The following is a 111,745-nucleotide window of genomic DNA, read 5'->3' on the forward strand; positions in this document are numbered from 1 at the left end:
TGTTTCCTCCCCTGAGAAAAATAAAAGTGGCTCGCCACATTCTGGTAAGAATGAACTCTTTGGATGATTGGTCATCAATCCTTGATGTCATCAGAGTGTGCTGGGGATACATTTGCCTTGTCATGCTATTTGATTATTATATAGTTCCTATACACATTAAAGGATAAAAAGAGGAGAAATGGAGGGACACCTGGGTGGCTCAGTTGGTTAAGCGGCTGCCTTCGGCTCAGGTCATGATCCCAGCGTCCTGGGATCGAGTCCCACATCGGGCTCCTTGCTCGGCGGGGAGCCTGCTTCTCCCTCTCCCTCTGCCTCTGCCTGCCACTCTGTTTGCCTGTGCTCACTCGCTCTCTCTCTAACAAATAAATAAATTTTTAAAAAAATTAAAAAAAAAGAGGAGAAATGGAATAAGAAATATTTTGAGTCCAAGTTTTAGCTCTGCCACCTACTCGTGACTTCAAGGAGGGGAAGACTTTGAAGTCCCTTCTCACTAGTACACCCATGCCTTCACCCCTGTGGAGCAACAGAACTTCAAGGGCCAACCTGGCCTCGGAGACCAGAGAGACTGTAGTCTTGTCAGGAGCAGCCCCAAGAAACTCGAAGACCTTCATCCCGTTGTCCACAGAAGATGCTGCTGGACCACATGCCACCAGTCCTACTCCTAAAGCAGAGCTCTCAAGGAGGATGTCCAAAAAGCAGAGGCCACCTGCTCCTCAGGAAGAAAGGCTATGCCTCAACCAGCCTAACTCTTCTTCAAGAAAGGGTACCCAGAGGAGACACAGCCTGAGGCATTCACCCATGTGTTTCTGAGCCAGGATCTCTACCACACTTCGGACCCTGGAGGCATAAAATAATTGGATTCAATCTGAAAAGTAAAGTTGTTCAGTATACTAAATGACTTCCCTCTGGGTGTCTACAAAAACACAAGTAGTGCATGTTTCGAACATGCATGCTCTGTGGAGATCAGACAACGCACACTATCTCAAAGGATCTTCCTTAATAAAGGGAGATCCAACAGGTTTTTATTTTAGCAACCTACTTACAACCTTAATCTACTTGTATGTGTTTTATGTAGTATTAAATATTTCTCATACTGGATTGGGTTTCTTAAATCTCATTTTTTTTTAAAATTTTCAAATCAAAATGGGAAGTACAGGGGTGCCTGGGTGGCTCAGTCGGTTAAGCTTCTGCCCTTGGCTCAGGTCCTGGTTTTGAGCCCCACATCGGTCTCCCTGCTCAGTGGGGAGTCTGCTTCTCCCTCTCCCTCTGCCCCAACCCCCCTACTTATGTTCTCACACACTCTGCTCTCTCTCTCAAATAAATAAATAAATAATCTTAAAAAAAAAAAAAAAAGATCTGCCTGAGCCAAGAGATAAGCCAGAAAGAAGAACATAGCTAGAACGTTTGAGGTCAAAATGGAGGCAGCCAATGTCTTTCATTTTCTATTGTGTCGTATAATCCATGTTTCCAATTGTGTCCTGCTACAAGGAAAACAAATTCTTACTGAATTTATACAAATATATATTGCCATAAAAATATAAGAACACTCGAGGAGACTGGCTGGCTCAGTCAGTGGAGCATGTGAACCTTGATCTCAGGGTTGTGAGTTTAAGCCCCATGTTGGGTGCAGAGATTACTTAAAAAATAAAATCTTTTCAAAAAAAGTTTAAAGTCTAAAAAAAAATAGTACTGACAGTTTCTGAATTCTGGGATCATGTAGGGACAAAAGATAAATGTTTCAATCTGTTCACAAAAGTACATTTTATCAAGTTGTTATATATCAATAAGCTTAAGAGTACTTTTTTTTAAATCTGGAAAAGCAAAGCATTTTTTAAAAGGTCAGCAATGTTTTAAACAGAAAGTCATAAAAATTGTAATTACCCCCCTCAGTTCATGTAGTTCCATGTTAGTACTTTTTGTTCTACTTACATCCAGTTTTCCCCATTTTAGAAATTCTTACTCAGTTCAGTTTTAGGATCTTAAGATTATCAGAAACCTATACCCAGAGGTTTTCTATGAGTATCTTTGAATATGAAACACATTTGTAACAGCATCAGAGTAAAGTAACTGTAAATGAACATTTCAAGTTAATTACATACCAGGACATCAGATTTTTGGCATTTCATACCATTTTTAGAATACTCATCTTAATAACACATCTACTCAAAGTCTAAGAGGGTTTAGTACCACTTTTTTGAATTTGCTTCTTATGTAATTTAACATACCAAATAAGCCTAATTAGTTAATGTCTCACAAAACCTTTAAAATGTTCCATGGGCCCATGGTAACACCTCAGATTGTGGCCAAAAGACTTTATTTTAGAATTTGATTTTGTGGGGCGCCTAAGTGGCTCAGTTAGGTGTCCGCCTTTGGCCCAGGTCATGATCCCAGGGTCCTGGGATTGAGCCCCAAGTCTGGCTCCCTGCTTAGCGGGGTATCTGCTTTTCCCTCTCCCTCTGCCTCTCCCTGCCTCTCATGTGTTCTCTCTCTCACAAATAAATCTTTAAAAAAAAAAAAGAATTTGATTTTGGGAAGTATGTTAAAAAAATATTAAAATGTTTGAACATGTGATTAAATAAAATCACAAATTATCACAAAATTATATTTATCCATTTAACCAAAGTGACAATAAACATATTAAAGGCAAATACAGAAGGTTATATAGTAGTGAACAAAATTTATCTTTTTTAATATTAAGACTCAGGTTTTTTTAAAATTTTTGTTTTGACTTTTTTTTTTCAAATAATCAAAGACTTGACGAACAGGAAATTATTTTGGCAAAACATAGAATCCTTGTTTTTTAGGCAAGTAACTTTATTTAATTAATTAATTTACTTACTTACTTACTTATTTTTATTTGACAGCGGGAGAGAGAGAGAGAGCAAGCACAAGCAGGGGGAGCAACAGAGGAAGAGGGAGACTCAGGCTCCCCACTGAGCAGGGAGCCCGATGCGGGACTCCATCATGACCTGAACCTAAGGCAGATTCTTAACAGAGTCACCAAGGCACCCCTAGGCAGAAAACGTTAAAGGTAAAGAAAACGTTTTGTTTATAATTTCTTATTAAGAACAGACCAATAATTCAAGAAAACTCCATCCTTTTAGTAATGGGAAAGCACAATTCTCATTTTTGATATTAAAATTCATTTACTTTCTTAAATTTATCTTAATCTTAGCCAATATTGACCACACAAATTCCTTTCAAAAGATTCCTTTTGTATAAACCTTCTGCAATTTTTTTACATTCCCATTTGTCCTCAGGTTTCCCACTTTATTTATTTATTTATTTAAGATGTATTTATTTATTTGACAGACAGAGATCACAAGTAGGCTGAGAGGCAGGCAGAGAAAGGGGAGGGGGGAAGCAGGCTCCCTGCGGAACAGAGAGCCCGATGCGGGGCTTAATTCTGGGTTAGGGTTCTCCTGAGCCGAAGGCAGAGGCTTTAACCCACTGAGCCACCCAGGTACCCCAGTTTTCCCACTTTAAATGACCAGCCTCATTTTAGGACAAAATCATTTTCTTTCCCTCAATTCAACAAAAATGCATTTCTATTCCCTATACTACTTGTTATCAAAAACACATGTCGTATTTTCCTTGTATACAGAGTTGTTCCCCTTATTATTTCCAGTAGTCTCATTTACGTTTATTAGAAATCATAACTTTTCAAAAACTTAGTTTCTAGTGAAAACTGGCAAGCAGTTCTGAGCCATCTGCTACACAATTATTCTTTACATTAGCAAATTTATGAATACATTTCATATTTCCAGAAATGTGCTTTTCATAGTATAATATTTCAATAAAACAAAGCCAAGTTTACTAATAGGCCCATATTTATCTTTAGTTTCTCTGTATAAGAGAAAAACAGATACACTTATGTTTAGTACTTGATGCATTATTATTTTGCCTTATTTGGAAATGATTTAGGTATTCAATAAATTTAACTTAACTCATCATTTAACTTAGCAAAAGTTTTTTAAGTTTCAGGTTACCAAAGATTTTGAAACTACTTACAAGTTTACTTATAAACCTTTGTACATCTATTTAATCTACTTGTTCTTTACAATTACATTTAGATTACCCACAAAACTTTATGAGCCATTGGACAAAGTCAACCATTACTCTGGGGTTTTTTGGACAAATTTTCCAGCAGAGATGACAGACTTATTTGACTTTCATTGAACACAGGCAGAATATAAGTTTTATATTTAATGCTGTTAACTCTAAAAATGTGTATTTTAATTTAATCAACAACCTTAAATTAGCTTTCATATTGAATACTTCCCAGATCATGTGAACGTGAAAAACATTTGGGTTATTTTTTGTCATTCTGAGTTTTATATGCCTAATCTTACAAGCTCTTGCCTTCAAACTGGCTGCATATATCCCTTTTACAAGTTAATTTTAGCAATACTGTTGGGAGTTAGTTGGACAGGTAGGTAGTCAGGGCCAGAGTCCCCAGCAAGAAAATATGGAGTCAGGACAGCTAAGATAAAACACTAACATCTCATTTTACAGCTTAGACAGGACCACACTTGCATTCTGCTTTGCAGCCTTTGCAAAAGTGACTTCTGCAAAACGTCCTAAAATAAGGCAATTAACCACAAAGCATTTGTCTCTATTACAGGCAAGAGGCAATTCAGACATAAACCTCCAGATGTGAGCAAAAAGGACCATCAGCTCAGAGACATTAACCTAATAGGTAGACAGATATGTGGCCAAAGCCCTGATTGCCTAAGAAAGTTCTGCAAAAGAGTTCATAAAAACCCTTAACCTTAGAAACTCTGAGGGCAACCCTTTTGGGTCCCCGTTCTTCTCTGGGAGCTTTATACTCTTGCTCAACAAACGTTGCTTTGCCGCCCATCACTCTGCACCTGATCTAACTCTTCATTCTTTGAAGCAGTGTGATCGAGAACCGCAGGCACTAAGGGGACAAAAATCATGTAACATTTACATGAACAACCTATATACTTTTTTTAAAAGACTATTTATTTATTTGACAGAGAGAAACACAGAGAGAGAGGGAACACAAGCAGGGGAAGTGGGAGAGGGAGAAGCAGGCTTCCAGTGGAACGGGGAGGCCAATGCGGGGCTGGATGCCAGGACGCTGGGATCATGACCCGGGGCCGATGGTAGATGCTTAACAACTGAGCCACCCAGGCACCCAACCTGTATACTTTGAGCCTAAAAATTAGGCTGGAGTGCTCCCTGTAAGTCTTGTAGGGAAAGGGAAGTGACAACAGGCAGGTGAAGCTGGGTTTTAAGAAGGGGCCTTTACAGGGCACGTGGGTGGCTCGGTGGGTTAAAGCCTCTGCCTGCAGCTAGGGTCATGATCCCAGGGTCCTGGGATCGAGCCCCTCGTTGGGCTCTCTGCTCTGTGGGGGGCCTGCTTCCTTACACTGTCTCTCTCTCTCTCTCTCTCTCTGCTTGTCTCTCTGCCTACTTGTGATCTCTGTCAAATAAATAAATAAAATCTTAAAAAAAAAAGGTGAATTTACTTTGGATGTGGACTCTTTTTTTAAAGATTTTATTTATTTATTTGAGAGAGCTAGAGAGAGAGCACAGGTTGGCAGAGCAGCAGGCAGAGGGAGAAGGAGAAGCAGGCTCCCTGCTGAGCAGGGAGCCCAATGCAGGGCTTGAGCCCAGGACCCTGGGATCACAACCTGAGCCGAAGACAGCTGCTTAACTGACTGAGCCACCCAGGTGCCCCTGGACATTTATTTTTAAGTCATAAGTCTAACTTCTGTTGTTTCATCTTGTCAAGGAGGTCCCTAAGGCTAGCCACTATAACAATAAGACAGTTGAGAGCTGTCTCTTTAAAAAAGTTCTTTTTTTTAAAGATTTTATTTATTTGACAGAGAGAGACAGCGAGAGAGGGAACACAAGCAGGGGAGTGGGAGATGGAGAGGCAGGCTACCCACTGAGCAGGGGGCTCCATCCCAGGACACTGGAATCATGACCTAAGCTAAAGGCAAGACGCTTGACGACTGAGCCACCTAGGCACCCCTAAAAAATGTTTTTAATATAACCAATTTAAAGGCTCCATCCTTCACCCATTGATGAGTAGGATGTATTAATAAACCAATAAGCCTTAACAGTTTAACTGGAGTTGCAAGGCATCCAAAGAGGGGTTAAATGATGCAGCATCCATGATTCAAAAGTTAACTTCTAGAATTCATCTGAGAAAGCAAAGGCCTTTCTTGCATATCAGGGAAGGATGGTGTAGGGGAAACTGTCTCTGGTCCTCACAAAATCGTGAGATGCCTTCGGTTACAGACCTGGTCATCTGTGACATGGGGCAGGTGCTACCGGAATGGGACTTTCCACACTGACAAGCAACAAAGGTTGAGATGACAGGGTTTCCTCTGGGCGGGAACCTCTCATGACAAACTTCCCACAGCCGGACAGAGAGAGCGAGCCTTGGATCTCAGTGTATTTGACTGGCCACCGAGTGCACTCAAGAAAGTGCACCCTCTGAATGGTGGAGACCAAGAGAATATTCTCACTGTTCACAAAGCAAGGCTCTTAAAAAAGGACTTTAACTACCTCCATTTTGACCTCAAACTTTCTTTTTTTTTTTTAAGATTTTATTTATTTATTTGACAGAAATCACAAGTAGGCAGAGAGGCAGGCAGAGAGAGAGGAAGGGAAGCAGACTCCCCGCTGAACAGAGAGCCCGATGTGGGGCTCGATCCCAGGACCCTGGGATCATGACCTGAGCTGAAGGCAGAGGCTTTAACCCACCGAGCCACCCAGGCACCCCAACCCCAAACTTTCTAATTGATTGAGTTCTTCTTTCCTGTTTATCTCTTAACTCAGGCAAAAGACCTTGTGGGCAAAGCATTCCTGATGGGAACCAAAACTACTCCTCCAAGCAATAAGGACTGTCCTGAGCCAGCAAGACCCTGTCCGTGTTTGACTTAAGGACAATGATCGACTTGACCTTCACTGCCCGCCTGCAGGTACTGACCCACCTTTGCCCCACATTTTCCTGATATAAACCTAGAAGTATTTTTAGCACTTTGGTGATAGTCTCTGAGATGCTAATCCACTGTCTTCTTGGTGTTGGCCTCACTGAAATAAATTCCTTTCTTGTTTCACCACCACTCCCTTCTCTGCCTTTGGATTTTGTCAGTGGCAAGTGGCCAAACCTGTTTGTTCTGTTTGGGAGCCCCAGAGCCAGGTGCTTTTGCACTCCTGTGCCCCATGTTGGGCTCTACACTCAGCAGGGAGTCTGCTTGGCATTCTTTCCCTCTCTCCGTCTCCCACTCATGCTCCCTCTCTCTCTCAAATAAACAAATAAATCTTTAAACACACACACACACACACACACACACACACACACAGGACAAGAGGGAAAGGACAAATCTCTTACATGCACATTAACAGCCTTGGCTAGGCCTTGGGTCTCTTGGAGCCACAGCCACACTAATACTTAGGAGGGAAGTGCAGTGAGGTTAGGAATTATGTGTTGTTTTACGGTATATCTCATTGCAAGGATGTTTTCTTGAGGTTCAGGGGTGACGTAGTGTTGATCTAACCTGTTCTGTGACAACTTACTGGAATCTTCTTGAGGTGGTAAACACTCTAACAGTTTTTAAGTGTTTGACTTAAAACACCTAAAATTTTGCAGCTTCGGCTTCCAACACGTCCCTTAGCAACAGCCTTTACCTCAAGTGGGCATTAAGGGACACCGAAACAAAGGGAAACAAAAACCATCTCTGGGAGGAAATGGATCAGGGACCAAAGAGTACTCTACCAAGTGTAGCCAAAGAGTAACCTAGCGCAAGGAACTGGTTCCATAAGTATTTTCTCCTGCTAATCTAAACTTAGAGAGAAAAAGGCCTCTCACCACTCTGGTTCCATTTGCCTCCCCAGATAGCAATTTCAGGAGACATACGTGGTAAGAAATCTTACCTGCTACTGGCTGAATGTCAGATGTCCCAAGGGTCTCTCAGCTGCAGCAGTGTCAGGGTGACGGGTGCCCAGCGAATGCAAGTTCCCTGCAGATTGCATCAGCTGTTGGGGAGGAGGAATTTCCTCTGCCTTTCAAGACCCTCTAGCTGGAAGGTGCCTGGGTGATGCAGTTGATTAAGCATCCTACTCTTGATTTTGGCTCAGGTCGTGATCTCATGGTTGTGAGATCCAGCCCAGTACCTGGCTCCACACACAGCATGGAGTCCACTTGAGAGTCTCTCTCCCTCTACCCCTCCCCTCTACCCTGCCTGCTCATGGTTTCTCTCTCAAGTGAATAAATAAATCTTTTTTAAAAAGACCATCTAGCTCATCTCAAAGTGACATGAGACAGATTAGTAGAAGAAAGTCAGATTTAATAGTAAACATACAGTGTATCCACACAGATATAACATTTGAGATGTTTCTACTTTTTTACTAAAAAACCATTAAAGTCATTTAAACTTTTTTGCTTAGTGATTAATTTTCTTATACCAATCATGTCCCTAAGATCATCTCTTAGAAGGGGAATTTCTGGGTAAACGGTTTTGATTATATGAGTTTATAGGATTTTGCTTGATTTCTTTCTTTCTTTCTTTTCTCTTTTCTTTCTTTTTTTTTTTTTTGGAGTCCCTGGGTGGGTTCAAATGATTTATTTTTTTATGCTGTTATAGTCATGCAGCAAATGATGTTTCATATCCTGTTTTATTTTTAATGAAAATATTTCCCCATGTTATCACATGTGTTCTGTAAAACAGTTTTTAAGCTTATTTTTTTTTAGTAATCTCAGTACCTAACATGGAGCTTCAATCCACGACCCAGAGATTAAGAGTCACATGTTCTTCCAACTGAGCCAGACAGGTCCCCAATTTTTTTTTAATTAACTTATTATTTTTATTTTTTTTTAAGATTTTATTTATTTATTTGACAGAGATCACAAGTAGGCAGAGAAGCAGGCAGAGAGAGAGGAGGAAGCAGGCTCCCCACTGAGCAGAGAGCCTGATGCGGGGCTCGATCCCAGGACCCTGGGATCATGACCTGAGCTGAAGGCAGAGGCTTTAACCCACTGAGCCACCCAGGGGCCCCGGTCCCCAATTTTTAATATTGTTATGTGGACATAAAGCTGAGTCAAGTTAGTCGATTCAATCTACTATTTCAGTTGTGGTACAGTTAGATACTTTCTACTTTTTCACTGGGGTAAAACACACTTTTAGGAATATCTCTTTGTAGAAAGGCTAGTGTATATTTAGGATGATGCTTCAGGATAAATTCTCAGAAAAGGAATTACTGCCTCAAAGGCCATGAATATTTCTTTTCTTCTTCTCTCTCTCTCTCTCTCTAAGTAGGCTCCATGCCCAGTGTGGAGCCTAATGCAGGGCCTGAGCTCAGGGCCCCGAGATCAAGACCTGAGCTGAGATCAATAGTTAGTGCCTAACCTACTGAGCCACTCAGGCACCCTGGAAGTTTCTGAGGTTAGTTGATAAATATTGCCAAACTGCTTTCCAAACTAGTTATATCAGTATACATTGTAATGTGTCATATCTTATATAGGTTAGATATTAGAACAACCTGATGGGCTACAGAACAACTTTCCTTAGAGATCTTTAAAAAGAAAATAAATTTGGGGTGCCTGGGTGGCTCAGTTGGTTAAGCAACTGCCTTCAGCTGAGATCATGATTCCAGAGTCCTGGGATCAAGTCCCACATCAGGCTCTCCACTCAGCAGCAATTCTACTTCTCCTTCTCCCACTGTGATCTCTCTTGCTTTCACTCCCTCTCAAATAAATAAACAAAATCTTTTAAAAAAGAAGAAGAAGAAAAGAAAAGAACTTTCCTGGGGTGCCTGGGTGGCTCAGTTTGGTGTCCAACTATTGGTTTTGGCTTAGGTCATGATCTCAGGGTGGTGGTATTGAGCCCCACATCAGGCTGCACACTCAGCAGGGAGTCTGCTTCTCCCTCTTCCTCTCCCTCTGCCCCTTCCCCTGCGTTCTCTTTCTCTGTCTCTCTCTCTGAATCTCTCTGAAATAAATAAATAAACCTTAAAAAAAGAAAGCAAATTTCCTTCTCTGTGTTGCAGTTTAAACTTTCACAGACATAAGAAATGTATGCCATCTATCAATTAAAAAGAAAAGATGTTTAGGGGCTGCTGGGTGGCTCAGTCAATTAAATGTCTGACTTCTGGTTTTCAGTTCAAGTTATGATCTCGGGGTCCTGGCATCGAGCCCCATCTCAGGCTCCCCGCTCAGCAGAGAGTCTGCTTGAGGATTCTCTCTCTCTCTCTCTCCCTCTGCTCCTCCCCTCAACTCACATGTGTGCATGCTCACGCTCTCTCTCTCTCTCTCTCAAATAAATATATAAATCCTTTTTAAAAAGACATTTAAATTACAAACACCAGGAAGGTTAACATGGACTTGGTGTTCTTGACCTTCTCTCTTATATCAGATCTTAGATTTGGATTGTGACTTTCTTTCCAAATAAAATGTTACCACATTATCTGTATAAGCAAGGTGGGTATCTATTCTATGGACAGGTAAATACTGAGACACAAAGAAAGTTTTTAGGGGTGCCCAGGTGGCTCAGTCGATTAAGCAGCTGCCTTCAGCTTGGGTTATGATCCCAGGGTCCTGAATCCAGCCCTGCATCAGGCTCCCTGCTTAGTGGAGAGCCTGCTTCTCCTTCTCCCTCTCCCTCTGCCTGCCATTCTGCCTACTTGTGCTCTCTATCTCTCTGCAAATAAATAAATAAAAATCTTTTTTAAAAAAGTTTTTAAATTGACTTTCCTATAGCTGTATAATTTATGCTGAATTCACATCTATAGTTTCATGCCTTGGTGAGAAATCTTTGCAATGTTAGTAACATTCAGGTTCACCTCCAGACAGACTAGAAAAACAACAGATTTTTTTTCAAAGATGGAATTCCAGGAAGGAAGGCTCCATCTAAGTTCCATCTTTACATGAAAGAAAATATTATCACATCAAAAGAAGGAATTTCTCATACAAAACAAGTAATACAGGGGCCCTTGCTGACTCAGTCAGTAGAGCATCTGAGTCTTGATCTTGGGGTCATGAGTTTGAGCCCCACATTCAGTGTAGAGATTAGTTAAAAAACACTCACACAAAACCAAAATAATAATAATAATAATAATACATACATACACACAAGCTAGACTTCAATCTCATATTTTGCAGTGGGTAAGAATCAAGGTTTCCCCTGACAGTCTCTTAAGATGACTTTAAAATGATAATAATCTATTCTTTCCTTATCAAGAACCATTTTGTGTTATATTTTATTTAATTTTTAATTTTATTCATTAAAGACTTTTTATTTATTTTAGAGAGAGAGCAGGGGAGGGGCAGAGGGAGAGGGAGAGAGAGAATCTTCTACTCCCCACTGAGTCCAGAGCTCAACGCAGGGCTGGATCCCACAACCCTGAGATTATGACCTGAGCTAAAATCAAGAGTCAGACACTTAACTGACTAAGCCACCCAGGCACCCCTTAGTTAGTTTTTTAAGTAAACTCTACTCCCTACATGGGGCTTGACTCATGACCCCAAGGTCAAGAATCACACGCTCTATTGACTGAGCCAGCCAGGCAGCCCTGTACTATATTTTAAACATCAAAATGCTTGGTGTAGGCCAGAGTTTCTCAACCCTATTAACATTTTGGGTCAGGATCATTCTTTCTTTTGGGGAGCTGACCTGTACATTGTGGGATGCTTACCAGCATCCCTGGCCTCTGCCCCCCAGATGCCAGCAGCACCCTGCCCCCTTCCCAGTAGTGACAATCAAAAGTGTCTCCAGACATTGCCAGATTTTCCCTGGGGGACACAATTATCCTGGTTGTGGTACATATGGTATATTTTATGTACCACTGGTGTCATACATATGGTATATTTAATAAACTCTGGTTACATCTAGATGAATGACAGATGGAAAAGGTGGACAGCTTGGATACTAACATCCTTTAATAGATATTTTCATATTAATTTCGCTTTCTCAACTTGATCTAATACATTTTAGAAAAATTGTATGCCTTGTCACAGCAAATGGAAAATGGGAATCAATTGCTAAGTGTTCCAAATCTGTAAGTAGAATATGTGTGTTCCATATAAATTACAGTAAATCTAAATATTTTTAAGGATTTTATTTATTTTTTTGAGAAAGAATGAGCACAGCAGGGAAAAGGGGCAGAGGGAAGGGTTGAGCAGGGAGCCCAATGTGGGGCTCGATCCCAGGACCCTGGGATAATGACCAGAGACAAAGGCAGATGCTTAACTGACTGAGCCACCCTGGCACCCCAAATCTAAAATTTTAATGAAGAGAGTTTTCTAGCAAAATGCTGGTTAAAAACCATGTAATTCATAGTATAATTATCTATAATGTAATTCATAATGTTATCTGTGAATAACAATTTTTTTAGCAAATGGCCTTTTCTGTTTCATTAGGTAAAATACCAGGTCAGATATCCGGGTTTTCTTTTTTTTAAGATCTTAATTAATTATTTGACAGCGAGAGATACTGTGAGAGAGGGACACACAAGCGGGGGGGGAGTGGAAGAGGGAGAACTGGCTTCCCACTGAGCGGGGAGCCCAATGCGGGGCTCAATCCCAGAACCCTGGGATCATGACCCGATCCAAAGGCAGACGCTTAACCACTGAGTCACCCAGGCGCCCCTATCTGGGTTTTCTAAGACATTTCAGAAACAATTTCAAAGCTGCTTTGTTTATGAATTCTACTTTCAATCTTGAGAATCCATATGGCATTTCAAATAGGACAATTCAAAATTCCTGTTACAATCAGAATAAATGACACATTTGAATTAAATCCTTAAGAAGAATCTCAAATAATTAAGATTGGCAGTCATATTCTTGCTCTTAAAGTTTAAACCAATTATTTTTGAATTGTGTTCTAATAATTGTGCCAATGAATTTAGCCAAAAAATTTTCCTAAATATATTTTCACTGTGATAGTATGTCTTTTCTTGGACATTATGAACAAGTCTTTCTGACACCATAAAACTTGACATGTCACCAGGTCAACCCTCAGGGCTCTGTGCTGGGAGCCTCCCTTTATCCCAATGTTAAAAGGACTTTCTCATACGCTTATGTTCAGTAACATGCCTTCCCAATATCTGAGGGAAAATTGGTAAATATTTGGTATAAAATAGTTTTCTCTGGACTATGTTTAAAATCTTGAATCAGTTAAGATGCGTTTGCCTATGAATAAGAATAACTAAAAGTGGCAGATATAACGGGAAGTTTCATTGTCTTACCTAACAAGAAGTTTAGAGGTAGGCAGTCATCCCAAGCTAAACAGTGTTGTCAGTGACCCATGCACTTTTGTCTAGTGCTTAATGGCTGCAATATGGTCTCCACAGCTCCCATAGCCTATGAAATGACAGGAAGGAAGAAGTGGGAAAGAAAGCTCTTCCTGAATATCCTGCTTTCATCAGGATGGAAAATCCTTCTAGAAGCATCTAAAGAGAGTGCTGCTGAAGGGCTCACTGACCAAACCTGGTCCACATGGCCTGGCTACCTGCAAGGAGAGTGGAAAAGAGAGTATCTGGCATTATTATCCTCTATTATAGGAGGCAGACCCTGCCAGAAGGTAAAAGAGAGAGAGAGGAATAGCTTTTTGGTAGGCAACCAAAAGTGTGTGCCATTTCATATTTTGGGAGAATGTTCCTCAATCTAAAAACCTGTGATGTTACCAAAGTTCTATGAGCATTCTAAATAGCTATCTCTTCTCTATATTTCCCATTTTTAAAAAAGATTTTATTTATTTATTTGAAAGTGAGAAAGAGAGAGAGGGCGCATGTGAGGTGGGGATGAGGGAAAGGGCAGAGGGAGAGGGAGAAGCAGACCCCCTGATGAACAGAGAGTCCACACGGGGCATGATCCCAGGATGGAATCATGACCTGAGCTGAAGGCAGACAGACGCTTACCTGACTGAGCCTCAGTAGCTCACGTGTAGGCAATCTACATGTCTACTGCTCTTTGGGCCATTCAAAAAGATTAACACGGAGCACCTGGCTGGCTCTCACTAGAGTGTGTGACTCTTGATGTCAGGGTCATGAGTTCAAGCCCTGCATTGGGCATAGGGCTTACTTAAAAAAAAATTAGGTTTCCAGAAATATGTAATTCTAATAGAAATAATGTCAAATAAACCTCCCCTTGAAAAAAAAAAAAATCACCACAAACATTTGAACTACAAACCAAGAAAATCTATCAGACTGACACTGCCTGCTGTCACGCTCTCCAAAGATGATTCAAGCTTGGCATCCAGAAATCTCAACTGGCTGGCTAGCCTCAGAACTCAGAAACTGGTTTATAATTTGATCCAACCATTAACCATTCTTTTTCTTTTGTTTCCATAAAAATGCCTCTTATTTAAAACCTGATTGCTTGGGGGCGCCTGGGTGGCTCAGTGGGTTAAGCCTCTGCCTTCGGCTCAGGTCATGGTCTCAGGGTCCTGGTATCGAGCCCCGCATCGGGCTCTCTGCTCAGCGGGGAGCCTGCTTCCCCCTCTCTCTCTGCCTCTCTGCCTACTTGTGGTCTGTGTCTGTCGAGTGAATAAATAAAAATCTTTAAAACCTGATTGCTTGAACCATAGGCCTAACTTTGAGAACACAGTTGCATCACTGCCTCCTGAAATGAGTTTAAATGAACTAACTTATTGCAGGGGCTGGTTCAACAAGACAGAATGATCTACCTGATTAAATTTTATATGTAAAACTTAAGGCAAGTTTCAGAGGAGGAAACTAGGGCCAAGGAAGTATGTCCCAAGATGGGCCACTTTGGCATTAATGTTAGTTTGAGTCAAAAGCAATCAGAACCCACCACATTCAAGAAAAACTCTTTACCTCTCCCTCAACTGCTTGTTGGTCCCAGGAAGAGAGCTATTTACAAAGATTCCTCTCTACCCAAGAGACTTAACCACATAATAGAGCAACTTTGTTTTCCAAATACCTCTCACCTTTCTGCTAATGGTCTTTCTCCCCTTTGTATCCAGACCCCTACCGGGCTCCTGAGCTCATTTAAGCCTCTTGTTCCTTTACTATCTTTGGGATTTCCTTGTCTGTGGATTCCCCATACTCATGAAATTAAATTTGATTTATTCCTGTTAATCTTTCTCATGTCGGTTTGACTCTTGGTCCAGTTGGAAGGACCTTGAAGGGCAGAAGAAATTTTTCCTCCTTGACACAACCTTTCAAATTTATTCATGATATACCTAGCTGGGCTAAAAATGTAGCTTTCTTATTTCTGTAAGTTTGCCCTCATCGACCTTACAAGCTCCTGTATTCTGTGTGGACACTGGTAGGAGGAAGAAGATCAAGTCTAATTTATTTACCTGAATTCAATCCTATAAAATGTCTTTGTAGGTAAACAGTCTCTACTTGGATGATTCAGTGAAGAACTCAGTCCGTCAGATTTCCACTCTCCCTCTACTCCTCTCCAAGAAGACATCCAGGTGTGTGAGCGAGGGGTGTGGCTTTCATGACCTCAAAGCAGCAAAGGGCATATGTTAATCCTCCCAAAGAAAAGCAGAACCCAGATGGCCCCACTTCTGTCTTCTGCTTTCCCAGGAGCCTAGCTAACCTACTCCCTGACCCAGTACTTCAGCCTGGAAGGAGGAGATCAGGACAATTGTGTCTTGTGACCTTCCTCACAAACTCCACTCCCCCATTTCCCTGTAACTGATCCAGAATTGCTTTTCCCCCCATTCTTTACAGCCTGGGAGGGGGGCTCCCTTCTACTGTGCACACAGGCCCTATGAATTTAAAAGGAAGCTTTGTCATTTAGAAAGCCCTTTCCCCCAAAAGCCCGAGTTTTCTGTACATTGTCTTACTAAAAAGAGGTGAAGGGCCTCTCTCTTATGAGAGCACCTGTCCATCCTTCCTTTCTTGGGACAGTAAGGTTGATGACTCTGTCAGAAGGCTAGCAGGACCTGGGATGTAAGGGGCAGGGGGGGCAATCAAAATGCATTGGTTTAGTACCTATAAAACATGTCCCCCAGGGAGACAGGTGAAATTGGATGAACTAAAGAAAGGAGATTCATTTTCTTGGGGGGTCTTGTGAGCACCATCTCTTTTTCTTCATAGAGACAAAGTATAACTTTCAAAAACATGACCCTAATGAAAATATAGAATGAATACATGTCATAGGTTTTATGCATTAATGAGAGAAGCGGGAGAATGGTAAATATGGCACAAAGGAGAATTCAAAAGACAGATGTATACGTTCATAAAGGAAAAGCATGCTGAAATAAGTTTGCTAAATTAGAAGCAAAATAGGACAATAAATCCAGAACCTCTGCACAGAAATCTTTTGCATCTCTCCTGGACAAAAATCTACGAGTTAACGTGTCTGAGCTTTAACCAAGCAGCAGTGCATTCCTCTCAAGAACTAAATATTCCTTGGGCGGGGCTGTTAGATAAAGGCCTTGAAATAAAGCTTTAGTCCAATGTTCAAAGGACAAGCAGTCATCCTTTTGCTTTGGTTCCAAGTGTTAGGTAACTTTTCCTCACATGATGAAATGTTGCATTCATCCCACCCACCTTAAGGGTTATAAACCCAGTATGGTGGGAGCTGATGAAATAAAGGGCCATGAATGGATTTATAAAGAGCCTATAGAAATAAAAGATGTGGTTTATTTAAAGCAAGGCCAGTTTTCTGCCTTAGAGGTATAAGTGAAGAGGTATTTTTAAAAACCTAAAATTGTGATGTTGCTCCAAACCTGCAGGTTTTAGAGATATCTTTTTAGTCACAAATTACCCTTTCCTTAGAATCATAATCTAGATATATTTAATTAAGCATAAGTGATTCCTTTACCAAAGCAGATTAATCTGGTTAAATGAAACCATAAGGACATGTGATTATTTTTCAATCATAGGTTACGTAGGTTACTACAGCCCATGTAATGTATGCTAGCCTATTCGTTTACCGAAGTGACAAATATTATTTCCTCAGTCAAGCATATTCAGAGTTGGCTTAACTTTAAGGAATTTAGCACAGTTCACATATAAACCATTCTTCAACTGATAGTAGTTTCCAAAACAGATCTGATTTTTAAAAATTTCATAACAGTTCATTTGTAATACCATCCTCCCTATTCAAATGGTTGGTGAAGTATCCTCTTGGTTAGAGAGCAATGAAAGAAAATGAATATTGTAAAAGAACAAAGCCTACTCTGAGTAGCAGTTTCCCCATGGAATCTCATTTTCTGAGTAGAGCACAAGATCATCTGATTAAAAAGCTCAGATTTTCTAAAACTTTCTCTTGATGTCTATGGTGTGTGTAACATGAGCACATTTCCATATTAAGGTTATTCAGCTGTGGAAAACACAAGAATGCACACAAAGCTTTTCCTTTAAAAGTTGAAGAAATCATTGGTGCAGCAACGAGAAATCTTTAAATGTTGGTCACCAACTGCTTGGCAGTGGGTTTTGTTTGTTTGTTTTGTTTTGTTTTTCTTTTAGTCTTGCAAGAAAGCAAAGACAAACGTTTTTGAAAGCACTGTAACTTAAAAGCATGACCAAAGCTAAGAAATTTAAGTAAGCATGTCACAGAAATGCAGGAACATAGATTTTTGTTGGCTGATCCAAATAGATAATTAATCATGTTCCTGACAGGGTGGAATGCAGATTTGCCTGCTATTTGCAGAAACTTTAGCAGGCAGGCTAAAAATACTGGACTCTAGAGTGGCTTGAGGAGCTGTAAGACAGTGATTTCAAGATCTACAGAGTTCTTGGACCAGTGAAGTTTCAAAATAAAGTTGAAGGCCAATGTGGTGTTAAATCATTTTGGCAAACAATAATATCGGGGGGGAAATCTTAATATTTTCAATTTGTAATTGACATCTAATTATGAACTAGTCTCAAAAAAACCCCATTTTGGGGTTAGGTTTGGGGTTTTTTGGGTTTGTTTGTTTGTTTTTTGAGGCTAGTTCATAATTGGATTCACTAGTAGATTTGGGGTCAAGATATCTGTAGGGTAACTTAGGTTCTTTCTCAAACCTTTCATTAGTGACTAATAAGCACATTAAAGTATCTGCCATCCATGACTTGTCTAAACGAATGCTACTCCTGAGAAAGGGGAGTGTGATGGGATTGGACTTTGGCTCTAGATTAAGGTCTTGGTTCTTTAGAGTTCTTCTTAGAGATCATCTTGTCTTAAGGAGGATTTTTCTCAAAAGGTGAGGAGATGGGAGATTTCAACATTGACCAAATTCTGACTGGGGCATTTATTTGGCTTTCTTCTGACCTACATGACCCTTAAACAAACAAAAATCAAGTCAAATTCCTTGAATATCTATTACTATGCTCTGGGGCAAAATTTCTCAAACTTAAAGTCCTAAGAAATAGAGCCTGAGAGCTTATCCAAAAGGCAGACTTCTGGGTTTAGGACTGTAGGTTCTGAATGAAGTCTGAGATGGCAGCCCTGGAATCCCAGTTTTTTAATGCATGTAATGTGATTTTTTTAAAAAGGTTTTTACTTATTTATTTGACAGAGATCACATGTAGGCAGAGAGGCAGGCAGAGAGAGAGGAAGGGAAGCAGGGTCCCCGCTGAGCATAGTCCCAGGACCCTGAGATCATGACCTGAGCCAAGGCAGAGGCTTAACCCACTGAGCCACCCAGGTGCCCCTGTAATGTGATTTTGATACACATGGTCCATGGACTCCCATCTTAAGAAACATTGTTCTAGGAACTCTAAGGAAGTCACACTTTCAATTTGAATAATGGCACACTAGCTAATTCAGATCATCCTTCCTGCTGAACATAATTTACTAACAATATTTTTAGAAGCATAAAAATGCTAACAAAATATTGACAAATTCCTAGGGTGAGACCCTGACAAGGATGGAAGTCCAGAGGAGTGAGCCTGGTCATTTTTGGACATGTTCACCTTATGGACATTAGCCGATCCTGAAGAGACAATTGAAAGGGTAAGCTGTCTTTTTATCAACGTTTATGGGATCAGCAGAACAAAAGTCAGATCACGACCTGACAAGGGTGGAGACCTGGTAAACCATTTCCCATTCCACACACGCACACTCCCCCAGAAGGAAAGGTGAACTGGAAGTGGCTTGCTTAAAAAAAAATCTCAAATCTTGATCTTAAACTAAAGTGATCCTGGAAAAAAGCAAATGACGATTTTGTCTAGAAGGAAACATCAACCTGGGCATCCACTTTTTTTCTACAAATTATTTTCATACCACACAATTAAAGATAACTAAGCCTTAATAGGAGATGGAAAACCATAAGCAACAACCACCAGGAAAAATTAACAGCAAAACAGACTCAGAGGAACTCCATATACTGGGTAAAGTTAAATGATCATTGACTATGTGAAACAGTTATTATGATGTCCTGTGGAAATAGACAGATATTTAAATGCATGCCAATGATAGCCTTAAAGGTTAAGAGGAGGTTAAATCTGTATTTCTCACATTTAGAGGGGAGGAAAGATATCAATTAGCATTAGATATTTATAAGTGAAGTGTGTGTGCATGTTGTAACTAGGATAGCCACCAAAAGAATAGGAGTACATGATACCTAAACTACAAGAGACTTTAAAATTGAATGATAAAAATCATCAATCCAAAAGAAGGCAAGGAAGGAAAGAAAACAGAACACAGGACAGAAGAAAAGTCGTGCATAAGAAGATGGTAGATTTGAATACAATTATACCGGCAATTACATTGACTGTAAGTGGAAGAAATTTTCCAGTGAGAAAACAAAGATTGTGAGATGAAAAACAAACAAACAAACAAACAAATTCCAACTATGTGTTGTTTAAAGAGCTATATTTAAAACTTAATAATATAGAAAGGTAGAAACATTTTCCCCACAATGACTAATGAAAAGGTATACCTATATTAATATCACAGAAAATAGACTTCAAAGCAAAAGGCATTATTAGAAATAAAGCAAGTCATTTCTTTTTTTAAAGCATTTTTATTTATTTATTTAATATTTTATTTATTTGAGAGAGAGAGATGGTGAGAGAGCAAGAGCGGAGAGGAGAGGGAGAAGCAGACTCCTTACTGAGCAGGACTCGAGCTGAAGGCAGACGCTTAACCAACTGAGCCACCCAGGAGCCCCAGAGCAACTCCTTTCTTAAGAAAAGATTCAATTTACCAGGAAGATAGAACAATTTTAAATTTCTATGTAGGTAATATCATGGCTTTAAAATACATTAAATAAAAATTGATAATGCAACAACAAGAAGAAGACAGTTCTCAGTTGTAGTGGGAGGTTTTTGTTTTTGTTTTTGTTTTTTTGTTAGAGAGAGCGAGCGAGCACAGGCAAAGAGTGGTAGGCAGAGGCAGAGGGAGAAGCAGGCTCCCTGCCGAGCAAGGAACCTGATGTGGCACTGGATCCCAGGACGCTGGGATCATGACCCCAGCCGAAGGCAGCCGCTTAACCAACTGAGCCACCCAGGCATCCCATAGTGGGAGTTTTTAATACAACTTTCTTATTAACAAGTAAACCAACAGACAGAAAGAACAGGTTACTCTCCACAGCCCACTTCAGGTATGACCATGTAGAATAACGAACACGGACAAAGCTAAACTCCAGAGAGGACCAGGTTTAGGGCATTCCTCCCGGAATGCATAGCCAAGGTCTGACACAAGGACTTCCTTTACTCCAAGACAGGGATTCTGCATTTCTTGTTCAACACAATATATCATTGCTATGAACCTGTGACTGCTAAATGCTTTCTATTCTTCCCCTTACAAAACGGGAATTCTCACTGTAGATAACCTGTTCCCACTCCACATTATATACTGAAAGTTGAGTAATGGTGGAGGAATTACATTCTGTTATATATACTGCTGGTGCTAGACCTGATGGAGAGGACTACACACTACCCAGAGACGCTAAACTTTATTTTATATTCAATGAATGGATTATACTTTGGGCTATCTCTTTAGGGGAGAGGTGAGTGCATTCTGTGTGTGTAAATAAGGGTGTGCATGAATATTTAGATGGCCAGGGCTTTAGAAATGTCAGTTTGCTAATTGTTCCCTGTGTCCATTTTCCCTTTCTATATTTTAGTAACGGAGCCTCTCTGAGTGTGAGCTCACCATCTGGTTGCCCGGCAAGATACTACATTTCCCAGTCTCCCTTGAAGGTAGGTGTGGTCACATGACTGAGTTTGGACCAATGGGATGTGAGCAGAAGTCATGTGTATTTATTTTTAATAAAGATGAAGTTTTCCTGGAGTACCTAGCTGGTTCAGTTGGTAGAGTACTCTCCTGGTTGTGAATTTGAGCCTCACATTAGGCGTAGAGATTACTTAAAAAATTTTTTAAAAGGGGGCGCCTGGGTGGCTCCGTGGGTTAAGCCTCTGCCTTCAACTCAGGTCATGGTCTCAGGGTCCTGGGATCGAGCCCCGCATCGAGCCCCGCATCGAGCCCTGCATCGGGCTCTCTGCTCAGCAGGGAACATGCTTCTCCCTCTCTCTCTCTGCCTGCCTCTCTGCCTACTTGTGATCTCTCTATGTCAAATAAATAATATTAATAATAACTTTTAAAAAAATCTTTTAAAAAGATGAAGCTTCTTGCCTGGATTCTCACCGCCATCACCCCCTGCTGCCCCAGTTGAAATGACAATGATTGGAACGATTCCTTGAGTCCTAAGTGGGATGCTGAGAATGGCAGAGCTGACCATCAGTCTAGGTTCCTGTGTATCCTTAATGGAACAGAGCTGGCCTGCCGGCCCTGAACTATTACATAAGAAAGAAAGAAGTTCCTGTCATGTATCAGCTATTGTACTCTGTGGTTCCTTTGCTACAGTGATTTTGCTTGTATCCTAACGAACACAGAGATGTGTTACAGAGTAACAAAAGTCAGTAGGAAAGGTGAGAAAGAGGAGGAAGCAGTTGTTGCAAGCCTTAATAGCAAGCTCAGGAGTCAGGATTCTAGGGGTTTGGTGAGGTGAAGCACTGCAGAGGGACCGGATGGGTGGTGCTATTTGTAGGGGGCGGGGAGGAGCTAATTGAATGGCTTCAGCTACCTTATATGATTTTTATAATTCTTTATCTCCGGGAACAAAAAATAATTCTACATCTCCAGGAGTATCTTTCTCCAGAATTCCATGCTCTTATTTCCAAGGGCTGGCCAGAATTTGTCTCTCTGGAGGTCTAATAGGCTCCTCAAACTCAACATTTCAAAGCCTAGCTTTCTTCCCCAGAGAGCCTTTTCTTCTGGTATTCCCTATTCTGGTGAATAATTGCTCCCTTCAATACCACTCTTCACTCAGTTGTCCTCACTAGAAGCTAGGGTCACCCTAGATTCTTCCTTCATCATCACACCCAGTTTCTCATGAGATCATTTACTTCCATTCTTTTCACTCATTTGACTGTTTTCATTGCCAGTGCCTTGATTTGGTTCTCCATTATCTCTTACTTCAAATATTGCAGGATCCTCCTTTCTAACTGATCTTTCTGATTTCAGTTTCCGCTTTGCTTCTCATTGCTCTCAAGGCTGTTTACCCAAAACACAAACTTGACCATGTCACTTCACCTGTTCGTACACTTTCTCCCACTTCCTATAAGCCAAGGAGGCCAGGCTTATAAGAAAGGTACTGTACAGATCTGGTACCCTTTGAACCCCTGTAAAGCCCTTCAGTGCACTGTGGGCCCTAAGTACACTGGGCCTTGGCAGTGTACTCTACCTGGAAAGTTCTTGTCCTGTCCTTACTTAATGGACTCATACTCAGCCTTCAAAACTCAGCTTAAATATGGCTCATTGGAAAATTTTTCCAGGACCCTCTGGTTTAGTTGCTTAGTTAGTCCCGTCAATAACTGATAAGTGAATGAATTAATTAAAGATAAAATACTAAGAACTGAATGCCAAAGAACACACCTAGCAGAAAAGCAGACAATTTCAGAAGTATAAAATTTTACAACGGAAAAGGAAACTTACAGATTTTATGTTTTTAAAGCTTTTGTTTATTTATTTGAAAGAGACAGAGAGTGAGAGAAAGAGGGTGAGCTGAGGGGTGTGAGAGGGGGCAAAGGGAGAGGGAGAAGCAGACTCCCCACTGAGCAGGGAGCCCAATGTGTGGGGCTCCATCCTGTGACCCTGGGATCATGACTGGAGCCGAAGGGAGATGCTTAACCAACTGAACCACCCAGTTGCCTCGGGAACTTACAGATTTTAAAGATGATCTAAATGTGTTTATAGATGAGGTTCAGAAAAATTACATGACTTTTCCAGGATCGGAGAGCAGAACTAAAATAAGACATGGGTTTTTTCGTTCCATTTCTGGTTCTGTTTTTCCCACATTTTGCTGTGAATGTGTTAGAGAATAATTGAATAGAAGGGTTTGTGTGGAAGGTTGAGTTTAAAGGTTTGATGTTTTGGCTTGGGGACTAAGTTGTATTTGAAGTCAGATATGGAATGATCAAAATGTCAGTGTAACCTTGTCACAGAGATAATTATCTAAATTATGGGCAGTGTTCCCAGAGAGACAGATAGAGATCCTGTGTACATACCAATGTGGACATCAAAAACCAGAGTGTCCAGTTCAAGGGCTCTAAATATTTTTTGACCCAGGGGCCCTTTCAGTCTGGCTTCTCAGAATAATGTCTGGTTTTTATTTTTATTTTTTTAAATATTTTATTTTTAAGTAATCTCTACACCCAGTGTGGAGCTCAAACTTACAACTCCAAGATCAAGAGTTGCATGCTCCACTGATTGAGCCAGCCAGGTGCCCCAGAACAATGTTTTTGGATGCATAAAACATCTTACACAGGAATACAAAGGAAACCAATTACATTGAAAATATGGTTACTGAAGTATAAAAATGTATAAATGTGTGATATATGTAGATCTTTATTTAATCTACTAAATACAAGATCTAACAGCAATCTAATAACTACCATGATTTTGATGTAATATTGATCATAAATGATATTTTAAGATATCTGCAAGAACAGTCATGTGATGTGAAAGTATTTGTGATTTTATTAGTGACAAGTCACAGTTCCTGCTAGCGGGATTGTGGTTTGATACTTATATTTGCAACTGAAGGAAACGCTTTTGTTAGGGATCACTGAAAAGGAAGAGCAGATGTTTTCCTTTTTTTTTTTTTTTAAAGATTTTATTTATTTATTCGACAGACAAAGATCACAAGCAGGCAGAGAGAGGAGGAAGCAGGCTCCCTGTGGAGCAGAGAGCCCAATGCGGGGCTCGATCCCAGGACCCTGGGATCATGACCTGAGCCGAAAGCAGAGGCTTTAACCCACTGAGCCACCCAGGCGCCCCAAGTAGATGTTTTTCTTTAACAGTCACTGATCTGCTAAACCTCAGATTAATAACCCCTGGGTTAGTCCAATCTCTTCATTTTAAGGTGAGGAATCTTTTATCTGAAATATGTACAATGAGTTCAAATAAAATTAATTCAAATAAAACCATGGGTCATGATCTCAGGGTCCTGGGATGGAGCCTCATGTTGGGCCGGGCTCCCTGCTCAGCAGGGGAGTCTGCTTCTCCCTCTGCCCCTCCCCGACCTTGTGCCCCCTCTCTCTCTCAAATACATAAATAAAATCTAAAAAAATAAAAACAATTGGGGCACCTGGGTGGCTCAGTCATTTAAGCCTCTGCCTTCGGCTCAGGTCATGATCCCAGGGTCCTGGGATTGAGCCCCACGTTGGGCTCCCAGCTCAGTGAGGAGCCTGCTTCTCCCTCTCCTTCTGCTGTTCCCCCTGCTTGTGCTTTCTCTGTCTCTCTGTCAAATAAATAAATTAATTAATTAAACTATCTTTAAAAATAAATAAATACAATTTTTTAAAAACAGGGAACCATTGGTAGAGTCTATGCAGTTGGCCTCTCTCAACTCAGCATAACTCCTTTAAGGAACTTGGGTTAAAAACAAACACTTGGAAAAGGGAAGTTGCCCTTAAACCACGTCAGCTTTTTTAAAAATTGAAGTATAATTAAAATATAATGTTACATTAGTTTCATGTGTATGGTATAATGACTCAACAATTCTACACATGGCTCAGTGCTCACCACAGTAAGTGTGGTCACCATCTGTCACCAAACAGCGTTATTACGATATTATTGACTATATTCCCCATGCTATACTTTTCATTTCCATGACTTATTTTTTTTTTATAACTGAGAGTTTGTACCTCTTAATCCCCTTTATCTATTTTACCAATTCCCTCTACCCCTCTCCCCTCTGGCAGCCACCAGTTTGTTCTCTGTATTTAAGAGTCTATTTTTGGGGGCGCCTGGGTGACTCAGTCGTTAAGTGTCTGCCTTTGGCTCAGGTCCTGGGTTTGAGCCCTGCTCAGCGGGATCCTGCTCCTCCCTCTCCCACTCCCCCTGCTTGTGTTCCCTCTCTCGCTGTCTCCCTCTCTCTCTGTCAAATAAATAACATCTTTTAAAAAATAAAATAAAAGGAACCAGGGGCCCTCGGAGAAATGGCCAACTTAGGATAGGATAAGCCTGGATCATCTTGTGCCATCAAGGAAGGGATGCTCAAGAAATGATGTGGACATGTTAATAGGTCACAGAATACAGGTCAAAAAACTGCAACAATTTGAGCATAAACACCAATAACATTAAGGGTTATATTTTATTGAATAAGGTAAGAATATATGAGTCCACATTTAAATGAATGAACCAAAAAACCACAAGTAAATAAATATGTGTGTGATAAGTTCCAAGGCAAAAATGTATTTCTTGCTGTTGCTGGTACTCAAAAAGGCTTGAAAGATACAGCTGCTCAGGATCTCTGGATGGCAATGGTTCAGTTCAAGGCTAGACATTCTGTTATTTAACAGGGCATTTTTGAACACTTCTTTTAAAATATTATTATTATTTTATTGTTGTTATTATTATTGTTCAAATGTCCAAAATTTCAGAGGTGTAATTAGATGAGTCGACATATAGCACATGAGTGGAGTGGCATAAGAATAAAAGAATTATGTATTCAAGAAGTAGATACTAGTACATTTAATAATCTAATACATGATAAAGGAGTTACCATAAATCAATGGTAGAGACATGAATTCAGTTAAGTTATTTTGCTACATTTAGTCAATTATTTGGTTTCAAAATGTTTTTTTTTAAGATTTTATTTATTTATTTGACAGAGATCACAAGTAGGCTGAGAAGCAGGCAGAGAGAGAGGAGGAAGCAGGTTCCCCGCTGAGCAGAGGGCCTGATATGGGGCTTGATCCCAGGACCCTGAGATCATGACCTGAGCTGAAGGCAGAGGCTTAACCCACTGAGCCACCCAGGTGGCCCCAAAATGTTTTTTTAAAACATTTTTTACTCCACACCTTACGAAGTGTGTTTTTATTTATTTTTAAATATTTTATTTATTTGAGGGAGAGAGAGCGCACACGAGAGAGAGAATGAGGCGGGGAGGGGCAGAAGAAGAAGCAGACCTCCCGTTGAGCAAGGAGTCCAATGCAGGACTCAATCCCAGGACCCTGGGATCATGACCTGAGCCAAAAGCAGGCACCTTGACCCACTGAGCCACCCAGGCACCCTGAAAATGTATTTTTAAAAAGTCAAATTAAAAATAACCAGAATAGGAGCCCTTAAGCAGCAGACAGAGCTGGGAAATAGATGTATATATACATATGTGTGTATATACACACATGCACACACATATGTATTGAATACATACATAACAGTCACATGTATCTGTACCATTTCTATATCTAGCTATCTCTGCATATTAAAACTAATACCTTTGGTTCCAATCCAACACAGCAATGTTCAGTCTGTTCCTCCCCCTTTCCATAATGGTATCTACCTTCTCTAACAATGAAAATCTGGATCCCACCATTCACAATATATTGACTTACCCGATTAATCCTAGAATGCATAGAAAGTAGTTTCAGAATTGTGATCTCGTGCCTGTGCTTAAAGGATCTTCTTACTAGAGTTCAATATTTGTCTGGAGTTCTTTTTAGCTTGAGAGCATGTAGTCCAAATTCTGAATATCAAAATTAATTGGATTAATGACCCCTTCCCCATGGGACTATGTTATGCATTTGAAAAATGCTTCTGTTCATTTGTTTGTATTCGATTCGAAGATCCCCTAAATTGTTATTTTAAGCCACTAAATTCTGGAATGGTTTATGTCGCAACAGTGGATAACCAGAGACCACAGCATCACACCGTGAGGCACATGATGTCAGTTTGTCCTGTTATCCATGTCGTAAAGTTGGATCATTTGGTTAAGGTCTCATCTCCCAGATCACTCCATTATAATTAATAAGTTATCCATGGGGTGTCTCATCTTGCTACATGAACATAAGACCACCATAACTACGATCAAAGGACCCTACTTCAGAGTTAGATTTTTCTCTGTGGAAATAGTGGCCTTGATGCCATAGGAATACAGAGAGAAAGCGAGTGCCTTTGACTGATTACCCAGCAGGTGGACTCCGCGGCTTGCAGAGAAGGTGGAAGTCCAGCTGTGATGAAAACACTTAATTCTATCTGTAGTTCAACAGAGTCTGTGCTTGAAACAGAATGCTACAAACTCTGTGTAGGTTTGCCAACTTGTGATTCTGATCCCGAATCACGAGATTGGGAGAAAGAAAAGAAGCAAAGAGCTGTCCTTTTCTTTCAGGCTTTTCATAAGGTGTTCGGATCGGACGCCCACTGAGAAAGAAGTCTATTAAGGACACTACCTCTCACTTTCAGAGCGATGCAGTTGATTCCTAGATAGGATGAAGGTCCCACTTTGTAAAGCTAGTCTGGTCTATGTTGCCTTCTTGGTTATGTCTTTTGATTTCTGCTTTGAAATCCATTGTCTGATCATATCCAAGCAGTTAAATCATGGTCCTTTTGTATTCCGAACTTGCAGACGTTCATGGCTTTATCCCTGGTGCCTAGGTTGGCACATAGTAGGCGCTGTGTACATGCATGCAAAAGTGAATACATGGGGATTCTCATTCTTCCACTCATTCCTCACAGATTATAGCCTGCCCAGTCTTCTGTTCTATGCCGGGAATTATCCTAGGCATTGAACCACAGAGGTTAATAAAACAGAGCCCCTGCTACAAGGGCTCACAAGCTAGCGGGCAAGAGAGAAAGATAAACAGTGAGTTATAAAATTTGGGAGGGGACAGGGACTGATAGAAATATGTACTGCATTTGTTGTTGTATGTACAAGGCATTGTCAGTCAGTTTATTCACAGTTTGGGCACATGGAAGGATTAGTGCAAAAAACCCACAGAGGCAGTGGAGAAGCAGGCTCCCCGCTGAACAGGGAGCCCGATGTGGGACTCGATCCCAGGACCCTGGCATCATGACCTGGGCCGAAAGCAGCCGCTTAACTGACTGAGCCATCCAGGCGCCCCATCTTATCAATATTTTCTACAAGTTAACAAGCATATATGTATGTCTCAGCCCCAGTCAACAGAGTCATTAGGTTGAAGTTACATTTCTCTGGATCTGCACTATGCAGTATGGCAGCCACTAGCCACATGTGGCTCCTGAGTACTTGAAAGGCTAGCGTGCATATGATCTCCCTGATATGAGGAAGTTGAGAGGCAATGTGGGGGGTTTGAGGGGTAGGGAAGGAATAAATGAAACAAGATGGGATCGGGAGGGAGACAAACCATAAGAGACAACCTCACAAAACAAACTGAGTGTTGCGGGGGGGGGGGGAGGCGGTGTTTGGGTTATGGACATTGGGGAGGGTTTGTGCTATGGTGTGTGAAGTGTGTAAACCTAGCGATTCACAGACCTGTACCCCTGGGGCTAATAATACATTATATGTTAGTAAAAAAAATTTTTAAATTCAAAAAAAAAAAAGAAAGAAAGGCTAGTGTGACTGAGAACCTCAAGTTTTTTGGGTTTGGTTTTTTAGGCTTTTTTCTTTTCTTTTCTTTTTTGATATCATACGTATTATGCCTCTCACCATAAATGATTTATTTACTTATTTTTATTCAAATATAATTAACATACAGTGTTATATTAGTTACAGGTGTACAATATGATTCGACAATTCTCTGCATTTCTCAGGGACCATCATAGTAAGTGTCCTCTTAATCCCCTTTACGTATTTCACCCTCCCCACCCACCCACCTCTCCTCTGGCAACCACCAGTTTGTTTTTTGTAGCCAACAGTCTGGGGTTTTGTTTGTTGGTTGGTTTCATTTTGGTTTTGGTTTGTGTCTTTTTTTCTTTGTTCATTTATTTTGTTTCTTAAATTCCACATATGAGTGAAATTATATGTTGTCTTTCTCTGACTGACTTCACTTAGAATTATACCCTCTAGATCCATCCATGCTGTTACACATGGCAATATTTCTTTTCTTTTTTTTTTTTTTTTAAGATTTTATTTGTTCATTTGCCAGAGAAAGAGAAAGCACAAGCAAGGGGAGCTGCACGCAGAGGAAGAGGGAGAAGCAGGCTCTTTGCTGAGCACAGAGCCTGACATGGGGCTCGATCCCAGAACCCTGGGATCATGACCTGAGCTGAAGGCAGATGCTTAACCGACTGAGCCACGCAGGAGCCCCTTCTTAGCTTTTCTTAAGGTGAGTTCAGGAAATCTTTTAAGTTTTATTTTAAAATTGAAATGGTGTAAGATATTTTTCCATGAAGCTCAACTGTATTGTTTAAGTAGGACTGCATTTCACTTTAACTGTTACAGCTCATAGACATTGCTGTACTGTAGGCCTGCGTTGAGTACATGAGTCATCTCCAGTATCACACAAAAACACATCATCACTCTAGTTAGTGTCAAAGGTTTATTCAATTCAGTAATTCAGTAAATTTCTATGCACTAATTTAACACTGAAATGTGTTTACTTGAACCTTTTGTACAGATTTTACCATTTATAGGCATACCTGGGTGAATCATAATTTGTAATTAAACTGATTTTTTTTAGAGAGGGGGGAGGGGGAAACAGAGGGAGAGGGAGAAGGATGCTGAGCGTGGGGCTTCACTAGGGCCTCAATCTCACAACCCTGAGATCATGACCTGAGCTGAAATCAAGATTTGGATACTTAACCGACTGAGCCACCCAGGTGTTCCTAAACTGAAATACCTCCTTTTTTTTTTTTTTTTTTAAAGATTTTATTTATTTATTTGTCAGAGAGAGAGTACACACACAAGCAAGGAGAGCGGCATGCAGAAGAGAAGCAGGCTCCCTGCTGAGCAGGGAGCCCAATGCGGGGCTTGATTCGAGGACCTGATCTAATCTGAGCCAAAGGCAGACGCTTAACCGACTGAGCCATCCAGGTATCCCTAAAATGAAATACTTCTTATGCTTTTGATTATAATAGAATTAAACTATTTTTAAAATAAGACATAAGTATGGACTAATTTTTAAGTTTAAGCTGAAGGCATGCTCCTGAGGCAGAATTGAGTGGAGATGGAGATACTCGTATTGTACCAAAAGAGGGAGAAGACAGAGATTTGAAGTAAGTATGTTGTAAGTGTCATATAATTTGCTGTACTCAACCAAAGCAGAAAAGCTGTTTGTTGTGTAAAAATTGAATAAAGATAGTAAAGTGAACAATTAATAATGGACATTTTTGGCAGATACAGAGTGAATTTGATGAGAATAATCAAGGAAAAAAATCAATAAAATTAGTTGCCTGCATTCAAAATTGAACATACAATAAAAATTGTTTCAAAAACGATAACAGGTTCTGAACTTGCCGCTTTGGCCAGTTTGATAATGCCTTGGATTTCTGCACACAAAAGAAAACCAGTTTCAGATTGCTCAGTCCTCTGAAACAAAGTATGAAACCATCATGGATACAGTTGTTAAAACTATGCAGCATATGCAAGTGCTATGACTCATCACCAGTGGTTATGGAACCGCTGAAAGAAGTAGACAATGATTTTAATGATCTTGTGTTTGCTGCCAATGCTCTTTGGTTGAGCCACAAAAAGTTTTACAAAGTTTTACTGCGCTGTTGACAGTGATTGAAGATTTTCTTGAAACAAAAAGAATGCTTGCTAAATATTAATTAATTTTAAAAATGGCATTGTGATTTACATGTTTTCTCATGGATAAGTTCAAAGCTCCTACGAAGTAAAAAGCTTATTTGTCATTTAACTAGACAGGTAGAAGAATTTATGTTAAAATTGACACTTTTCATGATTCAAATCAATAATAATAATATTACACCTTTTTCTAACATGAATCAATATGGGGAAGATTTTAATTGTAATAGTGTTATGTACGTTAGTTGTAAAAAGTAAGAAAAAAATTGAAGGATGCTTTGTTTATATTGATAAATTTAGCATTGCTTTTCAAATAGCATAATACCCCTTTGAAACTAATACAGAGTTGACACTAATTAATAATTTACATAGCTTCAATGGACATAGTTTTGAAACTGCCATCCCTTTTACTTCAAAGACAAATCACTTCTTCCAAAAAATCAACTAGTTTTGTAAATGTATATGTAAATATTAAAAGAAAATGATTTTTGGTACTCAGGAAAATTTTTAGGTATGTTAAAAACAAGTTGGTTTTATGAACTAACTTTTTTCAACTGTAAATTGTATGAAATCTAAATGCAAATTAAATACTTCTCTTGCAAACATAGCATGCAAAGATGTGCTATAGGGGTAAAATACATACTGAATTTCAGGGACTTAAAGTAAAAAAAAAAAGAATCTGAAATATCTCATTAAGGGGCACCTGAGCACCTGGGTGGCTCGGTCGGTTAAGTATCTGCCTTTGGCTCAGGTCATGATCCCAGGGTCCTGGGATTGAGCCCCACATGGGGCTCCCTGCTCAGTGGGGAGCCTGCTTCCTCTGCTACTCCCCCTGCTTGTGTGCTCACACTTATGCGTGCTCTGTCTCAAATAAATAAATAAATAAGTAAATCAAATAAATAAGTAAAATATTTTTTAAAAGTTAAATATCTCTTTAATAATTTTGTTGGGGTGCCTGGCTGACCCAGTCAGTAGAGCATGCGACTCTTAATCTCGAGGTTGTAAGTTCAAGCCCCACATGGGGTGCAGAGATTACTTTAAAAAATTTTTTAATTAAAAACAATTATTTTGTTACATACTAACAGGATAATATTTTGAATATATTGGGTAAAATAATATGTATTAGCATCGAATTCTCCAGTTTCTTTTTATTTCCATTTTTAATGTATCTACTGGAAAATTTTAAATTGCATTTGTGGCTCCAGTGACAGTGCTGCTCAGCATCAGGTAACACAGTAGTCTAGTATGACATTGAAAGAGCATGGACTAATCTTTTTATTATTTGATAAGTAATCTTATTTCCAAATTTTGGACAATTTTTTTTTAACATTACTGGCTCCTGAAAGACCATAAGGTAGCTGAGACTAAGGCTAAGACCAGATCGTGGTGTATCTTTAAAGTATAGGGAGCCCTTGATCTTTATTCTACAGGCATTTAGCAGCCATCGTTGGATTTTAGCAAGAGGGTTATTGTATCATTAGATTTGTATTCTAGAAAGATAACAGTTGAAGCCAGTGGGGCATGAATTGCAGGAATCCACTTATTATTGTACAAGATAGTAGGAATAAAGGCCTGAATTTAGGGAATGGGAGATAGGGGATGGGGGGACACAATGAGACAGAGTTAAGAAAGATTTGATGGGCAGGGCACCCGGGTGGCTCAGTCGGTTAAATTCAGCTCTTGATGTTGGCTCAGGTCATGATCTCAGGGCCCTGGGATCAAGTTCGCTTCAACCTCTGCGCTCAGCACAGAGTCTGTTTGAGGATTCTCTCCCTTTTCCTCTGCCTCCCTCTGTGTGCTCGCACGCTCTCTCTCTCTCTCTCTCAAATAAACAAATAAATCTTGAGGAAGAAGAAGAAGAGAGGGGAAGGAAGGAAGGAAGAAAGATTTGATGTTTGGTGGAGTGGGAAGGGAAGGGAAAGACTCAAGAATGAGTCTAAACTTTCTGATGTGGTCAACTCAGTGGATGGTGGGACAGCCTGTTTTTTATTCTCCATTTACCAACATGTGAATATTTAGGTTTGGGATTCCATGAGAAAGATCATGTTGGGGAGGAACGTAAAGCATTCAGTTGGGTCATCTGACTTTGACTCTGTAGGGGTAAATATAACCAGAGACAGGTGCAGAGCTCAGGGGAAGAGGGGGGAGCCAGGGACAGAGCTCTAGGAATCTTCTGCATATAGGTGGCTAGAATTGTAGGAGTAGATGGGATCACCTGGAGAAAGAAGTTCCCCACCTTTGCTGCACCTTACAGTCCTTTGGAGGGATTGAAAAGCCTCGATATCCAGGCCATACCACCAACCAATCAAATCAGGGATGATGAGCCAGGCATGACCATTTTTTTTAAAGCTTCCCAGGTGATTCTAATATGCAGCCAGGTTTGAGAACCTTTGGTACATGATAAGAAGAGCAGACATGCCAAGGATGGAACCCTGCAGAAACCCAGCATTTAGACAGAAAACAGGAACCTATGAAGAAGTTACTGAAGGAGCTGTGAAGTCGAATAAGTAGCAGGAGCCCAGAGATAGTGATGTCATAGCAGCCACGGGATAAAGAGGTTTCAAAGATATAAAATAGCCAAGAAAGATCACTTAACAAAAGAATCAAAAAAAAAAAGTGAACAAAGATTGCCAAATGTGGTGAGAGCCCAGCGTTGGGGGTAAAAGAACACACACGCACACACACGCACACACACACGCGCGTGTGCGCATGCACACTTACACGTGTGTGTGTGTGTGTGTGTGTGTGTACCAGTCAGCCCCAATGTGAGGTTTTCCTCGTTATCCTGAACAACAAGTAGAAAGGACAGGAGGAGGCCAAAAGCGGGACTGATCCAGGGTTGGGAGTGCAGAGGGACAAAGAACTAGGGCTTGAGGGCTTGAAGACGTGAGGACCAACCATAGGGAGGGAATGGAGATGAGGAGAGTGAGAAGGAGCAGGAAATAGTGCGGGATGAGGGACTGAAGGGCCTCGTGCAATCTAACATCAGGGACAGCACACGGATCTGAGCGGCCCTTGGCCTGTACCGGGTGCCGCCACCTCCTCCATTCCGCCCCAGGGCTCCAGAATTACTGGAGATCAGGTGATCAAGGAACTACCCACAGGGCGTGGGCTGAAATCTTCCACCCAAAAGCCCAGCCCCAACCAGGATGAGGCAGGCCCTGAACTGAGGTCATACAGGTGTCAAAGCTGGCGGTGAAGGTGAGCTGCGGCCTGGAGACCTCCTGGAGAGGCTGGATAAGGCACGAACCTACTGGGTATTTTTATTAAATCTGTGAACAGTGAGCTGAAAGTATCCAAAAGGAGACCTTCCTATTTTCCTCAACCCTGCATTTAATTTTTTTAAAAGATTTTTATTTATTTATTTGTAACAGAGGGAGAGAGAGAGCATGCACACGTAGGGGGAAGCATTAGGCAGAAGGAGAAGCAGGCTCCCAGGACCCTGAGATCATGACCTGAACCGAAGGCAGACGCTTAACCGACTGAGCCACCCAGCCGCCCCTCAACCCTGCACTTTAAAAGGCAGACTGTTTCCCTTAAGTCAAGCTTGCCTGTTACCAAGAGATTCAAGCATGTCTTAGACGCTGCTATGTTATCTACACTTCAGGATCCTTAGGGATTTTTTCCTTCTTCTTTTTTGACATTCTCATGTTTTCTGTACAGTCACTGTTTTCAGTAACTTTATTTTTTTTAAGATTTATTTATTCATTTTAGAGCGAGCGTGTGGGGTGGAAAGGGGCAGAGGAAGAGGACGAGAACCTTCAAGCTGACTCCCTGCTGAGCAGGGAGCCTGACTCGGGCGCAATCCCAGGACCCTGAGATCATGACCTGAGCTGAAACCAAGAGCCGGGGCTTTACCGACTGAGACACCCAGGTGCCACTTTACTAATCTTATTTTTTTAAAGATTTTATTTATTTATTTATTTGAGAGAGCAAGACAGGAGAAAGAGCACAAACCATGGGGAGGGGTAGAGTCAGAAACAGACTCCCCACTGAGCAGGAAGCCCCATGCAGTGCTCCATCCCAGGACTCCAGAATCATGACCTGAGCCGAAGGTAGATGCTTAACCGACAGAGCCACCCAGGTGCCCTGGTAACCTTATTTTGATAATTATTTCATTTTATTTCATTTTAAAGTATATTTGAGAGAGAGAGAGAAAACACATGCACGGGGGAGGGGGAGGGCTGGGAGGGACAGAGGGAAAGAGAAGGAGAAGCAGACTCCCCACTGAGCAGGGATTCCAACATAGGGCTCTATCCCAGGACTCCGGGATCACAGCCAACCGGAGTCAGAAGCAGACACTTAACTGACTGACCCATCCAGGCCCCCCTGATAATAATTCCAAATGCCCGCACAGAAAAGTTGCAAAAAGAGTATAAGGAGCTCTTGTTTATCTTTACTCAGTTTCAACCATCATTGACATTTTATCCCATTGGCATTATCGTCTCCCTCTCTCTCCCTGTCTCTCACCCTGCATGTGTATGTGCATATACATATTTATATGTGCATCTATAATTTTTTTCCAAACCATGAGTTCATTGGAGACATTATGCCCCTTTACCCAAAATGCCTCAGGGTGTAATTCCTAAGAACAAGGGCATTCCGTTATGCAACCACAGTACACTGATCAAAGTCAGGAAACAACATTGGCTACAAAGCGATTGTTCAATCCACAGTCCCTGTTCCACTTTTGTCATTTGTCCTAATAATGTCTCGTATGGCTATTTTCCTTTCCTGGTCCAGGATCCAATCCAGAATCACATGTTGTGATTTAACTGTCACATCGTCTTAGTTTCTTTTCATCTGGAACAGTTCCTCCACTTTTCATTGTATTTCTTGACTTTGACATTTTTTGAAGAACATGGGCCATTCATTTTGTAGAAGGTCCCTTAGTTTGAGTTGGTCTGATGGTTCTTCATGATTTGATTCAGGTTGTGTGTGCATTTTTGGCAAGAAGATCACAGAAGGGACATTGGGTTCTTCTCCCTGTCTCGCGGTAGGAGGCATATGAGGTCAGTTTGGCCCAGTCATTGATCTTACCTTTGCTATGTAACAGCAGTGGAATGTTCTTTTAGCTTTATTTTTCCCATTTGGCAGATGTCTTGCATTGCAGTACAGTTTTCTCTTTTGCACAAGCATGATAATGTGAAGTTTCTGAACTATTTTTAATTAATTACAAATAACCAAAATGCAATAAACTAGTATTTTTAAAGGAAGCATGTTTAAAATAATATATGTTAATTTTTACTTGTGGAGTTTTAATATCAACTGGTATATGTAGATTGAAACAATATCTATTTCAGACAAAAATGAGAAAACTATGTATTTGTAAATGATTTTGAAAATGTGCAAGTTAAGATTAAGAAAAAACTTATGAACTTATTTTTTATTCTTTTAAAGATTTTTATTTATTTATTTGACAGACAGAGATCACAAGTAGGCAGAGAGGCAGGCAGAGAGAGAGAGGGGGAAACAGGCTCCCCGCCGAGCAGAGGGCCCCAGGCGCGGCTTGATCCCAGGACCCTGAGATCATGACCTGAGCCAAAGGCAGAGGCTTTAACCCACTGAGCCACCCAGGCACCCATGAACTTATTTTTTTTAAACAGTAACATGAGTATATCCTTAAAGTGCAAGACTTTTAAGAGTAACAGGTTGATGTGCCTGGCAATATAGTATGAAACCGGAAGAGACCTGTGGTTTAGTGGAGAGCAATGAAGTCTCCTTTGCAGTATGGATCTTAACAGTAATTGCTGCATAAGGATTTTAGGTAGATTCTCAGAGCCTGACAGAGGGGAGTCATGGGACTGGTTGTGCCAAAGGGAAGAAGCTGAAAACGGAGCCAAAGAAGATTTTAAAATAAGAGCTGTGTCAACATGCATAAATTCACTTGCTTTGAAGAAGCTGCAATGGGATCCAGGAACAGGAAAAAGAATATTTATTGTTTTGCCTTTGCATGCCAAAATGTAATCTCTCCTTTTCTTCTTCCCTTTCCTTAAAACAACAATTGTCTGCATGTAGAATGAGTATATTTTAAATGAACCGTTCAGTGCTTTTATGTGCTCTCATTTCTAGTACTGAGGGCAACATGATAGATGAGAAATTCTCCTGACTTTGGACTCAAACTGACCCACATTCCAGACCTCACTCTGCTGCAGACTGACATGTGGCTTTGAGCAGGTCACTTGGCCTTGGTGTCTACGTCTTTAAAGATTTTATTTTTAAGCAATCTCTATATCCAGTGTGGGGCTTGAACTTACAACCCCGAGATCAAGAGTCACATGCTCTACGGAGTGAACCAGGCGCCCCATTATGTCTTCAAACAGGGAATAAATTTTGCCGAATTGGAAAGATTAGAAATGACATACTTTATGGATACTGTGGCCCATAGTGAACAACTTTCAATAGTGGAAGTTGGACATAACAGCAATATAGTTTATTTTTTAAAAGACCTTTTTTTAAAAAGACACTTTTTAAAAAGATTTTATTTATTTATTTGGCAGAGAGAGAGAGATCACAACTAGGCAGAGAGGCAGGCAGAGAGAGGGGGAAGCAGGCTCCCTGTTGAGCAGAGAGCCTGACATGGGGCTCGATCCCAGGACCCTGAGATCATGACCTGAACCAAAGGCAGAGGCTTAACCCACTGAGCCACCCAGGTGCCCCTAAAAGACCATTTTTAACTCTATTTTTTCTTAAAGATTTTATTTATTTATTTGACACACAGAGAGAAAGAGAGCACAAGCAGGAGGAGCAGCAGAGCCCATGGAGCCCAAGGTGGGGCTCACCAGGATTATGACCTGAGCCGAAGGCAGACGTTTAAGGGACTGAGCCACCCAGGAGCCCAAGCGTTAGCCCTGGCCTGGAAACTGGGGCACCAGGATCCTGGTCCCTGAGCCTTCATTTCACTAACAAGCACCTGACCCTGGGCTGGTCACTCAAACTTTCTGGATTTTAGTCCCAGTAAGGAAGGAGTGTTAGCTGGAGAGAAACACAGGTCAAGTACGAGGGGCTCTAGCACGCTGCCACTAATGCAAGGTGGAAAGTTCTTCTTTGGAGATCTGACTGCTGACCTGTAGGAACTCGGTTGAGCAAGTGAGGGGGCTGTGGCTGGCATTTGATCTGGGCCTCAAATGCTCATGTGTGGGCTTCTCCAGTGGATGAAGGATGTGTTTCAGGTGAGGGCAAAGACCCAAAGATCTGGTAGGTGAAACGGCAAAACCCAGGGGCACCTGAATGGTTCAGTCAGTTAAGTGTCTGAGTCTAGATCTCAGCTCAGATCTTGATTTCAGGGTTGTGAGTTCAAGTTCCACACTGGGCTCCTGCTGGGCCTGGAACCTACTTTAAAAAGGTGGGGGAGGGGCTGCCATGCTGCAAAAATGGCAGCTCTACTCCAATCCCACTGTGCCTGACATCTGGGACTACCTCTGACTGGCGAGTTATATCAAATACAATTTTTTAAAGATTTTATTTATTTTTGACAGAGAGACACACAGTGAGAGAGGGAACACAAGCAGGGGGAGTGGGAGAAACCAGGCTTCCCACTGAGCCAGGACCCCGATATGGGGCTCCATCCCAGGACCCCGGGAATCATGACCTGAGCCGAAGGCAGACGACCAAAAACTGAGCCACCTGGTGCCCCGTATCATATACTTTTTAAGACAAGTGGCCCCTCTGTGGGCTTTGGCAATCTTTTGGCTCTGCTGCAGGGAAATGGCAGCTGGAATGGGAGTGCAACTGTAAATGCCCAGGTGCTCCCCATTTGGACAAGGGAAAGGAAACTACCAGTTAAACATTAATTGCAACTCATTAGTAATTAGTAACTAATCCTTCTGTGGGCCTTTCTATGCACTAAGCACTGTTCTAAGTGCTATACTTCTACGAATTCACTTAATCCTCCCCGCAACTGTGTGAAACAGGTGCCTATAACGACGCACACTTCACAGGAAGATGAGAGGCTTTGTCAAAGGTCACCCGCGAGCTAATGGAAGAATCAAGGTTAGGATCCAGGCTGGCTGACGAAGGCCCCGACCCTAACGATTCTGGGAACTGACTCTCTAGAGACTTTAGGCACTAAGGAATCATTCTCACAGAAAAATAGATATGGAAGCAGCACTAATAGTTGAGAACGTAGTCCCCCCTTCAAATACAGCTGTAGCAGATGCCACACTCAGACAAGAAGCCAGGCCTTACTTTTTGAACCCAAATACACTCTATGTTCTTTGGTAACACTTTGGCTTATGTCACTACTTGGGCACAGGCACTTAAGGAATGCATTGTAATAATTAAGTCTCCCCTCCCCCAGTGCCGTTCTTTGCCGGAAGTGAGAGGAAAGGAGGAAGTGGAGTGGGTCAGACAGCGTTTCACGTGGGGGCTTTGTGTCAAGTGGAGGTTCTCTCTCTCTCTCTCTCTTTTTGCTTATTTAAGTAATCTCTACATCCAACATGGGGTTCAAACTCACAACGCCAAGATCAAGAGTCACAAGCTCTGCCAACTGAGCCCGCCAGATGCTCCTCATGTGGAGGTTCTCTTAAAAAGGCCGGCCCTCTCCCTCTGCCTGCAGCTCCCCCTGCTTGTGCGCGCGTGTGCTCTCTCTCTCTGTCACATAAATAGATAAAATCTTTAAAAAATGAAAATAAATAAATAAAAAATAAAAGGGTCAGCACAGACACAAATGAGGATTATGGCTGGCACCCACAACGTTGGCTTGAAATGTCTTGAGGAAAACCCAATTTGCCATTTACCTTTCTTAAATAATTATCCAGAGAGTTCTACCAAGAAACTTTTAGAGGCTTCTGAATGGGCCGTGGACTGCCTCTGCACCCTGGGGGTTGGGAATATGAGTCAAATGATGAAGAACAGAGTGGGGGAATTGCACGGGTTGCCTGCCATCCTCATCTCCCTTCTCCAGCATCTGAACTCAGAGAACCTGGTCCCTGCTTGGAGTTCTTTGGGGCATCAAGTATGATGATCTATTCCTCAGTTCATTCCAAAGACACAGATGTTGAAGGCCTACTGTGTTCAGGCCCCGTGCCAAGCAGTGGGAGCGTAAAGGTAAAAGGTCAGGCGTCCCGAAGGAGCATGGGGCCAAAAGTAGATGGTGCCTTAATAATGATATCAACAGGGAAGCCTGAGTGGCTCAGTCGGTTAAGTGTCTGTCTGACTTTGGCTCAAGTCACGATCCCAGGATCCTGGGATCAAGTCCTACATCAAGCTCCCTGCTCAGCGGGAAGCCTGCTTCTCCCTCTTCTGTCCCCCCTGCTTGTGCTCTCTCTGTCAAATAAATAAATAAAATCTTAAAAAATAATGATGATATCCATATCCTCCTTATCACTGCTACCTACCATTTCCTGAATACTCATCATGTGTCAGATATTACCCTCTGTGCTTGTCATATATTTACTCATTTAATTTTCACAACAGCTCTATGAGGTGGGTACTATTATTAGCTCATTTTACAGAGGTGGCGAAGGAGGCACAGAAAACTTGCTGAACCTGTTGACGACTGTCTCATAGCTAGTGGGAGGTGGGCTAGGAATTCACCACAGACATTGTTTGGTGGAGCTAGGCTGGGAGCTCGAGAGAGGCAGAACAGCCTCTTGATTACATACACACCCTGACTGGGAGACAGGTGGACTCATACACCTTGGCTCTGGGGACCTGTAGGAAAGCGCAGATGCCTCGAGCCAGCAGGCAGGGCAATCAGAGGCAGTATCATGAGGAGGTGAACAGCCCAGCCCTGGAGCCACCTGTCTTGGCTTGACCGATTTTCTAGTCTTTGAACCTCTTCGTGCCTCAGTTAACTTGTTTGTAAAATAGGGATAATTATACCTACTTCTTACGGCTATTGTAAGGATTAAGTAAGTTAGCATTTGAGGCTGAAGAATGCCTTTCTCTGGGAAAACTGTGACCATGAGGATGGTTTCCGACCAACCTTCAATTTTGCTTTTTTTTTGTAAATACCTCACTTCAACTCCATCTGATGGGGCACGTACTTGAAATTTGCTTCAGGGAATCAAGTTCACTTAAAAATTCCTTTACAGCAGGGGCATCTGGCTGGCTTAGTCCAGAGAGTTGGTGACTCTTGATCTTAGGGTTTTGAGTTCAAGTCCCACGATGGGCATGGCGCCTACTTAAAAAAAATTTTTAAAATTTCTGTATGGGGTGACTCAGCTGGGTGGCTCAGTTGGTTGGGTATCTGCCTTTGTCTCGCATCATGATTCTGGGGTCCTGGGATGGAGGCCCAAGTCAGGCTCCTACTCAGCGGGGAGCCTGCAGCTCCCTCTCCTCCCTGTTTGTGCTCTCTCTTGCTATCTGTGTCTCTCAAATAAATAAAAATAAAATCTCTTTTAAAATTTCTGTAGAGTTTCACCTTACCAACTTGGTAAGTCTTCAAGTCTTTTTTTTTTTTTTTGAGGTAAACTTTACATAACATAGAATTAACTCTCTAACAGTGAAAAACTCACTGGCACTTAGTACATTTACAATATTAGGCAACCGCCACTTGTGTCTAATTCCAAGATGCCGCATCGCCCCAAAAGGAAACCCCACACCTATTTAATCAGTCACACCTCCCACTCAAACATTAACCTGATTTCTAACTCTATGGAGTTGCCCATTCTAGACATTTCAAGTGGAAACCTACATTATTTGTCCTTTTGCCTGTCCTCTTGCACTCAGCGTAATGTTTTTGACGTTCGTTTTTGTTGTGGCATGAGTCAGAACTTCATTCCTTTTTATGGCGGAATAATCTTTTGTTTACCCATTCATTGATCAATGGAAATTTGGTTCTTTCTACTTTTTGGCGATTGTAAATACAATTGTATACAAGTTTTTGTTTGGACACCTGTTTGCCATTCTTTGAGGTACATACCCAAGAGTGGAATTGCTGGGTCATATGGTAACTGTCTGTTTAAATTTTTGAGGAATTGCCAAACTGTTTTCCAAGGCAGAGGCAGCATTTTACATTTCCACCAGCACTTTCTCCACATTCTTGCTGACACTTGTTATTTTCTGGCTTTCAAAATCTGTTTACTTATATCAGAGCTAGCCTTGTGGGTGTGGCCTCGTATCGCTCGTGGTTCACACTACTTTCTGGCTTTGTAGGGACACACTTAGGTTTACGTTGGAATCTCCTGGGTTTTTGTTTTTTTGTAACAATCCGGATGTTAAGACTGCACCCCTGTCAGCAGGATTTAAAGTTCGGGAGGTGATTCCACTACGGAGACAAAGTTGAGAATCACTGTGCCAAAGATCCCAGGATGCTCTCAGTTACACGGTCTTTTTTTTTTTTTTAATTTATTTATTTGACAGACAGAGAGCACAAGTAGGCAGAGAGGCAGGCAGAGACAGAGAGGGGGAAGCAGGCTCTCTGCTGAAGCAGAGACCCCGATGCGGGACTCGATCCCACGACCCTAGGATCATGACCTGAGCCGAAGGCAGAGGCTTTAACCCACTGAGCCACCCAGGCGCCCCTACACGGTCTTTTTAATCAGAAACTCAAATCATGTTCAACTTATTGGGCCAGGCCCACCTTTATCTGAAGAATGGCAGGGGAGCGATACAGGGCTCTGTCAGCCATTCCAACCCTAATAGCTAAGGCCAGGTTTTTTAGTTAGTTAGTTAGTTAGTTTGTTTTGTTGTTGTTGTTGTTTTTTAAGAGAGGAAGTGATTTCACCACAGTGGCACACAGGGGGCAGGGAGGCAGAGTGTTTCCAAGGGTCCCAAGTGAACTGCTGAAAACAGAAAAAACAAAAGGCCCCTGGCTTTGATGGCAGGTGCAGCTGCTGAGGGCTGCTGGTCCCCACCCCGCCCCCCCACCTCCCTTCACAAGAAGGTTTGGAACAGCAGCACCGTTGTTGGCCTCTGGGTTCTTAGACCCTGGCAAGGTTTCCACTTAGCACCTTGCTTCCCTGCCACCACCTTCCCCTCGCAGACAGCCTTTTTCCATTTTCTACTTTCTTCTTCCCACTAGATAGTTACTGTTGCTAACCGAGCTGGACAGACATTGTGGCTATTCCTCTGAGTTTATAAAGATTTTATTCATCTGTTTGAGAGAGAGAGAGCAAGAAGGGGGAGGACAAGAGGAAGAGCGATAAGCAGACTCTGTGCTGAGCATAGAGCCCAACGTGGGGCTCCATCCCACGTCCCTGAGATCATGACCTGAGCCAAAATCAAGAGTCAGAAGCTCAACCAACTGAGCCACCCAGGCGCCCCTATTCCTCTGAATTTATAAAAACTCTTGTTGCAGACATCTAAGTTGGCCTGACTGTGAAGAAGCAGGTGGGACCATGTGAAGGTGAGTTTTGGCTAAGAGTAATACCTAGCATCAGTAGCATTTGGCTGTAAAAGATCCCACGGTTTTCCCTCTAAGGTTATTGTCACTGTTGTTACCACCCTCCAGCTGCCGCCCCTCCCCCGGCCCCAGGACCGCACCTGGCGTGGACCAAGCGGTTCTCTTCTCGTGGCAGCGACGGACCACGGGGAGCCGTGTGGGACAGGACCACGTGGAGGACTGGGCCCGTGGCAGGGGCTTTAGGGGAGCGTTCAAGGAAGCTGGGTGTGCTCTGGTTTGGATGCTGGCCAGGAGCGAGGTAATTCCAGGGTCAGGGGTCCCCCTCGATCTTCTGTAGAAGCAGGGAGGACCCGACAAAGGCTGTGACTGGTGAGGAAGCAGCAGTCCCTCCTGTTAGTCAGGATGCGGGCATGTGTGGGGACATTTGTGATTTGGACAAGGTTCACTTGTTCTCCGTGTTCACACAGGATTACAGAGGCGTCTTGTTTTTGTCTTGTCCCATCCTGGCCACAGAGTGGCCTTGTCTGATGTCGCTGTCCTGGGGAATTATTTATGTTCAATGGAAGACTGCCTGGCCAGTTCCCAGATGGCAGGGGCTGCTTTTCTGTCTCAGGCCTCACTTTTGGCCAAGAGCAGACAAGGTCAGGCCAGAGGATGTGAATCCATGAATATCCACATTTTTACCATTGCCAAGATTCTGTTGACTAGGAGGCTGTTTGGAGAGCGCAGGCTGTAGTTGGGTAAATTTCTCCTGCTTCTCTGCTGCAGGATAGGCTGCTGAATTATCTGGTGTGACAAAAGCTGCACAGGACACACTGGTCAACAGTAACACAAGCAATTCCCACAAACAAAATGATTATTCATCCTGTAACAGGCCTTGAAGCCAGGGGCCTGGATTATAAAACCTAGACAATGAGAACACATTCCAGAGTCCAAACAGGTACCCACAGCCCAGCTGGAGATGCTTAAAGAGGCCTGAAGACCTTGGTTCTGTCCATGACTTACCTTTAGCAATTCTGCCAGGATTCTGTCATTGGTAAGTAATGCCCGACACTGCAAACATCTTTAAAATAACTCCCCAAAGCACCTCAACAGTGTGGGCTCCATTTCGAGGCCTATTTATCCCTGAAGTTGTGCTGACGTCATGAACCGCTTGTGTTAAACTCCACATTTTTTTTTTTATGGCAATCTGATTAGCTAATGAGAAAGCATCTTAAGGAAGTTCACCTCTGCCTATTTTCCACCTTGCAGAAGTAAGGGGAGGCACCTTCACTGGCCACTGCTGCTCGCACTTAAAGACACAAGCTGCTAAGCCGGCCGGGCTACATATTTTGCAGGCTCAGTGCAAAAGGAAAGCCCGGGGTCCCTTGTTCAAAATTGTTAAGAATTTCAAGAAAGAGCGGAGAAACCAAGTTCAGGGCCTGTCTGAGCTCGAGGTGCTGTGCCAATGCACAGGTTACATGCCCTAGAGGCCTGCCCTGCGACTGCGTGACAGTGACAAGAGGTACACTTGAGACCTTTGGAGTCTTGCTGTCCATGCAGCATGATTAGGGACAACTGTGTCCCCCCGACAGGACTTCAGAGGAGTGGCGAGTACTGGAGAATGTCCAAGGACGAGAGCAGGAGCTGCAATCTAAGGTAGCTAGACCCACACCTGAGATAACAGAATAGCTCTAGAAACTGAGACCCTGGGATCCCAGAAAGGAACATACACAGAGCGAGTGTGAAAAGGGAGATCCAGTTCTTAACGGGATGGGCTGTATTGTTCAGTTCTTGTAGAAAGGTGAAAGATTCCGGAAAACAGCCACTAGGGACTGGTCTTGGGAGAGGTGAGTTCAATACCTAGGTTCTTTATTCTTTCACGAGGGTACAGAAGTTCACGCAGTTAAAGTTTGGCCATTAACAGTGATTCCTGTGGAGCTTCCGGACGCTGAGAGACGTACGAAGACTGCTGGGATGATGGAACCATTTGCTTAGTGCTACTGTCAGTGGAATAAAGGAGGGCTTTAGGGCGCGCTGATGTTCTCTCCTTTGCCACATCGTGTTGAATACCAGCCATAAGCCCAAAGTCAAAGAGAAGCCCACAGGGGAAAGGTTCACCACCTCGAACAGGGGCATCAGTAATGGGGGAGCAACTCTGGAATCTGTAATTTCCCAAATCAGCATTAACAGCCTTATCCTCTGACTTGCTTCTCCACCATTCCCATTTTTCATGCAAACGTAGGTAAGTAAAACCAAGAGGTTTTCATTTGGTCCCTAAATACAAGCCGACCCTTGCTAATAATAATGGAAACAATTCTAATGGGTTTAACTGTAGCATTTGAAGAGTTAAGGAAAAGGCAGTACTTTTAGCCTACAGGGTGGATCCTAGCATTTGATTTTCTTGACTTAGCCAGGAAATAAGAGGGGCCCCGGCTTGGGGGATGGTCTGGGGATGTGTAAGGGGTGGGCCCCCCGGAAGTCGTGCTGCGCTGTTCAAACCTAAGGTGACCTAACGGATGGCGGGAGTGCCCGCCGGATCATCGGGCGCGGGAGCGGCCATTGGTGACGCACGCCGGGGAGCACGGCGCCCACGTTTCCACCATTACATTACCGAGGCCCCACACCCTGCGCTCTAAGTTCGGGGCTGCGGGCTTCCTCGCTTCCTCCCTCCCGGAGGCGGGCCCGACCCCGCCCCCGCGCCCCGGATCGCTCCCGGCGGTCCCTCCCACCTCCTACCCTCGGCCTCCCTGGCGCGGCTCACTCCCCGCCGGCCGCAGCCCGACACGCCGTGCGGCCCCCCAGTCTCCCGCGGCCGCCTCCCCCAGGCATGGCACAGGGCCTCGCCTCACTATGGCAGCAGCACGGCACAGCACGCTCGACTTCAAGCTCGGCGCCAAAGGTGAGGGCGCGCGGCGGCCACCTGCCCGGCCGCCCGCGCCGCCCGCCGGGCTGGGGCCAGCGGGGACCGGGCGGGGCGCGCGCCGCGGGCCGAACAATGCGGTCGGCCCGCGCGGCCCCGGCGGCTCTCCGGCTGCGGCGCCGAGCGCGCTGCGGGGCCGCGTGCACCGGCGGCCAGGGCGGAGGCCGCGCTCCAGCTCCAGCCGATGTCGGTCCCCACCGCAGCGCGGGGCCTGGAGGGGCCGCTTCCCCCCACAGCCCTGCTCCCGCGGCGCCGCCCTTCGAGGCCTGGGTCGCCCACCCGCGTCCCGTGCGGGCGTGGCCGCGCCTGCAAGGGTCCCCTTGGCGCCGCGCGGCCCGGGAGGAACACCCTCACGTCTGCGGGCCCCCACTTAGGGCGGAGGTGCAGGGGCGGGGGGCGTGCGCCGCGCGGGGCCGCCCGCGTGACCTTTTCCTGTACTCGGAGGCGGGTAAATTCCCTCCACCCTGGGGCGGGGGCTCCCCTCGTGGGAGCCCGGGCTGGGGCAGGACCGCGCCGCGCTTGCAGAATTCTTAGCCGACTGCGTAGGAGACGGGTCCCGCGGAAAGGGACGGGGGACGGGAAAGAAAACGATGATTATGGAAGGGGGGGGGTGAGGTCTGGGCGCGGGAACTATAACTCCCCGAGTCTTGGAGGCTCAGAACACAGCCGGCCAGAACAGAGGGCTGGAAAGTGGCAGCTGTGTGCAGGAATTACGAAGGGGAAGGGTATTTTTGCATGCTTTTCTCCGGGTGTTTTAACGTGGCGGGGGGAGGGGTAGGACTGGCAGTCCTTTTTTCTGCTGGCTTTTAAACCTGTAAGGACTGCAGACTTGAATCTGCGCTTCCCGTACATCCCACATGAAGCATCTCATCCATATCTTGCCTTTTCACCGTTTTCCTCGAATTGGATGGAGCAACCTTTTCTGTTCCCACTTAAAACCGTGGCTTTTTCACTTTTTCACTTTCTTTTCTCCTTTCTTGAAGTTCTGAAAACTCACTTTGCATTTTCTCCCCCAAGCTTAAAGGCTATCCGAAGGCAGATTTAATTTAAACAAACAAAAAACTTTGGGGATTTGAAGCAAGACCTAGGTTTTGCATCTTGTCTTTCTTGATTGGCTCTGCATGGGACTTTGGCCTTACCTCTCAAGCTTTCCGAGTATTATTCTCCCGGTGGTTTAAAAAAAAAGAAAAAAAGGACAGTGCACACTTCATAGGGCTTGATTTTAAGGGAGTTGCCCTAAAATACTACAAGGGGCTTAAGTAATGGCAGTGTATTCGGTGGTTGGGAAGTGACTTTGAGAAAACAAAGCATTTTTTAGTTCCCACACTTCTTAGTTGAGGATAGAGAGAAGGGAGATGACTGGGAGAGTCAAGAGATAAAATGGTGTTTGGGGCGTGCAGCTAGTGTTGGGTGTGAGATGGCTCAGGTTTTGTTGAGTAATTAACCCTGCCAACTTTAGGGATTAGTACTTAGTGAAGGTTCTTGCATACTGAATTTAGAGGTGAGGAAGATGAGGCTTGAAGTGGTTCTGGGTCACCCAGCTGCGTCTAGGAAGTGTCCTTGGTGGAAGCATGTGTGAACATTGATCTGTTCTTATTGAACATGGGTTTCTAGGCTCTGAGGAGGGTAATCTCAGGATGAGGCTGGAAGCTTCTGGCACTTCTTTCAGTCTGTGCCGGTGCCTGAAGCCTTAAACGGCTTTCTGCTTAATTCAAGTGTGGTATGTTGAAATGATGGCTCACAATGGGCTTCTGTGTTCCGTTGTAAAAGTGCGGGGGAACCTTCACTTTATGAAGAAAAAGTGAGAGAACTTTATTTTTTTTTTAAATTTTTAAGAAAGATTTGTTTATTTGAGAAAGCGCACACAAGCGCCGAGGGAGAGGGAGAAGCGGGCTTCCCGCTGAGCAAGGAGCCCAGCACTGGGCTCTGTCCCAGGACCTCAGGATCATGGTCTGAGCTGAAGGTAGCCACTTAACAGACTGAGCCACCCAGGTGCCCCTAATTTTTTTAATTAAATAATCTCTGTGCTCAGCGCAGGGCTTGAACTCACGACTTGGAGATCAAGGGTCACATGGCTCTCCAGACTGAGCCTGCCAGGTGCCCCAAGCAAGAGAACTTGGGGCTAACAGTGGCTAGAGAGGGAGAGAACCATAGATGCACAGTTTAGAGGGGAGCAGGAGAAATTGGCAGGTTCTAAGCTGGCAAGGTGTAGACATCTAAATAATTTAATTGGGCAAGGAGAAAATAAAACATTTCCAGCCAATTATCCTTAATTTTCAGCCTGTTAATTTTTTAAAAACATTTTTAATGATTTTATTTATTTATTTGAGAGAGTGAGCAAGAGATCGTGAGCAGAGGGGAGGGGTAGAGGGAGAAGCAGACTCCTCGCAGAGCAGGGGCAGGGGGCTCACTGTTCGTCTGGATCCCAGAACACCCCTCCCCCAACCTCATCATGACCTAAGCTCAAGGCAGACACTTAACTGACTGAGCCACCCAGGTGCTCCTTTCAGCCTGTTAATCTTTTTTTTTTTTTTTTTTAAGTTTTTTTTGCGTTTTTAAAAAAATATTTATTTATTTGACAGAGATCACAGGTAGGCAGAGAGGCAGGCAGAGAGAGAGGAGGAAGCAGGCTCCCCGCTGAGCAGAGAGCCCAGTGTGGGGCTCGATCCCAGGACCCTGAGATCATGACCTGAGCTGAAGGCAGAGGCTTTAACCCACTGAGCCACCTAGGCGCCCCTCAGCCTGTTAATCTTAAAAGATGAAAAAATTTTGGGGCGCCTGGGTGGCTCGGTGGGTTAGGCCGCTGCCTTCGGCTCGGGTCATGATCTCGGGATCCTGGGATCGAGTCCCGCGTCGGGCTCTCTGCTCAGCGGGGAGCCTGCGTCCCTCTCTCTCTGCCTGCCTCTCTGCCTGCTTGTGATCTCTGTCAAATAAATAAATAAAATCTTTAAAAAAAAAAGATGAAAAAAATTTTGATGGCCGAGCTGAAGACCGTTCTAAGAAGAAACAATACCTAGGAGGGGGATGAGTGGGATGTGTGTATACATTCATCTTTGTCCTTGAGTCCCTACGAAAGTGTTTTGGGAGTAAGAGAACTCTGATTCTTTTTATGTATGATTTTTTAAAAGATTTACTTATTTATTTGACAGACAGAGATCACAAGTAGGCAGAGAGGCAGGCAGAGAGAGAGTGGGGGAAGCAGGCTCCCCACCATGCAGAGAGCCCAATGCGGGGCTCGATCCCAGGATCCTGGGATCATGACCTGAGCAGAAGGCAGAGGCTTTACCCCACTGAGCCACCCAGGTGCCCTTATGTATAATTTTTTTATAAAAAAGATTTTATTTATTAGCGAGAGCACGAGCTGGGCAGGGTTAGAAGCAGAGGGAGAGAGAGAAGCAAGCTCCCCGCTGAGCAGGGGCCCGAGGTGGGACTCCATCCCAGGACCCTGAGATCACGACCTGAGCTGAAGGTAGATGCTTAACCCATTGAGCCACCCAGGCGCCCTGAGAACTCTGGTTCTGTGTTTCCCCACAACTTTGTTTGGGGAAGACCTATCACCCTTGCTGTTGATAGCTGTCTACACTTGGAAAATAAGGGAATCTGGCTAGACTGGCATCTTATAAGTTCTAATTTTCAGTTAGGGGCACTTCGTGAGAAATCTACCACCTGTGTGTGAGGTCTCCAAAAACATTTATTTTAATTGATAATAATGAGTCAAAAGGCATTAGTGTTGGCATGTTAAGTACTGGATGTGACTCAAGGGTGAGTCAAATGCCTGTGGAGCCTGGATTCATGTTCTTTTTCCCATTTGTCAGGAATCCTTCCTAATGCTCCAGTTCCATGATGTGATTTTAATGGAATTAAACTCGAACCACTTAGTTATGTTATTATGTTGCGATTCCATATAACTTAGTTACCAGTGCAAGCCCGCTAGTACCCAGCAGCCACTGGGCCACTAAGGGCAATCAGGTTGATCCTGGTGGTGCCTGTTTAGTGTTGGGGCTGATGACCTAATTCAGGAAATTTTAATTTTTGCTAAAAAACAAAACCTCATCCTTGGTCATCTTGTAAGTGAAGGATTGGATTCTGAGGACTCTTGAACCCAGAAAACAGTTTGTGATTTCTCAGCCGAGGCTAACAAGAATACACATGGTCCATGTTTGTATGGTTTGAGTTTCTCTGGGTTGGCGGAGGACACATAACTTGTTCCCGGTCATATAAGCTGGGCAGCAAGTGGGCTAGGGTGTCCAGTGGAGAGTGTGGTACTCAAAGCCTCTGCTGGCCCTGTTAGAGCAGTCTCTGGCCAGTCAGCCCTCAAAAGGTCTAGCAGTCCTCTCCGTGTCTCACTTCTTCCCCTGGGCTGGGAGTATCTTCGAAGGCCGACCTCCAGTGTCTGCATCCTGGACACAGTTCTGGTCCATCATAGATATTTGATAAGTGCTGGTTAAAATGGACCTGATATTATGGTCAAGATGGAAAGCTAGTTCCAGTCTCCTAGGGGAAAACGAGGCACACACATTCACTGGTCTTGAATGAGGAAACCTGCCTGATCCTGTTAATTTCAGGTTGTAGACCACCGATCTACAGTGGATGTAGGGAAACAGTGACTTGTGTTGCTCCAATTCAGAAAGTAGTTTTATAACAAAGATCTTGTTCAACAAATTAACAGAAGGCTGCTTGGGAATTGGGCTTAACCAGAAAGGTTTAGGATAGGGGTTCTTACTTTGTACTTTTGACCCTTATCAAGGAAGACTGTGGAGCCTCAGAGTAAGAATTTTGCTTTTTTTTTTTTTTTCTTTTTTGGAGTGGAGTTGGGAGAGGAAGAGCGGGAGAGAATTTTAAGCAGGCTCCATGCCCCGCGCGTGAGTGGGAAGGGGGGCTCCATCTCACAATTCTGAGAACATGACTTGAGCCAAAATCACGCCGATGCTTAACAGACTGAGCCACCCAGGTGCCCGTCAGAGTAAGAATTTTAAATGCATAAAGTAACACAGTTACTTTAAAATACAATTTGCAAGATAAAAGAAAATCCCAAATATGTAGCAGAGTAACATGTGCTTCTTCAGTAGCACATGAAATAACATGATCTAGCATCAGGCCTAATAACTTTCATAACTTTGAAGTAGAACTGAGAAAATCATATTTCAGCGATGGTGTAAGAAAAAGCTGTGATTTTATTGGTGACGATAGCCACCATAGTCGATGTGTGCTTTTACAAGCATAACTGAAGAAAATGTTAAGTTTCAGCTCGTGAAGATAAGTATGTGTATTTTTTCCCCATCTGAGTTCACAGACGTCCCCCCCCCGCCCCGCATTTTATCCTCTGGCCCCTGGGGAGTCCATGGACCCCTGGTTCAGACCCCCTACCTGGAGAGGGAAGGGAGAGTGCGGATTCTGTGTATTGTTTCTTTTAGGCAGAGTAGGTTTCCACTCAAGGCCAGAGCTGTAAGCTAATGTCCCTGGTTCCTCTTCAAGACAGACATCTCTTTGAAAACATAAAAGCCGGTATTTATTAGTTGCCTCCTGAGCTGGGCATTGCCCTAAGCGCATTACACGTTATTTTACGTAATCCTCACAACAACCCTGTGGTAGGTCCTGTTATCCCCATTTTAAAGATGAATAAATAGGCCCATTGAAGCTTTTCACCTTATAAACGGGGTAGCTGGGATTCAAAGCTTTGTCTGATTCCAAGGCCTTTGTTAATTCCAGGACTGCAGAAGCGTCTTAGTTTAAGGCACGCATTCTCAATCACTCTGTCTCCCTCCCTCTTCCTGGGGACACTTGGTAGTATCTGGTGACAGTTTTGGTTATCATAAGTGGGGAGATGCTACTATCATTTTGTAGGTCAGGGGTGCTTGTTCAGCCCCTCCATTGCGCAGAACAGGCCCCCCACAGTGCTGACAGCCGAAGATGTCGGTAGTGCTGGCACAGAGAACCCCCGTGTAAGTTCTAGCAAAGCCGATGCTGCCATGCAGATGACAGATCATCAGCAGAATTTCCCTGGTTCTTTTTGGAAGTCTCCATTATGCGTGAATCAGTAGTCCTATTACAGGGACGGTGGGCCTTACCTTCCTCCAAGGTTAGCCCTGGGCTCCGTTAGGAGCAGAGGGCTTGGCCAGCAAGCAGTTTCTGCACTGCTGAGCCTGTGGCCTCTGGCGACCCTCTCTCCCTGATTTCCTGAGCCTTCCTCCCATCCTCAGAGCTCCCACTCTTTCTGTGTTGTTTGTTGAGCTGTTTTCTGGTAGAAGCATATCGTCTTTGTGTGATTCATAGCTATAAGGACAAAACCTAAAAAATCCAGTTTTGATTGCATCTTGTGTTTAAGAGGAGAAAAAGCTTTCCCCTTTGTCTCGGCATTATCATCCCTTGTCCCGACACTTTACCATTGTGATAACAACACCCCGCCCCACATACCCGCTTTAACAATATAGCCTTAAAGGGGGGGGCAGATGCTTGGGAAGGGGAAATGCTTGCTTGGGTCCTTTTCTAGATTGACTGAATCACGATCTGGGCTGGGGTAGTTTCTGGAATTTGCATTTTTAACCAGCTTCCTCCCAGTAATTCTGATGCTAATTAAGTATGAGAATCAGTATAATAGGATCCTCATTAAAAACCCAAAACCCTCTGTTTCTTGTGCACGTGGGACATCCTCTTACCTCCAGCACCAGGCAGCCAGTCCTTAAGGCCGGCAGGACTGCGTCTGCTATGCTCTCAGATTCCGTGTTCACCTTTTTTCGTGGCTACGCTTCTTGGCCACAGTCTCCCAGTGTGTCTCCATTTTGGGGAAGGGCCCAATCACCACAAACTCAACAGATTCCTGTCCCTTTTCCCATTAAAAAGCCTCTCCTGTGTGTTCTCATTACCACGTGGCTCAAGTCGAAACTCATTGTCAGCCCTTCCTGGGGCCATTTCTGCCCAGCTGTCCCTCCCCCTGCGCTGGTTGGAGTCTCACACTGCCTGTGCTTCCAAGTAGCTGGGAGGCACCCAGACTCAGAATTTAACAGCTCCGGGGCAGGCATTTTTCGTCCTTTAGGTATTCTCTCGAACTTGAATGCTATTGGCAAATGTTTGTTTTATGGACTGTTTGGGGGAGGTCTCAATGGAATCTCCCTTCATTTTGCTTTGTTGTTGTTTTTAACGCTCTTGGCCCCCAACTCTGCAAAAGATTCTTAATTGCTCTAATCAAGCTGTATTTGACTCCAGACTGAGTAATTGCACATTTCTGGGAATTAGTTTTGTGAGCTTGCCATTAAAAAATTGTATAAACCATAATGAATCTTTCTGGAGTGTAGTTCCAAAGTTTTACACCCGTTTCTTTAAACCTGTGGAAGTGGCGTAGCGTAAGGTGAGTTTGTGCTTGATCTCAAGAAGCCTCATCTAGTTATTTGGTCCTTCTCTGTCGTTATTTTAAGTGCTGTGGAAGGGATAACAGCTGTTTAAGAAATTGACTCCATCATCCAGACATGAGGAACGATCTCTACCCCAGCTAATGAGGGAAGTGCATTTTCAAGTAACCCGAAGCCCTGCATGTGACATTTTTTTCAGGATTGCATTTTCCAGCTGCATAACCAGCTAGTAGACACTTTACTGAGTGTGTGTTGGGGTGGGGGGCGGCGGGGGGAGGTGCTTTTAAGTTGGCGAAGATTAAAAAGACAAGTTAGAAAATGCATGTATCATGTGCAGCAACAGTTCAGTATTTTGAACAGACAGCAAACCAGAAGGTCTTAGGAACAGAAACCCATATACCCTTTAAAAACAAAATCTTATGATTAGGAAACATAGGAAAGAAAAACATACAAGTGGCAACAGAGGTAGACACAAAGGTGTCCAACCTAACAAGGAGAGAAGCAAATAAAAATAGAATGGTCTTTAACTTCCAGGATTGGAAACTGAAAAAAATACTAGTAGTTGACACATAATGGAAGGTTTTGCAGTGGAGAGTTACCAGTTTCCAAATCTTGTTTGCATCTTAATTGTGTCACCAATCGGGCTGCATCTGAATGGCCGCTGGGGCCTTTGTTACCCTGTTGGGAGAGACAACTGAGGTGAGGTTCCCGGGGGCCTCCTCGGGGCTCCCAGCCTGGGAAAGTTAGAGCTCTTGGTCTCAGGCTTGATACGCGGCTAGGATTTGGAATGTGGGGCTTTGTAATTTGAGGTACTAATCCCTGGCAGGTGAAGATCGTTAGAAAGTTCCCGGGCTGTGTGGTTGGGCATCTGGTGAAAAGCGTGTTCAGAAAAGCTGTTGGTGAGTTGGGTTTCTGGAGCGCCGCACAGGGCGGGTGCCTTCCCCAGTGCCTGTAACCCAGGCCTGCTGCCGTGTGCTGCCGCGCCGGCCACCATCTCCTGGGCGTTCACTTCCAGGCCCAGTTCTGCTGAGGAGTCGGGAGACCCCCTCAGTTGCATCTTTAAAGCAAGTGTGTAAACCACTGCGTGGATGCTTTTTGAAACCCTTACAACTAGGCACTTATCCAGACCCCAGGAAAAGCAACTCTGGGACCCTAAGTTGTGGTGGGCCTGGATTTCATTAAATGGCTACTGTCATCTGTGTTCCAGAAGGAGCCACTGAGCTAGTGGCCGTGCTTGGGATCCGATGGGTTTATGTGCTAAGCAGCAAACCCAGAAGGAGCTGCTGAGAACCGGTAGCATCTTCTAGATAACCCTCTGGGTAGTTTCACATGTGCCTTAATTTCTCCCTCTGTGTGAAGGCTCTAATGATACGGAATCCCACACACTGTGTTGTTGGGTGGGATGTCCAATAAAATGTTTGGAAGAGTGTCAAATGATACATAAAACACTGAACACTAATTGCGAGACTTAGGGCTAAGTACTTTGAGATTGTGCCAGTGGATAAAGATGCTCGGTTATAAAGAGGGGTGGATTTAACTTCCTGAAACATAAGGAAAGTTCTGCTGGCAGAAGAAGAGGTGGAAAAAAAAAGCATTGGCACGCAGTTTGAAGGTTGGTCTTACTTTATTTAAAGGTGCTCTTAAAGTCGAAGAATTTTTTTTTAAAGATTTTATTTATTTATTTATTTGGCAGAGAGATGGAGAGCACAGATGGGCAGAGGGGGAGGGAGAAGCAGGCTCTCCACTGAGCAGGGAGCCCAAGGTGGGGATTGATCCCAGGACCCTGGGATCTCGACCTGAGTCAAGGCAGCTTAACCAACTGAGCCACCCAGGCGCCCTGTTGCTGAAATCTTATTTGTTAAGAATTGCAAAAGGATTTTTCTGTTTATATATTCAAGAGGGATACTGGTCTGTAGGTTTCTCTTTGGGGACTCTTGTCTTTTTCTGGTTTTGGTATTAGGACAGTGGTTTCATAAAATGAATATGGCATTCCTTTTCTGTTTTCTGCAAGAGATTTTGTATAGAATTGGTATTATTTTTCTTTAAATATTTGGTAGAACTCCCCAGTGAAACCCCTCTTGTGTGCAGGGTTTCTGTTTTGGGAGTTTTTAAATTACAGATTAAATTTCTATGATAGTTACGGGCTATTTAGATTACTTCATATAAGTGAGTTGTGATAGTTTGTGTTTTTTGAGGAATTGGCCCATTTCCTTTTAAGTTGCTAAATTTGAATGTACAGTTGTTTGTAGGATTCGTTTATTATCCTTTTGCTATCTACAGCGGGTCCCGGTTATATAGGTTATTAGCTGTTATTCCCTCCAACCACTCCCCTCCCCGCATTTAATAAATTGCTAACTTGAATGGAGAAAGTATTCCTCAGATTATTCTAGTCCCAAATGCTAAGACTGTGACTTCTGGAAATTCAGGTTGTAGAATTACAGCATAGTGTCCCTATACCTGTTGGTTATGAATTTAGAGCTGGAAAAGACCTTCGACCAGGGGTCAGCAAACTTGGGCACTTGGGGCACATCGAGTTCTTCTGGCCTCCTTTTTTTTTTTTTTTTTAAAGATTTATTTATTTATTTATTTCACAGACAGAGATCACAAGTCAGACAGAGATCACAAGTAGGCAGAGAGGCAGGCAGAGAGAGAGAGGAGGAAGCAGGCTCCCTGCTGAGCGGAGAGCCCGATGCGGGGCTCGATCCCAGGACCCTGAGATCATGACCTGAGCCGAAGGCAGAGGCTTTAACCCACTGAGCCACCCAGGCGCCCCTGGCCTCCTTTTGTATGGCCTCCGGGTGGCTGCCAGAGCCCTGATTAGGCCTGCCAAATCCTAAAATCTTTACTGTGTGGCCCTTTAAGGAACAAGTTTGTCCACCCATGCCTTCAGACCATTTAAGTCCAGAGCCATCTGGAAAAATACTCAAGTACAGATTCCCAGGCCCTCACATGGCCTTTTTCTCATCTGGAATCCATCATAGTATACACTCCTTCCTCTGTATGGGGAGTTTTGACTGGTGTCCTTTGACTTTGATCTCAGCGGCACTTAACTTCTCCAGTACTTCCCGGGCGGGCGCAGAGTAATCTCCTTGGAGAGGTGCATTCTGAAGGGCGGGCGCAGTCCTGAATGTTGACGTCACTGAGTCTGCCTTGGCCAAAACCGGGAGAAGTGAAGGTGCCGGGGCTCACCTCAGGGATGGCTCTGACAAAAATGTGCTTTTTGATGCCACGAAGTCCAAACTGCTCTATCTCTAGAAATACTATTTCATGGTTGATTTGCAACCTGGCATGGAAGGTTGGGCACAAACCCCAGGATTGTTTGCAGAAACACAAATGGGCAATAGATCTGACCCCGTGAGGCGTCCTGCCCACCTCAAGCAGTGGGAAGAGAGCAGGGTGTCCCTGATACTGGTTAAGGGCTTCTGCACAAAGTGGTGATCCCACAGTTTCTACTTTGGGAAAGAAACCTTCCTGGTTTCTTTTTTTCTGGGTTTTCTTCTGCGTGGAGCTGAAGGAAACCATTGCTGCCTGACCTTGGGCCGGCCTGTGACCTGTTCTCATCCCGCTGCTTTGTGGGATGAAGGGGAGGTGGCCCTTGGCAGCTGGGATGCTTTTCACTCCTCACAGTGGACTGGGGATGGCTGTTGTGAACTAAAGCTGTAAGGGCTGGTTATTTTTCCTGGTCCAGGTGCCTCCCGTCGTCTTGTCCTGTCCTCTGACCTCAGACCCTACCAGTCCCCCTCACCACCTTGCTCATCCCTTTTTTGCTGCTGCTGGGTCTGCTTTCACCTCATTTCTTGGGCTGCCTCCCACTGGATTGAGTTCAGCACCCAGAGAGGGCTTTTTGTGGTGCTGGCCTCTTCAGTGTCCTCCGCCTTGGTGGTTTTCTGCTCTCTTCCACAGCTCCAGCCCGAGTTTACTACTTCCTCTTCTGGAGACACGGATCTTGAACCCGTGGAGTCCAGGCACACCTTATGTTGCTCAGATGACGCCTTCTGGGAGAGCTCAGGTGGCCAGATGTCCAGCATCTCATGGCTGCGATTCGTTTTTCTCCCCAGGTGAAAGCCAGGCTTTTGCATTATCTCCCCTTTCTGTGCCTTTCTTTATCACTCTTGGTTGGCCTCCCACACGGACTGGGTCGGCATGCGAGCACTGGATAGTTCGAGCTACGTGAGCACTCCGTGGACGTGCCTCGCTCCCGGTGCTGACTGAGGCTTGGGGGTTGTGGCTGCTTGGAAGACTCCTGGTCTTGGAGGGGGGCGGTGGTTTACCGGGAAGAAGAGGGTACGGTACTGCATTACTGTTTGGGTTCTGGACTGAAGAGGGGTTAAGATTGTGTCTCATAAATTTTATTCTTATGAGCCCTTGTTTAATGTCGCAAGGAGATTGGCTCTTGGAGAGACTGAGGTGGTTATATCAGAGGGAGGCTCTTGGCCCTTTCCAGCAGGTGTTGGGGTAACGGGAAATGCCTTTCTAACTGTTCTCTTGCAGTGGGAAAGGGCAGGCAGGGCCGTGAAATAATGAGCCGAACATTTACAGTATGCCTGGGGTACTGTGATGTGAGATTTAAGAAACAGTCCCTGTGGCTGGCACAGTAAGCAGTCCCACGTGGTTTTCTTTAATGCACACTTGCATGTATTTCTGTGTTGTGTTGTATGGCTGTCAATCCAATGTCAGTAGGTCTTTTTCTTTCTTTCTGTAGCTAATTTTTCCTGATTTGGTTGCTCTCTATGAACACCAGAAACTGCCCTGGGGATGCCTGCGTGGCCCAAGCGTGCGACTCTTGATTTCAGCTTGAGTCTGATTTCTCAGGGTTGTGAGATCGAGCCCTGTATCTGGCTCTGCACTCAGCTGGAGTCTGCTTGGAGTTCTTGGTGCCTCTGTCTCTGCCCTCTCCTCACTGTCACACACAACTGCGCTCGCTCGCTCTCTTCTCTCAAAAGAAAAAAGAGAAACTTTTCTGAAAACAAGCCCTCCAAATTGTCTTTTGTCCCTTTCTATGTTTTGGGGCCCCACCTCACTGCTCTGATTTTTAAATTTAGAAGAATATTTTGGTGAACTGTGTAAGGGACATAAAGCATTAGATTTAGGCCTACAACATAACGATTTGATATTTGTATATCTTGTGAAATGATCACCACGGGAAGTCTAGTTCAGATCCGTCGCCACACATAGTTAAATAATTTTTTTCCTTGTGATGAGAACTTTTAAGATCCAGTCTCAGGGCAACTTTCAAATATATGCTACACAGTTATTAACAGTAGTGGCCACACTGTGCATTGCCACTGTGATCACAGTGAGGTGCTGGGACTGGCTGCAGGCGTGCGTTCGTGGCGTGAAAGCCACGGCCTGTGCCCGGGACAGTGCCTGCACCCAGCAGCTGCTCAGACACTTGTTATTCCGTGACAGTTGTGGGTGTGTGTGTGGGGACAGAGGAAACCTCCCCTCCCAGACCCTTTAATCTGGTGCCTAGGGCATGGCTTATGGTTGGTTGAAGGGGAACAACCCAGTTCTGGAACCTTCCGTCGCCTTGATTCCCTCACAGTAACTGAGAATCTAAAAGTGCTGCCTTTATGTTTAGATATTTGAGGACAGATTTCTTGAGATGACTCCAATGACACATCGTTCCTCCAATTTAAAGTATACAGCTAAATAATGTTCAGTACGTTCAGAGTTGGGCTACCATCACCACGATTTTATTTATTTATATATTTACTTATTTATTTTTTAAGATTTTATTTATTTATTTGACAGAGAGAGATCACAGGTAGGCAGAGAGACAGGCAGAGAGGGGGGAGAAGCAGGCTTCCCGCTGAGCAGAGAGCCCGATGCAGGCCTTGATCCCAGGACCCTGAGATCATGACCTGAGCCGAAGGCAGAGGCTTAACCCACTGAGCCACCCAGGTGCCCCTCATCACCACGATTTTAGAACATTTTCATCACCCCAGAAAGAAATGTATACCCTTTAGCCACCAGCCCCATTCCTCCTAGCCTCCTGTTCCTCCCAGTCCCTGGCATACACTAATTTGCTTTCTATGTCTAGGGGTTTGCCTTTTCTGCCTGTGTCCTGTAAATGGAATGCTACGATGCGTGACCCGTTGTGACTGGCTTCTTTCACTTTAGCATTCTGCCCTGCGTGTCGTAGCACACAGCAATACCGCGTTCCTTCTCTGGCTGAGTAAGTCGTCCATGGTATGGCTAGACCCTAGTTTGTTTACCCGTTTACAGCTTGATGGACAATTTGGATTTCCACCTTTTGATTTCTGTGAAACCTGCTGCTCTGAACATCCCTGTCGTCTTGGGTGTTGTTCGATGAGATTAATCATCTTGCAGCTGTTGTGAAAGGAACTGGACGTGGGAATTGAAGCCGAAGCTTTGGAAGTGAGAGAGCGCAAGGAGCCACCTGCTTGACCTTCACTTTAATCTCTGGGAATTTATTGAGCTTCTGAAAGTCTTGAGAAGTCTCCCGACACACAGACCCTTTGTTAAAATTAAAAAAGATAAAGATTTCTTTAAACATAATTTTAAGTGTTACGCTCTTTTTAATTGTGACATCGGAAGGCTTTCTCTGTGTATCACTTGATTTCGGTAATCTGGACTCGCTGCCTGTCAGCACTGCCGTGTTTAATCACACCTAGCGCATCCCAGGTGAGTTCAGAAGATGTTCTCACACCTTTAGGCACTTGTGAGCCCCCACGTGGGTGAGAGGGAGTCCATGAAGGGTGCTGTGCTGTTTTGTTTTTCTGCCAATGGTGCTGGTAACTCTGGAATAGATTTTTTTTTTAAACTTGCTATACTTTACATTGAGGACATTTTGTGTACAGTCCTGAGTTTTGACCCATGCGTACAGTCACGTAACCAAGACCACTGTCAAGATTAGTACATCTGAGTGGATGCTTAAAGCAGATACTGGAATAGCTTCAAGCTGTGTTGGAGTCCAGTTGCCCTTTCTTCCTCTTTAGGTTTCAGAGCCTGTCAAGGTAACCTGAAAGCTGGTTTATGTGTGAGGGGAAACCGTGCAACCCCAAACCTGGCTCCTCTTCTCCAACACCAGAGTTTCTCGGGTTGGGTTGGGGGAGAGAATCCCTGCGGTGATGCTTCCCCAGCTCTCAGAAAGGATGGGGGGGGGGGCGCCTGGGTGGCTCAGTGGGTTAAAGCCTCTGCCTTCAGCTCAGGTCGCGGTCCCAGGGTCCTGGGATCGAGCCCCGCGTCGGGCTCTCTGCTCCACAGGGAGCCTGCTTCCTCCTCTCTCTCTGCCTGCCTCTCTGCCTACTTGTGATCTCTGTCAAATAAATAAATAAAATATTTAAAAACAAAAAAAAAAGGAGGAGGGGGGCATGGGCGGGGCCCCTGATCCGGATGGGAGGGGGACGCAGAAGGCTGGCTTAGAGCATGGAGGAGAGAGAGTTAAGGGCACCAGGCTCTGGAGGTACCAGGGTTGGTGGAGAGGGGCGAGCAGGAGGGAGGCTGGGCATTGGGCTCCTCCACTTGGGCACGGGTGATGATGGGACTCATCAACCCCTTGGGGATGGACTAGCTTCAGCTATCGCGGTGGGGAGAACTAGGAAGCATAGTTAACAGGGGGCGGGGGATTGATGGGCAGGGGTCCTCGTAATTCCAGATACGCTGGACAAGGATAGAAATTGGTCTCCTCATTTCACGAACCAGATGCTGCTAGAATGTGAGCGACTCCCGGGTTCCAGCCCTCTGACTTTGCAGAGGAGGCCAGGGCCCTCTGGCCAGGCTGATGGTCCTGCACGAGGGCGGCTGCCACACACTGGGTCCCAAGTTTTCTTTGCTCAAGTGTTCCAGGTTGAAAAGGACTTCAAGTTGCAAGGTGCAGTTCGCGGGTTTTTCCCCAGATGTATGAGAATTGCTTATTCCCTCAGGGCAGCCGCTGCTGAAATTCACCTTGTTCAGGAGGTCACAGGATCTTAGCCTTTACTTAAAATGGAAGAAAGAAGTGAGAATGGGTCTAACTGAAGTATGTTTCCCCCCCTCTTTGCCAGGGTGCGGGTGTCTTAGGTGTTTATTCAGCACAAATTCCTCAGCTTCCTGGGCTGGTCAGCCTGGGTGAGTGCAGCTGCTCTACTGAACTTGCACTTGGGGTTGCCGGCTCCGCGCCGGTTACATGGCAGCCGCACCAGACCATGAGGGATGGAGGGAAGGAACACGGTGCTGGGTTCCCTGCAGGAACCCTGCAAAGTGGTGCCCCCGTCTTGAGGGTTGAGGAAGTGTGATGCGTGTGGCGGGGGTGGGGGGGCCGGCTGGGTGCCTGGCCAGTGAGTTTGGAGCGACAGAGAGGCTGTGGTGGGGGATTTGTACGAGAACCTTCAAGGGGAGCATCGTGGGGGATTTTAGGTGACAAGGGTATTAATTAACACCTAGGGGAGGGATGGAGAAGTCCGAGCTCCATTTCAGACTTGACTGGGTGGAACAGTGTGCTGAGCAGTGAGGCAGGAGGCTGGGGCTTCAGCCATCTAGATGGAGCTCACGGTCAGAGCCCGAGCTCTCCAAGAGCAGCCTGTAAATGGATCTCTGGGAGAAAACGAGGCAGCGAGATGAAACGTGGGCCTTCATTCCCTACCTCTCCCCTCCCACCATTCCACTTTTCATCCTCTCTTCCTTTCTTTTGGTAGTGGTGTATTTAATTTGGACTAGACCTCCAAGTTGGTTCTTTTTAAGTTATTGTTGAATAAACACAGAGTGGGCGGTAGTCTAGAAACAGAGACATTGAGTTGTCTAGTGGACAAAGGACACATTTTGCCCTGGGACGGGTCACTGTGTTGCTTAGCACTTTGGAAGGCTGAGTCATGTAAGAGTTGCACATCATTCTTGCCTGGCCAGAGTTTTCTAAGAACTTCTGCCAAACGTTTTATTAGCCTCGTTTAGATTACCATGGGTACTTGAAAGCCCTGTGATTATCTCTCTTTAGCATTTGAATTTACTCTCAGATTTTCTGGTTTGTAGCTGCTTCTGACATTGCAGTCTCGTGTTCCCACATTTGAGCATGCTCTGACCCCAGCCTTATTTTCACTCCTATGGAGCATCTGGTAGTTTTCAAGGGATTTCCCACCACGCTTCTGCCCAACCCCACCCTCCGGGCAGTGGGGGTGTGGGGTCTTTTTTTCTCTCTTTAAACAGAGCGGGGATACTACCCACAGGTAATGTGTATGACTGGGATTGTCAAAGGCACATGAGGGACAGGACAGTCCTTCACACCACATGTCGTCAACCCCAGTTGAGGAACCCCGATACAGTGAAGTACATTGTGTTTGGTCATATTACATGTTTCTTACTAGACAGACATGAAGGTTGAAATTGGATAACTGCAAAGCATTTTCTGGGGCATGTCCTAGGCTATTGGCTAATAAGAGGCTACCTGTTAGTAAGGAGTTCAGGCTTTTTTCAGACCTTTTTCAACATTTTTTATAACCTTTTGGTGACTCGACTAATGAGTTTGGAAATAGTGGGGATTTCTTGTTCTTTCTTGTATCTGGTGGTTTTGCCCAGTGGTTCTCAACCGTGGCTGTACATTGGAATTTCCCAGGGAGCTCTGAAAAATACTGATGCCTGGTTCTCACCCACAGGTTTTTATTTAATTGGTCTAGGATGTGACATACCACTTTTAAAAACTCCCCAGGTAATTATAATGCACTGTTAGGATTGAAAACCACTGGTTTAGATATTCTAGAAACTCTACAAAGATACAGCAATATGGTTGATTAATTTAGCCAACTAAAATAAATTTTCATTTACCCACAAAACATTTATTGAGCCCCTGAGATCGATGACCAAGCAAGGGGCACCTGGGTGGCTCAGTGGGTTAAAGCCTCTCCCTTTGGCTCAGGTCATGATCCCAGGGTCCTGGGATCGAGCCCGGCATTGGGCTCTCTGCTCAGCAGGGAGCCTGCTTTCCCCTCTCTCTCTGCCTGCCTGTATGCCTGCTTGTGATCTCTGTCAAATAAATAAAATCTTAAAAAAAATGACCAAGCAAGCCTCATTGTTAACCTAGTGGAGCTCATGTCCTTGGCTTTGTTTTCATTTTCAAAACTTGGTTCTGGAAAAGAGTTGCTGGGCAGTTCCAATTCTGGAGCCCCTTTCTGGAATCTTCTCCAAGGGCTGGGAACAATGAGTGCAGAAAGGCACATCAGTGTATCCCCCGCAGGGCCGGCACATTGAGTGCCCACAAGGGACCAGGCAGAGGTGACAGCCGGAAATAACATTCAGACCTGGCAGATTTCTTTGGACTGAGGGGCAAGCCCATAGTATAGAAATACGTAACGCTCTCCACTGGGTTTCTGTCATAATATGTTTTTCTTCCGTTTGAAACCTGGTTGGAGGGCCTCCACGAGCCCCCTCAGTGCCTTTCCACTAATTGTGCCTGCTAGAAAAAGGGGGCGGCTGCCATGCTGCGTTTGGCGGGCAGTCAAGGGTTTTAGGTGTATTAGACAAAGACACCCCTTTCCCTGGCCCGGGAGAGAGTTTGCTCCAGCTCAGCCGTGGGGCCGAGGTCCGCCTTCCCTGTGCAGGGTGGCCCTGTCTGGAGGGTCCCCCTCACCAGCATAGGGGATTTGTGTTCTGTTCCGTAATGTGCCAACAGAACCCGGTCTTGTGGCCATTTACCAGGAGTGATGACTTGTTTTATACACTTTCAAAACAGAAAACGTGCGTTCTAGCCAAGGAGGGGTTGAATAATGACATAGTGGCTTTCTTGTTCAGGGCAAGTAGTTCCGGGCTCAGTGGGACTCGGACATGCTGGGCACGTTGTCTTTACCGCCCTGTGGCTCAGTCACTTCCTCGTAGCTTGTCCCCAGCAGGCTTCAGTGGCAGATGGACTGAACGAGGTTCCTTTTTTTTTTTTTAAGATTTTATTTATTTATTTGACAGAGAAAGATCACAAGCAGGCAGCCAGGCAGGCAGATAGAGAGAGGGGGAAGCAGGCTCCCTGCTGAGCAGAGAGCCTGATGCGGGGCTGGATCCCAGGACCCTGGGACCATGACCTGAGCTAAAGGCAGAGGCTTAACCCACTGAGCCACCCAGGCGCCCCACGAGGTCCCTTCTTTTTATGAAGTTTGAAGTCGGAAATTTTTAGGGGGTGGATGTCGGTCTTAAAACCGCGTATCATTCAGAGGATAGAATTCAAGCTTCCCCCTTTTAATTTCCTGAAACCACTTTCAGAATCGTGAAGCCAGCTCTTTCTCAGCGAGTTTCCCAAAGACACAGTTTTGCTGGAACTGAGTGACACTAATGAGGCGTGAGGTCGGTGCTTGTGTTGTGATGAGGGCGAGGTGTGCGCTCGCCCCAGGAGCATTTCCCTGGTGAGGGGCCTTTTCCTGGGTGCAGCCGCAGTTCAGCTGGCGGAGGGCTTGGCCACCCTGACATTCTCTGGCTCTGCCCGGGTCCCCTGCTCTCTCTCACTGTGGCCTCCTGGGTGCTGCCTTCTCAGAGGAGGAGATGCCTTCCTGGTGGGTGAACCCCAGCTGGTATTGTTGTGCGAAGTTTGAAGACCCTTTGCTTTCTTACTTCATCTCACACGGTGGCTGGTACCATACAGGCCCCTGTTGTGACCCACTTGTGTCTCCCTGCTGCTGTGTGGGAGCTTGGAGCTGCACACTCAACTAGTTGTGTTTTAAATGTCGTCCATGGCTTTTGGTTGTGCTGTCCTAATAGCTCTGTGTTCGGTTTGACTCAAAGGATTAGAAAGTGATGCCTTCACTGCCATTTTTGCTACGCTGTTTGCCATCATTTGTTAAGTGAAATTGAAAGTACTGATTTTGGTGGGTGTATCCGTCTGCCAGAGCTCTGGCACCAGTGCTGTGATCACGTGGCTTACAGGAACAGACACATCTTCTCCCTGTTCTGGAGGCCAGAAGTTCAAAACCATTATTGGCAGGGCCATGGTCCTCCTAAAGGCTCTAGGGGAGAGTTCTTCCGTGCATCTTCCGGCTGCAGGTGGCTCCTGGTGTTCTGGCCTGTGGCTGTTAGCAGGAGCACCTGCTGCTCTTTATCTGTGTGTCTCGTCTTCTGTCAGGAGGGCACTTGTCCTTGGATTTAGGTCCCACCAGCATAATCTGGGATGATCTCACCTCTGGATCTATAATTACATCTGCAAAACCCTTTTTCCAAATCAGGTCACACTTCCAGGTTCTGGGGATCAGGATGTGGACATACCTTTTGGGGGCCACCATTCCACCCACTACAGTGTGGGTAGGTGGAATCTTTTTTTTTTTTTTTTTAAGATTTTAATTATTTGAGAGAGAACAACAGCAGGGAGAGGAACAGAGGGAAAGGGAGAAGCCGACGCCCCGCTGAGCTGGGACCCTGATGCAGGGCTGGATTGGATCCTGGGACCCTGGGATCATGACCTGAGCCAAAGGCAGAAGCTTAACCCACTGAGCCACTCAGGTGCCCTGAAGTCTGGTTTTTAAGTGGCAGCTAACTTCGGAGTTTTTTGAAAAGTCTGTGCTTGCTAGACTAAGACACGTTTCCTGTCCAATTTGGCCTCTGAACGCAGTTTGTGGTCTTCATTCTTACCGTGCTCTGGAAGGTCTTGGGAGGATCGTTCCAGACGTCGCTGGAGATAGATTCTAAGTAGGGTGAAAAAATTCCTTAACGTCTAGTCCAAGCATTGGCACTCCTTAGTTTATGGAAAGAATTCTAGTGTGAGTTTTCTGATGAAACCACACTGTGGTCAGCTGTGAATCTTTTTGTTTTTTTCTTTTGCCTTGGTTCGGGTCACAGATACACTCTTTGTACATACTGTCCATTTTGACACTTTGCAGCCTACACTTTTTTTTTTCTGTCATGTGGAAAAAGCACCAGCCCGTGGAGGCCTGGTGGGACGGTACAGAGTAATCCCTTTTGTCTCCTCTCTGTTCTCGGGCAGTGAGTGCTTAGCAGATCGAACTACAGGAGGACAAATTGCATCTTGCCTTTCCTCGTAGGCGTCATAATTTTAAATGTCCTTGAAGATTCTGGCATCATGTGAACCTGCAGAGATTAATGCAATTTCTGTAACCTTGACTGAAGTCCTGCCCGGGGATACTGAGCTTCCCTTGGGGCGTGGGTGGGGAGGGAGAGGGGAAGATGGCCCACTGGCCACGAATGGGGTCACAGTGCGGGTCACAGTGCATGGCTAAACATTGTGTTGTGTCATCTCTGGTTGGCTGAAAACCTGTCTGCATCCTTGGCACAATACCTTTGTGCTTGGTGTTTTTGTGTCTCTCTTGGGTAACCTGGTAATCCGCGAAGCCTCTCCTCATGGGGTTGAGAACCTTCATAGCTCATGACGACGGGCCCAAGTGACCCCCCCGGCAACTCTGTGTTCAGGTTTTCTTACCAAGTTCGGTCATCAAACTGCACCTCACTGACTTTCCTTTGGAATGTGTTTTATCCTGACCACCTTGCCTTCTCTCCCTCTTTCTCCAGCTGATGGCGAGACCATTCTGAAAGGCCTCCAGTCTATTTTCCAGGAGCAAGGGATGACGGAGTCGGTGCACAACTGGCAAGACCATGGTTATCTAGCGACCTATATCAACAAAAACGGCAGGTGAGGGGCCTTAGTATCTGAGCACTTCAGCTGGGGAGGCGTGGGGGTGGGGGGGGGCGGTGGGTGGGGGGCGTGATGGGGTGGGGCCTGACGGATGGACTGACGACAAAGGGGGAGGGGTAGCGTCCAAAGGGGGAGGGGTAGCATCCGGGTATGTATTTCACGCGAGGGGGGCTAGAATTCAGTGCTTCATAGCCCTCCCCGCACAGTAGAATCCCCCGGGAGTGCTTTCACAAGACATTACCCCAGTCACTCTCCCAGAGATTGAGGTCACTGGGCATCAGGATTTTTCCAAAGTCCCACCCCCCTCAACCAGGTGATCCTGCTGTGTGGCCAGGACCCAGAACCCCTGGGCAGCAGAAGCAGTGTGAACTGCAGGCCACGATTCAGAGGTGGTTAAACCCGATTCCTGGGCCCCAGTCCAAGAGTTTTTTGATGGAGCCGCTCTGGGGCAGCACCGGAAGTCCGATTTTCAGCAAGCTGATGCTGCTGGTCTGTGGTCGCTTGACCACGCGGTGAATAGCCCTGGTAGAAGTTGTTAGTGATTAATGCAGACCATTATCAAATGCGGAATGGGAGGGGGGACAGGAAGCTGAGGGGATCCAAAATTTCAGACTGTTTTTTCTTTTCCTTAAGACCTTTATAGACTATCCAGACTTTACCTAATCAATATGTACATGAGAGCCGATATTTTGTGGGAATAGGAAAGGAAACCTAAATTAAGAACTGACCGATAACAGAAGACCCCAGAGTGTTGAGCTCTTTGTGCTATCCTAAGTCTAGATTTGTATTTTATCTAGACTGTTTTAGTATGCAGAACTAGTAAGATTCTTCGTAATTTGCACTATTAATTTTAAAATGTGAACTCCTGGGTATTTTGAATGGCTTTAATTCCATTTCCCCCAATGGGTACAAAGTACTAGAATTCCATATGGTTTCATTAATGTCCCACATTCTCTCCCTTGTTTCTCTCTTAAAAGGAAAAATAACCACTCACACAACCTCAGAGGCCCAGAAGGCAATGCTGGGAGATGAGGGAAACTTGAACTTCTGAGTATCCCCTTTTGTTATTCTCTTTCTAAGTCAACATGCTCCACCCCAAGGGATAATTGGTCTTCCCTCTCTTCCCCAGCTCCTCTCTCACCCGGCCCAGATTTGTATTTGTAACTATGTAGCAAATGTCCACACATGTGTTTAACAGATACTTCACATGTATCTAAAATCATTTCTTCTCAAGGGTGATCCCAAAGCAACACCACTGCCAAGCTCTCCTGCCCTCCCTCCTCCGTGTCCTGGCCCAGTTAATAGCACGTTTCTTGCAAGTGGAGATTTGAAGCTGTCCTTGATCCCTTCCAGCTCCTGCAGGCTTCCATTCAGCCCCTCTCCGTCCTGGATGTGGTCCATCCTTTGGGGACCACAGCAAATCGAACCATGTCACATTGCCACCCCGCCACCCCTGTTGGCCCTTTGAAGCCTAATTCTCTTAGAATCTCCTGCCTTTGCAGCCAGGCCCTGCCTACTTCTCTCCCTCACTTCTTAAATCTTCTACCATAGACACCATTTCCAGTTGTCTGGAGACCTGGAATTCTTCCCGGAAGGGAATTTTGAATGACAAGAGCTGTTTAGAAATTGCTTCTGAAAGCAGAAAAAATGAAAATTAACATGCTTAGTTTAAAAACGTATTTTCAACATTGGTCTCCCTCTTCTCTCACTTGCTCTGCTGGGACCCATCCCTATGGTGCCTGTCCTGAAACTTCACTGCTCCCACCCCTGTCTGGGCGACCAGGCACCAGCTCAGGAGGACCATACTCAGCTTCTGGCCTGACTTCTGGTTAACAGCCTCTTTTTGATGGTATGGTCCTGGTCCGCAGGCTGGTTTTAATTCCTTGAGCTTTTTGTACTTGCTCGTAACTTCAGCATTGTCTGTGCTCCTATGTTCCTGCCGTTCATTGGCAGAGGACTGCACTAGAAGCACCCGGTGGTTAAGGGTGATGTTTCTCTACCCTTAACTCCTCTCCAGCCCCTCTCCTTTGTGCTGTGGTGGTGGAGGGGTAAGGAATGATAGGCTCATTCAGGTGTACATTGTTTGTGGTTTCCTGGACCTGAACTTGATTTGGGGGCCCTTTAAATGCTGAAGGTGAAATTAACTAGTAGCGTTTAGTTTTTAACCCAGGCGCGCTGCCTATAGAATTCTTCTAATTTAGTACTTTTCAAATGTTTCTTTAACCACAACTTAAACTAAATTTTATTTTATTCCTATTTATTTATTTATTTATTTTTTTAAAGGCATGGGTTTTTTTTTGTTGTTTTTTTTTTGTTTTTTTAAAGATTTTATTTATTTGACAGGCAGAGATTACAAGTAGGCAGAGAGAGAGAGGAGGAAGCAGGCTCCCTGCCGAGCAGAGAGCCCGATGCGGGGCTCGATCCCAGGACCCTGGGATCATGACCTGAGCCGAAGGCAGAGGCTTTAACCCACTGAGCCACCCAGGCGCCCAATTCCCATTTATTTTTTAAGATTTTATTTGACAGAGAGAAAGCACAAGTGGGGGAAGGAGCAGCGACAGAGGCTGAGGGAGAAGCAGACTCCTTCTTGAGCAGGGAGCCTGATGTGGGGCTTGATCTCAGAACCCTGAGATCAATGACCTGAGCTGAAGGCAGACCTATAACCGATTGAGTCACCCAGGCACCCCAAGAAGTATTTTTATATCATAACCCTGTACATAGTCATCTGTGTCTGTACAGTACAGGTACATGTTTGATTGAAGCAGAAGTTTATCTACATAATAGACTTTTATTGCATGTGATTCACTCTGATATTTTAAGAAAAATGCAGAGATCCCCTAAATTAGGGGTCAGAAAGCTTGTTTCGTAGGGAGCCACATAAGAGTCTCTCACATTCTCTCTCCCTTTTTTAAACAACTCCTTAATAATGTGAAAACCATTCTTAGTCTGCAGGCTTTACAAAAACAAGGCTAGGAGGCTGGATCTGGTTTGTAGTCTGTAGGGCTAGAGTGTGCCAGTCCTGAACTCAGTCAGTTTAACCACCACTTGCTTACAGTCAGAAAACCATGGCTCCATTGTGAACTCTCTGAAGGTTAATTGGGAGGACCCAAAGATGAAGGGCCATGGTTACTAAACTTGGCCGAATTATGTACCAGGAACCTTCTTAAAAATCAGGTTCACTCAATAAAGTAAAAAGATTTAAAAAAAATCAGGTTCACCAGGGCACTTGGCCGGCTCAGTTGGTAGAGTATGTGACTTTTGATTTTGGGGTCATGAGTTGGGGTGGAGTTTACTTCAATTTTTTTTAAATTAAAAAAAAAATCCGGTTCACAGAACATACTACTGAATCACTTTCGGGACCCAAGAACCTGTTACGTGAAAACATTAGCATCTGCTGACTGTCTAAATCTTCCCTAAATGATTGGTTGCTCCCCACCTCCAAGACGTTCTTGTAAGAAAGCAAAGGCTTAACCATGTAACTTAGGGGGAAAAAAGAGCAATGGTCTTTCCTTTTAGTTAGGTGGGTTGGTGTCTTTTCTTCTTTTGAATGCCATGATACAATTCCTAACCTTCAAATTATGCTTTCCTTTGTAGCTTTGCCAGTTTGAGAATTTACCCGCATGGATTGGTGTTGTTGGATCTTCAGAGTTATGATGGTGATTCGCAAGGCCAAGAAGTGGATAGTGTTGGTTTTTCACTTTTATTTAATTATTATTTTTTTTTTTTTACTGATTTTTAATTATAAGTATTTGAGGGTTATCAAATCTCATATTTTTAATGATAAGATGATTTTATGCAATTGCTGATCTCCCAGTTTAAATTTTCCTCCCTCCAGCTAAGTGATTTTAGAAGAAAAATAGTGGTTCCTCAATTGTTAGGAACCTGGCTTGTCCTTGTTCCTTTGGCTGCTTGAAAACTGAGTAATTTCCATTGGATGAAATGTAAACCTTTGAGCAGGATGTTATATCTGCATTATCCTTGTGCTCTCCCCTTTCCCGTTATCTTGCTGGTGACTTGAACTGAGGTTAGCACCAGGAGGCCGGGTTGGCGTGGGTGTGTGGAACTGGGCCAGGCCTGGAGGCCGCAGCAGGGATGGGGGAGGTCAGGAATATCGCTCAGCTCTGTCACCATGGCCTCAGCCTCCTGGAGCCTTAGCTGTTCTACTCAGCTTATTCTATAAGCCCAATGACTTCTTTTCTTTGAATTGTAGCTTTTGAACAAAGTAGAAGAAAGAATGAAAGAATTGAGTCAGGACAGTACTGTGCGGGTGAAGCGGTAAGTCCACTCCTGAATGTCCTTTTATATTTGTTTAACTGGTAAAATTAGAATGGCGGTGTTGTCCCCGAGTAGCATCTGCTTCTGGCAACGTGGTAGACTGAGCTAATGGATGCCTCACACCAAAGTGCCTCACACCAAAATGTATGAACACACACACACACACACACGCACGCACGTGCACACGCATACGCTGTGTAAAATGAAAGGTAGTAAGGAGATAGTGAGGAGGGAGTGAGTGAATCAGGAGCTGGAAGTATATAAGGCAGAGGAGCTGGGGGAAGCTTCCGCCTCAGTCGTAGGGGAGCGAGAGAACTCCCCACCCTGGTCTAGTAAAGTGAAAAGGTTGCTGTCTCTGCTCAGAGCTCCGGGCTCCAGAGTGGAATTCAGTTCTAAGATTTATGACAAGATGGGGTGATAGAAAATTTGCCTCAAAGCCTTTGAGTAAGGTGACTTTGCAAGATACTAAGAATCCGAGAGGCCACCCACCCTGAGCAGCCACAGGTTGGTTTTTTTCAAATGATAATAAAGACAGTTAAGCCTCCTTGTCCTGATCCTGACTGTGGCTATTTAAATTTACAGTTAAGCCTCCTTGTCCTGATCCTGACCGTGGCTATTTAAATTTCAGTTAATAAAAAGAGTTCCATTCCTCAGTCTCACTGGGCCCTGTCAGGAGCTAAGGGCTCGTGCACAGCGCGGGTATGGAACATTTCTTTTGAACACTGCAACGGTATCTGTGCACGGCAACAGATTTTAAAAGAGCTTTGATAGAAGTCACAGCTTTGACATTTGTTGGAATGGACAGAGTCTTGTGTGGGGCCTGGGAATTAAGAATAGGAGTTAATCATGGATGCCCCACAAGTAACTCTCACCAGTTTGCTCTTGTCCTGTCTGGGTGGCTCCTTATCAGGCCCTGAAAAGTAGGAGAGCTGTCCCTTAACTCAAACAGCAAACACAGAGAGACCTAGAGGGACTTTATCAAGGTCATGCCATCACTGATGGGAGCGACGGGAATACAGATTTCTCTAGTTGACAGGACTTTCCAGAAGCAGGCATTCATTTTGGTAAGACCTAGGATGTATGTGGAGGACTTATTAGCTCAGCATGCTAAGTTTCATCAGACCACAGGAAAGCTCCAGGGCTTTCTAGAAGGTAGGGTTGAAAGCAGGAAACTGCCAGTAAATGAACACAATAGAGTACAACTTGCCCGCTCGTAGAAGTCTGTCAGAGCACCAAGATTTGTTTACCCCACGTAAGTTCAGTGTACATCTCCTCAGCCATATTTCCCTCTTCCCTGTCCTTAAAAACATGTCTACACCCGTCCACTTTTCTGGACTTTCCCCCTTTCCCTGCTTGCAGAGGTTTTCGCATTCCTTCGACTGGTGCACACCTGTGTGCACCAACCTGAATTCAGAGGGTTCCCACTGTGTTCTGAAATGTGTTAACTCTGTGATAATGAATTGGCCAACATCAAAATGCCTCCGATTTTTATTGGTCTTGCTTTTATTGGGTTTACTTCTAGGAGTAAGTAAGTAGATGGATACATTTATGGGTTTTGGCACCCATGAGAAGTCTTTGTTTTGGATATAGCAGTTTTCCAAGTGAGAGTGGAGTTCAGCTTCATATTTTCAGTTCAAAATACAGACCTTGCTTTTGCTTGTCATTGCTCCTTACAGCTTTTTGTAAAATCAGGTTGGAGGGGTCCAGAAGTTACTGGGAGTACTTGGTGACAGGCTTTTTGTAATTGGCCTCAAAAGGATAAGAATGGTGCCATTTTTCTGTCTGGGGAATGATATGGTTAGAAATTCAGTCATCAAGTAACTCGTAACATTATCTGAAATCATTATTCCCCTGTGGGCCATGGGATGGGGGCGTCTGGGTGGCTCAGTCGTTGAGCGTCTGCCTTCAGCTCTAGTCATGATCTCAGGGTCCTGGGATCGAGCCCCGTGTCTGGCTGTCTGCTCGGCAGGAAGCCTGCTTCTCCCTCTCCCACCGCACCCCCCCCCCCCGCTTGTGTTCCCTCTCTCGCTGTGTCTCTTTCTGTCAAATGAATAAATAAAATCTTAAAAAAAACCATGAGGTGCATTAGATAAGTTATTTTTATATTCTATTTTTCCAAAGGAAAGGAACAGGAAAACAAGCTTACATCCACTAAGTTTTGTCGGGGTTGGGGTCGGGGGTGAGGGAGGTTGCAGTAGGCCCAGTGCACCTGAGACCCAGGACTTGCTCTGTCTGACTCGCTCTCTACGATCCTCTTCAATTTTCAGCAGTGGAGGTTGAAAGAAGAGTTGTGCTGGGCTCCAGAACATCTCCGGTAGCCCATTACAAGGAGATGCCCTTCATGCTAGGATGAGTACTTCATCAAGATAAATGGCTTCCTCATCCTGGTAGAGATCCTTGTTGTTTCTTTGCCAGTCTTTGAAAACCATTGTGTTGCCGGGCGCCGGGCTGCGTCAGCCGGTGGAGCGTGCGACTCTTGATCTCGGGGGCCATGAGTTGGAGCCCATCTTGGGTGTAGAGCTTACTTAAAGATGAAATCTTAAAAATATAAAATTAAAACAAATGAAAACCGTTGTGTTGCCATGAGCTCTTTACTTCAGCCAAGGCACTTAGTGACACAGTTGAGAATGGACATTTCGTTTCATCGGGTTTGTGCATAGTTTAGTAATTTCGTATAGCTTGGCTGCCTGTCAACCAGGGGGGTGGGTTTCCTCCCCTGAAAACCCATGACTTGGCATTTTTCACCTTCATCTAATATCACTGGTCGTTTATGCTCCTGCCTCTGTGTGTACCCACCAACAATTAGCCAGGGCTGGAGGAGGCTACCCCCAAGTCCTGTTTGCCTGCTCTGGGCCAGGGAGGGAGGGAGGGAGGGAGGGAGGGAGGTGGTACTGTCCTGTTTGGGTCTCCACATGTTACAAGACAGACGTGGTCTGTGAACATTCCAGCAGCTGCATTTGTTCACTTAAACAGTGCAGGGAGGGGTTAAATCAGGAGTTGCTAGGATTAAATGAGAATTAATGGGAATTTCCTTTGTAAATCTGAATGTTGTTGTCTCTCTCTCTCTATATATATCTATAGAGAGAGAGAGAGCACGCGCGCACACGTACACATGCAAGCAGGGGGAGGGGCAGAGGCAGAAGGAGAGAGAGAATCTCTAGCAGACCGCATACCCAGTGCCCAGCCTGATGTGGGGCTCCATCCCACGACCCTGAGATCGTGTCCTGAGCTGAAATCTAGTCGGACGCTTAACCGACTGAGCCAGCCAGGCGCCCCAATCTTAGTGTTCTTTATGGTTGTTAGTGTTTACTCAGAGGAAGCTTCATTAAAACAGGTTCAGACAGTATTCCTGGAAACAGGTGAGTGGGAGGGCGGAGACTCACCAGAGCAAGTCAGAGGTAGCAGATCCCAGCATACAGCTGTTTTACTGTTGCTGGAGAACACATGACTTGCACACAGGTAGGTAGGGAGCTAGTTCTCATTTTGTGTTTCTGTTAGATTTGCCAATCCCTGGGTCTGGCTGTGGTTTTCATTGTCATTTAGTGTCCTCTGCTGGTAGTTCCTAGTACATTCACATTGTCTGAAATACTGAGCGTTTGTAAAAGAGTGGGATGGAAAATCTTCCGTTTGCAGTCCTTCTAGTAATAATATATTCAGGCAAGAATCTTCTAGATGCCAAAGCTACTACTGGAGATTTGTTGAGAGATCGGGGCTTTCACGCAGTTTGAGAGGGCTATCCCGCAGGCTGCTTAGTAATTTCAAAGGGAAAAAAGGTACCTTTGCAATTGGAGGGATCTAGTGCCATCCGCTTGAACCAACTGGTCACACTTAGCATCTCTAATGATAGGACAAGCACACGGCTTCTGCCGCTGATGTGCTGCTTGTGTAAATATCTGCCCCCCTGACTTAATGAAGAAAGAGGTGTTCAGGTAAACCCACCTAAGGATTTTCTGCAGAGCACCTGGTCTGCACTTCCCTGAGATGTTAGGAAACACACTGGGTGGAAAAACTATACTAGATGAATGAGGGTAAAAAAGGAAAACAAAATACAGCCTATGATCCTTCATTCAATAGTAGAACAGCTGGCAGTGACATGATTGGGGCAATCGTGGGGGCATTTGAATGTGGATTGTGTACCAGATGATGGTTTTAGACCCCCGTACACTTGTGTGAACACAGTAGTGGCAGTGTGGTGTGGGGTAAGTCGTCTTCAGAGATTCCTGCTGAGGTATTTGGGCTGAAGTGTGATGTCCGAGGTGGCCATTTTGTCCAACCTTTTTTTTTTTAGGGAAAATTGAAGGCATGCCAGAAAGGTCCATTAAAAAAGTAACCGCTTAATGTATGACAGTTGCCGAGATTTGCTAGTCGTCCAGTTTTGTATATAGCTGAAAACCCAGGCTTTACATTTGTATACTATTCTGGAACTGGTCAGAGGGCACGTGGCTTGCTTTTATACACTCACGCTTCCGGGTTCGCTTTTCCCTCCAAACTTTTTTTTTTTTTTTTTTTTTAAGTAATCACTACACCGAACGTGGGTCTTGAACTCATAACCCCAAGGTCAACAATGGCATCATCTGCTGACTAAGCCACCCTGGTGTCCCTCCAGGTTCACTTTTAAGATAGCGGCCCCATAAGCAGTGTTCTATAAATGCTCATTCTTGTTTTCCCTTTTTCCAGATTACCACCCATAGTTCGAGGAGGAGCTATTGACAGATACTGGCCCACCGCTGATGGTCGCCTGGTTGAGTATGACATAGATGAAGTGGTGTATGATGAAGATTCACCTTATCAGAACATTAAAATTCTACACTCGAAGCAATTTGGGAATATTCTCATCCTTAGCGGGGATGTTAGTAAGTATTCCATCCCTACCCTAGTTAGGTAGCTACTTAGTTAGCTAACTAGCTAACCTAGTTAGGTATCCCAGTCTACCCTAGTTAGGTATCCTAGTCACTTAGCATAGCAAAGTGACAGTGTTTTAGATTATGGTGCTTTTATGACAAAGAGCACCATTGTGGATGTGTCCTAGTTTGTCCTTGGCAGTGCTGTTTTTTTGAAAGGAACATTTATGTCATAATAACCTGTGGACTGTCTGGGCTTTCTTGTTTTATTTTTATTTTTTATTTGAAAGATTTTACCTTTTTTTATCTTAGAGAGAATATGTGAACGGGGGTGGGGAGGGGCAGAGGGAGAGGGGAAGCAGACACCACTCAGAGGGCAGAGTCGGACCAGGACCCCCGGGGCTCCAGCCCATGACCCTGAGATCACGACCTGAGCCTAAACCAAGAGTCAGACACTTAACCATCTGAGCCACCCAGGTGCCCCTAGGCTTTCATGTTTTATAGCAGAGCCGTGAAAACTCGGTCTCGATGTTCCTTTTTGTTAGTATCCTTAGTGTTGAGTATTGGCATGATACTCATATAAAGAAAAGATGATTGCTTATTTTTTTAAAGATTTTATTTATTTATCTGACAGATCACAAGTAGGCAGAGAGGCAGGCAGAGAGAGAGGGGGAAGCAGGCTCCCCGCTGAGCAGGGAGCCCGATGCGGGGCTCGATCCCAGGACCCTGGGATCATGACCTGAGCTGAAGGCAGAGGCTTTAACCCACTGAGCCACCCAGGCGCCCCTGCTTACTTTTTAAGAAATCTTTTTGTTACCAGGCGCCCCTGCTTACTTTTTAAGAAATCTTTTTGTTACGGAAAATTTCAAACCTGAGTAGACACAATAGTATGATGAACCTGTATATACTCAGCATTGAGTGCTAACAATTAGCAGCTCCTGGCCAATCTTGTTTCCCCTAAACCCTAGTTTGCTTTTTTTTCCTCTCTCCTATTACTTGGAGCAACTCTCAGATGCTGTTTCATGTAATAAAAGATGTGATTGCTTTTAATCAGCATATCAAAACATTCTTAAGACTGAATTCTTTTTCCTGCTGACCAAAGTATATGTGTATTAGGTATCAGGTGAGTAGGGTTGATGAAAAGTCCACAATGCAAAAAAAAAAAAAAAAAAAAAAGAGAAAGTGCCTCTGTACATTGTTGACAGTTTTTAAAGATCAAAAATGAAAAAAATTGGAATTTTAGACTAGATTCCAGCACTTTCTAGGATGGCAAGTCAGGTCGCGGTGTGGGTTTGGGTAGAGTTACCGTTTTGTACCTGTGTTTTTCCTCCCTAGATCTGGCAGAGAGTGATTTGGCGTATACCCAGGCCATCATGGGCAGTGGAAAAGAAGACTACAGTGGCAAAGACGTGCTGATTCTTGGGGGTGGAGATGGGGGCATATTATGTGAAATAGTCAAACAGAAACCAAAGATGGTCACTATGGTAGAGATATCCTTTGTTTGGAGGTCAAGTTCAATTGGCTTCTGTTTCCTTCCTCTTTTTGTCTTAAGACTCCAGTTAATGTTATGAGGCAAATGCCTTACAAATACTGCCTTGAACAAACATTCCATTTAGTACTGGTAACCTTTTTATAAGGCTACAGACAAAGCAGCAGAGATCCTCTAGTTGAGAAAACGAGAAAGCAACCTTGGTACCTTGTATACTGCTTATCACTTTCTGGAAGGGCTTCTTCATGAGAAGAGAAAATTCAGTTCTTTTTGAGTGACCTTGGTACAAAAATGAAATCATTGTGTCATTCTTTTTTTTTTGGTAAATCTGAGACCCAAGTTAGTGTTATAAAATTTACGTTTTACCTTTATAAAGATTTTATTTTCCTTTATTAAGATTTTTATTTATTTATTTGAGAAAGAGAGTATAGGGAGGGGCAGACGGAAAGGAAGAGAATTTCAGGCTGACTCCATGCTGAGCCCGATGCTGGGCTCGATTTCACAACCCTGAGATAGTGACCTGAACTGAGATCAAGAGTCGGACGCTTAACCGAGTGAGCCATGCAGGTGCCCCTGCCTTTTCTTTAAAGTATTACTATTTCAGAATTCTTTGATAGATCCACATTCAGGATTATATTTCTCCTTGACTTGTTCGAACATTGACCAAATGGTGATTGATGGATGTAAGAAATACATGCGAAAAACATGTGGGGACGTCTTAGACAATCTTAAAGGAGACTGCTATCAGGTAAGTATGTTTTCTAGATAACATTTTGAAGTCCGCTAATAATATGTTATTGACTTGAATTGTACCTTCCTAAAACAACTTGAAGGGAAATTGGTTAAGAAGATACATAGATCATCTTGGAGGGAAGGAAAACTTTTCCCTCTACTGTTAGAAGGTGGGGGAGAGACAGTAGATTATCCCCCCAAACTGATTAGGCACTTGGTGACCAGAAAACAAAGGAGGCCACACCGTAGAGTTTACACCAAGTTTTACTCAGGGACGTTTAACTGACGGCTGGATGGGGCAGAGGATGGTCGAGGCAGCTGCATAGTTAACTCTCTGCAAATTCCAGACCATGGTCCACGGATGTTATAGAGGGAGAGGACATGTAGGAAGAGCACTGGAGTCAGAGCGTGCTGTTCCCATGACCCTCACTGGGTATGTGTGCACCTAACTGACCTTTAATCAAGCTTTCATTAGATTTTACAGCACCACCTGTGTTTGAGGAAGGGGAAAGACTGTTATCTCTAACAGATTCACGGGAAGCCAAAACGCATCCCAGCCTTCCTGGGCAGGCATTTCTGACGTATGTCTATTAATCCCTAAGGTTCCAGAACGTGTAGTCCCAAGAGAGGTCATTGAGCAAATGTGAACAAGATTAGAGGGCCAGAGATGGACTCAGGATTATCAGCACCCTTGCCCTCTGCCTTTATAGTTCTTGACTAAGACTCCTGTAATGGAAGACAGATTAACAAGAGAAAAACAGCAGTTGAGTAACATTTCTCTTGTGTGCTTGGGAGAGACCCAGAGATAGTGAGTAACTCAGAGGTCGCTTTGGAATTTAGGCTTAAATATCATCTTATTAGGGCAAGGGGTCATAGGTGTCTTGGGGAAAGCGAGTGATTTATAGGAACAATAATGGGCCCTTAGAAGAGTAGACACGGTAGGAATATGATATTTGTGACTAAGCGTGTCTCTTGTCCTGTGATAGAGGTCACCCTTCCTTGGTTGAACCCTCTAGGGAGGGGCTCTCTGACAGTGGAGTTTCTTTCGGAGGCTTCGTCTTCAGGCAGGTTGAAGGGGAGTTCACAGAAAGCTGCTTTCTCCATTGGCTGTTTTTCAGGTGCCTACAGCGCAGTGTAATATACCAAAGTGGCATACTTTGAGGTGGCGTGTTCTGCTGCCCTCCAGACTCTTGTGTGTGAATCGTGTACGTCTCAGCAGTTGCTTCTTGCTAAGCAAATTAGTTTCTGTCCTAAATTGTACTGTGCTTGCAAGTTGACCAATCATTACAGCTTGTTGGACATGTTTTGTATTGTATTTTCAGCATGCACGTGTTCAGTGCTTATATCTACAGTACTTGTTAGAACAAGATAACCACGCAAATACATTTTATTTGAATAGGATCTTAAATGTGTGTCTTAAAAAAAAAAAAAAAAGGAAATTGGGGCCCCTGGGTGGCTCAGAGGGTTAAAGCCTCTGCCTTCGGCTCAGGTCATGATCCCAGGGTCCTGGGATCGAGCCCCACATCAGGCTCTCTCCTTGGTGGGGAGCCTGCTTCCTCCTCTCTCTCTCTCTCTGCCTGCCTCTCTGCCTACTTGTGATGTCTCTCTCAGTCGAAAAAATAAATAAAAAATTAGAAAAAAAAAGGAAATAAAAGTATGTCTCCAGATTTTTAATAAAAGATTTTATTTATTTGACAGAAAGACACAGCGAGAGAGTGAACATAAGCAGGGGGAGTGGGAGAGGGAGAAACAGGCTCTCCGCTGAGCAGGGAGCCTGACGCGGGGCTTGATCCCAGGACCCTGGGATTATGACCTGAGCCGAAGGCAGACACTTTAACAACTGAGCCACCCAGGCACCGCCAGTCTCCAGATTTGTAAGCAATTCAGACGACTGCTTTAATTTGTTGATCTGTAAATTGTTTACCCCTACTGCATCTTCCCTAATGTGTTGGCATCCAAATTTGATTTCATGGTGCATGCATGTTAATTTTTTAAGCTGGAAGAGAGTTCTGTCTCTATTGAAACGTAGGTGTGATTGTTTTGTGGGCAGAAGGGAAAAGGATATATATTTCACATGTGCTGTTTGAGAGTTTTAAGAAGGGGCGGGGTGGGGGTCAGTTTCATCAGAGCATGGCAGATTCGTTTTACTCACAGGGAGCTAAACGTTACCATTGTTGTCAAATAATGTTTGCATTGTTAGCTAGACTCTCTGCCTAAGGTGTTTTAACCTGTAATCCTCAACCCTGCACCAAGTGGCTGTGCTCCTCTTTTGTAACTGAGGAAGATTCAGCTTAGTTCTAAGGACATTCATTCAAGGTTATAGGGTAAGTTTAGAAGAGTGATTCACTCTGATACCGGGCTCCCTGGCTCCTGAAACTTCCTTATATGGATTGAGGAGAACAATGTAAGCATATGCAGAACCACCAACCCAGACGTGCGGTACGGTGGAGTTGTAGACTGTTGTAATTAGCGGCTGGGTGTGTGGAGGGACCATTACTAATGGAAAACAACTCTTGCACATCTGTCTGAAAGCAAAGCAGAGCACCAAAGGCAGGTGGTGACATTGACAGCTGGACGTTCTAGGGAATGGAAAAGTATTTTATTTGAAATGGTTCTGCTTTTGAGGAAGTTGGATGTCTGAATACACCCGCCCACCCCTTCTGTCTTCTTACTGGATTAGAACAACCATTAGGGGGAGCCTGGAAAATTCTTCTGAGGTTGAGGGTTTTCTGAGTGCTCTCAAGGGATGGGTTGGGGATTTCCTCATCTGGGGGTATCCACAGGCAAGCCCCTTATCCATTAAAACACTACCATTGCAAAAAAGCACCAGGTCTTTGCAAATGTTTATTTCAAAACACATAATTACCCTGCTTAACCAGTTTTAGAAAATAGAAAATGTTCCAAAGTGCTCCCCATTCCTTTTATGATAGAGTAACCTTAATACTAAAATCCTTAAGGTAGTACAAAAAGAAAACTAAAGATAGATTTTGATGAGTATACAAGATTCTCAAGGAAAATAGTAAATAAAATCTAGCAGTTTATTTAAAGAACTCTATTAGGCTCAAGGAAGATTTAGTTCAGAAACATAAAGATGGGAATCTTAAGAAATCTGTCAACATGATTTATTGTATGAATTATTTAAAAGAGAAGATAATGTATTAACAGATGACAAAGCACTTGGGATATTTAGCATTCTTAATAAAAAGTCTTAAGTAAGATAAAATTTCAATAGAAGGGAAACTACCCAAACATAACAAACTATCAGAAACTTAATGTTACACAAAATGGCAAAATACATATGGCATTTCCAGTAAAACTAGAAATAAGGTGAAGATGCTTATTGTTATGCTTATTCAACATGGTTTTTGAGGTATTAGCTAAGGCAGTAAGGTAGGAAAATGAAGAGTAAAAATATAGAAAGAATCATTATTTGCCGATGATGTGAATGCTTAGACAGTCTAGGAAACTCACCTAGAAAATGAGTTGAGTTCATGAGAATTTGATGAAGTGATTGGAGGGAGACAGTCCAAAAAATTTTTTTAAAGCTATGTTAAATCCAGAACAATTTGAACGGAAATTGGAGGTAGAGAGTGGCCTGGAGATCCTATCAGAATAATGACAAAGAATAATGACCAATTTTTTTCAAGTTATTAATTTTAATTCCAGTGTAGTTAACAAGAGTATTATTCATTTCAGATGTACAATACAGTGATTCATCAATTCTGCATTACTCCCTGCTCATCACGCTTAGTGTACTCTTAATCCCCATCAACTGTTTCACCCATCCCCCTGCCCACCTCCCCTCTGATAACCATCTGATTGTTCAGTATAGTTAAAGAGTGTTTTTTGGTTTGTTTCTATTTTTGGTTCATTTTTTTTTCTTAAATTCCGTGTATGAGTGAAATCATACGGCATTTGTCTTTCTGTCACTGACATATTTCACTTAGCATAATACACTACAGCTCAACCCATGTCATTACAAATGGCGAGATGACATTCTTTTTGATGGCTGAGTAATATTCCAGGGTGGGTGGGTGGGTGTGTGTTCTTTATTCATTCATCAGTTGATGGACACTTGGGCTGCTTCCGTATCTTGGCTGTTGTAAATACTGCTACCATAAACGTTGGGATACATGTATCCCTTTGAATGAGCAAATGTTCTTGTATTCTTTGGGTAAATACCTGGGAGCGCAGTTTCGGGGTCATAGGGTAGCTCTATTTTTAACTTTTTGAGGAACTTCCCTACTGTTTTCCATAATGGCTTCTGCCATTTGCACTTCCACCAGTAGTGTAAGAGGGTTTCCCTTTCTCCACGTCCTTGCCAACACCTTTTGTTTCTGGTGTTGATAGGTGTTATCTCACTGTAGCCTTGAATTGCATTTCCCTGGTGATGAATGATATTGAGCATCTTTTCATGTGTCTGTTGCCCATCTCTGTTGGCCATCTGGAGGTTGTCTTTGGAAAAATGTCTGTTCGTGTCTTCTGCCCATTTTTAAGTTGGGTTATTTGGACTTTGGGTGTTGTGTAAGTCGTTTATATATTTTGGATACTAACCCTTTATCAGATAATGTCATTTGCAGATATATCTTCTCCCATTCTGTAGGTTGTCTTTTAGTTTTGTTGATTGTTTCCTTTGCTGTGCAGAAGCTTTTTATTTTGATGTCGTCCCAGTGGTTTATTTTTGCTTTTTTCCCCCTTAACTCAGGAAACAGATCCAGAAAAATGTTGCTGTGACTGATGTCAGAGAGGTTCCTGCCTGTGGTCTCTCCTAGGATTTTTGTACTTCCAGGTTTCACATTTAGGAATAATGACCAATTGTTAAATACCTAGGAGTATATTTAATTAAGAATGGTATTGTGGGACTGATAAGAATTATGTCAAGATCTTACTGAAATACTGCAACTGTAGTTGGAATATACGGAGGGGCTTCTGCGTGGCTGGGTCGCTGCGTGTCTGCCTTCAGCTCAGGTCATGATCCCAGCGTTCTGGGATCGAGCCCCACATTGGGCTCCCTCCTGGGCAGGAAGCCTGCTTTCCCTCTGCTAGTCCCCCTGCTTGTGTTCCCCCTCTCACTGTGTCTCTCTCTGTCAAGTTAATAAAATCTTTAAAAAAAGGAATTGGAATATATGGAGAGACATGTTATATTTCTAGGATGAGAATACCAGAACAATGTCTCTAACTTCCTAATTATAAGTAAGTCCAATCAGAATCCCAAGGAAGTTTTTAGAATTAGGTCAGATGATTTTCAATTTCATTTGTAACAATAAATACCTAAGAATAGCCAAGAAAAAAAAATTTTTTAAATATTTTATTTATTGAGACACCCGGGTAGCTCAGTTGGTTAAATTCCTGCCTTCAGCTCTGGTCATGATCCCAGGGTCCTGGTATGGAGCCGTGCATCTCAGGATCTCTGGTCAGCGGGGAGCCTCCTTCTCCCTCTGCCTGCTGTGCTCCCCCTGCTTGTGCTTCCTCGCTCTCTGACTAATAAATGAAATCTTTTTTTTTTTAATATTTTATTTGTCAGAAAGAGAACGAGAGAGCGAGCACAAGCAGGCAGAGTGGCAGGCAGAGAGAGAAGCACGCTCCCCGCTGAGCAAGGAGCCCAATGCAGGACTCGATCCCAGGACTCTGGCATCATGACCTGAGCCGAGGGCAGCAGCTTAACTGGCTGAGTCATCCAGGTGTCCCAATAAATAAAATCTTATTTATTTGACAAACAGAGATAATAAGTAGGCAGAGAGAGAGAGAGAGAGAGAGGGAAAAAGGCTCCCTGCTGAGCAGAGAGCCCGATGCGGGGCTTGATCCCAGGACCCTGGGATCATGACCTGAGCCGAAGGCAGAAGCTTTAACCCACTGAGCCACCCACGTGCTCCCCCCCAATAAATAAAATCTTCAAAAAATTTGAGAGGTTGAGAGAGAGAGAGAACATGAGAACAGGGGAGGGTCAGAGGGAGGAGCAGGCTCCCCGCTGAATGGGGCTCGATCCTGGGACTCTGGGATCATGACCTGAGCCAAAGGCAGACGCTTAATCAACTGAGCCACCCAGGCGCCCTGCCAAGAAAAAATTTTTTAAAAAATCATAGTGCAGGGAAATTTGCCCTTTGTTTAGTAATTTACTGTTAAAGCATAGTAATATAGTAGGGAGTGTGATGTTGACATAGGAATGCACATATAAGAGGAATGGCACAGAGACTTTGAACATGTTTGAGTGTGTATTCTTGCAAGTAAAGATGACCTAAGGTGTATTTCAGTTTGCTTGGGAAAAGGAAATTGAGTTGATTTCATAGGTGATGCCAACACATTGAACTGTCCATCTCCATCAGAACAAAGTTAACGTGACCCTAGAAACCATAGAAAAATTAATCTCCGATGGCTTAAGCTCTGGATGCAAAAACTTATTCAGCATATTTAACCTTAGAGCTGGAAAACCTTTTAAAGAAAGACAAGAAACCCAGAAACTACAACCACCACCTAATCCCTTAAACGAAGCTGAAAAACTGGTAGCAAACACGACAGGGATTTAATCCTTTCAAGAATGCAGAGAGCTGCTACAATTTAAGATTTTAAAAAATAAGATAACTAAATAGAAAAATAGCAAAGGATGTGAACTAGTATTTCCCAGAAGGCAAAAATCGTATGTCCTATAAACTTACAACAGGATGCTCACCTCTTTTAATGGCCCAGCAAGTTCATGTGAAAACAGTAGCAAGGGACCTGACAGAATAAAAAGAGGGACACAACAGAATGAGGTGCTTGCATGCACTGCTAGTTGGAGTGTGAATTGTCATCGAAACTATAAAAGCTGAAATAGGCATGCCTTTGGTCTCAGCAACCCAGTGTTTGCATGTGTGGCCTACAGACCGGCATCTGTCTATATGTGGAGGTTAGAGAGTAGTTGTACCTTTTTCATGGAATGATACAGTTTTAAGAAATATCGCTACCCTTCCCCCAGAAAAAAAAAATCTATCTTTACCAAGAATGGTGTTCCATGAACATTTTCGAGTTCAGAATGTGTGTGATCCTAGTTGTAAGAAAGAGAACCGTGTGTGCATCTGTGTGAGAATGTGTGTTGGTAGGAGTGTATGTGAGCAGAGGAGAACACTGCGCATGTCCCACGGGATTGATTAGTGTCTTGATCTCTGTGTGGTTGCACTTAGGTGATGCCTTAAGTGAAGCAAGTTATAAAACAACAGGGCTGTAAGACCAGGTTCTTCAAATTGTGACTGAGGACCTGTGTAAGAACGTTCAGAGGAAAAATTTTGGAATAGGTTATTTTAGGGAATTCTGGCAAACTTGACTTCTGACTTCCATGAACTTGGTTTTCATGAGTAAGTAAGTGTGTTGTAACTAGAGAAGTGAAAGACAGGAGGGTAACTCCTGCTGCTTTAGGAGCTTTCCTCCAGCCGGGTGGGTCCCCGCCATACAGCTTTGGTACTTCAAACATGAAGGCAGGCCCCAAACCGAGTTCCTGTACTGTTGACCCATGAGGGTTAGGGGTCCTGCCCCCCCCGACACACAGTCAAAAATCTGCAATATCACTTTTGACTCCTCCAAAACTTAACTAGTAACAGTGTTGACTGGATGTGTTACCAAGAACATAGTCAGTGAACCCATTTTGTATGTTATATGTATTATGTACTGTATTCGTACAATAAGCCAGAGAAAAGTAAATGTGATCAAGAAAATCATACGGAAGAGAAAATACTTCTACAGTGTTGTATTAGGAAAAAAAAATGTGAATACCTATTTACTGTATTAGGAAAAAAAACTGAATAATAAGCGAATAACAGTTCAAACCCATGTTGTTCAAGGATACATGTGTTTATTGCACAGGATCTGTTCGAGAATTCCAGCTCTGAACTACTGTACTTGTTAATAATTGTGATTGCGGGAGTTGGTATTTCTTACATGGTTGTCTTACCAACAGTACTCTAAGTGGTTAAAAAAAAAAAAGGAAAAACTGTAGGTTAAAAGTTTGAGGTGAGAGGCAAAAAACCAATAGACAGTGAAGTCATTCAGCGCCTAGCATAGAAGAAAAAGTAAAAGTAGAAGAAAATAGAGATAGTAGTAGGAGAGACTATAGACTGGAGTTAAAAGTATGAACTTGGCTTTCATATAGATCTAGGTGTACTACTTGGCTTCTTTTTTTACCGGGTACCCTTGGGCAAGCTGTGTAACCCCTCCCCCCTTCCCCCCGCTTTCCCTCCCTCCCTCTGTCTCTCAAAAGTATGGAACCCTTCAGGAATTTGTGTTTTGTCCTTGTGCAGAGGCCATGCTCATCTTGCGCTGTATCATTCCAATTGTAGTGTGTGTGCAGCTGAAGCAAACACTATATATTCTCTCTCTTTTTCTTTAGAGAGGAAGGGGTGCAGGGCCAGAGGGAAGAGAGAGAATCTTAAGCAGGCTCTCTATGCCTCTCTCAGCGCGGAGTCCAGCGCGGGGCTCGATCTCACAGCCCTGAGCTCATGACCTGCGTCGGACGCTTAACTGACTGAGCCACCCAGGTGCCCCTGCGCAACCTCTCTTAACTTTGGTTTTCCATTTGTACACTGTGGCTAATAATAGTACCTGTAGATATGTTGCTTGGATGAAGCGAGAAGGCAGACAAAGCCTCTAGCAGGCACGGAATCGTAGCCGTAGAGGCACGGCTGGAAGTCACTTTTGCTCACAGGCAGGCCATGCGCCGCCAGCAGCGGTTTCATTTCCCGCCCCCCTCCCCAAGGGTTTCAGCGCTTCCGTCCACATGAGTCGGCTCACGTGTGTCTGTTCCTCTTCTCTTTGGAAGGTTCTAATAGAAGACTGTATCCCAGTACTGAAGAGGTACGCCAAAGAAGGGAGAGAGTTTGATTATGTGATTAATGATTTGACAGCTGTTCCGATCTCCACATCTCCAGAAGAAGGTAGATTCTGTTTTTTTCTGTTACAACCGAGATAATGTTCATGAAAATGTTTTACTTGGCACCTTGTGAGAATGGAAGGATCTTAGAGATGGTCTCCTTCATGGGTTCCTTCAGTTTTTCAAGGTAGTTCAGCTGAGGCCCACGGTGGAAAGGTGGTTGGATTTCAGACACTTAATGAGCACATTGACTCAGTCGTTGGAGAGAGACACTAAATGAAATGACTCCTAATCACATCATTGACGAATTAGCTTGTTTGGGAGTTTATTTCTGTTATGTGATTTTTAACCTGTGCTGGGACAAACTGGTGAGCTTTCTGAGCAACACCAGAGACAGTTCCGCATTCTCAAACCACACACTCCACATCACTGCTGGTTTGGCGTGTCAGAGTTAGTGTTTTAGTGTTTTTCCTGTAATCTTGCCTTCCTGCTGAGCTTGCAGACCGGGTCCCCATGTGATGACCCTTGCTGTTTCTCTCTTGGGATATCCTGCTTCCCTCTTAAGCTGTTGTCTTTCAGATTTCAACCACTGCATTTTTAGTCAAACCTTTATTGGTATCGTTAAAGCAGTGCTAAAAGCACATGAATATTTGCTTTTGACCTTGCTTGAGTATGTGCACGTGTGTGCAGGACTCCCCCAAAATGACAGTAAATGCTCTTGAATATTAGGTCTTAAGCTCTTGGCTATTTCTTTCTTTTTTTGGGTATTGTTGAATATTAATGTGGATATTTGACTTTTTAGACGTTGTTTCCGATGCATGCAAGCCCATATTTATATAACGTAAAAAAAATTTTTTAACATCCAGATTCCACATGGGAGTTTCTCAGACTGATTCTTGACCTCTCGATGAAAGTACTGAAACAGGATGGGAAATACTTTACACAGGTAGACTACTTAACTGTTTTTTTCCCCAAAAGTCTCAATAAGAATTTTATATTTTGAAATTTGCATGTATTTTATTGAAATTTATATTTGTTAAGGATAGAACGTTGTAACTGAATTATGTTCTTTCAAACAGTAGTTTATAAATAGCTGACCTGTCCTGCCGTGGGAATTCACGAGGCCGGTTCTGTCCTCACTGCCCACTGTCCTGATTGCCCAGTCCTGGGCTGTGGCTGTAGTGTGTAGTTTCTGCCACCAGATGGAGACACAGATTGTGATTTGTTTTTTTTGTTTGCTTTTTTTTTTTTTTTTTCCTTTTGACTTTTCCCTCTCTTTATCCTCTAGGAGATTGTTCATTGGAAAGCCAGTTTATCCACATAAGTTTCATAAACTGCTTTGCCTGTAGTATGTGCTCCTACCACCAGATGGAAGCAAATTGTTTTTTTCTCATTTTCTATGGACTTCTTAAATTTAAAAGAACATTTAAAGTTTATATCTTTTGTTATGTAAAACTATATATATATATATATATATATATAAAAAACCTACCAAAGCCCTGAATAATATTCTGAAAATGGTCACGAAAGGAGCTAAATGATGATCTGTGTCTCTTTACTTGGTACAGCAATCCCTTGACCCATAAGCAGAAGATAAGCACTTTGGTGGTATTGCACTGTGGTCCCTATAATTCTTAAGGGCTTTCGGGAGACCTCCCGCACCCCTTTAAAAAGCATTAGTATGTTTAAATGTGAAAGACTAGTAGAGAGGTCTTAACTTTATTCTCCCAAGGAGGCATTTTAATGCAGGCACAGGGCGGTTGATGGGATCTGAGATTAATAATGCTGAAAACAACTTGGCCACTCTAAGAGACACTTTGGTCTTCAGCCCGTCCTCTTTTCCTTCTCTCGTCCTGCACGAAGATCCACCCCATGGTGATTAATCCTACACCTTGTACTTGGTGAAAATATTGGGAAGCTTCTAGGGAAACCGATAGCTGTTTATGAATGGGTTTTTTTGGCCTGATGTTTAGAAATCATTTTTTTTAACACATTCTAGACTTGACTCCAAAGCAGGGGTCTGCAAACTATGGGCAAAATCTCCCCTCCTGCTTGTTTTGATAAGATTTTCTTGGTAGACAGCTGCACGCATTCGTGACAATTTACCTTTGGCTGCCCTCATGCTGTAGGGGCAGCATTGAGTAGTTGTGATGGGGACTGTAGGATCTGCAGAGCCTAAACTATTTTCAGTCTGGTCCTTTACGGAAGAAGTTTGCAGACCCATGCTTTATAGGAAGCCTACAATGAACCCCGGGGAGGGCTGCTAAGAGCCACATGGGTGGGAATTGAGCTGCCTCAGGGCGGGGAGGGGGGTAGTTTGAATGGGGAAAGATAGGCTTTCATGAGACTAGAAGAGACACGTCCTGAGACTTGATCTGCCTCCCTTTTCTTCTCCACTTTGCATTAAGAAAAGCCTTAGAGTTTCTATGATACAAAATAACGTATATGGTGTTTGTGTAAATTATGCAAAATACTACCCCGCCTTGAGAAGTGGACATTACTAGTACCCTGGCTTGACACATCTACACATCTACATTCCTCCCTAATCCCTGTCTACCTTCCAGAAGGTAACCCATTTTTTCAAATTCCCATATTCTTCCTTCCTTCCTTCTTTTCCTTCTTTCCTTCCTTCCTTCCCTGTGCCCAATGTGGGGCTCAAACTCATGACTACAAGATCAAGAGTCACACACTCTCCCTAGTGAGCCAGCCAGGCACCCCCTTGTACTTTCTTTATAGATGTTTCACATGCGTGTAATTTCCTAAATCTTTATATTGTTTACCTTGCTTTTGCACTTGCTAAGAATGGTGGTGTTAAGAATGTATTCTTCTGGACCTGTTATTTTTTTTTGACATTACAGAAATCATAACCTCTTTTTTTTAAGGTTTTATTTATTTACTTGACAGAGATCACAAGTAGGCAGAGAGGCAGGCAGAGAGAGAGGGGGAAGCAGGCTCCCCGATGAGCAGAGAGCCCAATGTGGGGCTTGATCCCAGGACCCTCAGATCATGACCTGAGCCGAAGGCAGAGGATTAACCTACTGAGCCACTCAGGCGCCCCATAACCTCTTTTTTAAAAGATTTTATTTATTTATTTGACAGAGAGAGACACGGCAAGAGAACAGACACAAGCAGGAGGAGTAGGAGAGGGAGAAGCAGGTCTCCCGCCGAATGGGGAGCCTGATGCGGGGATTGATCCCAGGACCCTGGGATCATAACCTGAGCCGAAGGCAGACGCTTAACAACTGAGCCACCCAGGCACCCCGAAATCATAACCTGTTAACTGTTAAATTTAAAAGATAAAAATAGGTGCCGGGTGGCTCAGTCGGTTAGGCGTCTGACTTTTTTTTTAAGAAGATTTATTTATTTCATTTGAGAGAGGGAGCACAAGCACGAGTGGGAGGGACAGAGGGACGGGGGGAGAATCTCAAGCAGACTCCCCCACGAGCACAGAGTCCGGTGCAAGCCTCAGTCTCACAACTTCTGCACCATCTGCCCCCATGCTCTCTCTAAAAATAATAATAATAATAATAAATAATAATAAAAGGTATATAAACAGTACAGAAATTTGTGAAGTTAAAAAGCAAGTGACACTTACCCACACCTAACATGGGCCAAGGAAGACTTTCTAGAACCAAAATAATGAATTGGGATTCACCTCTTAGAATGCCCCCCCCACCATTATTCCCTTCCCTTCCTACCATTTAATACTAGTTTTTACACTTCACATCCTTAAAAGGTGTTTAATTCTCTGCTATTGGGTTTTTGTTCTGCATCTCCAATGTCTTTTTTAATCCATTGAGACATTTTATTTGCATGTATGTACTACATCCCAAGAAAAAGAATCCCAGGATTTTCCCTCCTGTCTATTTTCACCTTGCTTCTTCTCATGGTCCATGATGCCAGCCAAGGTTGTCAGTACAGTGAAACCAAACTGGTGGGATGAGAGCAGATTATTCTGCCATTTATCTAGATCAGATCTGGGGCTGATCACGCCACAGTTGTCTGACCTGCCTGTGAGGTTCACGGCAACGTTCCCAGCTCTGTGATCATCAGTGATTGCAGATTTGCCGCTGCATCATCACGGGGAAAAACTGGATGTGGAATTCGGAGCCTGGCTTATTACGTGCCTGGCTTACCAAGTGCCTGGTGTTTGCCTCCCTTCTCGGCTCTGTTAATGCTCTCGAGAGCGTCGGCCGGGATGTTCGTGCGCACCATCATGGCAGCAGAGAAAGACCTGATATGTTTTTCTTAAGAAAAGAAAGAAAGGCATTTCCATTTAAAAACAGAGGAAACATTACTTTTTTTGGGTAGGTCTCCATTTGTGGTGAGGTTTTTTCCCTTTCTTTTTTTAAACTGCTTTGTGACAATGTTGGGGAAGAACAAATTAAAACTTTCCTATTTCCTTACCGCATTCTCAGCAAGGACATCCTCCCATATGCCCTCAGTGGAGAGAGAGTGCTGTCAATTTTAAGATGGCAAGAAAAACCATTGAACTGTGCACCTAGGTGGCATTTCCATTCTATAGCTTCCCCAGGGGTGACGTGTTCTAAAAACATCCAGGCAGTGTTTTCTATTTGTGAATCGTAAATTACACGTGTGGTGTTTATATACTCTCACGGTGAACTTGATGTTGAAACCAAATTATATACTGGTGAAGGGCTCTTTGGCCAAATCCCACTGCAGGACCCTAGATGATGGGTTACTAAACAGGCTGGCACTGAAGGACGACGTCATGCTGAGCGAATGTGCTAAGTTAAAACCACCAAGGGCAGCTCTCAGAATAGTTCTTTTTGCCCACTTGCCTGTGGCTGGCTGGTTGGTTGGTTGGTTTTGAAATGCCCTTCGTGGGGATGCTTACATCACCGGATGCTTCATTTGTAAATGGTTTTCATTTTACATTGTACTTGGCTGTTCTGAGGCACATTGGAAGTGAAGTTGTTAACAAGAACCAGAACCGGCACGTACACTCAGTAGTCTTCAGAATGTTAGGGACTTCAGAGGTTAAAAGGAAATAGGTGGTATTAAGTACCCATTATGAGAAGCCCTTGGGGGAAATGGTGCTAGAATGATAAGCCCTACCCCAGACCTACCAAATGAAAGTCACTTGTGACTCATATGCACATTATAGAGGAAGAAACTCTGCTTTAAGGACAGCTGGCAGCCTCAGTCAGTGGAACATGGGACTCTTGATCTTGGGACGTGAGTTCGAGCCCCACGTTGGGTGTGGAGATAACTTTAAAAAAAAAAATAAGAAAGCAGCTGCAGCCCTGCTCTGGAACGATGCAGATCCTGTGTCCCTCGCTCTGCTTTGTTCTTGGCCCGCGTCTCATTCATCCTTTCTTCCTTTGTGGTCACAGAGTGGCTGCTGCAGCTTCTAATGTCACCTCTAGGTTCTAGGTAGGAGAGAAGTTGAAGAGGCGGGTCACTCTGTTTATCTTTGGTTGTCCAGAAGCAGAAACTTTTTCTCAGATGCCCCCAGCAGGCTTCCCTCTATCTCCCTGACCATTGGCTGCTGGGGGTGGGGGTGGAGGGGTTGAAGAAGTGGTGGCAAGAAAGGGAGAAAAATTAAAACAGCGAAGTGAAGAGATGTTTGATAAGGAGTGGAATTGTGGGATATCCTTTATTTATTTATTTACTCACTTAGTTATTGAGAATACATATATTCTGAATAAATGTTCATTCCCGTAGGCCTTCAAATCACATATTTGGGGGAAAGCATGGAGATTGTAACTATAGTTCAGTGTCCTTGTCTTAGATTAGGGTTGTAGTTTTTTTTTTAAGATTTTATTTATTTATTTGGCAGACAGAGATCACAAGTAGGCAGGGAGGCAGGCAGAGAGACAGAGAGGAGGAAGCAGGCTCCCCGCTGAGCAGAGAGCCCGATGCGGGGCTCAGTCCCAGGACCCTGGGATCATCACCTGAGCCGAAGGCAGAGGCTTTAACCCACTGAGCCACCCAGGCGCCCCTGGGGTTGTAGTTTTAAGCCATTCTGGAAATCGAGAACATTATCATTTTGATGCTTCATTCTCAACACTGTGGTGATGACGGGGCAAGCATCTTGAACGGCGATGTGTATGCGTCTTTGCTCATTGCGTGCTGTTGATACAATGACTGTGTTACTGGTGAGAAAGTGGTCTCCCTGCTTTCTGTTGCTTCATACGCTGAATCATTTGAAATGGCTTGATAAATGAGGTGGAAGAATAACGAGCTAATGGATCTGTAAGTAGAACTGAATACAATTTGTCAAAGTACAGAAGCCTTATCTCATTTTTAAAGATGAACTTTCATCTAAAGCCAGAATTGTTTTCATTGTTTAGAGACCTTCAAATGAGCGGGGTGGGGGGGGGACCCTCAGTGAGACTCAAGAATCCCATTGTTTGCTTTTCTCTCTTTGATTTAGGGTAACTGTGTCAATCTGACGGAAGCCTTGTCGCTCTATGAAGAACAGCTCGGGCGCCTGTATTGTCCTGTGGAATTCTCAAAGGAGATCGTCTGTGTTCCTTCATACTTGGAATTGTATCCTTAGACCATAACACTGTGTTGCCAGATCACAACACCCAAGTAAATCCCATGCCACTTCAACATTTCAGTCCAATCACAGATGGAATTAGCTCTGTACTATATACGGCCACGGTCTTCAGATGTGGCTGCACATTGCCATTTCCTGAAACTTGAAAACAGTCCTGATTCCTGGGTCCCACCCTCAGCTTCTGGGGTGTGGCCTGCCATAGTTCCCTACCACAGCTCCCCAGGTAGTTTTACTGATTAAGCCCGGCTCGTTCTCAAGCCCCACCCAGCAGAGGCTGGAGCTTTAAGGCCTGGTGAGCCATCTGTTTTTTGTTTTTTGTTTTTTTTTTTTTTTAAGATTTTATTTACTCATATGACAGCGAGCGCACGAGCAAGCTCAGGCAGGGGAGCAGCAGGCAGAAGGAGAGGCTCATCGCTGAGCAGGGAGCCTGACGCAGGGCTCTGGGATCAGACCTGAGCCGAAGGCAGATGCTGAGCCACCCAGGCGCCCAGGCCGCTGAACCATCTTAACTCGCCTGCCTGGAGACTGTTGTGTGTCTAAAGCTTCAGAAGCTCTACTCGAAAGCTCCCCCTGAGCGGGAGCAGGCAGAAAGAATGAATATGCTCATTCAACTTTTATATTGAAATTAATCCCACTTTAATATTAGTTTCTACACTTCACTTGATCCCGATTTGCACTAGAAACCAAGAGCTAAAAATAACGTGGGGGATTACAGAGCTAATATTGGTGGTGTTCATTAGCTCCCGTTAGTAAAGTTAGTCCAGAGAGAAACCAGAATGAGGGTTGTCATTGGAAATTTAAAATGCCTCTCTTCCTCCTAAAGCAGACTCTGGTCTCCACAGATAAAAACTTCCTCATCTGAGGCGCTGGAGTCCATTTCCTGTCACAGCAGTCTTCGTTGCTGTCTAGGGTCCTGAGACTACTAGGATCCTGTGACTACCGCTGGCCCTTAGGGAAGTCCTTGCCTGCAAGCCCCGGCAGCCTCTGACAGGGACACAAGCCCTAGGAAACTCCCTAGGTCCCCCTGGAAGGAGAGGAGCAGTCTGTCTGTGGGGCGGCCATTTTCTTCCATGGCCTGTGGAGATCCTTGACCTCTCTCCCCCTCCAAACTGTCCACCTTCATCACGGTTTCCTTCTGGAACATTTTTTATAGTCAGATCTGTTTATATATTGAGAGGCTGTAGCAATCAGTTGATAACATTTGGAGAAAAGGTTTCTGACCTCTGACTCCCCTCCATCCTTCCATCTTTTTCTCCCTGCCCCCCCCATCTCTCACCTCCCTCCCCCCCCCTTTCTTGTCATACTCATTCCCTAAAACATCTTAAGACCTAGGAAGCGGTATCGTCACCCGAGGGAGTATTTGTATGCCTTCACCCCACCGGCGTCCCAGTCACAGGTGGGAGGTGTCCAGGCCAAAACATGGCCTTCTTAAGAGGACTTGATTCCCATCACCGCAGTGCTTGCAGCCATGAAACTCATCGTCTTCCAGTTTGTAGGCCAGCAAACAAATTCTAAGTGCTGTCTGTCCTCCTTTGAATTACCTGCTCTTATTCCTTGACTCCCTGTCCAGGTGGGTATTTTACACTGTTTGGAAGAAAGCTAAACCTTGAAGACCAATCTCCTAATCAAGTGTGCTGTACATGACATCAAAATGAGTCAGGCAATTGATTGTGATTTCCTTCAAGTTTTCTTTTTTTAATTATTATTTTTAATTTAAACAAAGCAAATGGAAAATGTATATTTTGATGTGCTAGGGTGTTAATTTTTTTTGAAAGTCAGCTGAAGGATGATTAGACAGCACAGCGAAGGCTGCTAAATGCACTGAACCCCTAGAATGTGATTTTTGTTACTTTTTGTGTGTTTGTGTGTGGGCTTTTTCTTTTTGTTTCGGTAGACTTCGAATTTGGTTATTTGGAGGAATGAACATCATTGTTTTGTTCTGGAGGGAAGTTCTTTGATGGTGTTTCTTTCCCAAAAAATTGACTTAGCTATTAAAATTTGGTGCTTATAAGAAAGAGTTAAGAAAAAAATGAATAGCAATGCTTCGATTAAAATTATAAATGAGAAATTTCATGTGTTTGTTGTTTTATTTCAGCCAGGTCCCCACTTTCTCACTGCTGATCTCACAGAACAAAGGTGTCCCCTGGTCTTTTTTTAGTTCTCCTCTATCACTCAGTGCCATTTATCTCTTTATAACGGGATGACCTTAGGGCCTTTCTTGAACAGTAGTAATGACTTCATTTACCACCGTGGTAAATGATACACAACCTATTACATTCACCGGTTCTTCATTATAAAATTGACCTGAGGATAGGAAAAGATTTGGCCTCACTGTAAAGTTGAAAGTCAGAAGCTTATTTCTATTCCCACTCTTGCTGGTGTATTAGATGTGGAAATACAGAGCATTTTGGATTGCTGCAGTGAAACTTTTTAAGAAGATTTTTAGATGCACAGAGATAGGATGATAGTTTGTGGAGAGACGCGCAACAAGAGAGGGTAAACTCCCCTAAGGGCATGCAGGCAAGTAAAGGCTTGGTATCGTGTTTGTGGATAACAAGCTACATCGGGGCAGCGGTGTACTGACTCAGGTTATTAGACATCAGTGGCTATATTGTTTTCATAAAAGGTTTATGCTACATCAAGGGATTGAGTTCATGTATGGTGAATTTGCAGTAAGCAAAGCATTCAAAATGGAAATACTCAGTGTGTGTTTTGACAGAGAATTAGTGTCAACCCAGAACATCCTTCCTCTCAAGATAGGTTTGTCTAACAGCTGTTTCTTTTAAAATCGTTTTGTTGTTTTCTTTTTTTTTTTTTTTTGGATTTTATTTTTAGGTAATCTCTACCAATGTGGGACTTGAACTCACGTCCCAAAGATAAAGAATCCCACCCATGCTCTACTGTCTGAGGCAGCCAGCGCCCCTCTCGCAGATACTCTTTAAAAAATGAGTGCATGCCGACTTGTCTTTTTTTTTACTGGATTGGCAGGGAGAAGAAATAATAACAATAAAGGGAGAGTTAGTCATGTTGGAACTAGATCGGCTCTCAGCAAATATTTTTCTCGTGCACAGAGCTTAAAAACATCATCGGTAGACATTAAGAATCCTACCTCGTCCCTGAACAACTTCTATAATGCTTTGCAAAGGCTTTGTATTTGCCTACCGTGTGAGATTAAAAATGGTGGTATTATGACCGTTAGAACACCATTTTAGCTTAACGGATTTGGATTTTTTTTCCATACTAGGAAAGAAACCAAGTCTGTCTGCTGTCTGGATATGGTATTACGAACGTGTGGGGCATAACTTTATACTTGAGGGCTAGCTCGGTGCCCAGGCTGAACCCAGTGCTGAGTCTGGTGACACACTCGTGCCACCAGAGCCAAGAGTTAGAGCTGAGAGGGAGCGGGGCTGTGCGAGACCACAGAGGTGCATTTGGGAGAGAGTAAGCGGTGTGCTATGGGAGTGAGAGGGAAATGAGATACTTGCTGGGGGTGATGTGGTAGATTCCGACCCTGCTCATTCCATTGTCTTGGAGAAGGGGTGATGCCATACTGTTTTTGAACGTTTTTGTAACTGTTGAGGCAAACTGAACTATGAGAGCTAAAAACAACCGCTACTTTTGCTGCATTTTAAGGAATGTAATACGATCTAAACTATTATTTTACTTTAATGGGTGTTTTGCTTTGTATGATCTATAGGTAATCGAAAATAATAAAACGTCCTATCATACAGCCATTTTTAAATTAAGGACAAATACTGGCTGTAATAGAAATTCCATTCAACACATGAGCAGATACCAAAAATTGGTTTATTTTTTAAAATGCTGCTTTCTCCTTCAAATGCTATTGAATATTTTATGCAATATTTTTTAAGTTGAGAGAGAGCAGAGAGAATCACAAGCAGATTCCCTGCTGAGTGCGGAGCCCAGCGTGGGGCTCAGTCCCATGACTGACGCTGACATCATGACCTGAGCCCAAATCAAAAGTCAGATGCTCAACCGACTGGGCCACCCAGGTGCCCCCCCCCCCACTTTTTAAATGAATTTTTTAAATTATTATTTGAGAGAGGGCAAGCTTGGGGACGGACAGAGGGAGAGGGTGATTGAATATCTTAAAAGCTTGATTAACGGTGGGCTGGAGGAAGGCTGGGTTAACTCCTCACTGGGCACGAGCAGTGCTGATGTCAGAATAAAAAGGTTGAATACTCATGCCCTTGCTCGCGTTAACTGTTACTGATAGGAATTTGCGTCTGCCTCAGATTGATGAATTTTGTTCCATTCCCGTGACTCCTGGGATTGGGTGAAGAAGTGTGTGTGTGAGGTCACATGTCACATGTCACATATTTGACATGTCACAGGTCACATATTTGAGCCTGGAGAGCAGCACAACTCGGAGTGTGGTCCTTTGGCCAGTTCTTGGTTTTCTAAGTGCTTTGGTTTACTTCAGCTGAACTTTGATGAAGGAAGAGGTCTGCCGATTTCCACTGTGGCGGTGCCCCATACCCAATCTGGAATGACACTTGCCGTGGCACTCACTGTTCAGAGGCGAGTTGGGCTTCATTATTTGATAGGAGCCGCTATGTGGCCATGAAGAAACAACCTCTTTCCATCACTGTGTTGCCCAGTGTCTTTGTGCTAAATAATCTTTTATATCGCTGTGCTTTGGGCTAAGAAACCCCTTTTATTTACATTATCTTGCTCAGTTTTAAAATAACTTGGTGAATTCACTGTTCCTCTCACCGAGTAGGCTGGTAGTCAGAATGTGAAAAGTACCCCAGGGGTCCCACAGCTAGTCACGATTTGAATGTAGGTTCCAGCATTCAGAGTGGGCTGTCTGTAAGCCTACCATAGGGGTTCTTAAGCTTTTTTTTTTTTTTTTTTTTTTTTTAGTACTTTGGACTCCTTTGGCTGTTTGAAACCTGTTTTTTAATATATCAAGTAGATATGATTGATTATAAGGAAACGGGTTATATTGTTCTTTTAAAAATTAATGACTTAATATTTGTGCTGTAATAACTTCCTACATTGCTAGATCTTGTGGTGGATCAGATACCATAATTTTTGGAGTAGTAATGAACATTAATATTTATAAGACCTGCGGCAAGTGAAATGCTGTTAAGAATGCATCTGATTTCTCCTGTTGACAAAGTCCCAGGTAGCGCCCGCACTAATACAGTTTGTTACCTATGTTCATGCTTAAAGGAAGTTAGTACATTTCAGCTAGAGGTCAGTGCAAGTAAAGACAGAAATGTTTACCCATTCAAGTATAGGGACACACAGTTCTGTCTGCAGGTCTCAGTTTAAGAACCTCTGGCCTACGGTGTTTGCTTCTATTGTTTGATTGTATTTAGGTGATGGGGAGGGGTAGCTGGGTCCCTTCACCCTGCTGTCAGAACCTCAAATCGATGCTGGCAGGTCAGTTCTTCTCGGCCAGAACCATTTAAAATCTCAATTACCTGTGCCGTCATCCCACTGATTTCTGCTTTACTCATTATTTCAAAAATGAGAAATAGAACAGGGGCAAGAAATAGCCCAGTGCTTTTGGAAGGCTATTTGAATACTCTTCGATGTGATTTCCCTGGGAAACCAGATGATAAATGTGACTGGACAGGTATGCTTATCACCTGTATCTGCAGGGCTTGGAGACGCCCGGGGCAGCTCATTAATGCAGACGCCATCCCTGGGCAGCAGCCAGCGATGTGGCCATTGCAGTGAGCAGTGGCTTTATGATGAAGTATTAGGGAACAGGCCCCTCTCTGCCACTTTGCTCAGGAATGTGGCAGAAGAAATTGGGGGCTCACCGTGGAGAAGCGAGCTAAATAAGCCAGGTCTGTTTTGGCAGCAGCCTCCCACTACCCAAAGAGGGACGACTGGAGGGTTTTCCCACCCCATGGGCTAGAGATGAAAAGCTAGGATTATAAATGCAGGCCGTGGGCAGGTCTCTGTAGACGAGGGCTTTGACGCGCGTGTTACCTTAGGAGAGATTGTTACCGATAGGTTGATGATTATGTTAGTAATTTAGCTTCTCACTAAGTGATTCGGACAGCTCTGAGTTCATTGCAGAGGGAAAGAAATGCTCCTTGGGCTACATTTCCTGTCTTCTACTTTCTAGACAACTCTGCCTTGGCCTGGGTTCGGTTGTGTGAGTTCAGTTTGAACTTTTGGTGCCTTCCTCCAGCTGCAGAGCCAGCTCCGTTGTCTCCTCTTGCGGCCTCTCTGCTACTGTCTGCACATTGTCTTCTGCTTCTGACTCGTCAGCGTCCCTGTGGTAAGGCCCCTTTGGGATTACAGGACAATCCCCAGTAATCCACCATCTCCCCAGTTCAAGATCCCTACCACAGCTGCAAAGTTCCTTTTGTGATGTAAGGTAACATTCACAGAAAGCAACAGAGAAGGTTCTGGAATTAGGATGTGGACATGGGGGTGGGGGGCCCTTCTTCATCCTCCCACACACTGCTAGTGAAAGCAACTTGATAATGGAACAATTGAACAACTCCTTGCCCAGGTGATCAAAATCACCAACAACGGGCAGTTGGACATACGAGCGTCCAGTGCTCTGAGAAGGGCCTATCACCACCTGTGCAGTCCTGTGTCTGACCACGGGGAAGCATCAGGCCCACAAGGAGAATATTGTTTTAAAAAGGCTTGTATCCTTTAAAAGCATTAATGCCAAAAGACACAAAAAACTGTGAAAAGATTTCCAGATGAAAGGAGGCTAAAGAGATGTGGCAACAAATCGTGACACCCGGCCCTGCCCTGGGCCACTTATCGGAGGAGAGATGCTTAAAGGGGATTATTGTATCAGTTGACAAATTGGAATATGAATGGTAGTTTCCATACAAGTATTGTATTGGTATTAAATTTACTCCAGTCCTTATTACAACCTTTCTCTAAGTTTGAAATTCTTCCCAAGTGAAACATTAAACATTAAGAAAAAAAATAGAGGCGCCTGGTTGGCTCAGTTGGTGGGCAGTGCAACTCTCGATCTCGGGGTTGTAGATTTAAGCCCCATGTTGGGTGTAGAGATTGCTTAAAGTAAAATAAATTTTTTTTTAAGTAGGCTCCACACCCAGTGTGAGCCCAACATGGGGCTGGAACTCACGACCCTGAGATCAAGACGTGAGCTGAGATCAAGAGTCGGATGCTTAACCGACCGAACCACCCAGGTGCCCCTAAAATAAAATCTTAAAAAAAAATAAGGGGTGCTCCTGGCATAATTGGTCTCCCATCTGCCTGACGGACAAGGTAGCAGGATTTTTGGACACGGAACCAAAACCTAAGAGAAATAAGGCGCAGGAGCTCCGAGTAAGTATGTGCTACTTTTAAGATGTAGTACAGGATGCAGTGATCGTGAGGCAGAAGTTCCCACGGCGGGAGTGGTTTCGGGGCCTTCTCAGTACCTGCAGGGGCCCTGCTGGAGAGGCTGTGGCGGAAAAGCATGCCAGCAAGATCAGGATCCCGTGGCAGTTGGCTCTCCGTCCGCTTGTGGATTCTTGTGGGTCCTGCTGGCTTAGAGGCAAAAGCCCTCAGGCAAAGATCTCTCAAAGACCCCACAGTGTCTTTGCTGTGAGAAGTTCTTTCTGCTAAGACGCCGCAGGGCGTGAAGAGGTTGACTGTTTTCTTTCCCCTTGCATGCGGCAGAAGAGACAAATGGGGACAGGGAGGACGAGCCCGAAGCCGCCTCTTTACCGGAGGCAAAGAGCCTCACACTTTTGTAGACTGACAAATAGGATCACATTCAAAAGCTATTTAATGAGTTTTACAGGGAAGCTGGCCGAGGACTTTAAAAGGTTCAGCTGGAACAGTAGTTGTCCTGCTAGTCAGAAACAGGAATAGAAAAATGAGGGCAGTGCTTCTCGAACTTGCGCAGGAGGAGTACCTGATTTTATTTTCTTAAAAAACAGTCTGTTCAGTAGGTCTGGGGCCGGGCCCGGGAGTCTGCACGTCTCATGGTCCAGTTGGCCGACGTCAGTGCTGCCTGGCTGTGGACCACGCTCAGAGGAGTTCTGAGCGAGAGTGTTCTAGGCGGAAGGATGGGCGGCCCTGTAGGAAAATACGGAGAGCTCTTGCGTGGCCCACGGCTGAATCCAAATGTTTTGATTATCGACTTACTGTTACAGGTAGCCTCAGAAGTAGTAGCTGTGGCCGTCGTAACTGCTCAAGTGAGTTTCTGTTTGATTTCCGCGGGTTAGAAATGTCCTTGTGGACTTCGTTAAAACAGCAATTAGATAAACCATTAAATTGGGGCTTGATTTTAAGCTCCCAGTACTCCCCAAACCAAAAGACATTTACACCCCCAGCATTTGAAAGTTGGCAGCGGATGGAGGCCAGTTAGTGGAGACCTTGAGGCAAGGAACGGTGTCGAAGTTTTCAAGTTGTCCTCACAATTCTGAAAGGATATGGAGAACATAGTAGGGTGCAGACACTGCCCTGACAGCTAGAAGGTTCTCAACACAAGGGTAAGGGATTATACTTCTTATTCAACTAAACATGCAACTTAACTGAAGCCTGGATTGTGCTTTGATTTCATGGGTTTAGGTGAAGTTTGTTTATTTCTGTGGAGAGCAAAACTGGAACAAATTTCAATTGGAGGTTGGGTCTTTTGCAGGTTTATTCAAAATGCAAAGAATAACAAGGGGAAGGATTAGAGGTTACTTGATTCCGTTCTGACACATTGAGAGCTTTCAGTAGCACTGGCCGCTCTGGCCACAGCAGCCTCTATGTGGGGGGTCCTGGAAGACATTTGAGGGCTATTCAGGGCACCGTGTAGAGGAAGAAAACCTGTGGGCAGCCTCTTAAGGAGCAAAGAACAATAAGCATAAAACACCAGCTCAAAGCAACAGGGCTCACTATGAGGGCTGCAGGAAACGGAAGCGCACAGGAATGAGTATGAGACTTCATAGGGTGAAGGCTATAAAGAGAACGCTGGTTTTCGATAGGGGATGGGTAGGGAAGGAGGTGATTTACACCAGTGGTTCTTAAAACACCAAATGTTTAGAAGAAGACAGCAAAACCCAATATTTATCTCAGCTACAACTCTACAAAAGGGTGAAGGACTCTAGGGCGCCTGGATGAACCTTTTAAAAAAGCGTCTTGACTCTCAGTTTTGGCTCAGGTCATGATCTCAGGGTCGTGAGATCGAGCCCCCCACCCCTTGCTGAGCTCTGCGCTCAGCACGGCCTGCTTGAGATTCTTTCAGATAGATAGATAGATACGTATCTCTTTAAAAAAACTCACTCTTAGATTTGCCTTAACCAAAGGCCATTAGGACCTACCAGTCTTATTTCTCCCCCACCAGAAGGACACTGGGGTAGTGCTGTGGTCGAATTGTGTCCTCTGCAAAAGCTGTTGAAGTCCCAACCCCCAGTACCTGGGAACGTGATCTTGTCTGGAGATCGGGTCCTTGCAGGTGGTCAGGTTAAGATGAGGTCAGTAGGGCGGGCCCTCGTGTGATATGACTGGTATCCTTATAAAGGGAAATTTGGACCCAGAAACATGTGAATTGTGGGGACGGGAGAACATTATTCTACAGGCCAAGGAATGCCTCAGGAGAAAGGCATGAGACATTCTTCCTTGCAGCCCTCAGAAGGAACAACCCATGCCGACACCTTGATTTCAGCATTCTAGCCTCCAGGACTGTGAGACAATAAATTTGTTTAAGTGCCCCAGCTTGTGGTACTTTGTTACATTCTTCCAGGGAAATGAATACAGGTGGCCTTAGAGATAATTAGATGCCAAATGGAGGAGGCTTTATTACGTATCAGTCAGCTGTTACTGCAGTACTACTGCCTAACAAGCAAACTTCAGATTCAACAGCTTCTAGGAGCAAGTGTTGGTTTCTCTCTCGCCCACCTGTGGGTTAGCTGGCGTTCCGCTGATAGGGGCTGGGCTCTGCTGAGCTGTGCTCCGGGCTGTGTGTTGGGTCTAGGTCTGCTCCACATGCCTCTCATCCTCCTTGGACCAGTGGCTGCCCGAGACATGTTCTCATGGTGGAAGACAGGAGGGCAAGCACGGTGATGGGGTACATCTCTAGCCTCTGTTTCATGTCTGTTTCCAGTTGGTCAAAGCACATCGTATAGTCAAGCCCAAGCCTGAGAGGCAGGGAAGTACAGTCTGGTAGCATGAAGCCTGAGCAAACACCTGGATGACAGGGGAGTGAGGCATTGAGAACAATTCAGTTTCTTGAAGTCAAATGAAGACATTTGACTTCAGAATTTAATGTAAAACCCAAGGAGTACCTAATACCCCTGTTTGCGATTCATGGTGCTTTTATTTTGTTTCTTGTTTTTTGTGGGGTTTTTTTTGTTGTTGTTGTTGCTTGTTTTTTTGTTTGCTTGTTTTAAAGTAGGTGCCAAACCCACTGTGGAGCGCAACACGGGGCTTGAACTGACCACCCTCAGATCCAGACCTGAGCTGAGATCGAGTCAGGATGCCCAACCCACTGAGTCACCCAGGTGCGCTAGAACCCATGGTGTTTAAGGAAATAGGAAAAATGTCTTTTTCAGACATAATAGCACAGACTGTCCATCTTAACTGACAAATATGTGACGACTGAATCTTAAAACCCTGTATTGCACTGAGTGAAGCAGTCAACAGATGACCTCTTATTAGCAAAGAGATGGTAAAATCTTGGAGAAAAGCAAAGTACTAACGGGTGCCTCATAAGGTAAAATAGTACTGTGGATTGTAAAGATACACTGCATTGCTAAGAGAGGCCGAAGTCTGCGGCTCCCTGGAAGGAGCGTCATCCAGGAAACTCAGGAAAGGGGCCGTTTGGCAAACATACTCTTGGTAATTAGGGAGCGTGAAACACAAGACTGAGTTGTTGCGCTTGGAAGTCAAGGCAACATGGTTGCTTCCCTCCTTGCTTTTAGTAGTAATTTCAAGACCTGGCTTGAGAAACCACTATAGATTTCCAGAACTAGAAGTCGGTAGTGCTTCATACATCCTTAGTGATGTTACAGTTCACTCATCACATTCACACCAAGCAGAGCTGACTCCTGCAAATACAATTCACTCATGGGGTGTAGAACGTAAAGGTGATTTTGAGCAGAGGCTCTGGGCCCAGACCACTGGCTTCAAATTCTGGCTGTGCCACTTCCTGGTTCTGCTATGTTGGCCCTCCTTTGGCGTCTGGAAAATGGGAATAATAATGACGACTCAGGCTTTGTCCATTAGAGCTGCTGGAAGAGAATACGGTAGACTGGGTGGCTTATGAACAAGTTTATTTCTCACAGTTCTGAAGCTGAAAAGTCCAAGATCAAGGTGCTGGCAGATTCAGTGCCTGGTGAAAGCCAGCTTCCTGGTTCATAGATGGCCCTCTTCTCTCTGTGTCCATGTAGTGCGAGGGTCAAGGAGCTCTCTGTGGTCTCTTTTATAAGGGTACTAATCCTATTCATGAGGGCTGCACCTTTATGACCTTCTCACCTCCCAAGGGCACCCTCTCCTAATACTATCACTTTGAGGGTTAGGATTTTAACATAGGAACTTGGAGGGACAAAAAGCATTCAATCCATAGCAACTTTCTTATGGGTCATTGTGAGGCTTAGATTGGTGCCTGGCACAGAGTAAGGGCTCAAATGTTAGCTTTTATTATTTACCAACAAGAATCAAGTTTCAAAAAATGAGTTACACAAAATCACAATTTATACCACTGCGGCCAAACTCAAGTATTTTGGACCATTGCTGCCTTTAAAAGAAATTGTGTGGTGGAAACTTAAGGAATTCTAAGTGCCCTGCCCTCTTCAGTCTTTATACTCACCAAGAAGAGTTACCCAGATTTGGTTTTACTTAATTTTTATTTATTTATTTATTTATTATTATTTTATTTATTTGACAGAGAGAGACACAGGGAGAGAGGCAGCACAAACAGGAGGAGTGGGAGAGGGAGAAGCAGGCTTCCCGCAGAGCAGGGAGCCTGATGTGGGGCTCAATCCCAGGACCCTGGGATCATGACCTGAGCCAGAGGCAGATGCTTAACGACTGAGCCACCCAGGTGCCCCTTTACTTAATTTTTAAAAACCTACAATAATTCTCCCAAATGCTCATTCTTTTTCTCTCCCAATTTCTCCACACGTCTTCAAGGTAACTGACTATCTTAGATGATAATTAAGTGGGGGCAGTAAGGAGGTTGAGTATTTTTGATGGGGCCCAGAAAGAGTCATTTAAGGCAGGTTTGGGTGATCTATGATATTTATTATACAAGATATCTATTATACAAGTCCCTGGAGAGTAGGAGCCATGCGCTAAGGAGCTTCACATCCCCAGAGTTGAGCAGGTACACAGTACCCAATAAAGAGAATGAAAATGTAAATTATCAAAGAAGATTCTATCGAATGTAAATCATCAAAAAGATAGTGTATCTGGTAGTTTGGGTACAAAAGACCCAGTATACAAAACACTTAGCAAGTGAGTCAACGTAACAGGAAGATTAGTAACTAGTTTATGTTTTTTGGCGCTGACATATAAAGAAATTAACAACCAAAAAACTCAGATGACCAGCTTGCTCTTTCATGGAACAAATACGTATAACCTGGCTGAAATCCACAGGCCATCAAAATTTGGAGGGCTAATGTCAACATCTCATGGAAGGATCGGAATGCTACATTAATGTTACTGGGAAAAAAGCAATGGAGAAATTGGAAAATAACATTATTGGGGGTTTCTGTTATGCACCAAAGAGCTCCTTTAAAAACATCACCCCTTTAAAACAATACTGCGTTTAAAGGGCTAATAAAATCATCAAAGTTAGAAAAGTACTTGGCAATGTTTATCAGGTGACCTACACTTCTCCCTTGGTTATCTGCTACCCCCTACTGCTTGGCTCCTAGCCTTGAAATTTACAATTCTTTTAGAAAACAGCACCTCATGGTAGACTCATTTAAAAACAAACAAACCACTCTTCTAGTACCTTCTCACATGTTTGCTTCTTCAGGCTTCAACTTTATTAGATGTTGTTAAATTGTTTTCCAGAGTGGAAATTTACACGGAGTACCAATTTACACACTTAGCGATCAGGACATCAGAGCTGAAGTTGCTCCATTGCCAATACCTGGTATTTTTAGAAGTAAAAATTTTCGCCGGTCTGGAGGTGTGAGTAGTAATGGTACAGGTTTTTATTTGCCTGGTTACTAATGAAGTCAGGCCCATTTTTATAAGTTAATTGGCTAGCCAGTGTTCCTCCTTGGAAAAATGCCTTGTCTTCTGTCCATTTGGCTATTGGGCTTCTATTTTCTTGTTGATCTCTAATGTTTATATCTTCAGGAAAATAATCCTGTGTTACTTGTGTGGTTATGAGTATCTACTCCCAGTCTGCTCTTGTGAAATCTTCTTAAACTGCACTTTGTTTTTAATTACATTTTGTAATCATCAGAAGACCAGCTTTGGCCATCCTTTATCTTTTCATTTATTCATGGTATTTTTTTGATGAACATGAGTTTTTTATTGTAGTCCTATTTGTCGGTCTGTTTCCTTTATGGTTTGTGTTTATTGGTCTTGTTTTAGAAACTTTTCCCTAGCCTGATCTTATGTATATATACATATTTTTTCCCTCCTCCAGTGTTTTAAACATTTGCTTTTCATACTTAATTCTTTCATTTATATGGCATACTTATCTTTTGGGGATTTTTTTGTTTTGTTATTGGTATGCCAGGAGTTGTGAGTGTGTTTTGTTCCATTGTGATGACTACTTGTCCCAATACCCTTGATTAAATTGTCCATTCATTCTCCAATGATTTGAAATGCCTTTGTTGTCCTACATTAAGTTATTCATTTATTCATGGGTCTGTTTCTGAGTCCATCAGTTTTTTTGGACTTTGAGAAAGTGATATTTGACGGGGCTGTGCCAAAAATGTACTTTAAAAAAGATATACAGATGGCCACAGAATGCCAATGAATTGTATTTTATTCTAGAGTATTAAAAAAAGGAAAAGATGTTGATCACAGTCTAGATGAAATTCTTTTCTCCGATGGCCCACTATATTATTTTTTAAAGATTTATTTCTTTATTTTAGTGAGAGAGAGAGTGCACACGCAAGTCGGGTTGAGGGGTAGAGAGAGAAAATCCCAAGCTGACTCCCTGCTGAGCGCAGAGCCCAGAGGGCTCGATCTCATGACCCATGAGATCATGACCTGCGCATAACACTTAACTGACTGAGGCCCCTAGGGGTCCCTCTCATTTATTTTTAAACATCAAATTTAAACATTTAAATTAACAGCTAAGTTGTATGGGATCAGTTATTGTAGGCTAAACAACCACATTACTGAAGATGCTGTGCATAAAATATGTTATCAAATGTGGTAGTTATATCTCAGTTTATTACATTTGTGGACAGAACAGTTTAGCATGTGAAATGGACCAAAAAAAAAGAACTGTATCTTGGGAAGAATTCAAAGTCTAGTAAATCTGTTCAGCCAGGCTCCCTGTACCACCTTAAAAAAGAAACATTACTTACTTGGTTTTTTTGATGACCACAAAATTGTGCTTAGGTAAGCAATGAAACCTATGTAGTTATCTGTCTTCATACTTTATAGTATGAAGTACTATTCCCAGGAGTGGTCAAAGGCAGCTCACAGGGTGAAAACACATTTAGAAGAGGAAAAAAGCTGGGGGTAGCAGAAAGCCTGTGTATTTCTCACGTATTCCAACCACTTGCAGAACGATTCCCTCCTAAGCTTTTCCAAGATCTGATCTTTTTAATTTCACCTCTAAAAAACAACCTTGTATTAAGTACAGTGTTGTATGATTACTCAAAGCATAGTCAGACCTAGTCCCCTGATGATTATAAAATGTAATTAAAATGAAGTGTGTGTTAGGAAAGATTTCACAAGGGCATGCTTTGTCAGTCTCGTCTTCACCACCAAGTTCTGGGAGTTCTCTGTCCGTCTCTGTCCAGTGGGATTTGAATGGAATCATCCAGGATCCTACATCTAGATGTTCTAAGTCTCCGATCCTAACCCTTGTGGTAGTGGTAGCACACTGGGTTAATTTCGCTTCCACGGGGATCGGAGTCAGACATTCTTTATGCTGGGATAACTCTCAGTGCCGCGTAGATAATCATTTGTGTGTTCAGTAACACTGTGTGTACTTGCATGTGTCAGCCCCTGGTGGGGATGCCGAACATACCAAGATGACCACGGCCCTCAGAAACATCTCCCAGTCTACTTGGGGAGACTAACTCACAGACATAAAATAGCAGGCTGGTGCCTCATGATCCTGCAAGTGTGCCCCGTGGACATCTGAAACAGTGCAGGTAACAATCTAAAATAGCCAAAAATGGACAGAGGAAGGAGGGAGGGACTGTTTTTCAGTACTCGAACGGAAACGCTGATGGTTAGGTGGAAGATACAGGGAAGGGATAGCTGTGTATTTTCCAGGTTTCTTTTTTCTTTTTTTATTCATCATCATTTCAGATAGAAATGTTTAAGGGAAACCAGGGAAGGGCTGCCAGGAACATAGCAATTTGGTTTTCCAAGATCATTATATTTAGTACTTTAATGTCTAGCTTTTGAGGTCGGGGTGAAGGGTGTTGAATTTAAGAAAAAGTAAACAGTTGTTCTTAATTATACCATACTATGGGACTTGCTATGCTAACTTCATACAAAAATAATCCAGCCTTTTCCCCATTACAGAAACATCAGTGATTAAGCAGCATCGATTGTCTGAGTGGTTATGATTGGGGGTTACTACAGTTAAATAATGCTGAGCCTTTAAGATGAGCAGTAAACTGCGAATGGAATTCATGGCTAATAATACCAGTGAGGCAGTGTGTTGTGTAATGTAATATTTAGCACCTCCTCAGGAAGACAAACGATCCTTCCTATTTGTGCAATGTGTTACACTTTTTGGATATTCATATATCACCTGATGAATTTCGTACAATACTAACACAATGAAATGTTCTTGGAATTGGACATGTTGAAAAACATTGTCTCCTTCAACAAATGAACTTGCATAAATGACTACATTTGAGAATGCCGAACTGAGATCTTTTCCTTTGTGCTTAAGCTGTCAAGGCCCTCAGTTGCCATCAGTAGCTCATCTCCAGCACCTCTATTTCTCTTTAAAAAAATTCTTGTAGTTTAAATCCAGCCGGGCAGGCTGGATGTGAAAGGGTGTAAATGGTGAGCTGTGTGATAAGGGCTACAGTTTTGTCCTTAGAACTGGGCAAGAGGAGCCCTGCCCTGAGTCCTGGTTTCAAGAAGCCTTTCACGCAGGCTCTCTGAACAGTCGTGCCCCCCACCCATGGGTGGGCGGTCGGCTGCGCTGTGGGGACGCGTGCCTGCCATCTCCTTCTAGAATACAGTTTGTAGCCTCAAGACTTGAAATTTCCCGCCCAGACTGCTCAGAGCACTTCCAGAGCCCCCGGGGGTCTCTTTCTTTGTTTTTTGTCCCATTATCCTGATGGAAGACTCTGCCCGGGCTCTGGCGGGTGGTCAGGGTGCTGCTGCTGGTGGGGGTGTGAGTAGAGAGAAGAGGACGGCAGAGGGTCCTGGTGTGCCAACGTGTTTTTGCCTGGAACTTCACAGAGTCTGAGCATTCTGAATGGGAACCTGGCCTGTGAGGTGGATAAGTGAGACATTTACAAGTTAGGAGGATAGACTGTATTCAACAGTTTGTAGCCCGATTTATAGTTTTAAGTGGCATGTGGGTGACCCGCGTTTGTTCTCTGATCTCAGATCCTGCAATGTAGGTCTGAGCCTAGGGAACTATGTAAAAAAAAAATGTCTAAAAATACGGACAGTGAGTTCTCATTAAGCTATGTTTAGAAGAATAATGGCAAATACTATATTGAGTCAAACAAGTTCTTTTTATTGTTATTTATTTTTTTAAAAAAAGATTTCTTTATTTTAGGCAGAGAGTGAGTGCACGCATCAGTGTGGGGAGGGACAGAGCGAGAGGGAGAGGGAATCCTAAGCAGGCTGAGTGCAGAGCCCAACGTCAGGGTCCATCTCACGACCCTGAGATCGGGACCTGAACCACAGTCAAGAGTCAGACACTTAACCGGCTGAGCCACCCAGGTGCCCCAGACAAGCTCTCTTTGGAGTCAGAAACTTTCAAAAGCTTTATGAAACTGAAAATAACCAGTTGAAATTTGAAAATCTTATCTTTGTTCCCCTTCCCCATTTGTAGACGATGCCCTATGTAATGGGCATCCATCCTTTTTCTTTTCCACTGAGTGTTCTATTGGCAGAAAGTTCTACAGAACAAAAATAGGTGTTCATTTGATGAAAACCTGGTTTGGTGCACCTAGAGAGCACTTGACATTAAAGAACCCAATGGTGAGTTCTTATGGCAGAGGAGACATGAATGAGAAATGATTTCCCTCTTGCCCTTGATGTCTAGTCACTTCAGAGAAGAGGTCCGTTACCGCTACTCTCTTTATCCCTTTCTTTTCATCCCAATGGCAAAATCACATCCCGAACCCAGCCTTTGCTGGCTGCCTTCTATCATCTCTTTGGGATTCCAGGTACATTCATCCTGCAAAGTCACGTGCCTTCTCTGTAAGGTCCCAGGGGTGTAAAGATGTCCAGAGCATGAGGAAGCCCTCAAGTGGCTCAAAGACAGGAGGAAGCAGATGGTGTATGTTCTCACTTGGGCTATTCTTACTGCCAGTAGGAACAAAACCAGCTAGGATTGGACGATGACCAGGGTCTGAGCAAGAGAAAGGACCAGAGAAGAAGGCACATTGTGGTTTTAAGTTGCATTTCCTTCGCGACTAAGGAAGCTGAGCTGCTTTTCCAATGTTTATTGGTCACTCAGTTAACTTCTTTTTGAAGTGTCTCTTCAAATCTTTGGTTCACTTTTTCTATCGGGTGAGCTTTCTTTTCTTGTTGCATTGTATACATTCTGTATATGGTCCAGATAGGCAGGACAGGCACGCCTTTGACCTACCTTCCGGGCGAAGAGAAGACCGTCATAATGCCTTTGGCAGATTCGTCTGTGCATCTTGTGCTGGGGAAGAGTAGGAGTTGGTGTAACTTTAAGATCACGGATGAGGAAGTCGAGCCAGGCTGACGTTCGGCTGGTAAGTAACCGCATGGGTGTGCTGATTCTTTT

The 111,745-nt window shown here is 44.0% G+C and overlaps 1 protein-coding gene across 1 annotated transcript; it reads left to right on the plus strand.

The window, feature by feature from the left end:
* The first annotated feature begins 45,653 nt into the window (after window positions 1-45,653).
* Window positions 45,654-95,758, plus strand: SMS (spermine synthase). The gene is made up of 11 exons (XM_080831331.1): window positions 45,654-46,066; window positions 66,865-66,985; window positions 70,583-70,673; window positions 71,199-71,263; window positions 75,941-76,116; window positions 77,440-77,594; window positions 78,252-78,341; window positions 87,111-87,225; window positions 88,028-88,107; window positions 93,562-93,677; window positions 95,261-95,758. Exons 1-11 carry the CDS (start codon window positions 46,018-46,020, stop codon window positions 95,298-95,300), a joined length of 1,098 nt encoding a protein of 365 aa, XP_080687457.1. The 5' UTR covers window positions 45,654-46,017; the 3' UTR covers window positions 95,301-95,758.
* The last annotated feature ends 15,987 nt before the right edge of the window (window positions 95,759-111,745 follow it).

The sequence above is a fragment of the Martes martes genome, assembly GCF_963455335.1.
Source record: "Martes martes genome assembly, chromosome: X".
NCBI lineage: Eukaryota > Metazoa > Chordata > Mammalia > Carnivora > Mustelidae > Martes > Martes martes.

Excerpts from the sequence above, each read along its gene's own strand:
- SMS (XM_080831331.1), top strand. The coding sequence starts at position 46,018 with ATGGCAGCAGCACGGCACAGCACGCTCGACTTCAAGCTCGGCGCCAAA. Across the intron at positions 77,595-78,251 it reads AGATGGTCACTATGGTAGAG|ATTGACCAAATGGTGATTGA; the intron begins ATATCCTTTGTT and ends ACTTGTTCGAAC. Across the intron at positions 88,108-93,561 it reads ATGGGAAATACTTTACACAG|GGTAACTGTGTCAATCTGAC; the intron begins GTAGACTACTTA and ends TCTTTGATTTAG.